A 142909-nucleotide genomic window follows, 5' to 3' on the forward strand; every position below is an offset into this window, starting at 1 on the left:
GAGTTCTTCAGAGAGGCTCACAGAGCAGGGACAACCATCCCCACTGAGTCCTATCTGAACTTCTGACCAGAGGCTGTGAGCATAAAATGATGGTTTTGCCGTTAGGTTTTGGGGTGGTTTGTGTCCTCCTTAGCTCTGTGAACATGTACATACTCTTTTTCGCTTAAGTTAGTTTGAATTGAGGATTTAGTTGATTTCTGTCGCTTGCAAGTAATCTATTCTTGACTAGTAAACCTTCTAGGTTTTCCGGTGAGAGTCAGTTACTCCATTTACCAAAAATATAATTTCTCATGTGGTCTTTGTGGAGCAAGTATAGACAAGTAGTGAAGCAAGAGGAGGAATGAGGGCAGGGTCCTTTGTTCTCCTCGCCCCGTGATGCCACAGGTAATGGAATGCTTCCTTGCCTCTTTTAAGTCATCTGTCTTCTCAGGGCTGAATTCTGACCACTGTTCTGCTCTGTGACCTTTGACGAGCTGCTATGCTTTGCTGGGTCTTTTTTGGTTGGTCGATCAGGGAAGCTATTTCTTCACTAGGGGAAGAAAAAAGAGGGAATGAGGTTAGAGGTGACATTAGTGTTATTATTATTTTTCAGTGTTGGGTGCCAGGGGTGCTCTGTGACTAAGGTACATCCTCAGCCCTTTTTATTTTATTTACTTGGTACTAGGGATTTAATTCAGGGGCTCTTGACCACTGAGCCACATCCCCAGCCCTATTTTTTGTATTTTATTTAGAGACAGGGTCTCACTGAGTTGCTTAGTGCCTCGCAGTTGCTGAGGCTGGCTTTGAACTCACGATCCTCCAGTTTCAGCCTCTGAGTTGCTGGGATTGATGCTGGGATTACAGACAGACAGGATCTCGCTGAGTTGCTGAGGCTGGCTTCAAACTTGGGATCCTCTTGCCACATCCTCCTGAGTCACTGGGATTACAGGTGTACCACATGCCTGACTTACAGTGTTGTTAATGATACTTATGTCCTAAGCATGCTGTTCCGTGTTCTCCACATTAGTCGTGTGAGTCCCCCCAAGGTCCTATGCAGCAGGGGTCAGCCACTTTTGAATCTTTTCCTGGACTAACATTCTTTGTTTTTGGTATCAGCAATTGAACCTAGGGATACTTAATCACTGAAACACATTCCCAGCTCTTTTTAAATATTTTCTTTAGAGACACGGTCTCACTGAATTTCTTAGGGCCTAAGTTGATGAGGTTGGCTTTGAACCCACAATCCTCCTGCCTCAGTTTCCCGAGCTGCTAGGATTAGAGATGTGTGTCACAGCACCAGCTCTGGACTAACATCCCATAAACATCTCTCGTTCTCATATACTATGGGGGCATGACAAATCATATGTAACCAGTTCCTTGTTTTCAAGAAGCTTATGTTCAGATTGGAAAGGAAAAGCAAAACTAGGCATTATATTCTGGTCTAACTTGAATAGTGCTGACCATAAATGCAATAGGAGGTATATTATTTATCCATTGCTGTGTAACAACCTGCAACAATTGTTATTCAATAACACAAAACAAGATGCAGGAGCTGTGGTTGTGGCTCAGTGGTAGAGCACTTGCCTCGAACGTGTGAGGCACTGGGTTTGATCCTCAGCACCACATATAAATAAAAAATAAAGGTCCTTCAACAACTAAAATGAATAAAATAAATAAAATTTAAAAAATTCCAAACAAACAAAACCAAGCTGCATCCCTGGTCTCGTGGTTTCAGTCGGTGTCAGGAATCTGGACTCGGCTTTGTTGGATCCTTTGCTCAGGTCACACTGCAATCAAAGTAGTGGCTGGGCTGTTTCTTTTTGGAGCTCAAGATCCTATTTTAAGTTCATGTGGTTGTTGGCAGAATTTCCTCAGAGTACAGGACTGAAGGCCCCATTTTCTTGCTGTCCCTCAGCTTCTGGAGGTCTCTGCTGTTCCCCACAGTGTGGTGTCCCCAAGGCACTTCTCAGGAGGGCAGCTACTTTCTCAAGGCCTGCAGAAGAACCTCCTCACTTAGCCTGCTAGGGAGGAATGTTAAATACCGTAACATAATCATGGGAGGGACACATCATCACCTTTGCCATATTTTATCGCCTAGAAGAGGTCACAGGTCCCATTTACCCTCAAGGGGAGGGAATTACACAAGAGCTCGAAGGGGGTCACATGAAGGTGTATCTTCCTCAGGAATTTAGAAGAGAGATGTCAGAGTGAACTGGAGTCCTCATGGAAGGCTTAATGGAGGGACTTCTGTAGAGCTTGAAAAATGAGTAGAATTCACTCCAGTGAAGAGAGAGAGAGAAAAGATAGAATATCTAGGATGCAAGGATCATGTGAGCAAAAGTTCAGAGGTGGAATTCTCACCTAAGAATTCCCACACAAAAGGTAACAGAAACCTGCTAATTCTGCAGGTCACAAAGGGCAGGGGGAACTTTTTCATAATTAACCAAAAGGAAGCTAGATAGTGAAGAGTGCCCTGACCTTGGTGTCAGAACATCTGGGTTCAAGGTTCAGTTACCCTGTTAATTAGCAATGTGACTGGGTCTGATGGTTATCTGAGCCTAGTTTCATGTGAATACTTCTGTTTGTTAATGCATGGTGAAACAAGCCCTTGCATGGAAAGTGCTCTGCATATGGGTCCCCCAGCTCTCTGGTTTCTCTTAGTCTTTCACTCTATCTCCTTCCTCTTAGGGGGAGGAGGTTGGTGGAGATTCCCTGGAATCTAGCCATGACAATCCTCTCATCTTACTACAATGCCTATCTTGGTACTCTCATCTGCCACCACCCAGAGTCAAAGACTCCCAAATCTGTGCATAACCCATACTCCTTTCCCTAGCTCCAGACTCATGCATCACAGTTACTGGATGATTCCTCTTGGATCTCCACAGAGCCTTCAAATCCACCAGGCCCCAAACTAAACTCATTATCTTCTTCCACTCAACCTCTTCTTTTTCATACATTGTCTTGGGGAATCAATCATACACCCTTCCTTCCCCGCCACGCTTGCAACTGAGATCCTAATAGTCACCAAGTCCCTTCTCGCCCAGGTGTCTACTTCCTTGTATTTCCACTGCCCTAATTGGAATCCTATTAATTTTCACTTGAATCACTACAATTGTAGGTCCCCTCCCCTCCCAGTACTGGGGATCGAACCCAGTGTTGCTTAACCACTGAGCCACATCCTCCAACCTTTTTTTTTTTTTTTTTTTTTTTTTTTAAGAGACAGGGTCTCATTGAGTTGCTTTAGGGCCTCACTAAGTTGCTGAGGCTGGCTTTGAACTTGTGATCCTCCTGCCTCGGCCTCCTGAGCCATTGAGATTACAGGTTTATAATCCACCTAGCTTGCAATTGCTTCTTCTTCTTCTTCTTCTTCTTCTTTTTTTTTTTTTTTTTGGTGACCCTTGGGGATTGGACCCAGAGCCCTGCACATGCTAAGCAAGTGCTCTACCACTGAGCTATATCCCCAGCCCTTGCAATTGCTTCTTAACTGATCTATCTCAATTCATTCTCCTCACATCCTGAAGTGAACCTCCTGAAGCACAAATCTGATGATACTTCTGCTTTGCTGAAAAAACATTCTGAGGGGATTGAACTCAGGGGTGCTCAACCACTAAGCCACACCTGTCTCAGTGAGACAGGTCTCACTGAGTTGCTTAGTGCCTCGCTAAATTGCTGAGGCTGGTTTGAACTCATGATCCTTCTGCCTCAGCCTCCCGAGCTGCTGGGATTACAGGCGTGAGCCACTGTGCCTGGCTCAGAGGCCCTGAATTCTTAGGCATGAAATTCAAACTCCTGGGCATGGAATTCAGTGTCTGAAGCCTTCTCAGATCTAACTCTTGCCTACCTCCCTAGCGTACTTCCTGCTCTGTTGCCTCTGCTCCTATCCTACTGGACTGAATGTTCTCACACTACACTATTATTCTTTTTTTTTTAATTGGTTGCTTAAAACATTACAATGATCTTGACATATCATATATCATACATTTGATTCAAATGGGGTATGAATTATTATTTTTACCACGTGTACAGATTGCAAGATCACATTGGTTATACAGCCACATTTATACATACTGCCATACTAGTCTCTGTTGTATTCTGCTGCCTTTCCTATCCCTTACTATTATTCTTTTAAATCTCTTGAACATGCTGTTCCCCTTTCCAAAAATGCCCTTCCACCACCCTTCTTCTCTCTTGCTATCTCTTCTCCTCTCTAATCACTCAGCTAAGCTCTCCCATTTTATGAAACATCTTCCTTAACCTCTGGATGCTTGAGAGTCCCTGCTTATGTGCCCTTTGAGCAGCTTGTGCATGCCTCTGTATTGTAATCATTTTGTATTTTGCTGCTTCTTCTGCTAGATTGTTCTCAAAAATAATTATGGTGTCTTATTCTCTATTTTTGATGATCTGATCACCCTTTCTGCCAATCTGATTCTTACTTAATATTTTACTTATTTTCTGGATGGGCAACATAGTCATATAACTAAAATGCAGAAGTTAGAGAACTGTTTCAGAAAGGAATTGTGTTAATCAGCTTTTCATTGCTGTGACAAAATACCTGAGAAAAACAATTTAAAGGAGGAAAGATTTATTTTGGCCCACAGTTTCAGGTCACTGTCAGCAGTCTCCACTGCTTCTGAGCCTGGGATGAGGCAGAGCATTGTGGTGGAAGGGAGTGACAGAACAAAGCTGTTAACCTCATGGCAGCTAGAAAGCACAGGGAGGCAGAGAGGAGAGAAAGAGAAGGGGTTGTAGAAAAGATACAGTTCTCCAGGGATCCATGCCCTTCAACTAGACCCCGCCTCCTACAGCTTCCCCACCACCATCCAAAAGTCCATTCAGCTATGAATTCATCAATAGATTAGTCCATTGATAAGGTTAAAGCTTTCATGATCCAACTACTTCCTGCCAGGGCTGCCCTGCAGACGAGCTAGGTACACCCCCTCAACCTTGAGCAATGGGGGTACTGAACTGGCATTGCACGCTTGAGAAGCAAGTGGGTCTTACCTTTGTTGGGCAAGGAAGTGCCTTAGCTTTGGGCTTGGGCATCCCCCCCACCCTCATTTTCTGTAATTGTATCCCTTTCCTTACTTGAGTGGAATATTCTAAGGAGTGTCTTTTTCCTAATAAATAGAGGGTTTCTGGTGTGTTCTCTCTTGCTCCTCGTGACCTTTTCCAGTGCTGTCCAGCATGAGAGCTTGACCCTCGAGGTTGAAGAGCCATCCCTGACCCCTGCAAAAGGTACTTCTGTTTTTGTGTGGTCTTTTCATTGCAGAGTGACCCTGATCCCATCACTAGTGCAGGACGTGGGCAGTGATTTCCTAAAAGCCCTACCTCTGAACACTGATGCAGTGGAATCAAGACTTCAATACATGAGTTTTGGGGGTACATTCCAGATCCAAACCAAAACAGGAATAAAGTGAAAAGTCTCCTTTCTACCCTTGTCTTCACCCTAGCTGTCTAGTCTCCCTCCCCAGCAGCATAATGTTATCAGTTTCTTGTGATATTTCTAAATATATACATATATACATGCTTCCTCTTTCACACAGGATGGTATTATGTGCTCTAGTCTGAGCTGCACCTTGTTCTCACTTAACCATATACAGTCTCCATGAGATCTTTCCACATCAGTGCATAAACAGTTTCCTTATCCTTTATTTACAATGATTCAGTTTTCCATTGTGGATGTATCATTTAACCAGTAACTGTTAGATTGAATTCACAAAGGACTGGAAACTAACAGTACTGCAACAACTTCCCTTCACACACACCCACACACACAACAAAAAAGTCATTTTACACCTGTGAAAGTGTAATACTAGCATGAACTCCTGGAAGTGGAACTGCCAGATCAAGGCATATGTGTTTTGTTAGTTTGACCACGTACTAGTGCCTTTCATGGAGTTTGTAGATATCATCTTATTTATCTCTGCATCCCTAAGCCACGATTTAAAAAAAAAAATATTTCTAGTTGTAGATGGACACAATACCTGTATTTTATTTATTTTTTATGTGGTGTTGAGGATTGAACCCAGTGCCTCACACGAGCGTGTCAAGTGTTCTACCACAGAGCCACAACCCCAGCCCAGTTGTAATCTTCATGCTTCATCTTCCTAGGTATGCCAAAAATGAAAGGTCCTGACTGTTTTTCACTGGGGCTATATTTCAGGGTTGCAGGGATGTATTTGTATGAGCAACCATGAGGGATAAAGTAATATCTCCCTCTAGGTCAAAGAACAGATTTGCTTACTGCTTCCTATAAAATGGCAGCTTCCTCAAGTTCAGTGTTTCTTAGCTGTGCTGTGAATCCACTAAGGGCACAGCATTCATTTGGGCCCTTTGTTTCAGGCATGTGTTACTCAGGAGGTGGGAAGGGCAAAAGGAACTGACACAAACATGCTGAAGCTCCTTGCTTCTTGGGTCTTGAGTAATAGACGGTCTTTTGTCTCTGACCCAGAAATCTTGTGTCTTCCACAACACCTAAGAAACAGTAAACAGACTTACCTTATCAGTAGGATGAAATCAACTGTCAGACTGGAGTAATAATGGCTTAAATAAGCTCATTTTCACTGTTTTTTACTCTCACTCTTTTTACTTCTCTTCACCAGGCACTTTGCACAACATCTGTAAGTTTGTGTTTTGGTGGGCAGCCAAAGCCACCAATTGCCACCATCTGTAAAGAATTCTATTGTTCTGCTGAGGAAAACACAATGAATTTAAAATAAAGGTAACTTCAAAACCATTGCACAATTGAAGTCATTACTGGACCGCTCTAACGCCCAGTTAGAGCTGTTTCCTTCCACGTTTTTGGTTTAGTTGGTGCAGCTCTTACACAGTTAGGACAGTTGCGCAAACACAGCTAGGCCTTGCTTCCGGTTACTCAACATCCGGTTGACTTGGACACTCTGAGCTTCAGTTTCCTCATGAGTGAAACAGGGAAACGAATTCAGATCCAGCTGTTTCACGAGGTGGTTCTGGGCCGTGAGTTACCAAGCAAGTTAGGTTCGTGCTGAATCACAAACGTCACCTACTACGAACCCCGTTGGGTTTCTTTCTCTCTCTCTTCCTTTTGTCCCTTCTCCCGTCGCCCCCACGGGGCTGGGGATCCACTCCAGTCCTCGTGCAGGCCACGCACAAACTCCACCTCTCTCCTCTGGGCTCCAACCTTAGCCCAATTAACGTTTTGGGAGGCTATGAAATGAAAGGACGAAACAAAAACAGAACCTTGCCCTAAGCCAGCGGACCAAAAAACCTCGCCAGGCTCGGCGCTAGGCTGGAGGCACTAGGCAGCACGTGGATCGCCTCACAGACCCCAGGAGAGAAACCACAACTCCCAGCAGGCCTTGCTCCCGAGCGTGCGCCCTAGAGCTCCGCCCAGGCCGGGCCCAGCCTCGCCCCGCCCCCGCGGCCGGAAACTACATTTCCCGTGAGGCCTCGCGGTGCACAACCTTCCGCTTTCCCCCGCCCCCTGCTCCCCTTCACCCCGCCGGCAGCTCCGTGGCCGTCTCGGTCCCGCGACCGGTGGTTCGGGCGCGCGCGCCGAGGGTCGCGCGGCTGCTGAGGAGGGCGAGCGCGCGCTGGGAGGGAGTGGAGGCGTAGGGGGGCGGGGGTACGGCTCGATTGCTCGCAAGATGGCGGACGAGGACGGGGAAGGGATTCACCCCTCAGCCCCTCACAGGAACGGCGGCGGCGGCGGCGGCGGGGGGTCCGGGCTCCACTGCGCCGGGAACGGCAGCGGGGGAGGCGGCGGCCCGCGGGTCGTGCGCATCGTCAAGTCCGAGTCCGGCTACGGCTTCAACGTGCGGGGCCAAGTGAGCGAGGGCGGGCAGCTGCGGAGCATCAACGGGGAGCTGTACGCGCCGCTGCAGCATGTGAGCGCCGTGCTGCCCGGGGGGGCGGCCGACCGGGCCGGGGTGCGCAAGGGGGACCGCATCCTGGAGGTGTGAGTATCCGGGCCCCGCGCCGTCCCCGCGTCTCCTCCTCCCTGTCACCCTCGGGCCGCTCCTCTCCCAACCCTGCCCGGGTCTCGGGACCCCCGCCTCCCCCGGCCTACGCTGCCCGATCCCTCCGTGTGAGTCGACCCACCTTCTCCCGGTTCTGCGACTCCCACACGCCTGTCGGTCGCCTCCAGTTCACGTCCTTGCGCCCCCAGTGCTCCTGCCCCTGCCCCCATGCCTTGGCTGCTTTCCGTCCCTTTGGCATGCCGTCTTTTGCTCCCCACTGCGCCTGGTCTGCTTCCTAACGAACGTCTTTTGCTCCTTACTAACGGCATCCCCTTTTCTGACCCAGCCAGGATCGTGTCTTCCTCAAGTTCTTGTCTTTAGCATCATAGTTTCCTGTTCCCCGCCACTCCCCTCAGTCCCTGTGGACTGTCCCTTCTGCCCTCTAGACCAAGTAAGCAGGACCTCTCGATCTGCTCCCACTTCACCTCCGGAAACATCTCTTCTTACTCCACTCCTTTTTCTTTCCCAGTCACCCTTCCCTTACTGTTAAGCACCCCCAGTGTTTCCCATTTACCTCTTGTCCTTTCTTCCCCTCCTTTTTGTATTCATAACCCCAACAGTACACCTTCTTTTCTGATCCTTGCATGCTTTTTGGTGGGGGTGAACTGGGGGTTCCGTAGTTCTGGTATTATACCCTGACTGCATCTGAGTGCATCCCTGTACTGACCTCCTATCTTCACTGCTGCACTAGACTCACACTTCTTTTGAGTACGGTTTATGGTGGAGCTGTCTAGCTCCTACTTTCCCCAAACTACAACCCCTTTTTGGGTCCTTGACTTCTGCACGTTTTTAGTGCATGCCCAGTTCCATTTTCTCTTCTACTCCATGCTTTTGGAATCCCATACTTGACTTTATCCGATTTCTCTCTTATAGGTTGTTCTCCCTTTCTTCTCTTTTTAAGGCCCTTTCTGCTGCTGCAACCCACCCTCTTCCCCTGCTGCAGTCCCTCCCCCATCATTCATCCTTAGTTCCCCACTGCATCCCTTAAAGCTCAGAGATTGCTGTCTTGTCTTGCAGTTTCTATGCAGACTTCGTCCACTGCCCTAATCTAGGTGTTACATTCATATTTTTGTACATGGTATTAAAATTCATATCGTGGTTGCTGATTGACTTGGAGAGTTCTCATTGTCTCCGATCTCTCTAGCAATCTTCAATTCTGTACTTCTCTTCTTACTGCCTCTATATTATATATTCTTTTTTTTACTTTTATTGTCTTGCTTCATGCTGACAAGTCTCTCATTTTTTAAAAACATTTTATTTTAGTTGTAATTTCCACAACTATCTGTCTTTGCTCTTTTAAAACAGCAGGTTTACCCAAGGTTTGAAAAGAGATGGTATCTTGAAGAGTCTGGTCTTTTTTTCTTTTTTTTTTTTTTTTCTTGGTGGACACAGTATCTTTATTTCATTTTTTTTTTAAATTTTAATATTTATTTTTTAGTTTCCAGCGGACACAACATCTTTGTTTGTATGTGGTGCTGAGAATCGAACCCGGGCCACACGCATGCCAGGCGAGCGCCCTACCGCTTGAGCCATATCCCCAACCCCTTTATTTCATTTTTATGTGGTGCTGAGGATTGAACCCAGTGCCTCACATGTGCTAGGTGAGCTCTGTACCGCTGAGCTACAATGCCAGCCAGCCAGAGTCTGGTCTTATATAGGAGTCCCTTCTTATTCATCTTGTGCCTCTGCTCTTACCCTTGATGGTCTTAATCTAGAGTATCTACTCATTTTTTCTTTCTCATCTCTTTTACCTCAAGAAAGAATAGGTCACCAAAATATGTCTTTGAAGATATTATACCTTTCTTGTTCTTTCTATAAATAGATGCTTTCTTTTCTCATTAGTGTCCTACAATTTTCTAGTAATCTGCAAATATATTCTTAGTCTTTTGGAGGGGCAGGACATTCATATATAGAATATAATAATGACCTTTGATTTCTAATATCTGAGCACGTAGTTGTTTTCTTCCTAGATAACTGAAAATCTGTAGTTAATGTTTTCTTCTGATAGAAGCTCTTGGAATTGTCATTTTCCTTTCCCTTTGGTCCAGCTGTTTATTTTTAGACAATGTATTTATAGATCTATTATAAAGTTTTTTTTTTTTTTTTGTATCAGGGATTGAACTAAGGGGCACTCAACCTCAGAGCCATGTTCCAGCCCTATTTTGTAGTTTATTTAGAAGAAGGGTCTCACTGAGTTGCTTAGCACCTTGCTTTTGCTGAGGCTGGCTTTGAACTCGCAATCCTCCTGCCTCAGCCACTGCAGCCGCTGGGATTATAGGTGTGTGCCACTGCCCCCAGCAAGATCTATTATAAAGTTTTAAATTATTTACTCTTTATAGGATCTAAAGGAACCAAACTTAAATAAAATTCTGTAGGTGACTACAGCTAAGGTGATCTGCCATATGTATATATATAAACACGCCCCCCCCAACAAACAAAGTTGGTGGCTTCTTTCCTTTATTATATTTTCTGTAGTAAAGCCCAGGTATAAATTAGGTGCTGTAAGGGAGACCCCAGATGATCCTTTAGGACAGGTAGATGGACTTGCCTCAGCTCTAGGTTCCAAGCTAGGAACCTAGGAAGTCTTTTCCTTCTAGAGAAAAGACATTGCTTTTTAGCACATCCCTAGTAATGAGTGGAGAACTTTGTCTCCTTTAAAGGGCAGGGGGATAGGACAATATTCTCTGGAAGGTTGTGATGATCAGAAATCTTCCTGGAATTGATTTCTCACCCTTCCCACTATATTTTGATATCCAGATTATTTGGAACTTCTCTGATATTGTAGTGGGAGGTAGTGATAGTTGTAACACAAAGCTAACCAAAGGGTAAATTCTCTGAAACCTCATCTATATAGTTTCTTGTTTGTTTGTTCTTTCCTTTTTTGTCCGCATCTTTTCCTTAGGTTTTCATGTGAGAGGAGGAAATAAACCACCAAAAAGACATTGTTCTTTCTGTACCTGCAGCTTGTTTTGATCGGATTTGATTGATGCTGAGTTTCCATAAGCATTCTTTAGACAACACTCTTTAGAACTTCCATTTGCCTCCTCTTTAAGTCAGCCTCTCTGTTGTCCTAGGAATATTTTCCATGTTGATGAAGTGCCAGGTGGGGTCTGAGTTAGGGATAGGTAGATTATCATTCTGTAGATTATTGTGTGTCAGGTTGTAGGTGGACTTTGCTGTTTAAGACTTGCCTATTTTAAACCTTTTCCCTCTTTGTACAAATTTGTTTTATTCCAATTTCCATATATTACACTCATAGAGGCATGAAAGAATAGTGACTGAGATTTAAGGGTATATAAGTTTGGATACAAGTAAGAGGCTGAGTCTCTGTGATCCTTTTAGAATCTGCTTATCAAGGTTCTGTCTTCACTGAATCTTGGAACTATCATTAAACTATTATTGGAGTCAGTCTGGTTTAGTCCTTTTTCCTATCAAAACTGGTTCCAGAGAGATTCATGTTGCAGGACTTGGTAGTGCAGTATAAAGAAGCCCTCTGGGCTCTGAATTTTACTACAGATGGAAAGTTTTCTTGACTAGCAACATTAGTCTCTACCTTGTAATTTTTCCGGGTGTAACATACACTGAGTGTTTTCCCTTTGATGTGTGTGTACCTGGAGGCTAATGTGTGAAGGATGCTTTCAACAAATGGACCCCAAATAAATATGTCTTTGTGCTAATTACATAGTATGTGAAGTAATTGACTTCAGGTTAATTTTCTTAAGGTTAAAGTAATTCCAAGGGCTTTTGATTTCTTGAGGAATGACTTTATGAAGCTTTTAGTGTGCTGTGAATTTGGATTTGGGATTGCCTAGATTTTTGAGGGATTAGGTTTGTCTCTTGGCTGTTTCTTTTGTCTCTTTGGTATTTGGATAGTGCGATCTTTAATCATGGACCCCTATGGTTGGTTTGCTAGCATTCAAAATCACATGATATACTTACACTAATCAGAGAATAAACGTTTTCCTACTTGATAGCTTTCAGATAATACACCCATCAGATTTCCCTTGTTAAAATTAAACCATAAGCTAAATTAGGGTACCTATATAAATTTTCTTATTGAGAGTCAACTTTTTTGCTTTGTTTTGTGTGAAAATTTGAACATGATTGAATAAAAAGATATGACATTGGTGCCACAAGAAGTATTTTTACAAGTTGTGTGATTCTTGTAACATTGACTGCTAAGTAACTTCTCAAGAACTGCTTTCTTAATCGTAATTGAATTCTATTTGGCTCACATTTTCCAGGTAGATTTTGGTAATAGTGTTTGAAATGCTTTATTGATCAGAGGAAAATTTTATGGCAGTAGTTCTCGTTTTTGTGCATGTAGGAATCACTTGGGTGTTCTTGTTGAAAGCATAGATTCTAAGGCTTACCTTTTAAGAATTGTGATTAAATAGGTCTTGCATGAGACCTAGAAATCTGTATTTTTTACTCCTTTGCCAGATTAGGGAATGCAACCCACATACAGAGCCACAGAGCAACACTAGAGGTACCATCATTCTCAGTTCATTTTATCACTATGGTTATGTTGAGAGTCATGAGGGAAGAATATGCTAACAAATAGTGATTTTTTTTTTTTTTTTTTAGGCTTTTGAATTCCAGTCTAAGTAGAAAATCAGAAAAGTACTAACTATTCTACCTGATTATGTATACTTTACTTATTGGATCTTGCTAAGCTCTTGCAAAAAAGGTGGGTTGTTAAGAGGTAGAATAAACAATCATAATCATTATTCTACTTTGCAATGTGTACAGTGTGTTAACTGTTTGCATTGTTTTTGCATTTGAACTTCACAACAGCCCTGGGAGGGAAATTATAAACTCCTTTGAGGGCAGGTATTATATCAAACATTCTGTATTTGTTGACCCTCTAGCCAAATGTCTGGTGGCATATAGAAGGTATTTCCCAATAAATACTTGCTGACTGAATATGAGTAAAATTACCCCACTTTGTAAGAGGAAAACTGAGTTTTGCACTAATGAGTAGCAATCAGAATTAAAGGCAGGTCTTTGCATTCTAAATATTTTACATTTCTTTGATTTTTCAGCTATTGACTATTAATAGTCAACTATTCTTGATTGTAATTCCTTAATTTATAATTGTTAAAATTCAGTTACATTCTTATAAACTTAGATAGCAATTGAACTTTGGTCTACCATAGTGAAATGTAACAATCTTATATATTTATTTACCCTTTATCTCCTGTTGTTAATTGGATAAGAGATGGGGGACCAAAGCAATCTTCTTTGTCCTTATTGTTGGTATCTTTACTGGTTGTCAGTGAAGAGAGCATGACAATCATAATTGTAACTTCAAAAATACTTCTAATTTCATGTGTAGTTAAAGTTGCAAACAAATAATACTGATTTGAAAACAGCATTACACTTTCCTCAGAAATCACTTCCACAGATTGCTGTAACCAGGAAAAGATCTTTCTTTATTAGCATAAAGATTTGTCTGGGTCTTATAAATTGTTGTGAACAGTTGTCTTTCCTGGTTTGTTTCAGTTTAGAGCTTGTTACGATGCTCTCAAGGATAATTATTTTTAAAGATAAGTCTCATTGGGAATAATTCTTACGATCTTGTAGATAAGCAAAGAGACTTAATTGACAAGCAAACACTTTATAATTTATGATCACAGCAAAGTGCTTTTTGAGCATGAACTGTGGTGAGTTCATTCATTAGATGATGGTATTACTGACAAAGGATATTGTAGTGGTTTAGGTAAGAGCCAGTTAAGTTTATTCTGTTTCTCAGCTGCCAGCCATATAGATGCTTTCTGTGCTTCAGTCAGGCAGTTCAGTAAGAGACTATTTATGGGTGGTACAATTCTAGCCCACACTTGGAAAAAATGTTTGTGCAGTTTAAAATATTTTTTCAAAAATTGCATCTCACAGCAAGAGATTACAACCTAGTACATATGCAGCAACAACAAACCACCTGAAACAAACAAATTTCACCAAAACTGTATTTACGGTATCAGGCATTCTGGTATTTTTTTAGTCTATTCAATATTTGGTTGTTTTGTTTAGTTTTGTTTTTTGAATGCGAATGGTGGCCCATAACATTAATCTCACAACTTGTTAGGTTGTGATTCACTGTCTGAAAAACATTGATTTAGGCATCACTTTTCCTGATGTTGGCCTACTACTAGCTCATGTTCAATCTGGTTTCACAGTTAAGCACAAACTATGTGAAAGTACTACTAGGCTTGTGAGTCAGTGTCCCTGCTTTTGAGCAGCTTACACTGCAGTGGAGAAGGTACAAATAACAATTTACTTTATGTAAAGCAAAATGAAGGAATGTAGGTGAATGAAATGCACAATGGGAATTTAAAGGAATAAGTGAATGTGCTTAGAGTATTAGTGGAGAGAGAGGTCATAGAGGCTTTTCAACTGTAACTGAAAGTCAGTAGGATTCCAGTGGCAGAGAAAGTGGAAGGATTTCACAGGCTGAGGAAATTGTGTGACCAAAGAGAGGAAGATGTGAAAAGTTCTTAGGCAAGTTAGGGGCCTGAAGTTTCTGTTTGTAGTCAATGTGGTGATAGAAACTGGAAGGGAAGGTTGAAGTGAGATCAAAAAGGGGTTTGAATGCAATGCTAAGATGTTTGGATTTCTGTTTATGAGCTTAGAATATAGTTGTATGTGCATTAATACCCAGGACTTCCTGTGAATTTATTTATTATTATTTACCAGAATAGGTTGAATAGCTTTTCCAAGGCCTAAGAGGAAAGTCACTTAGGATTAGAAGAATTTCAGAGCACCCAGTCTCTTGGGCTCTCTTATACTATATAAAGAAGGGAACTGACAACAACTAAGCTCTAACACACAGCATTAGAAACAGCTGATGAGAAGCTGGTTGGCATACATTTTACAATCCAGTTTCTGAAACATTGTATTTCTTTGTCTTATGTTTTAAATAACAATGATTATTGTTGGGTTTACAGTTGATCATATTTTCTTCCTTTTTTGGTATTGGATACTAGAAATTGAACCACTGATTGTACCACTGAATTATTTCCCCAGTTCTTTTTAAATTTTGAAATAAGGTCTCGCTAGTGAGGTTCTTGCTGAGTTCTGAGGCTGGCCTCTAATTCTTGATCCTCTTGCCTTAGCCTTCTGCCTCACTGGGATTACAGGTGTGCTCCATCGTGCCTGGCAATATTTTCATGCTTATAGGCTACAGGCCCACTTGTTCTTGATGTTTTGTTTTAGGTTTAATTTTTTTCCAACTCTGTTCCTCTGATTTGATGATGACTCCTTTAATTTAAGTCTTTTATTTAGTATCTTGTTCATTACTTGTTTGCCAGCTAAATAATTATTAGTTGAGGAAATGTACCTATTGGCTAGGTATTGAGTTGCTAAGTAAGGAGCTGTATTTGAGTGCCCTTATATGTATTTCCTCCTTTGAACTTCTGTTATGAAAACATTTTTTTAAGAAATCATTCATTTTTGCTTAAGCTATCTGATTTTTTTTTTTTTTTTTTTTTTGGTGTTGACCTCAGGACTTTTCACATAGCTGAGCATTCACTCTACCACACTTCCAGTCTTATCTGAAAAATTTTTAAACTGTTGTATCAGACCTCAGAGCTAGAACAACAGATCTGTGTATTCTATGGACTTGATACACAAGTAATTTGCTTACTTCCCTTTGGAAAAGTACAGAGCCATCTGCAGAGAGTCAGCTGCTTATGTGGATACTCTCCAGCTGCTTTCAAGAGGCTGATTATTCTTACAGAACTATTCAATGAAAATAACGAGGAACCACCCCTCCCCATACTGCAGTGCTTTTATATTCTGTGTCTAACCAGTTTTAGTTATATTTAGTATGTTTTAAAAATTGGGAGATGAATTAAGTATTTGGATATCTTGGAAAATGTGATGACCTCTTAGAAATTTTGGAAACTTTTTCTACTACTTTTGCTGATCAGTTTAAAAATCTAGAAAATTTATCACTTGTAAAGTTTGTCAACTGAATGTACTCTGAGGATTGCTTAGTTTTTACCCAATATTATAGTCATTTCAAGTCTGATAGGGTTAAAAATGTTTTGAATCTATTTTTCTAAGGTAAGTAACCTGCAAAACAGCAAGTAGTTTTGTTCTGTCTTCTTGGTATTTTGAGTCCAAGGAAATGTGACACTAAAGTTTCCTTCGTGAGTTATGTGCTAATAGATTATTCTACATTTCCCTGTCTATCCAACTATCTTTTAAATTACTGACTTGAGAAAGGCCCTACTACTGTACCTTTCTTTCTTTCTTTCTTTTTTTTTTTCTAATTATAGGCTTACAGAAACTGTAGTCTCTTTTCTTCAGCTTCCAAAATAAATTGCCCAAATTTAATTTCTATTAAAAGATGCTATTTGAGTGCTAAAGCTTTATATCCCTTCAAAAGTAATCTTTTGTTATTAATTTTTAAAGGTTATCTTTCATGGACCAAGATTGAGCTCTTTCCTTCCTTCCTTCCTTCCTTTCTTCCTTCCTTCAGTAGTAGAAGTGATAACTTTACTATTCATATCCATGCGCAATGCCTCTTGGGTTGAATTGAAGAATTGAATATTTAGGAAATGGGTGGTTGGTGGTTGTGTAGCCCCAGAATAAATTTATCACATCACATGAGAAATATTATTTTTAATTTCATTGTATAGTAATTTAGAAATTGTAGTGAAATTGAATTTCAGAAGGTTGATTCCTTCTTTGATAGTTTACCTGACTTGCAAACCAAGGTTGTTGATTAAACTGGTAGGTTTTATTTTTTTAATTTTTACTGTGATCAGTCTACCAAATCAAAAACATTTGGGGATTGCGCCTAAATTGGCCATGTGTAGGCAATTATTCAAAATGTAGCAGATCTCAAACTCTGAGTTGGTGTTAGGAAATGATTTGGGATTTGTATTTGTTTTGCTAGAGAATAACTGAGAGAGGACTGGGGTTGTGGTTCAGCGGTAGAGCACTCTTCTAGCACGTGCGAGGCCCTGGGTTCGATCCTCAGCACCACATAAAAATAAATAAAATAAAGGTATTGTGTACAACTAAAGAATAAATATTAAAAAAAAAAAGACAGAATAATTGAGAGAGATGTTCAGCCCCCCTTCCCCCCGCAACTTTCCCATTTCTTTCTTTCATTAGTTGTGGATGAACATTTATTTTTATTTATTTATTTATTTTTATATGGCGCTGAGAATCGAACCTAGTGCCTCACACATGCTGGCAGGAGCTCAACCACTGAGCCCCAGCCCCAGCCCCAGCTTTCCATTTCTAACATTCATTTTTCTACATGTGAAGAAGTAACCTATTGTTAAGTCTAGCCTCCTTCTCTCTCTCTCTCTCTCTCTCTCTCTCTCTCTCTCTCAATTTTTAGTTGTAGATGGACACAATCTTTGTTTTATTTATTTGTTTTTATGTGGTGCTGAGGCTCAGACCCAGTGCCTCACATATGCTAGGGAAAGTGCTGGGCCACTGAGCCACAACCCCAGTCCCTCCTTCCTTCTCTCTCTCTCTCTCTCTCTCTCTCTCTCTCTCTCTCTCTTTAAATACTTATTTTTTAGTTGTAGATGGACACAATATCTTTATTTATTTATTTTTATGTGGTGCTGAGGATTGAACCCAGGGCCTCTCACGGGCTAGGCAAGTGTTCTAATGCTGAGCCACAGCCCCAGCTCCCCTCCTTCTCTTTTTAAATAGACTATCATAGAATTGCTATATGCTGATGAAGTTAAAGAAAGTTAAAAAACAAAACGTCTTATTTAAACAAAATAAATCAGTGTTATATTTTTGAAATCAATATCAGAACATTCTTTAAAACATTAGTGATAATTATTTAGCCTCTCACAGGTGAGTAAAGGCGTGTCTTTTTTTTTTTTAATATCAAGTGTGGTGCATTTAGTTTTCATGAGGTGAAGCAGTATGGAATTGTGGCTTGGTGGTAGAGTGCTTGCCTGGCATGCATGAGGCACTGGGTTCCACATAAATGTAAAATAAAGATATTGTGTCCACCTAAAACTTAAGAATAAATATTAAAAAAAAAAAAACAACAGTGTAATTACAACTTTTTTTTTGGTACCAGGGATTTAACTCGGGGGCACTTGACCATTGAACCACATCCCCAGCCCTATTTTGTAATTTATTTAGAGACGGGGTCTCACTGAGTTGCTTAGCACCTTGATGTTGCTGAAGCTGGCTTTGAACCATGATCCTCCTGCCTCAGCCTCCCATGCTGCTGGGATTACAGGTGTGCACCACCACGACCAGTTACAATGACTTATTCTCATAGTTTTCATAAAATAAGAAGCTTGTCTGTCACACCACCCCCCATACACACTTTGAATTGAACGCTGGGCCTCTGGCATGCTAGGCAAGTGAGCTACATCCCTAGCCCTGTTTAGTTTTGATATAGTCTCTACTGAGTTGCCGGTCTGGCCTCAAACTTGCAGATCTCCTGTGTTAGTCTAAGCAGTAGCTGGTATTAGAGGTGTGCCACACTGCACCAGGCTACAGCTTCACTTATATCATTAACTGTTTATTTCTTATTCCTTCTCCTTATTTGCTTTTGCTGTCCTTGGTATCGATGTTTATTTTTTAAAATTAAAATGAATGACTGTTTTCATTGCATTTCAGTAAAGGAAAGCATCCTTATTTTGAAATTGTTTACATAGTAGAATGTCATTTTCTGATCTTATATATCATTTCTATATGCCTGCAGTAGTATAAAGCAAAATTACTATTAATAATAAAGTTTGAAAAATGTAGAGCCTACACAGTATTTTTGTGTGTGTGTGTGTGTGTGTGTGTGTGTGTGTGTGTGTGTGTTGCTAGGATTGAATTCGGGACCTGGCATGTGTTAAGCAGATACTCTACCACTGAGCTATGTCCTTGGCCTGAGCATGCACAGTATTTTTAATACCTCTAAATAGTGAAACCAGTTGGAAAACTAAAGAAGTAATGAAATGTAAAGAAGTATGTAAAGAGGAAAACATTGTGTTTGTGTGCTTGCCTTAATTTTTTCCCATTTATTCAGAAAAACATTTTAGTGAATGCTTAGTATATGACAAATATGGCATTAGACAGTAGGAACAAGAAGTTGAGTAACGTGTAGTCATTATCATTAGGAAGCTTAGGATCTGGGGGAATCTAGCAGATCAGTTGTAGTCCTGGAGTAAACTTGGGAAAGGCAAGAAAACACAGAAGGTGGTTCTTACTAGACAGGGGTTGGTAGGAAAGGTAAGGATAGTAGCCTCAGGTCTTTTTTAAGATCCAGTTGACTTGAAGTCTCTTGCCAGCCCCTGCCCTACAAGAAAACCCAGGACAATTCTTCCAAGTTCCTATAAAATATATTTCTGTCATCAGTTATCTGAACTAGGTGCCCAAAGACCATGTGTATCTTTTTTTGTTGTTGCTGGTACTGGGGACTGACCCCAGGAACACTTAACCACTGAGCCACATCTGCAGCCCTTTTTATTTTCTATTTTGAGATAGGGTCTTGCTAAGTTGCTTAGGACCTCACTGAGTTGCTAAGGCTGGCTTTGAACCTGTAATCCTCCTGCCTCAGCCTCCCAGGCCGATGGGATTATAGGCTTGCCGCCACTGCACCTGTCCCATGTGTATCTTAACATGAGTCTCCCAGAGACAGAATCTACTAAAACTAGGAGGATCATATTGTAGTTTATCATACAAAGAAAGATAATTTTGAGAATTTAAAGGAACCTAGTTAATTATGCCAGGACGAGAGCTGTAAACTAGGTGTATCCTGCAACCTGAAACAAGATTTATAGCCTTAATAATTTTAAATAGGGTATTTTAAAATTTGAAGACTGGAGTTTTAATTCTACTGGGAGAAAAATAAATGAGTTTGTTTTTATTCTTGATGACGAGTAATTATGTTGACTTCACAGGTAATTATCAAATGAATTTTTTTCTGAATAGCTTGATTATATTTTTATATTTATAAGTATCTTAAAGCCTGAAGCTTTCTTTTACTTTTTTTTCCCTGAATGACAAATATGATTCATTTATTCAGAAATAAATCTACCTGAGTAGGTTATATTTGTATCCCGATTGTCTTGGAATTAGAGTCTTTGAGGAATCTATCACTTTGCAAGTAATAAGGCCTGGTTACTTCTGGCTGGAGATATTAAGGTGAAGAACAGATAAACTTTATTTGTACTTTTTCTGCATTAGGCAGTATTTTTTTTTTAATTTCTATTAGTTATTGATGAACCTTTATTTATTTATTTGTGGTGCTGAGAATCGAACCCAGTCCCTCACACGTGCCAGACACGTGCTCTACCACTGAGCCACAACCCAGCCCCTAGGCAGCATTCTTTTTGAGTAGAACATCCAGCCAAAGGTAAATCTCTGTGATGGGGTAAGCTGCTTACTTGACAAATTAGTTATTCTCTTTTTTCGTATTTTAGGAACACCACATGCTGATTGACACACTTCACAGTTTCTCAACTTTGTGAGGGTCAAACTTTACTGTTATTAACACTCCCTTTTGTCCATGTTAAATTTCTAAGTTTAAGTGCTCTAAAAATATTGGCATACAGCACCTTCCTTGGGAGGCTGAGACGGGAGGATTGCTTGAGCCAAAGAGTTCCAGGCCAACCTGAGCAACTTAATGAGATCCTGTTTTAAAAAAAAAAAAAAAAAAAAAATTGGTATAAGTTTTGAATGTTGCTTTTGATTCTTAAAAAAGGCACCAAAGATTTGTGAAGTATGCTGGAAGTTTGTTCAGTTTTATCTATATGCAGTTAATATTTATTTCCACCCTCATTTACCAAAAATGACTCCTAATTAGAGTAAGATGAGGTGTTTTATATTTGTTTTGTATTTATTGGTTTTTGTATTGTATGTATCTTGGTTATCATTTGTGTAAAAACACTTGCATTTAGGTCTGGTGGCACACATCTGTAATCTAGTGATTTGATAGGCTGAGGCAGGAGGATTGCAAGTTCAAGACCATCTTCAGCAATTTAGGGAGACTCTGTCTCAAAAATAAAAAATAAGGGGCTGTGGCTGTGGCTTAGTGGTAGAGCACTTACCTAGCGTGTGTGAGGCACTGGATTTGATTCTCAGCATCATATAAAAATAACATAATAAAATAAAGATATTGTTCCTACCTACAACTAAAAATTAAATGTTAAATTAAAAAAAAGGACTGGGTATATATATTTCAGTGGAAAAGCCCTTCAGGGTTCAATCCTCAGCCCCTTACCCCCCAACTTTTTTTTTTTTTTTTTAAGAGAGTGTGTGTGTGTGAGAGAGAAAGAGAGAGAGAGAGAGAATTTTTTAATATTTATTTTTTAGTTTTCCACTGACACAACATCTTTGTTTGTATGTGGTGCTTAGGATTGAACCCGGGCCGAATGCATGCCAGGCGAGCGTGCTACCGCTTGAGCCACATCTCCAGCCCCACCCCCCAACTTTTTTGAGAAAACAAATTGAGTATAATTTGGGGATCCTATAACTTTGATGTAGTTTTTTTTTTTTAAAATCCAGAGCTTCATGCCTGCTAAGCATGTACTCTACCCTGAGATACACGCCAGCTCCTTTGTATTAGGCAGATGCTGAGGCTGGACAGTGATTATACTAAACCATGACTGAGAGAGGCAAAATAGGGTGTTTTTTTGTTCGTTTGTTTTTTTATTTTTTTTTTAATTGGTAGACAAAGAAACAGATAAGTTTATAGTTGGTGAAATTGTTTTGTGCATCTAGCTTTCTAAGTGAAAATAAAATATTTAACTCCTGAAATATGACATCTTTCTGATTTGAAGATTTCAGATCTTGGTTTTATTTTCATGGCAGAAAGTGGAATAGCTCATTTTGTCTTGTTATTGAGCTATTCATTATGAACTTACATGGAGTCCTAGTCATCTGACGGCGGGGGGGTAGTGTTTAAGGGTGCTCATATCAACTTTGATTTCTTTTTTGAGGTTCTTTTTATTCTTGAATTTTAAAATTCATGTTTTATTTTATTTTTTGGTAGTAGGTGTCAAATCCAGGGGTCGCACTGAATTACTTAAAGCCTCACTAGTTTGCTGAGACTGGCCCCAAACTTGAGGTTCTAAGGATTGAACCCTCAGGGGTGATTTGCACATCCTTAGCCCTTTTTGTTTATTTTTCATTTACTTCTGAGCCAGGGTCTTGCTAGTTGTTGAGGGCCTTGCTAAGTTGCCGAGGCCGGCCTTGCACTTGGTGATCCTCGGGCCTCAGCCTCCCGAGTTGTCACTTTTTAAATTAGAAAAGTAATATGTTATAGAAGAGAGGGGGGAAAACTCATAATCTTATGTAACACAATCGATATTGTGTTTTGACTGTTTTGTATTTATGCATTTTTTATGAAGTTGAAATCATGCTGTTGTATACAATTCAATTGTAATCTCTTGAATGTTAATAGACTTTATTTACCAGAACAGTTTTAAATTTACAGAAAAATCGAACAAATGGTGTAGAATTCCAATATTTCCCTCTTCTTGACTTTGCTACACAGTTTCCCCTATTATGAACATTTGACAGTACCATATTTTTTTTTAATTAATGAACTAACATTGATGTATTATTATTAACTAAAGTCCATAGTTTCTTCATCATTTCCTAGTTTTTACCTAATTTTTTTTGTTTCAGAATCCTCTTCAGGATACCACATTATATTTAGTTAGTTGTCATATCTCCTTAGATATTTCTTGGTTATGAAAGTTTCTCAGTCTTTCTGTGTTTTTGATAACCTTGGCAGTTTGAGGCATATGGGTCCTGGTCAGGTGTATTATAGGGTGTCTGACTTGAATTTATTTGATTTTCTTTTTCATGATTAGACTGGGGTTATGAATTTTGTGGGCTAAAGATCACAAAGGGAAAATACTATTAGCCTCTCTACATTTTGAAGGTGTATAATACCAATATAATTTATAGCTGTTGATGTTTGAAAGTAGTGCTTGCCAGGTTTCTCCACTGTGAAATCCTCCCCATCTCCCGCCCCGGTTTTTATACTGTGCTCTTTGAAAAGGAGTCACTGTGCACAGTGTACACTTAAGGACTAGGGAGTTATGTCCTCCCCCAACCCCCATTTTTTTTTTTCCAGTCCTGGGGATTTAACCCAGGGGCACTCTACCATTGAACTATATCCCCAGGCCCTTTTATTTTTATTTTGAGACAGGGTCTCATTAAGTTGCCCAGGCTGGCCTTGAGTTTGCAGTCCTCCTGCCTCAGCCTCCCAAGTAGCTAGGATAACAGGTGTATACCACTGAACCCACCTGCATTCCCCCTTCTTTAGGCTGGAATATCTGTATGATTTATTTGGGGTTATTTTGGATAGGAGATTGTCTCTTCTTCCCCTTACTTATTCTATCGTTTATATCAGTATGGGTTCATCATTATTGGTTTTATACTTAAATATTATGATCCACCTCTTTTTGCTCTAATTGTTTTAGTTTTAGCCTTTGGTAGCTCTTTTATTTGGCTCTTGAGCCCTTTAGCCATATCCCCATCAATGTATGTATTTGTTTGTTTGTTTGTTTTCAATAGTTCCTTTCTTTCTTTCTGGCACTACAAAAAGCTCTAGGTTTATCTTATATATTTCCTGCCCCGGTCCTAGAATTTTTCCAAGAGGCCCTTGTTTCATTTATTGGAGGATGATATTAAAAACCAGGATCTGAACAATAGGAATTAAGAAAATGGAGGGGCCAGGATGTAGCTCAGAAGTAAAGCACTTGTGAGTCTTGTTACAGTCTAAGATGCCTCTGACCTCTGATTAAAATACGTATGTGTGTAAAATAAGGTTCACTACTAGTGAACATCGAGTTCTGTATGTTTTGACAAATGCATTGTGTCGTGTATTCACCATTACAGTGTCATATGGAATAGTGTCACTACTTGAAATATCCCTTGTACTTTACCTGTTCATCCCTCTGTCCCTTCACTCCCCTGATGTGATCTTTGCCTTTTCTTCAATGTTGATGATTGGAATCATTCAGTATGTGGCGTTTTTGGATTGATTACTTTTCCTTAAAAAAAAAAAAAAAAAAAAACTTAAGTTTCTTTACATTTGTTTATTTATTTATCTGTGTGATGCTGGGAATTAAACCCAGAGTGTGGTCTTCCACTGAGCTTTCTTTTCAGCCTCTTTGTTTTTTATTTGGAGACAGGGTCTCAATAAGTTGTCCAGTTGAATTCGTGATCCTCCTGCCTCAGTCTCTCAGGTTGCTGGGATTACAGGTGTGTGCCACCATGTGACTTTTTGTGACTATATAGCTTATTTATTTTTTCAGCTGAGTAATACTCCATTGTATGGATTTCACAGTTTGTCATCTAATGTCACCTAATGAAGGGCATCTGGGTTACTTCTAGATTTTGAGCAGTTATAAATAAAATCGCTCTAAACATGTGTGTGCAGGTTTTTGTATGGATGTATGTAAATTTTCAGTTCACTTAGGTAATTACCTAGAAGTAAATATGATTGGTGGATCATATGGTTAAGAATCTGTCAAACTCTTTTCTGAAGTGACTGTCATTTTGTATTCCCATAGCAATGATTGAAGGTCACTGTTGCTCCACATCCTTAGCAGCATCTGGTAAGTATGTGGAGCAACATCCTTCCCCCCCCCCCCAAGCCATTCTAATAGGTGTGTAATGGTATCTGGTTGTTTTGATTTGAGATTTCATGGTGATAAATGATGTTGAACATCTTTGCATATGCTTATTTGCCATCTGTGTATCTGATAAGGTGTCTGTCCAGATAATTTGCCCATTTTTAAATTGGGTTGTTTGCTTTCTTATTGTTTGAGTTTTAAGAGTTCGTGTATGCTTCAGATACACGTCCTTTATCAGATATGTGTTTTGCAAATTTTTCTACTCTGTGGCTTGTTTTTTTTTTTTTTTTAGAGTGAGAGAGAGACAGAGAGAGAGAATTTTAATATTTATTTATTTTTTTAGTTCTCGGCGGACACAACATCTTTGTTTGTACGTGGTGCTGAGGATCGAACCCAGGCCGCACGCATGGCAGGCGAGCCTGCTACCGCTTGAGCCACATCCCCAGCCCTGTGGCTTGTTTTTTTGTTTTCTTAATGTTTTACAGAGCAGAAGTTTTAAATTTTAGTAAAGTTCAATTTAGCAGTTTTGTTTTCATGGACTGTGCTTTTGGTATGATATCTAAAATCTCATTGTATACTCAAAATTACTGTTTTAGTCAGTGATTGAAAGACCTGACACAAACAGTTAGAGGTGAAGTTTACTTTGGGGCTCATAATTTCAGAAGTCTCAGTCCACAGATGACCAACTCTGTTGCTCCAGGCCCAAGGTAAGACAGAACGTCATGGTGGAAGAGTGTGGCAGAGAAAAGCAGCTGGGAACTCGGCACCAGGAAGCAGAGGGAGACTCCCCTCACTACAAATGAAAGGCAGCCCCCAGTGACCCACCCCCTCCAGCCACACCCCCTGCCTACAGTTACCACCCAGTTAATCCCTACCAGGGTATTGATGCACTAATTAGGTTAAAACTCTCAAAACCCAAACATTTCACCTCTAAATTTTTTTGCATTGTCTCATACATGAGCTTTTGGGGCACATCTAAACTGTGAACAGTCATGTCGACTTTTTCCTGTATTCTAGAAATTTTATAGATCTTCATTTTTACAATACACTCCAGCTTATTGTTGAGGATGGAACCCTGGGCCTAGGGTGTGTTAGGTAAGTGCTGTAACACTGAGCTACCCCCTCAGCCCTATAGTGCACTTAACCCAGGGGTGCTTGACCATTGAGCCACATCCCCACCCCATTTCTGTATTTTTAATTTAGAGACAGGGTCTCATTGAGTTGGTTAGGGCCTCGCTAAGTTGCTGCAGCTGGCTTTGAACTTTCGATCCTCCTGCCTCAGCTTCCCGAGCTGCTGGGATTATAGGCTTGTGCCACCACGCCTGGCTATACAGTACACTTTTTAACATAGCATTAGCACAAACATAGATTACTTTATTGTTCATATTTATAATTTTAAATGATTGCTCTATTGTTTATCAAATTATTGTGCTACCGTGACCACTCATCCCCCTATTGACTATTTATAAGAAACTTAGAAACAGCCTAAATAATAATGTGTTTCTGTTGAACTTTTCTATTTAAGATTATCGCTTTCCCATATACTTCCCCATTTACTGAGTGTTCTACACTGTTCTATCACTGAAAAGTCTTGCCTTTATTGAGCTGATATTTTGGTAGTTTCCTTAGGAACAAATTCTCAGTAATGCAATTATTATTTTTTTTTAAAGAGAGAGAGAATTTTTTAGTTATCGGCAGACACAACATCTTTATTTTTATTTATTTATTTTTTTTGTATGTGGTGCTGAGGATCGAACTCAGGCTGCACGCATGCCAGGTGAGCGCGCTACCACTTGAGCCACATCCCCAGCCCAGTAATGCAATTATGAGTTGAAATAATATGAATATTTTTATGACCTTAGATGCATTTTACCAGTGAAATTGTTTCCCACAAGGATTTTTCTTTTCTTTCTTTCTTTCTTTCTTTTTTTTTTTTTTTTTTGGTACTAGGGATTGAACTCAGGGGCATTTGACTACTGAACCACATCCCCAGCCCTATTTTATTTAGAGACAGGGTCTCACTGTGTTGCTTAGTGCCTCACTTTTGCTGAGGCTGGCTTTGAACTCATGATCCTCCTGTCTCAGCCTCTTGAGCCTCTGGGATTACAGTGCACCTGGCTTCCTGTAAGGATTTTTACCTGTTCACAAAGTCATAATTTTATATTCCAGATGATAGAAGCTGATGTTAAAAATAATTGAGATAATTTTACATCTTTAAAATTGTTGACCAGATTTTGTTGTTTATTAGAAGAAACTCAACATTGTGGAAACATTTGGGCATCTACTTCCTTTCTTGTGCTTCTCCTATCCCATTAAAAAATTAGATGTTCTCAGATGTAAGGTGCGCAGTTTTACTATTTCTGAAAACAGTATTCTAAAAATTTCTTGACATCTAGTAGTCCAGAATGGTAATTTTGTTCAGACCTGTTCAAGTTTCACCTTCTTTGGCTAAGTGTTTTGTTTTGTTTTGTTTTTGGTACTGGGGATTGAACTCGGGGGCACCCGACCACTGAGCCACATCCCAGCCCTATTTTATATTTTATTTAGAGACAGGGTCTCACTGAGTTGCTTAGCACAATTTTTCATATCTCTGTTTGTATACAAAGTATACTCACATCAATTCGTGTCTTCATACATGTACTTTAGATAATAATGATCATCGCATTCCACCATCATTTCTAACCTGATGCCCCCTCCCTACCCCTCCAACCCCTCTGCCCTATCTAGAGTTTGTCTGTTCCTCCCATGCTCCCACTCCCTATCCCACTATGAATCAGTCTCCTTATATCAAAGGAAACATTCAGCATTTGTTTTTTTGGGGATTGACTAACTTCACTTAGTATTGTCTTCTCTAACTCTATCCATTTACCTGCAAATGCCATGATTTTATTCTCTTTTATTGCTGAGTAATATTCCATTGTGTATATATGCCACATTTTTTTTTATCCATTCATCTACTGAAGGGCATCTAGGTTGTTTCCACAGTTTAGCTGTTGTGAATTGTGCTGCTATAAACATTGATGTGGCTGTGTCCTTGTAGTTTGCTGTTTTTAAGTCTTTTGGGTATAGACGGACGATAGGGACAGCTGGGTCAAATAGTGGTTTCATTCCCAATTTTCCAAGGAATCTCCATAGTGCTTTCCATATTGCCAGCCCACTTTTTTTGTTTTTAACAATCTAGTTTCTAGAATAAGCAGGAAGTGAACCAGTGTAAAGTCAAAGGAAGTGTCTCTCTTCCAATGTATCAGGAGTCTAGTTTTCTCCAACTTGTGAGGTTTTCACTCAGTTTCCAAAAGAATATATATGGAAAAGGTAGGAAGGGCATTGAAAGAACTGTATACTTGATAAGATTATATAACAGCTATGTTGGATTTTAAATTACTCATATTTCCAGCTACCCTAACTCAACTGTTGTTATATTTTGCTTATTATACCCTTTTGGGGGGCAAAAATATTTTATATGCTTATAATAAAAATGGGCAATATTATTATTATTATTATTATTATTTTGGTACTGGGGTTGAACTCAGGGGCAACCTGAGTTCAACCTGAGTTCAACCCATTGAGTCACACCCCCAGCCCTGTTTTGTCTTTTATTTAGAGAGAGGGTCTCACTGAGTTGCTTAGTGCCTCACTTTTGCTGAGGCTGCCTTTGAATCCGTGATCCTCCTGTCTCTGCCTCCCCAGCCACTGGGATTATTGCCACACCGTGCCCGGCAATATTTTAATTTTAAATGTGTAAAAAACAAGTTATAGTCTCTTGTTTTTAGCATTTAACTAAAGAATTTTTCTGGGGAATTTTTAAAGAGATATGTAATCCATATGCTTGATGTACTTAAAGGTTTCATGTTAGATATTTGGCTGAATTCTTTTTCAAGTATGCTGTCAGAAGAAGATGTTTTATAGTCTCGAAAGCTTAACATTCTAACAAGTGAAATCTAGATCTCCCAAGAAATGAAGTCTGAATTACATTTATAATGAAATATGATATTAATGCAATATTTGGTAAATTTTACTCTTCTCAAATTATGACTTTGACAGATTTGAGAGATGCTGCTGCTGTCTGGTTCACTTTATAATATTCTGTTAGTGAGATTCTTTACTAAGGTTGAAAAATGTGTTCTATTTTCCTCCCCACGTGAATGTGAGCATTGCATTGAATCCTGTTGTGAACAGATGTGAGTATAAACTATTGCACAAAGGCATTATAGAGTCAAGGGGTAGTGCCAGCAGTGAAAGGTGGAGAAGATGGTTATTAGCACTAGCCCTCAAAATTCTTTATCATCTGTGAAATTGCTTGCAAGATTATCCTGAGCTGGTGGTAAAAATCAATGGTTAGAATGATGCTGAACAGCAGGTGCAGAGGTTCAGGCTCTTGGTACATCTGGATTCCATCTTCTTGTCCCTAGATTTCATTGGAGTTGGTGAGTGCTATGAAGCCCAGGCAACACCTGTTCATGAAGAGCTTGTTGAACCGGGACTGGACCATGTGGGCAGGCAGGGAGGTCTTGCTGGGGATGTTTACTGCAGAGATCATCCCGGGAGTAGAGCCGTGGAGCTTTGCCGCATCTTGCTCTTTGAGTATCTCATAATTTGCTGGGAGATCACTGTTGTGTGAGGGAAGAATGTTTGAGAGGTGTGGTTCGTGGTGCCAATGTACTATCACCTGTCTGTAGGATGAAAACTACCTCTGGCTCAATGTTATCTTTATTACTTGTCATGAAATAAGCTTCTAAGACTTGGAAATTGATCCAAAGTTTAGCTTATTTTTCCACAAAGGTATGGAAGGTGAAGGAAGCAGCATGCATTTTATTCATTAAACAGTTTTGTGCTGCAGATATTTATAGATTCATCTACTAGGATCTTCATGACAATATTGTTAATAACTGGAAAAAGTTCCAGAGTAAAAATATTTTTCACATTTAGAGATGAGATATTTTTATAACTTCTGCATTTATTTACTGGTATTGGGGATTGAACCCAGGGATGCTCTACCACTTAGCTACATTCCCAGCCCCCCGTCCTTTTAATTTTTTTTTTTTTTTTTTTTTTGAGATGGCGTCTCACTATGTTGCCTAGGCTGGCCTTAAACTTGTGATCCTCCTGTGTAGCCTTCTAGTAGCTGGGATTATAAGCATGCACCATTGTGTTTGGCCTAACTTCTGTTTTTAAATCAATTTATTAAGAGTTAATTCACATACAGTTAAATGCATATAGAGTAAGTGTAGAGTTTGAGTGGTTTTGTTTTTGACTTTTTGATGGCGCTGAGGATTGAACCTGGACCTTGTCCATGGCGGGTGCTCTACCACTGAGCTGTGTCTCTAGTTCTACAGAGTCTGAGTTTGATAGAAGTGTTCACCCGTTTAACCACCACCTCATAAGACGCAGAACACCTTTGCTCACTTCAGAAAGCTTCCTCGTGTCCCTTTGCATGAGATATTACCCCTTCCTCTCCAGATAACCACTGATCTGCCTTCTGCCACACAGAATAGTTTTGTTTATGTTGGAACTTTTTATAAGTAGAATCAAATTAATCATACCCTTTTGTTTCTTTTTTTTTTTTTTCCCCCTGTGTTTTTTGTGTTCGTTCATGTTGTGGAGATGAGTAGTTTCTTTTTTAGTGGTGTAATATATTCTGTTGCATGAATATGCCACAGTTTATTTTTTACCTTTTGATAGAAATTCAGTTTTGGAATATTATGAATAAAACTGCAATGAACAGGTCAACTACATTTGTCTGTGTGGACACATTTTCAGTTTTTTGGGAGCAAACACCTAGAATTGCTGGGTCATCTAGTAATGTACTGTAAGAAATGACTAGATTAATTAGAAAAAATAAAAAATGTTAGTAATAATAAAAAGGAAATGGCTAGATTGTTGTATTGTGTTCTCATCAGCATTATACAAGAATTCCATTTACTCCACATCCTTGGCAAAACTTGGTATTGTTACCCTTTTAACTTTAGTCATTCTTTTTTTTTTTTTTAAAGAGAGAGAGAGACAGAATTTTAATATTTATTTTTTAGTTCTCTGCGGACACAACATTTTTGTTTGTATGTGGTGCTGAGGATTGAACCTGGGCCGCACGCATGCCAGGTGAGCGCGCTATTGCTTGAGCCACATCCCCAGCCCCAACTTTAGTCATTCTTAAGGGCGTGTAGCCATTGTGTTTTATCTGCAGATTTGAAAAATATGTCTTATTGCTTAACAGTTATAGGGATTTATTGTCTATTTTAATGGGCTGCTTCTGAGGAACTAATTACCATTTAATTACTTTTTGCATGTCACAAGGAAACAAAAAAATATTCTGCTTACTATGTAGAATGGCTCTTTGCTCCCAAACAGTGTAGTTATTGCCTGTGTCCTATTTCCATTCCTACCTAGATTTCATTATATTAAGCTTCCTTCAAAAGCTGTATAAAATTCCTATTTAGGGTTTATTCTTCTACTTCTGGGAGTATTTATATTAGCTTTCCAATTTCCTGGACTGGCTAACTTTGGTTGAATAGAAGTCTTATTTGAAGTCACTCCCATTATCTAGCTAAAAACCTCTCCTTTGTAATCAAATGTTGGTCTTATGTAAAAATGAGAATTTTGTTGTAACTATCAAGTATATATCTTCCTGAAAATAGAGTACTTTAGGTTTCATTTGGATGCCTAAGGGAACAAAATTCTGGTCTTATTTGTGGATTGTTGGAATTTTAGGCAGCCACCTCCCCCAAAATTGTACGAGAGTGCCTGTATACTTACCACTTGAATTCTGTAATTAACATTTAGCTGCTTTTGCTTAATCACATATCTGTTGAACTTTTTTTAATATTTATTTTTTAGTTGTAGTTGGACACGATGCCTTTATTTTATTTATTTTTATGTGGTGCTAAGGATCGAACCCAGGGCCTCATATGTGCTGAGTGAACGCTCCACCGCAGAGCCACAACCCCAGCCCATGTTGAACTTTTTGTATAGTGTAGGCTACTGCCTTTCTTTGGAAGAAACATAAATTGGTAGAACTTACTGGGCAGTGGGTACTTTTGTGTGGCATGTAGGACTTAGTGGTTCTCTGATGAAATAGTCATATAAAATTGGCGACTATCTCTTGATCCTGATTATCATTGATTTAGATCTCAACTATTTATTTTCAAATGAATTCCAACTAGATTATGTTTCAAAAACAGAGAAAGCTGGGTTTGGTGGTGCATGCCTATAATCCCAGCAACTCAGGAGGCTGAGGCAGGAGGATAACAAATTCAAAGCCAGTCTCAGCAATTTAGTGAGACTCTTAGCGAGTAGTTCTTCCAACATCTCCATTAGCTACAGAAATTACTAGCCACATTTTGTGGGGATTAGGAAATTGAGGTTTAGTGAGATTGATTAATTTACTTAAGGTCCCACCTGTAAATGGTACAATTGGTTTTAAAACCCAAGTGTGTCTGACTCTAAAACCTGTGCTTTGAACTAGGAGTTTGTTTTACTGAAAGTTCTCCTTTATTGCAGAATTTGTATTTACTCATATCTTTAGAATTATACAAATTTTGGGACCACACCTAATTTGAGCCTGGTTTAATAGTATTCTTATGGGATGGAGTGTGCTTTTTTTTGGATAGAATGCCTTTATTTTATTTGTATAGGTGCTCTGGATTGAACCCAGTGCCTCACACATGCTAGGCAAGCACTCTGCCACTGAGCTATAGCTCCAGCCCAGGATGGAGTGTTTTTTATATAAATATTTTTATGACTGTGAAGACCTCTTAATTCTTGAGGAAGGAGGACTCTTTTATCAAATCAGACGTCCTAGGGTTTTTACTGACCTCACTTCATTCTCTGAAGAATGAAGATTCCTCTTTGTATTAAGTTGTGGAATTCGAAGCTTCCTTCTGTAGTTGAACCAGGTAAATATTATCAGTATATTTAGGATATGGCACTGCAAGTTATTTCCTATCTTTTTTTTTAATGAGGCGTTTGGGATGTTAGCCATTTGAAGCTTAGTCTTACTAATAAGGAAAACCTAAGCAAGCTCCCTTACTCCCTGGCTCCTCTTAAGTTAAGCCTCACTTAAGTTTCTCTGAAGACTTTTAGGGCTTGTTTTTGTGAGAGAGCCAAGAAGCAGTGCATTTTGATTTGAAAAATGAGTGGGTAGAGGTGTGTTTTGAAAGCAGTAGTTCTTCGTTTTTTTGGAGATAACATATTTTTTTAAATATATCTTTTTAGTTGTCCATGGACCTTTATTTTGTTTATTAATATGCGGTGCTAAGACTCGAACCCAGGGCCTCACACACGCTAGGCAGGTGTTTTACCACTGAGCTACAAACCTAGCCCCACGTACTCCTTTTCAAAGGTGATGAGAGTTAATGTAATCTTTTCCCAGTAAGAAAATATATAACATGTCTGTGAATTCAGTTGTATATGCAAATTCTGTAGATTGATGATCTCTCAAAACTATTACCAGAGTATCCCCAGATTAAAATCCCTTAAAGGAAGAAACTTAGGGTTTGAAAAGTAAGATTTGAGCATTAGCTCTTAAACATGTTTTACAAATGTTCATCTCATTAAATAAAATTAATTGTTTAACCAAAAATTTTGTTTTAATATGTAAGATAATTTGTTCAGTCTCTAAGATGCTAGTTTCACCTGTTTTGTTAAACAAGCTATTAACATGGATATTTGTGAGTAAGCAAAGGTTCCTAAGGATGGATAGATTCTCTGATTATTTCTGATTATTTATTTTACAATAAAATATTTTCTCAGAATTGCCAAGGCCAAAGAATTAGATGGAATCCTTTGCCAACCCCTAACTTTCAGTTTCCATTTCTTCTTTAACTAAAATGGCTTCATACAGAGTTTTCTGTGGTGGTGTTGGTGGTCCTGGGATCTAACCCAGGTCTTATGCATGCTAGGCAAGCACTCTGCCACTGAGCTATGTTCTAGCTTCCTGGTACTCCTTTTCTTTTAGATATTCTGATGTGAGTGCGCAGGCATTATTCAAGACATGTTAATTAATTACATTAATCCTCACAAGGACTCTGTTAGGGACTTCTTGTCCCCTTTTCACAGATATGAAAAGCAAGGCTAAGAAACATTAAATAACTCTTATCAAGATTAGTTTTGGTATTTAATAGCCAGGGCCAGAATTTTGTTTACTTACATCTAGGTTCAAAGCCCATATATATATATTTTTTTCCCATTTTACCATTCTGTATGATAAGAGTTGAGTGCGTGTTCTTGATCATTAGTCTGACCTGATCTGAATAAAAGTCCAAGTTTCCATCAGTAAAAGGGACTCTCTTTGTTCTTCTACGGTATTTATTTAAAAATAAAACCTAATGTTTGTTTGTTTGTTTTTGTATAAGTCTAGGTTGTGAAATGTCAAGAGTGCTGAATTTACTGGCTAGATAGTTAAACCTAAAATAAGGAAGAATGCAAGCTGAGTGATCTCTTGCCTGTTGTGTTTATATAAGTGGATGTTTCGGATACCAGACTCTCTCTGTCTGACAAAAGCAATTCCAGTGACTGAAAATCGTGTGGAAGGCTTGTTACTAAACTTAGTGTCATCTTCAGGAAGGAAAAACCCTAATGGTTTGGAACGGAACTGAAAAAGAATTTAACTCCAAAAGGGTAGATAAGTTTTAAATATTAAATTGATTAGAGGCCAGGTGTGTATTTCCTGTCTCTCTTGGGATAGCCATGGTAGGGAACCTCCAGGCCAGCCTCCCAGTGTTTTTGCTGAGATGGACAGGCTGGGTCAGCATTCTGGGAGTGAGCAAGTTTTATGAGAGAGACTCAGCATCTTTCTTGGCAAAATCATTTCTTTTTTTTTTTTCTTTTCTTTTTTTTTTTTTTTTTATTTGTACTTTTCCTATTTCAGCCTTTTGTACACAGTGAAACAGGAAGGAGAATGAATAGGTTGATTTACGGTTTAACCTTAGGTGTTTGTTGTTGTTTTGTTTCCTTGGACAGATTACACAGGGCTTTAAGTGAGATAGCACAGAGTCGAAAAAAACAAGTCCTGGCCTGGGGTTGTAGCTCAGTGGTTGAGTGCCTGCCTCACATGCATGAGGCACTGGGTTCAATCCTCAGCGCCACATTAAATAAATAAATAAATAAAATAAAGATATTGTGTCCATCTACAATTAAAAAAATAAAAAGTAAGTCCTGAGGGATTAATTGAAGTGATTGGGAGAACAAAGGAATTTGGGTCAGATAATGAAAGTTTAGGAAAAAAATGTCCTTGCCTTTTTTAAAAGCCAAGTGTTAGAAGAAACTAGCGTGTATGAAGTTTAGTACTGTTTAACTCCCAAGGTAATAAAACGTGGTATAAAGGAAAATTGACTAATTTGAAGATATGGAGAGAAATTGGATATAAATTGAAAAGGAACTGTTTTGAGTCATATTTTTTTGAGTCCCTATTTACAAATCAAGGGAATGCATTTTATGAAGTTTCTTTTAATAAAATTCCCCCGAGTTTTAAAAGGATGAAGAGGATAGTTCAAATGGCAAGACTGTCAAAAGCCATTTGTGTTGTATATGTGCTTAGTTATGATGAGGAAGTTGGAGTGTTTGGCTTAAAAAGCTTTGCTTTTTCCTGGGCTTCCCCCCTTTCCCATGCTCTTTCTGAAGCTGTGGGGGGCGGGGTTCTAGAACAGAGGAAGGATAAGTCCTCTCCCAGGTTTCCATTTTTTCCCCTGCTGTAAGTTCACAAACGGCTCTTCACTGTAGAATCTGTAAAGAACCAAATGAATCTTTTGATTTTATGGTTCACACTGTGTGACACTGGAGTGGGGGCAGAAGGGTGGAGATACAAAGTGTTTGGACCCTTCTGGTTTATGGGATTGTCTTTTTCCCTTTTTCCCCTTAGGAACGGCGTGAATGTTGAGGGGGCGACACACAAGCAGGTGGTGGACCTGATCCGAGCAGGCGAGAAGGAATTGATCTTGACAGTGTTATCTGTACCTCCTCATGAGGCGGATAACCTAGATCCCAGTGACGACTCGTTGGGACAATCATTTTATGATTACACAGAAAAGCAAGCAGTGCCCATATCGGTCCCCACATACAAACATGTGGAGCAGAATGGTGAGAAATTTGTGGTGAGTGTCAGCCCAACATGATTCTCAAACATCTAGCTTTCTTTTCCTGCAGTCTTACCATTATGAATACATTAGAGTAGTAGAATAAAAGACTGCAGCTTAGGTCAGTTTGTCTATCAGGAAGATGGGTTCACACATAAATAAGAAACTAACCCTGTTTATCTCCAGGAGTGAACTACAGTAATGAAGAAGAGTCCTATTTCTGCTTAAGCACGATTCCATTTTATTTCTTGTTTCACGTTTGCTTTCTGCTCCATAGTAAACAAGTGTGAGCTTGTTTTACCTGTTTGTTCTTTTATTGGCTGTCATGTTTCTTTGCCAATAATAGTCACTTGGTTATTGTTGACACTTTGGAGCATAGAGCAAGATTAATTTTAAAAGGGTTCTGACTTTCAAAATATCGGGGTAATACAGAGGTTTGTGCATTTTGGATTCTAGGCCTCCCTACACTTTCTTCATATTTAGTTTTTTTTCCATTTCTTTGGTGGTGTTTTTGTGCATGAATAACTCTGGTCTTTCCCAAGGTCCTAGCACTCTGAATGCAATTTCCATGAGCTATTTTACACATTTCCAAATTGCTGCTGTTGGCAATATGTAGGAAATCCACCTCAAATTCAAGGTAATATGTGCTAGCCCCTTTCCTGAGTGCTGCTGTTTGTTTTTCAGCACCTAGTTGCCACTAACACCCTACTCTACATATTTTTCTGTTGGTTGCAGTAGGCTTTATTTGCCTTTGACTATATTGGGAATGTTGATATAATGAAAAGTGTTCATTAATGAATTCTTTTATTCTTTGTAGACAATGTCATGGGTTAGATATTGGCAAACAGACTGCAAGCGTTTAAGCCTGACCTGCTGATTAAAGTTGAGTTCTCTGGAACTAGAATCTGTCCCCTCCATAGGAATGAGCCACTAAACATTTATAGTATTTTTTTTTTTTTTAATGTGGGAAAATGGGAAAGCAAGAAAGCTGGAAAAGTTGCCGAGGAATCAAATACTGTTTGCTTCTCTAAATCAGCTGAAATTATAGCACATAGATTATATATCTGCATACCTGTTTTAGAGAGGAGAGAGAGAGAATTTTTCAATATCCATTTTTCAGTTTTTGGTGGACACAACATCTTTTTTTTTTTTTTATTTGTATGTGGTGCTGAGGTTCAAACCCAGCATCCCGCACATGCCAGGCGAGCGTGCTACTGCTTGAGCCACATCCCCAGCCCCTGTTTTAGAAATGTCTACAAAGTTTAGAGGTTTGTGCTTCAGAAGTGCAGACTTTGAATCATAAGGCAGATAAGAAGTTGAAGTCAGGGTCAGGTTTTCAAAGTAGAGCAGATTGGTTGCTGAGACCTTTTGGGAACCCTAAGATCTTGAGAACTTCTATGGACTTGGGAAAAGGATTGAAATCACTAATTATTCTTTTTTAAAAAAAATCAACCTTATTGAGCACATTTTACCTATTTTAATATTCAACCAGTTAAATGTCCAATTTTATGAGTTTTTACAAATGTACATAGTCTTATAACCTTCAGCACTGCCACAATAAAGATAGAACATTTTCAGCACCCCCCACAAATTTCCCTGTGCCCCCTTCCAGTCTTCTCTCCCTAGTACTGCCCTTGTCAACCACTGATTGGCTTTCTGTCACTGTGTTTTATTTTTTTAAATATCAAATAAGTGGAATTATACAAAATGTATTCTTCTGTGTCTGGCTTTTTCAGTTAGTATAGTCCTCTTGAGATTGCCACAAGATTGATACACTGTTACATGTTAATGTGTGTTAGATTGTTTATTTGGGGGCTGCATCCTTTTTTAATTTTCCCTTTGGTGATGCTGGGGATTGAACCCAAGTTCTCATGCTTGCTGGACAAGCACTCTGCCCCTGAGCTATCTATCCCCAGCCCTGTTCCTTTTTTTTTTTTTTTTTTTTTTTTGTGGTGCTGGGGATTGAACCCAGGGCCTTATGCATGTGAGGCAGGCACTCTACCAACTGAGCTATGTCCCCAGCCCAGTCCTTTTCCTTTTTAACTGCTGAGTAATAGTCCATTAAATAATTTACTATAATTTGTTTATTCACTCATTATTGATGCACAATTGAATTGCTTTCAGTTATTACGACTGAGCTGCCATGAAATAACATTAATGTATGGATCTTCTTGAAGATATGTTTTTCTTTCTCTTGAGTGTATACCTAGAAGAGAAATTGCAGGTTCTCTTTTTTTTTATAAATATATTTTTTAGTTGTAGGTGGACACAATACCTTTATTATGTTTTTTTGTTGCACTGAGGGTCGAACCCAGTGCCTCACACATGCTAGGCAAGTGCTCTACCACTGAGCCCCAGCCCCAGCCCCAGCCCAGAATTGTAGGTTCTTATGGTAAGAGTTTAGTTTTAAACTTACAGGAAACTAAGAAGCTGCCAAGCTATTCTACAATGTGAATGTACTACTGTTTTCATTCTCATTTGCTGTAGAGAGTTCAGTTGATCCAAAATTTCTTGAACTCTTGGTATTTTCTGTCTTAAATGGTTTGTGTGTTTTTTTTTTTTAATCTATTTATTTATGTATTTCTGGTCTGAGGATCGAACCCAGTGCCTCACATGTGCTAGGCAAGCGCTCTGCCACTGAGCACAGCCCCTTGTCAGTCTTTTTTGTTGTTGTGTACCTGAGCACATGCTTTGAGCTGCATCCCCAGCTCCCAGTCTTTTTATTTCTAGCCATTCTCATGGGTATAATCGTAACTCATTTTGGTTTTAGTTTACAGTTACCTAGTGACTCATGATGATGAGCTTATTTTCCTGTGCTTAGTGGCCATTCATCTGTCTTCATTGGTGAAGTATGTGTTTAAGCCTTCTGAACATTTAAAAACTTGAATTTATTATTTCGTTATGAGGATTCTTTGATTTTCTGGATATAAATCCTTTATCAAATAGATGTTTTAATAAATGTTTTTTCTGGTCTATGGCTTGACTTGGCCTTTCTTTCTTTTTCAGTACTAGGGATTAAATCCACTGACTACATCCCCAGCCTTTTTTTTTTTTTTTTTTTTAGTTGTAGATGGACACAATGTTTTTATTTTATTTATTTATTTTTATGTGGTGCTGAAGATCAAACCCCTTGCCTCACGTTGTGCTATGCAAGTGCTCTACCTATCACTGAACCACAACCATAGCCTCCCGCCCCGCCTTATTTTTTTATTTTGAGACCGGTCTCACTAAGTTGCCAAGAAAGCTGATCTCGAACTTGCAATCCTTCTGCCTCAGCCTCCCTAGTGGCGGGATTATAGGCATGTGCCTCTATGCCTGGCTTTTTTTTTCTTTTTTCTTTTTGGTATTAGGGATTGAACCCAGGGGCACTTAACGCAGAGCTACATCCCCGGCTCTTTTTATTTTTTGTTTTAAGATGGGATCTGGCTAAGTTGCCAAGGCTGGCTTTGAACTTGCAATCCTTCTGCTTCAGTTTACCAAATTGCTGAAATTACAGGTGTGTGCCATTGCGTCTGACAAGGAAACCCGTCTTTTATGTGTTCTTGTAAAAGTTGAATAGTTATTTCTCTTTTTGTAATAACTATAGAGGTATGATTTATCTACTACATATTCATTTTTATAAATTGTACAATTTAGTAGTTTTTGGTGTGTTCATAGAATTATATACACATCATTACAATCAATTTTAGAATATTGTCATCACCTCAAAAAGAAACTTTATGCTGTAGCCATTATCCTTAAACCTTCTGTCCCCTCCAGTCCTAGGTGACCACTAATCTACTTTGTGTCCTGTAAGCTGGCCTATACTAGACATTTTATATAAATGGAACCATGTGATTTTTTGTGTGTGACTGATTTCTTTGATTTTGCATAATATTTTCAAAGTTTATCCATGTTATAGCATGTATCAGTATTTCATTTTTATTGCCAAATGTACAACTTTTAATCTCTCCATTCTTCAAATGCTGGGCATTTGAGTTGTTTCACTTTGAGGCTATTATGAATACTACTCTTAATGAGTGGTTTTTGTTCTGTTTGGTACTGGGCATTGAACCGAGGGGTGGCCTATGTCTCCAGCCTTTTTTTTTTTGGGGGGGGGGTGTTGGGGATTGAACCCAGGGCCTTGTGCATGCTAGGCAAGCACTCTACCAACTGAGCTATATCCCCAACCCCTTGTCCCCAGCCCTTTTTATTTTTTCTTTGAAACAGAGTCTTGCCAAGTGGTTGAGGGCTTCACTAAATTGCTGAGGCTGGTCTTGAACTTGGATTCTCCTAAGTCAGCCTCTTAAGTTGCTAGGATGTCAGGTGTGTCTCTCTATACCTGGCTTCTTTTAATCATTTATGTATAAGTTTAAACAAATTAAAAAAATTTGTATTAGGAATTGAACCCAGGGGTACTTTACCACTGAACTACATCCCGAGCCCTTTTTATTTTGAGATAGGGTCTCCCTAAGTTGATGAAGCTGGTCTTGAACTTGGGATTCTCCTGCCTCAACTCTTTAATTCTTTTATTTTGAGACTTTGCTAAGTTGGGCAGGCTGGTCTGGAACTTGCAATCCTCTTGTCTCAGATCCCTGAGTAACTGGGATCATAGGCATGTGTCACCATGCCGGACTCACTGTGCCATTTTAATATGTGTATATAATATGTAATGATCATATAAGGGTAACTAGATATCTTTGTCTTATTCCTGATCTTAGAGGAAACAATTTCATCTTTTCCTCATTCAGTATGATATAGGCTGTGGGTTTGTCCTTATTGTATTGAGGTGAATTACTTTTATTCCTAAATTTTGAATTTTCTCTTTTTTAATATCATGAAGGGATGTTGAATTTTAGTGAATACTTTTTATGCATTTGTTGAGATAATCATACATTTTTTATTCTTCATTATATTGACATTATTGATTTCTGTGAGTTGAACTATTCTTGAATCCCTGGGATAAATTCCACTTGATATTGATGATGATTTGATCTTTTGTATATGCTGTTAACTTTGACTAGCTTGTATTTCATTGAGGTTTTTTTGCATCTTTCTCAGGAAAGGAACACTACATCTTTCTGTAGTTTTCTTGTTATACCTTTTTCTAGTTTTGTATCAGGGTAATGCTGGACTTATACAGTGAGTTTGGAAGGGGTCCCTTCCTTTTAATACTTTGAAATAGTTTGAGAATAATTGGTATTGCTTGTTCTTTAAATTTTGTTGAAATTCGGCAGTAAGCCATCCATCTGGTCCTGGGCTTTTCTTTGTCAGGGGACTTTTTATTACTAATTCAATCTTATTATTTGTTATTGGTCTATTTTTTCTATGTCCTCATGGATCAAATTTGGTAGGTTTAATGTGTTCAGAAATTTATCCATTTCTTCTTGACTTTTCTAATTGGTTGGTATATAGTTATTCATAATAGTCTCTAATCATCCTTGTATTTCTGTGTTATCAGCTATAATGTGTCCTTTTTCATCTCTGATTATATTTACCTTTGTCTTCTCTATCTTTTCCTGGATAGGCTAACTAAAAGTTTGTCAATTTTATTATCTTTTCAAATGCTACCTCTTTATTTTGTTGCACATTTTTTTTACATAGGTACTTGTTGCTGTTAACTTCTCTCCTGGTACTGTTTTGCTGTATCTCCCAGATTTTGGCATATTGTATTTTCATTTTTATTTGTTTCAAGAAATGTTTAAATTTCCTCTTTTGTCTTCTTCATTGACTCATTGGTTACTCGAGAGAATTTTGTGTAATTTTTATATATTTGTATAATTTCTAAAGTAGTTTTTGTGGATTTCCGGTCTCATCTCATTGTGGTCAGAGAAGATAAATGCTATAAATGCAGTTCTTTTTAATTTGTTTAAACTTGTTTTGTGGCCTGACATGTAGTCTGTCCTGGAGAATTCCATGTGCTGATGAGAAGAATGTAGGTATATTCTACAACTCTTGAATAAAATGTTCGATGAATGTCTTTTAGGCCATTTGGTATATAGCATAGCTTGATATTTTCTATGGATTTTTTTTTTTAATCTGGATAATCAGGATATTGAAGGTGGGATGTTGAAGTCTCCAACTACTATGTTAAGAGTGTATTTCTCCTTTTAGATCTAATAATATTTGCTTTATATGATGAGGTGCTGCAGTGTTGGATACATATATGTTTACAGTGGTTATTTCCTCTTGGTCCCTTTATCATTATATAATGACCATCTTTGTAGCATTTTATATTTTGGGGTTGAAGGTCCCTTTTGTGTTAAGCACAGCTACCACTCCTGCATACTTTTAGTTTCTATTTGCCTGGTATATCTCTTCCCGTTTGTTCACTTTCAGTCTATATTTGTTTTTACTGGTCAAGTGAATTTCTTATAGGCAGTGTACTTTTGGATTTTGTTTTTTAAAATTTATTCAGTCTATATCTTTTAATTAGGAAACAATCTGTTCACTTTCAAAGTAAGGAGAAATTCTTGCCATTTTATTGATTTTTTTCTAATTGTTCTTTTTTAATTTTTATTATTGGTTGTTCAAAACATTACATAGTTCTTGATATATTATATTTCACACTTTGATTCAAGTGGGATATGAACTCCCATTTTTACCCGGTATAAAGATTGCAGAATCACATCAGTTACACATCCATTGATTTACATATTGCCATACTAGTGTCTGTTGTATTCTGCTGCCTTTCTTATCCTCTACTATCCCCCCTCCCCGCTCCCCTCCCCTCTTCTCTCTCTACCCCCTCTACTGTAATTCATTTCTCCCCCTTATAATTTTTTTCCTTTTCCCCTCACTTCCTCTTGTATGTAATTTTGTATACCCCTGAGGGTCTCCTTCCATTTCCATGCAATTTCCCTTCTCTCTCTCTTTCCCTCCCACCTCTCATCCCTGTTTAATGTTAATCTTCTTCTCATGCTCTTCGTCCCTACTCTGTTCTTAGTTACTCTCCTTATATCAAAGAAGACATTTGGCATTTGTTTTTAAGGGATTGGCTAGCTTCACTTAGCATAATCTGCTCTAATGCCATCCATTTCCCTGCAAATTCTATGATTTTGTCATTTTTTAATGCATTGTGTATAAATGCCACATTTTTTTTATCCATTCGTCTATTGAAGAGCATCTAGGTTGGTTCCACAGTCTTGCTGTTGTGAATTGTGCTGCTATGAACATTGATGTAGCAGTGTCCCTGTAGTATGCTCTTTTTAGGTCTTTAGGGAATAGACCAAGAAGGGGAATAGCTGGGTCAAATGGTGGTTCCATTCCCAGCTTTCCAAGAAATCTCCATACTGCTTTCCAAATTGGCCGCACCAATTTGCAGTCCCACCAGCAATGTACAAGTGAACCCTTTTCCCCACATCCTCGCCAGCACTTGTTGTTGTTTGACTTCCTAATGGCTGCCAATCTTACTGGAGTAAGATGGTATCTTAGGGTGGTTTTGATTTGCATTTCTCTGACTGCTAGAGATGGTGAGCATTTTTTCATGTACTTGTTGACTAATTGTTTTATATATTTGTTTTTTGTTTATTTTCGAGATTTGGTAGTTTTCTATATTGATAAGGTTTGGTTCTTTTCTGTGAAACTGTTCTACCATTGAGTTTTGTGCTTTCACACAATTTTATGATGGTAGTTTTACTTCTCTCTCTTTTTTTTTTTTTCTTAACACCTTTATTTTATCTATTTATTTTTATGTGGTGCTGAGGATTGAACCCAGGGCCTCACATGTGCTGTGGCTGTGGTTCTACCACTGAGCCACAGCCACAGCCCATGATGGTAGTTTTTTTTTTTTTTTCTTCTTCTTTTTGTGGTTCTTGGGAATGAATTCAGGGACGCTTAACCACTGAGCCACATCCCCAGCCCTTTTTATATTTTATTTAGAGACAAGGTTTCACTGAGTTGCTTAGGGACTCGCGAAGTTTGTTGAGGCTGGCTTTGAACTCATGATCTTCCTGCCTCAGCCTCCCAAGCCGCTAGGATTATAGGCATGAACTGCTGCACCTGGTCTTGATGCTAGTTTTTATCCTTTTGCTTCTAGTGTAGGATTCCCTGAAGCAATTTCTTGTAGGTTCAGTCTGGTAGTGATGAATTCCCTGTTTTTGTTTTTCTTTCTTTCTTCCTTTTTTCCTTCCTTCCTTCCTTTCTTCCTTCCTTCCTTTCTTTCTTTCTTTCAAGAAAGGAGGCCAAGCCTCACTTTTATTTTATTTTTTCATTTGTCAATGGACCTTTGTTTTATTTATTTATATGTGGTGCTGAGAATCAAACCCAGAGCCTCACATGTGATGGGCGAGCACTCTACCACCAAGCTACACCCCCAGCCCTCTGTTTTTGCTGTTCTTAGAAATCTTGATTTCTTCATTTCTGAAGGGTAGCTTTGCTGGATAGGTATCTTGATTGTCAGTTTTTTCTTTCAGAACTGACTATATTATCCCATTCTCTCCTGGTCTACAAGGTTTCTGCTGAGAAGTCTGCTGTTGGTGTAATGGGGGTTCTCTTACATGGCTCTCTTTTTGTTTTCAGAATTCTCTCTTTGCCTTGTACTTAGGACAGTATTATTATGATATGCCTCAGAAATTCTTTTTTTGGCCAAATGTATTAGATTCAGACCTGAATGTCTTATATGTTTCCCCAGATTTGCAAAGTTTTCAGCAGTTGCTTTACTGAATAGGTTTTCTGTGCCTTCTTCCCTTTTTTCTCTTTCTTGAATACCATAATGTAAATGTTTGCTTGCTGAAGGGGGTCCCAGTCTTTCTTTATCCTCTTTTTAAAGGTATTTGTTGGTCTGATAGGGTTATTTCAAAAGACCTGTCTTCAAACTCAGGAATTCTTTCTGCTTGTTCTACTCTCTATTGAGGTTGTTAACTGTATTCCTTATTTTATGTATTGAGTTCTTAAGCTCTAAGATTTGTGTGGCTCTTTTATGAATGCTGAATTTCTCAAACATTTAATGAATTTTCTTCCTAATTTCGTTGAACTGCCTGTGTATTCTTTTGTATCCCATTAAATTTCCTTAAAATTAGTAGAGGCAGGAATTCATTATTTTGAATTCTTTTTCAGCTGGTTTGTTGATTTCCTTTTCTTTGAGGTACATTGTTAGGGACTTATTTGTTCCTTTGGAGGTGTCACATGTTGTCTTGTTTTTCCATGCTTCTAGTGTCCCTACATTGATATTGTGCATTTAGCGGATCATTTGCCTCTACCAGTTTAATAGGGTGGCTTTTGTAGTCAAAGACTTTTTCCTGGCAGTGTGTCCTAGGGTGTCAGTTGGATTGGCAGCCTTGGCTTTGGTTATAGGTGATGCTTTAGTGGAGTGTCAGGAGAGTAGCTTCTTAAGCTGTAATCTATATTGGTGGTGTGTGTGGATATCTCAGTGGCTTAGAATTCTACAGGCTGCATGGAGGTGGGGTCACTCTTGACAGGCCTGCAGGTGGGGTGCACTTGTTGTAACAGCAGAGCTACTTTCTAAGGGCCATGCAGGCGTGGGAACGCCTAGTGGGTGAGGTGTAGCATGTTTGGTAGCAGAGCAAGGTACATGTCCTGCTCTGGGGGAGCAGGGCCAGGCCATATCAGTGGGCCCAGATGGGGTGACCATCAGTAGTATCCAAGGATTGTGGGGTGGATTTTGGAGAGCCTCCAGGGGCCAACCTGTTCAAGGTAGGTTAGGAAGCCTAACTGCTTCCCAGGATAGAAGGTTGCCTGATTGTTATTCCCAGGGCCTCTGTGGGCCAAGTCACTCAGTTTGGGCTGCCCTCTTACTCCTGGGGCCAGGGAACAGTGAGGCCAGTTTGCGGGACTGAATCCATCAAGTTGCTGGTGGCAGCTGCTTTGGTGCTCCATGAGGTCCTAGTGGGCAAAGTCTCACTATGGCACTGTGCAGTAGGAGCCTGGATAAGGATGAAGACAATGTGGGCTGAGGTTTTTCTGTGATGAACAGTGACGTGGTAACTTGGCAGCTCCCCACACTGGGCTCAGGGCCTATGAGTGGCTCTATTCTTCTCCACTAGCAAGTGCTTCAGGTGTCTGCGGCATGATTAGACTGCTTATCTTTTCTCTGCTGAGCAAAATCCCTCTTGGTTCAGGGTTGATCTCAAGAGACAGGATGTTAAATGTTATGTGCCACTTGTTTTGAAAATAATATACTTTGCCCCATTGAAATACATTGGCATTATCATGGAAAATCATTTGACCCATGTTATGTGTCGTTCTTTTTTTGGACTTTTTTCTGTTCCATTGACTACATATGAACATCTCAACATAATTTTCGGGTTGGCCTCTTAAGAGTCTTATCCTAAATGGGTCATATCCTCCTTGTTCTTTGTATATTGTATAATTTTTTTATTGTATTCTGGATACTGTGAGTGTACATGGTGTAGACTCTGGGTCCTGTAGTATTCCTCTGATAGTTTTGTTTTATCTGTCGAACTAAGCTGTGTCACCTGTGAGCTGTAGTCATTCTTTTAACTTAATTCTGTCAGTTTCTTTCAGCCTTTGCTGCATTTCTTTGAATCTAAAGACATCATTCAAGCAGAGTTCAGTCTGAGATACATGAAGTATTCATTCACAGAATTAAGAGATGCCCTTCTCTGGCTCTCTCCTTTGGAATTCTTTGCTCACTCCGGTGACAGACATAGTTCCCTATCTTCCTATATCTATTCTCTATTTCTTTGAGCCAGAAAGATGTCAGGATTTATATTGGAGGTTTTTATTTTTAGTTTTTGTTTTGGCAGTACTAGTGATTGAACCCAGGGTCCAGCACATATTAGGCACACACTCTACCACTGAGTTACATCTCCAGCCCCCCCTTTTTTTGGCTGGGGGGGTACTGGTGCACTCGACCACTGAGCCACACCCCCAGCCTTATTTTGTATTTTACTTAGAGACAGGGTCTTTCTGAGTTGCTTAGCAGTTTTGCTTTTGCTGAGACTGGCTTTGAACCCAGGATCCTCCTGCCTCAGCACCATTGTCCCCAGCTGTCCCCCACCAGTGACTGGGATTATAGGCATGCATCACCCCCACTTGGCTGTTGTTTTCTTGGTATTTGTTATAGGTTTACTGTATACATCTTTATAAATGTGTACCTTCAAATACCATTTTTACTTCACATGTAATGTAAGACTCTTAAAAGAATGTATTTCTTCTACTCCATCCTTTGTGCAATCATTGTCATACATTTACTTTCACGCCTTTAAAACCCCATGGTATGATGTTTTCTTTGCTTCAAGTAGTTACTCTGTGGGAGTGGGTGGGGAAGTGGTAATGAGCATTGATCCAGGTCCTTGTGTATACAATGCAAATGCTTTACCACTGAGCTGTACCCCAACCCAAATAATTTACCTTTTAAAGAGATTAAAATTGAGAAAAGAGTACTTTATATTTAATCATATATTTACCATTTCTAGTATACTTCATTACTTTGTGTAATCCAGTTTCCATCTGGCATCATTGTCTATTAGAGGCAATGAATCCTTTTAGCATTTGTTGGTCTGAAAAAGTTTTTATTTCACCTTTATGTTTGAAAATGTTTTTTTTTTAATTTTTAATTTTTTTACAGGATTTAGAATTCTGGGTTGATAGGTTTTGTTGTTGTTTGTTTTCTTTTTGTACTTGAAAAATGCCTCTCAGTCTTCTGGTTTGTATAGTTTGTGGTGTGAAACTTGCTCCTTTTAATTTTTGATCTTCTTTATGTAATATTTTGACCCCTTCTCGCCACCTTCATATTTGGTTTTTATAAGTTTGATTTTTAATGTGTCTAGTGGATGTTTCTTGATAAAACAGGATAAACAGGTATTTGTTCTGTTTTGGGAATCTGTAGTTTGATATATTAGTTTGAGGAGGTTTTCAGCCAGTCTGTTTTCAAATATTTCTTCATCTCTGTTCTTCTCTTTTCTTTCTCAGATTTCAGTTACAAATATATTAGACTATTTTATATTGTTCAAGAGCTTTTATTTTTTGTTATAGGTGGACACAATATCTTTATTTTATTTTTATGTGGTGCAGAGGATCGAACCCAGGACCTCATACATGCTAGGCGAGCACACTACCACTGAGCCACACCACAGCCCTGTCCAAGAGCTTTTGGATGTTCTTTTGTTTCTCTTTAGTTCTGTTTAGTTCATTTTTATTGACTGTCTTTAAGTTTGCTAATTCTTTCCTTAGCTGTGTCTAGTCTACTGATGAGATCATTGGAGGAATTCTTCATTTCTCATACATTTATTTCTATATTTCCATTTGATATTTGCTTCTAATTTTTGTATTTGCTAATCTGTTCATATGTTTTTCACCTTTTCCATTAGATTCTTTAACATATTAATTGCTGTCTAAAGTCTAATAGTTGCAATACCTATATATTATCTTTGAGAATGATGTATCTCATGTAGGTTTTCTGTTTTCTTGCTTTTTTTTTTTGTCCTGTAATATATATAGTTGACTGCTAAACATCATGTGTAGAATAGTAGAGAACAAAATAGTATTTGAATCTGAAAAGGGCAGATCTTTTGGGTTTGGGTCTCGTTGGCGCTGTCGTTGTCTTTATTGCACCATGCTTCAAGTTCCTCTTGTAGGCTGCTATCACCTGGTATTTAGAGTTGAGGCTGGGGTTCTAGAGGGTTTTTCTCTGTGTTCCTGAACCTACCCCTCCCTAAGCTTTCAGCTACCCCTGCATTGCCTGCCACAGACAGATTATCTCTCCACATTCTCCTCCCCTGCCACTGGTAGAATGTTCTTGATTTTGATTTTGGCTAGATTCACGGTAGAGGTAGATATTGTCTGGCCTAGCTTTAGTTTAAGGTGGAGTCTGTGTCTCTGTTTCTTAGTTCTTCTGCCCTTTCTCCTTACTGTAGCTAAACTGTCACATCCTTGTATATATGGTTCCCTTGGAAAAGAGTTGCTACTTCCTCCCCGGCTATAATTGACCTCTTCTTATCAGTATGGGAACCAGGACCTAATAATGGTTTCTTGTCTCTCCTTAGAAGTACAGAATATTTTGTATTATTTAGTCTTTCTTGTGAGCATAGGAGAAGCCCATGGAAAAGACTTGCATAAAAGTGGGATGTATCCTTGTGCCTATGGTGGAAGTGCTCGTCTTTCAGCTTTCTAAATCTCAAACAGAAGCAGAAGCAGACTGAGAGCGGCTTAATGTCCTCATCTATCAGCCTTTTTTTTTGGTCAGGGTTGGTTCTGAGGACTGAACTCAAGGCCTCATAAATGCCCTACCACTGAGTTACTACTCCAATCCTACTAACTTTTTTGTTTCTCTCATTTCTGAGTCTGTTTCTACTCTTTTTCCTGATTACAGGCCAAATTTTCTTTCTTCTTTATAAGACTGGTAATTTTTGTTTGCTATCATGCATTGGTCCTAGATTTTTTATATTCCTTTGAAGAGAGTTTGATTTTTTTTTTTTTCCTTTCCCTGGCATGCAATAAGTTACTTACAGATTACTCTGGTCGTTTCAGTGTTCGTTTTTAAGCTTTTAAGATAGTTTAGAGTAGTTTTTCTCTAGAATTAATTTAGCTAGCCCCTAAACCATGGCCTATTTGAGTTCCCCTTATGAATTCCATGTAGACTCAGGGAGGTGTTTTTTTTTTTTTTTTTAAGAGAGAGTGAGAGAGGAGAGAGAGGGAGGGGGGGAGAGAGAGAGAGAGAGAAAATTTTTTAATATATATTTTTTAGTTATCGGCAGGCACAACATCTTTGTATGTGGTGCTGAGGATCGAACCCGGGCCGCATGCATGCCAGGCGAGCGCACTACCGCTTGAGCCACATCCTCAGTCCCACAGGGAGGTGCTTTTATTCTGGTTGGAGGAAAGTTGAATGGTTCCATAATTCTGTTGGAACTCTGAGAGTTGTTCATTTACAGTCCCTTACCTCATAATAGTTCTTTCCTTAGGTTGTTAATTCAGTCAGAATTCAAGGTGACCCAGTGAGGATTTTTTCGAGTTCTTCCTTTCTTTAGCTCTTTCTTGGATGTTCAGTCTTGCTAATTCTAGCTACTTTGGCCTCCTTGAACTCCAGTCTGTCTATTAAACCTAGTGAAGTTGCCAAATTCAGTTTGGGTGATCCTCCCTGAGATATGCTTTAGAAGTTACTTCTAACCAGAAAGCTAAGATTATATATAGTAGGCCTCTGCTTGTTTCCATTTTCTCAGGGACCACAGTTCTTAGATGCCAGTTGCCCAGTGTCTGAAAAATAGTTATTTCCTGTTTTGCGTCTAGTTTTCTATTTGTTTATGGTGAGAGGTTAGTTACAGACCACCTGGAAGTTTCCAGATTGGGATTTTCTTGTAAAAACAGAATATTTAAAATTGGAGATAATTCAATTTGCAATTGATTTTTTTAGGGCTGGGGTTGTGGCTCAGTGGTAGAGCGCTTGCCTGGCACGTGTGAGGCACTAGGTTTGATCCTCAGCACCACATAAAAATAAATAAAATAAAGGTATTGTGTCTGTCTACAACTAAAAAATATTTTTAAAAAAAGAAATTGATTTTTAAATATTCTTGACTTTAAAAGAAATAATGAAACACTACTTTATATTTTATAGGAAAATTAATTCCAAATGGATTAAGGACTTAAATGACAAAATAAAAAATTTAAAGCTCTTAGTAGAAAATATTGGTGTAGCTTTTAGATCTTGGTGATAGAAAAAAAGTTTTTTTTAAGATACAATAGTTATTTATGAAAAAAGATTGATAAATTTAAACTATTAAGTAAGAGATCTTTAAAATTCAAAATTTCTTTTAAATAAACTGAAAGTGCTTGTGACAAGTTGGAGACAATATTCACAATACACATAACTGAAAAAGATTATGTCGGAACATATAGAGTTGGACATGGTGATGTATGCCTAGTCCCCACTATTTGGAGGCTGAAGCAGAAGGATTGCTTGAGCCCAGGAGTTTGGGAGCAGCCAGGGCAACATAGCAAGACTCTGTGTGAAAAACAAAATGAAAAAACAAACAAACAGAAAAACTACAAATACATGGAAAAGCACAAATATCTGGTATGTAGCAGGTAAAACACATGAATTGGTATTTTACAAAAAATAAACTTGTGTGGCCAATAAATGTAGGAAGACATGTTTGGCATCTTTAATAACTAAGGAAATTTAGGACCACAAAGATAACTTTTCACACCCTTTCGTTAGCAAAAATTGAAAGGATCTTTTTATACACTACTGAAAGGGGAATAAATTGGTGCAACCACTCTAGCTTACAGTTTGACATTAATATCCTGAAGTAGAATATGCATATATATTTTAACCCTGTTGTTGCACTTTCAGGTAGTGTACTTAAGAATATCTCTTCCGTGTGTACAACAGGAAGCATGTATACAAATGCATATGGCAGCATTATTCACAATGAATAGCAGAGAGTCAGAAACAACCCAACTCTCATCATTCAGAGAACTGATTAAAAAGAAAGAAATATGATGTATGCATACAACAAAATGCCATGGAAGATGGAAGATGGAAGAAATGACAAAGATATTAACACTGTGGATGTAGACTAATGTTAAGTGCTAAGAGTAAATCCCTAGACGTCTCATTCATTGTGGTACTCTGGGTTGTAAGGGCGATCTGGCTGTCTCGTTGGTTGCCAGGATTGATTTGACTGAGCTGGCTGACAACTGTCCCCTTGTCCCCTTACCACTCCATGTGTGTCCCTCTTGAAGCTACTTTATTATCTTCAATTAGTTGAAGAAGATGACCTTCCCTGAGAGAGAAGGGTTGTTCTTTGGTCAAGACTGCATGGGTTGGTGAAATGAGTTGGACATCATTACCCTGGGTACATGTATGATTGCACAAATGGTGAACTCTACATCATGTACAACCAGAGAACTGAAAAGCTGTGCTCCATTTGTGTATGATAAATCAAAATGCCTTATGCTGTCTTGTATAACTAATTAGAACAAAGAAAAAAAAAATCAGCATCAGTAACTGCTCCCCTGCTAGAATCTCCAAACTCTCAACATGATACTCTGTTTATATAGAATTAAAATACCTGTAAAAGCTAAAATAAAAGATAAAAATTTAAGAATTATATATAAATGCAAAAACAAAGCAACAACCATAAGAAGAAAAGCAGTCAGGCCCAGTGGCATATGCCTGTTGTTCCAGTTACTCAGGTGGCTGAAGCAGGAAGATCACCTGAGCCCAGAGCCTGGGAATATAGTGAGATCCTGTCTCAAAGAAAAAATAAATAGAAATGGGGCAGAACAAGAGGTGGGGGAAGAAAAAAGGAAGGGATTGATGAACATGGTTGATATGATAGCTTCTATCCACGCTTAAAAATACTATCCACGCTTAAAAATTGATAATTGCCTTTGAAAATGTTTAAGAGTATAATGGAGGTAATTTTATCTTCAAAAATAAGATCATATCCTCCTTGAAGATAGTAGCTCTCTTTTGTACATACAGCTTTTGGCATGTTTATTAAAAATAAGTCTTGTTTTAATTGGCTGGGATTGTGGCTCCGCAGTAGAGCACTTGCCTAGCAAGCATGAGGTGCTGGGTTCAATCCTAATACCACATAAAATAAAAGGTTATTGTGTCCACCTACAGCTAAAAAACAAATATTTTTAAAAAAATGTCTTGTTTTAAAATGGTCTCTAACATAGTCTCTGTTAAGTGCATAGAAATACCACCTAAACAATATCCATCGAGCCTGATGTTAGATGATTCTGTGATTTAATTTATAGTAAGTAGGCTTTTCTTTGTTCTCCCTCACCAGGTGTACAATGTTTACATGGCAGGGAGGCAGCTGTGTTCTAAGCGGTACCGGGAGTTTGCCATCCTACACCAGAACCTGAAGAGAGAGTTTGCCAATTTTACATTCCCTCGACTTCCAGGAAAGTGGCCATTCTCATTATCAGAACAGCAGTTAGATGCTCGACGTCGGGGGTTGGAAGAATATCTAGAAAAAGGTAAGCTAGCCTATTAAACTCTACCATCCTGAATAGACATAAGTTCTAGTATAGATAGTGCAACTACTGTACTGCATGGCTGTTTCTTGAAACTCAGTAGTCAAAGTGAGTCAAGTTTCTGACTATGAGAGTTGAATGATCTGAGCTTTGAAAACTGAAATGTCCAGCACAGTGATTAGTAGCTTGTTTTAATGGCTCATTGAGCCCTTAACAACAGAAAAACAAATAATTTGTTTTTGAAGCATTGATGGTCCTTAATGGACCTTATTTATAGGATCATACTATTTGCCAGCAAACACATAGAAATGGATGTATCAATATACTAAATTAATTTGGGGACTAAGTGAGCAGTATTAAGATGTTTTCATTTAAATGATTCTTGTTTCACTAGCATATCCTACATGAAAATGCCTTATTCCTTTTATAAGTATTCATGGGTAGATTTGCTGAAGTAATCCAAAAGTCCCCTTCTAAGCAAGCAGAACTATTGCAAGTTTTTATCTCAGAACTTCCAAGTGATACATTGGGAGTCTATGGATATGAATGTCAAAATATTTATTTCTAAAAAAATAAATAAATAAATATTTATTTCTCTAGAAAGGCAGAGAAATGACACAGGTCTCCTCAATGAGGTAGTTCACCTTGTGGCTCCAAAACAGAAGAGGCCTGGCCTTGCTACATTATAGAGTTACCTTACTTTCTAGCTGTGCAGTAGGTCTTGCTTTAAAATATTAGTTGAACAGAATAATGGCCATATGTGATGTTTAGTAATTCTGTGTCCTTATGTCCTTGTGTAAGAACTAATTGACCTACTTGAATTTTTTTAAAACTTTGGTAGGGATCCTTATCCTTGAAGAAAAATCATTTCCCCCACAGAAGGTAATGGAACTCCTCATCTGTTTTTAGCTTTTCCTAACATGAACTGGCCTCTCCAACACAGCCCTAGGGAAATGAGAAAGGGTGCATTTTTTTTTTTTTTAAATGAAGTAAAATCATCAGTGTAATTTACCATCCTCTTGAGAGTGTCAGGAAATTAACTTTCTTAGATTTAGATGATTAGCTATCTACATGCCTGCTTTCTCTCCTCCTTTCCTCCCTTGCTCTCCCATCCTTTTTTCTTCCCTCCCTCCCTTGCTCTTCCTCCCTTTGTTTTTTTTTTTTTTTTAATTATTGTTTTGAAGCTAACGTCAGTGAGGTGAAATGATGTGCTCAGCTTAATACTCAGTTAAAAGTTTATTGTTCTCTGACCTGTTCCTAGGCCAAATAGGTATTTTTTCTCTAGTGTTTCAGTTTTTTATTTGGATTATTCTTAATTGACCCTTCTTTTCCACTGTCTCTTTTCCCTCATGTTCTGTTGTTTTGGACATTAATAGTTCATACAAAACTGCACAGTAGATTTTCTGTACTTTAATTTTTTCTTTTTTGATATGTTTAATATTTTTAGCAACACTTTTTATTTTCTATTATTCTTCTGTTCTAGATCATAATTAGATGAATATATGTTATGTCTTAAAAATCTCATACATCAGGGGGCTGGGGTTGTGGCTCAGTGGCAGAGCACTTGCCTCGCACATGTGAGATACTGAGTTCGATCCTCAGCACCACATAAAAATGAATAAACAAAATAAAGATATTGCATCCATCTGTAACTAAAAAAATATTTTTAAAAAAATCTCATACACCAGGGTACATGCTGCCTTCTCATTGCTTGTCACTAATGATTTGATTTTAAATCTTCCTATGTTCTTGATCTTATGTTCTTGATTTTGGGGCCTTTTGCTAGATTCTGTCTTTGTTTTCTCCAGTGTGTTCAATACGAGTCATTGGTGAGAGTGACATCATGCAGGAGTTCCTGTCAGAGTCAGATGAGGTAGGTGAATACTCCCTTTAATAATTGTTCTCCTCTTAGCTCCTTAGGGGGAAAAATAAGTCAAAGATATCAAATATGGGTTGGATTTCAATAAACTCTCCAAATGACTATTTCTTTTACCTCTTTTCCATACATATCCTGCTTATCTACCCTTTAAGACCTGGTGTCAGGTCTACCTTCTCGTTGAAGCCTTCTTAATGAGTCAGGTCATCAATTTTTCATTTCATGAAGAATTTCTGCAGTCAGTACCACTCAGTTATTATCTTCTTGCTATCTCATTCTCTAATTTTTATACATATAATCAGTTTGTCACTTTATATTTTTAGCTTACAAGAGTGTGAGCTACCTGTAGGTAAGAGCTAAATCTTGATCATCTTTATATTACAGTGCCTTACCACAGCATTAAGCATGTTGTAGGTGCCTAATAAATATTAATTGAGTAGAAGAATGAATATGTAATACTAATATATCATTCACTAGTTATTTCATATGTATATGCCTTGTTTATTTCCAATTAGATCTTGAGTTTCTTCTAGATAAGGGCTTATAATTAAGTACAGTGGTCCCCCTTATCCATGGTTTTGCTTTCTACAGTTTCAGTTACATGTGGTCACCCATGTTCTGAAAATATTAAATATAATATTCCAGAAATAAACATGTCATATGTTTTAAATTGTGTGCTATTCCCAGTAGCATGATGAAGCCTGTGCCACTGGGATCTAAATCATCCTTTGTCTAGCATATGCACTCTGTATATGCCACCTGCCTATGAGCCACTTAGGAGCTGGGTAAATTATCAGATTGAGTGCCCGGATATCATAGTGCCTATATGCACGTAATCCTTATTTTATAGGAGTGGTGATGCTAGCAATTCAGATATATCTAAAAGGAGTCATAGAGTGCTTTCTTTAAGTTTGAAAGGTAAAAGTTCTTCACAATAAAGAAACATTTTTAAAAAATCATATCCTAAGGTTGCTAAGGTCTAGGGTAAGAATGAATCATCTATCAAAGATATCAATTATGAAGAAGGAAAAGGAAATTTATGCTAACCTGGGCTTGATGGTACATGCTTTTAATCCCAGCAACTTGGGAGGTGGAGGCAGGAGGATCACAAGTTTCAGCCCAGCCTCAACAACTTAGGGAGACCCTGTATCAAAATAAAAAAATAAAAAGGGCTGGGGATGTGGCTCAGTGGTTATACACTCCTGGATTCAATCCCTGGTAGCAGAAAAAAGGAAGAAGAAGGAAAATTCATGCTAGTTTTGAGGTGGCAATTCAAACTGCAAAAGGTATGACCACAATGCATGATAAGTGAATAATGAAGAAGGAAAAGGCATTATAGGATTTAGTATTATCCTTCTGTCATCCACTGGGAGTAACGGAGACTACTGTAATTCTTGGGATGTTTTAGGCAATGAATAGTAATTTTTTAAAAAGTGGTGAATGAAGATGGACTGATTGCTAAATAGTTATTTATCTCTAATAAAAATTACAAGGTCAGGGCTGGGATTGTGGCTCAGTGGTAGAGTGCTTACCCTAGTATGCATGAAGCACTGGGTTTGATTCTCAGCACAAAATATAAATAAGTAAATACAATAAAGGTCCATCAAAATCTAATAAAACTACTTTTTTAAAAATTACAAGGTCAAACATTTGTTAAAAGAAACAGATTAGTCATTAAAATCAGTATGAGGTGATTTTATTTTATTTTATTATTATTATTTTTTAAATTTTTGGTGCTAGGGATCAAACCCAAGGTTTCACACATACTAGGCAAGCACTCTGCCACTGAGCTACACACACACACCCCGTAAGTATTTGTTTTGAATTAAAGAGAATAAGAATTGTTTACTCTTTGCTAGAAGAAAATTGGGCATTAAACTAGTTCAGAACCAAGTCCCATTTTTCCTTTTAAAAATGTCCTGATTAGGGGCTGGTGTGTGGCTCAGCGGTAGAGCGTTCACCTTGCACGTGAGAGGCCCTGGGTTCAATCCTCAGCACCACATAAACATAAATAAATAAAATATTGTGTTCAACTACAATTAAAAAATTTAAACATGGGGCTGAAGCTGTAGCTCAGTGGTAAAGCGCTCACCTCACATGTGTGAGGCACTGAATTCGATCCGCAGCACCACATAAAAATAAATAAATATACTGTGTTCATCTACAATGAAAAAATATACATAAAAATATTTTTAAAAAATTTTTAAAAATTGTCCCGATTATTTCAGAGTTCAGAAAGGAACTTAGGATAGAAACCCTTTGAGCCAGACTATATTCTTAACTCTTAAGACCAGAGAATATTTGCTGGAATTACTGCTTTCAGTTGTTTTCTTTCTCATTTGTGAATTCTGAATGGGTGACAGAAGTGAACCAAAAATCTCATCTGTGTTTGACCTAGACTGCTTCACACGGTTGTCTGTTTTGAAATGTGAACACATTGGCTTCAATATGCTTCTTTTTTCCCTTTTCATCTTAAAGGTTAACTTCTGCTGCAGTCTGAAGTCAGTTTTACGACTTGTAAATATATTGACTTTTAAGATGTCATTTTCCCCTTTTTATTGGAACTCACTTCCTCTCCATCACATGTCTATTGTTTAGCTAACATGTTACAGGGAGAGTGAGGATTTATACTGGGTCATAAATTCTTTCTCTGTGTCTTTTTCTCCAGAACTACAATGGTGTGTCTGATGTAGAGCTGAGAGTAGCATTACCAGATGGAACAACAGTTACTGTCAGAGTTAAAAAGAACAGTACTACAGACCAAGTATATCAGGTAAGTCATACTTGAACACATTGATCTGACATTGGATAGTGTGAAACTAAGAAACATAAATTAAATGAATTAATACATATGAAGTGAATAGAGTGTCAGGTACATAATCAATTTATTAAATTATTGTTATTAATGTAAAAGAATTTTGCCCTTCTTGAAAAAAATAGTACGTAAATATCCCAAGGTATAGGAGCTAATGCCCCTCCTTTTTTTGATTTTACTATTCTTTTTACTTATATTAAAATAGAATTGTAAAAATTCTCCATATACTATATTATTTATTTGTTTATTTATTTAGGTGCTGGGGATTGGATCTGTGAGTGCTTTACCACTGAGTTACATCCCTATCTTTTTAGGATTTTTTTTTTTTTTTTTTTAATTTGGAGACAAGGTCTTGCTAAGTTACTGAGGCTGGCCTTGAACTTGTGATCTTCCTACCTCAGCTTCCCCTGTCTGTGGTATTATAGGCATGTGCCACTGGACTTGGCATCCATATACTCTTTTTAAAAATCCTCCTTCCTTCCTTTTTTGCAGTCCTTTGGTTTGACCCCAAAGCTTGTGTATACTAGGCAAGTGCTGTACCACTGAGCTACATTCCCAGTCCTCACCACTTAACGTTTAATAATTATCAAGATTTTGCCACATTTTTACTATATATCCTTTTTTCCTTTACATTTAAGGGTTCCTAGCAAAATCCATATTATTAGACCTATGTGTACTTCAATATACATCTAAAAAATATGAATATTCTTCTTACATAAGCACAACATTATAAGACCTAAAAAATTAGCACCATTTTCTTTCCAAAGTCAGATTTTTCTATTTATCTGAAGTGAATATTTACAGTTCGTTTGTTAAAAATCTGGATCTAAACAAGGTTCTTATATCACATTTGATATACATGTTTGTTTGGTTTTCTAATATAGAGCAGTCCCCTTGGCCTCCCCAACCTTTTTCACACCATTATTTTATTGCAGAAATTGGGTCAGTGTCCTGTGGAATGTTCCACATTCTGAATTTATCTGTTTGTTTCTTAGTAGTGTCATTTAATATGTCCTTCTTTCTGCCTATATTTTCTATAAATGAGTTTTGTTCTAGTGGCTTGATTAGTTTCAGGTTCTGTATTTTTGGTAGAAATACCATAATTAGTGTAATATATTATCATTACTTCACAATAGGCAGTACACAATATGTGGTTATCCCACTTTTAGTAGTAACAAGAATAATCAGTAGGTTTAGTGGTAATCTGATTTTTCCATTGTAAAATTGCCCGTTGTTCTTTTATCAAATGAGTGAGTCCAGAATTTTTGCCTTAACCAATGATTTCATAAAGGTTGCATAGTTCTGGTTTTCTAATTATCTCATTTCTTTATATAGCCAAAGTTCTTTTTTTGTTTGTTTGGTTTTTGGTTTTTGGTACCAGGGATTGAACTCAGGGGCATTCCACTACTGAGCCATATTCCTAGCCCTATTTTGTATTTTATTTAGAGGCAGGTCTCACTAAGTTGCTTAGTAACCTCGATTTTGCTAAGGCTGGCTTTGAACTCACGATCCTCCTGTCTCAGCCTCTGGAGCCCCTGGGATTGCAGGTGTGCACCACCGCTCTAGGTCACTAAAGTTCTTTTGTACATATCTTTTTATTAGCAACTAAGATTGTTTAGTTATCCTAAATGCAGTTTGTGGGAAAGGATAAATATTTAATTCTTTTCTTTTATTGACAATTTTGAATGTAAAGAATTGGGACCCTACTTGATTCCAATGATGTCCAATGAGATGATTGCTACATTTTATTTTATTATTTTATTATTATGATTATTTTTTTGTTCTAATTAGTTATACATGACAGTAGAATGCACTTTGATGGATACATCAATGTACATAGGGTAGTAATGTCTCTTTATTTCTACTATGCTTCCTACTCCTATACCCCCTCCCCTCTCTTTATTCCCCTCTACTTAATCTAAAGTAACTCTATTCTTCCCTAGCTTCCTCTTTATTGTGAATTAGCATCCGCATTGCATTTAATTTTTTAAAATATTTTTAGTTGTAGATGGACACAACACAATACCTTTATGTTATTTTTATGTGGTGCTGAGTATCAAACCCAGTGCCTCATGTGTGCCAGGCCAGCACTCTATCACTGAGCCACAGCCTAGCCCCACATTTTATTTTTTAATGTCATGTAGGTTTTTAAATTAGCTGTGACTTAATCATGTATTATTTCTTTGATGCTCCTCTGGGTTGTTTTTGTTGTTGTTGTTGTTGTTGTTTGTTTTGGTACCAGGGATTGAATTCAGGGGTGCTTAACCACTGAGTCACATCCCCAGTCCTTTTTTGTATTTTATTTAGAGACAGGGTCTCACTAAATTGCTGAGATCCTTGCTAGTGAATATAGCTTTGAACTTTGGATACTCCTGCCTCAGTCTCCCAAGCTGCTGGGATTACAGGCTCAGGCACCGTGCCTGGCAAACGAGTCCATTTTTGGCCAATGGATGTTCCTTCATACCTGCAACTGTTTATTCTTGATGCAATCCATTAATTTATGATGTCATTCTTCCTTTTTTGGTATAACAAGATATTCTGTGCTCATCTTCGTACATTTCTTATCCTAGATCTATAATAAGTCATTTCTCTAAGGAATCTTGGTTCTTTTTAGTGAGAAATGGTATTTAAAGATCATGTGCTGGGTATAATCCTTGCTTGTAGGCCTTTTGTATGCCTTTAGACCTAACTATCAGGATTTTCAGTGAGACAAGCAGGTTTCTGGGTCTCTGTGCTTATTTCTCCTTTATAGCAAACAAAAATATATTTTTCTCATACATTTATTCATCTATTGTATATCATGACAAAGGACAAATATAGAATATATAAAAATAAAAATAGGCAATTTTGAAAATTATACAATGATGGAGTAATTGCCAAGAAAATGCTTCTTTGTTTTGTTTCTTTGCTTTTCTCAATTTTTTAAGCCTAGGTTTTATATATATATATATATATATATATATATATATATATATATATATATATACACACACTTTTTTTTCTTAATTTGATATATTAGTTATGCATGACAGTAGAATGCATTATGATACATCATACATAAATGGAGTATAACTACTCATTTGTCTGATTGTACATGATGTAGAGTTATACAGGTCATGTAATCATGTATGCACATAGGCTATAATAATGTCTGATTCATTCTATTATCATTTCTACCCCCATGCCCCCTCCTCTCCCTTCACTCCCCTCTGTTTAGCCCAAATTACCTCTGTCCCCCCCACACCAACCTCCATTGTGGGTTAGTGTCCACATATCAGAAAATATTTAGGCCTAGGTGGTTTTTTTTTGTTTTTTGTTTTTTTTAAATACTTTTTCTCCTGTGCTAGTACTGATACTTTTAGCTAGAAGATATTTTCTAAACCTTGAGTGCATTTCGGTTTCTATTCAGTTCAGTACAAAATGGTATTTTAATTCCCAGTTCCCATAATACATCAGTGATGAACTTAGGCTTGATATTCGAACAGATAGGAGAAGAAGGGATATAATTATGTTTGCTTTACTGGGGTACTAATAGTCAGCAGTTTTATCTTGTTAAGTTAATACCTTATTTATATTAGGATTGATCTTAAAAAGGGATTTTGTTACTATTTACTTTTTGCTTTGTTGTTTGTATGTAATTTCAATTTTCATTTATTGCACATGGAATCTTTCGATTTATTTTTTGTCATGTTAAGACCTTAGTTCCTGGAGAGAAGGACTGATCCTTGTTTAATATGCCTCTTGTCACAACATTTTTAATTTTTATGTACTTACCAAGTACATTTCTTATAAGATATTTAAGAAGATCTTTGTGTAATATTTCATAGGAAAACTGATATATAAAAAAAACCTGTTACTACCTTGTATTGGAAAGGAGAAACTCAGATCACAACTGGGTTAAATAAAGGAATTTTTTTCCCTTTTCTTGATATATCTGTATACATGTGTGCATGTACACTTACAGAGGATAGCTCTGCCTGGACATGGTGGTACAGGCATACACTGTACTCCCAGCAACTTAGAAGGCTGAGGCAGGAGGATCACAAGTTCAAGACCAGCCTCAGCAACTTAGTGAGATTCTCAGCAACTTAATAGGATGCTATTTCTAAGTAAATAAATGAATAAATAAATAAATGGCGGGGGGAGGCTAGGGATATAGCTTAGTGTAAAATAAGTACAAAATAAAAAGATAACTCTGAACCAGATAGTTTTTATGAAACCAAAATGGGCTGCCCTCTCCCCACTCCCCTCTTCACATGCGTTCATTGTCTGATTTATTTTTCCTGAAACCATTCTCTCCTGCTTAAACTTCAGGCTATTGCAGCAAAGGTTGGCATGGACAGTACGACAGTGAATTACTTTGCCTTATTTGAAGTGATCAATCATTCCTTTGGTAAGTGCTAGTGGCTAATATTGTTTTATTTGAGTATTTTAGTCTAATACCATTGGATAGAAAATAGCTTGAAGACAAGCGAGATCCCACTCATCAGAACTATCTACAATAACCAGACCAGGCCAATCTTGTTAGTTCTGGTCACAAAGATGCATGATTGCTGTTGATTCTTCTGCCTCTGTTGTCAATACGAAAAGGTTTTTATACTTTCATGAGGTTCTTCTAAATCAGAGGTTCAAAATTCATATATTCTAAGGAAACAGCCTTAAAAAGGGGAAGTTCTCTTTAAACACATGTGGTTTTAATATACTTTATGCTTTTTGTAAAGATTTTTAAGAATAGTTTTTTGTTTTCAGAAGTTAGAGATTCATTGATTAAAAGCCTTTGTTTTAATGCTTATGTTTAAGTTTCTGTGTGAATAAATTTCCTCTTCCTAGAAAGTTATATTGCATAATGGCAGGAATTTTTTATTTTATAAAAGTTGGGATGGTGGTCACATGGATTGCATCGAGACTACACAGAAGAGGGTGTCTGAGGACTTGCTCTGAAAGACATGGATTTTTTACACTTCAAGGATCTTTTCCACATCCTACTCAGGGTTAAGACTAGAAATATCAGGCCTTCCTCATCCCAGGAGAAGGGGTGGTAAATTTGGGGAGCCTTTTCATCCCTGGTCAAGATAGAGCAACTTTGGTTCCTCCAAAGCAGTTGTGTCCCTATTATTACTTGTCTTCCCAACTCTCAACAGCCTAACCAGGAAGTTGTAAATTGTGTTACAAAAGAATACTAGGATATCTAGGATGCTAGAGTACCAAAATACTTGGATTCTAATCTTATCCCTTTGTTAGCTTGAGGTTTCACTTTGTATAAAATGAGAAATATTAAATCTGTCTTTCACAATGTTTTAAAGCCAAATAGACCTCAAGAATATGTCTGTTTGGCTTTAAAACATCTATTTATTTATTTGCTTGCTTGTTTATTTATATGTGGTACTGAAGATTGAACCCAGGGCCTCACACATGCCAGGCAACTGCTCTACCACTGAGCAACAACCCCAGCCCCAAATGGTAGTGTTTTATCCTACTGTGCACTGTTAGGGAGAAGTAATATTATTCAGAACACACTTTTATTTGTGATGGAAGCCTTAGGGTTTCAGGGATGGGGCGGGATGGGAAGAGCTTTTCAGGTCTTAATAAAAAGTTCATTGAGAATGGCCACAGGAGAGTTTGTGAGTGCCCATAGTTGGGTAAGAGGAGAGGCTTGCTCTGAAGATGTTCAGATAATGGATCAGGTATTTTAACTCAGTTTGGAGTTCATGCTGTCCACAGAGTCATCATGTTAACTGAAGGAGCCTCCATTCAAGTGATAAATTTCAGTCAGTTTGAGGCTGGATTGGTCATAGTTACAGTTAGCAGGGATATGTTTAGCTAAATACATGGTTATTTTGTGTTCCCATGGCAGAGCTCCTTGGTAAATTGAGCTGATGCTTTGGTCAATGATAACATACCATTCTTGATCTGCCTGGCATAGTTCATACTAGGAAAATTCCTTATATCAGCTTTCTTTCTTTTGTCTTTTCTTCAGTACGTAAGCTGGCTCCTAATGAGTTTCCTCATAAACTCTACGTCCAAAATTATACATCCGCTGTGCCAGGCACCTGCCTGACTATTCGAAAGTGGCTTTTTACAACAGAAGAAGAAATCCTCTTAAATGACAATGACCTTGCTGTTACCTATTTCTTTCATCAGGTGGGTGAATTGATCTTCCTGAAAATCCTGGTTTCTTTTTCTGTTTGTTATAGTTGGTAATTTGCCAATTCATTGTGAATTCTTGGGTAAGCCACTTTGTTCCTGGGTCTGAGTTATATTTATAAAATTTCTATCCTATTTTACAAAAGATGTCATAAGTTTTAGAGGTAAAATAATTTTTAAACAGCAGAAAATGAGCATTATGGCTAGGTGTCTGTTCAGAATTCTTTTTTTTTTTTTAAGATAGGAGAGAGAGAATTTTTTAATATTTATTTTTCAGTTTTCGGTGGACACAACATCTTTATTTTATTTTTATGTGGTGCTGAGGATTAAACCCAATGCCCCGTGCATGCTAGGCGAGCGTGTTACCGCTTGAGCCACATCCCCAGCCCTGTTCACAATTTTTTTCATCAATATTATATATACTGTGTGGGAAAAATAAACTACCTGTTTCCCCTCTTCTCTCATCCCATAGTCAGTATAGGAATAGGGATTGCTTCCCTCTAGCAAGCAAGTAATTCTATAGTGGATACCAGCTGGGCATTGTTAAATTTAACTCAGTTCTAAGGCTGTCTACCTGGAGATAATATCAGGATCCCAAAGGTCGTGGCCTCAGTCCCAGGTCTGCCCTCACTTTTGACCCAGTTACAAATCCTGGCCTCTGAACCAACTACAAGTAGGTGGTCATCCACCTTCTCAGGTTTGATTAGTTTGCTAGAGCAGCTCACAGAACTCAGGGAAACACTTTACTTAACATTTACTGGCTTATTATAAAGAAGTTTTAAAGACTACAAGTAAGCATAAAATGAGAGAAATATAGAGACATACAGGGCAAGGTCTGGAAAGGTCTGGAAAGGTGTGGAGTGCAGAAGCTTCCATCTTCCTGAGTTGGAGTGTACCCCCTCCTGGCACACGGATATGGTCTGTTTACCTCCCTATGAATCTCCATGTATTCAGTAGTCCAGAAGCTCCCAGAACCCTCTCCTTTGGGCTTTTGTGGTGACTTTTATGCATGGGCATGATTGAAGTATAGACAACCATGTCAAAATGGAATTGGACAAAAATACTATAATCTAATGCTAATAGACCGAGAGGGAATACCCGGCAAGGCTTGTTTGTTCAGATTCTTCTTGGCCTCTCTGTGCAGCATTCCTTCCTGATGGACTCCATCTGAAATGGGGATCTTGTTATCAGAGATTTTTTTTTTTTTTTTTTTTAATTTTTAAATTTTGGGACAGGGTCTCACTAAGTCGCTGAGGCTGGCCTTGAACTTGGAATCCTCTTTCTTCACCCTCCTAAGCTGGTGGGATGATAGGATTGTAGGTATGTATCACTGCTCTTGGCTTGAGAATTTCCTTATGGCCAACTCTGACACAGAAAAACCAAGGAATTATATTACTTCTACTCAATTTTTCAGATCATGCAGTATATCTTAATTTTCTACCATCAAAGATGAGATACTTGTTTTCTTCCTCCCCCATTTCCATTCTCATTACATACACATATGACTAGAAGATAAATCTGAGAAAGTTCTGGAAAAAATAGAACAAGAAAACAAATTAAAAATGTGAGAGATAAGATATTGAAACAATGGGTCAGAACAAGAAGTTCCCTTATCAGAATATTAAGAGTTCCAAAAGGAGAGACAAAAAAAAAATAAAAATTAGATATTATCAATATAACAATTCAAAAAACCAGATCAGAAAAGACACAAATTTCCCATACAGGACTCAACATAATAAATGAAAATAAATCCACAGCAAGCCTTGTGTTGGTGAAATTTAAGACTGATGGATTTTGGATTTTTTTAAATTACATTTTTTTTTTTTTTTTGGTACCAGGGATTGAACCCAGGGGCACTCGGCCACTGAGCCACATCCCCAGCCCTATTTATCTTAAATAAAATAGGGTCTCACTGAGTTGCTTAGCACCTTGCCATTTGCTGAGGCTGGCTTTGAACTCGAGATCCTCCTGTCTCAGCCTCCTGAGCTGCTGGGATTACAGGCCTGTGCCACTGTGCCCAGCAAGACTGATGGAGACAAAAAAAAAAAAAAAATTATATAGGCTTCTGAAAAGAAAAGAAAAAGTCACATAATGACCAGAATACAGTAGTCAGTGGCAGAGTGCTTGTCTTATGCAAAGCCCAGGATTCAGTCCCTAGGGCTGAAAAGAAAAAAAAGCCACCCAAAATGGTACAGTAATAAGAACATCCCCACCTCCAGCCTGCCACCGGCTCTCCGTACTGAACTTCACACATGCTCGGCATGCACTCACTCTGCCACCAGTTAATTACAAGAACACAGAAAATTAAGCAAATGAAGAAGGAGGATAAAATTAGCTGAGGAAAAGCAAAATGTTATAAAAGAGATGAAAACTAAAAATAGTATCTATTATGTGACTTTGCTATAAATTTCATAATTATTAGAGCAATAATCATATAAACACTGAATATTTATCTAACAGATATTATAATTTGACTCTACTATGGGGATGAGAAAGATGAAAAGGATACAGGTATGTGGTGTGAATGAAAGAGGAAAAAGCTAGTGTGAAAAATTAAGAAATGCTGCATACACAGATAGTCTATATTTTGGATTTTCAGTTGATTTCTGCTTTTATTTTTGACTCAACATCCCCTATTTTTTTCCCAAGTGAACTGAACCTCAAGATTATATTGTATCCCTAATAAAACAAAAGATGAAACTTAGAATCACTTAGCTCTTTCTCTTATCTCTTCTTCATGCAAAATATGTGTATCTCTTAAAAGTCAGAATTTTCTTAGGTCTGCACTTGGGTTCAATACACTGAAATCTCTGCACGATCTTCTTTGTAGTTGTAGTCTTTTTCTGGAAAATTGGCAGAGTGTACCCACTATAGCACCTCTATTTCCTGTCATAATGCCAGTTTCCTTGGGCATAACAAAGAATTTGTGCTTTTTTTTTTTTTTTTTGAAGGTACTGGGAATTGAACCCAGGGACAATTTATTTTGAGATAGGGCCTTGCTAAATTGCCCAAGCTGGACTCCAACTTTCAATCCTGCCTCAGCCTTTCAAGTCTCTGAGATTAATGGCATGGGCTGCCACACCCAGATCTTTGCCCTTCTTATACTAGGTCAAAAATTATTATTATTATTATTATTATTATACCAGGGATTGAACCCAGGGGCACTTAACCATTGAGCTACATCCCTAGCCCTTTTTTAAAATAATTTTTTAATTTTGAGTCAGGGTCTTGCGAAGTTGCTGAGTGCCTCATTAAATTGCTGAGGCTGGCCTTGAACTTTCAATCCTCCTGCCTCAGCTTCCTGAGCCACTGGGATTACAGGCATGTGCCACTGCACCCATCCTAGGTCAGTTTTTGAGGTTGGTGCTTGACACACTTCTGAAAGGAAGTCTAGAGGGGTTTTAGGAATGTCTACCATGTTTGCAGAAGCACTCTTTGCACCAAAAGCTCCCCATTTTGGTTATTATTTATTTGTGTGATACTATGATACTGTTGTGTGATAATATTTCATAAAGCTAAGCCTTCTGTATTAATCAGCTTCATGTTACTGTAACAGAATACCTGAGGTGATTAATTTAAAGAGAAGATTCATTTTGGATTATAATTCTAGAGGTTTCAGTCCAAGATTGGATAGCCTCATTGATGTGGACTTCTGGCCAGGGCAGCATCTCATAGCAGGAGTGCATGATGGAGCAAATTGCTTGTCATAAACCATGAAGCAATTAGAGAAAGGAAGAGACTGCAGTCCTAAAGTACCATTTGAGAGCAAGTCCTCAATGACCTATGCCCCATCTCCCAAAGGTTCCTCCGTCTCCTAATAGTGCCACCCAGGGGACCAAGCCTTTAGCACAGGCCTTTGGGGAACATTCAACATCCATCTACATATAGCACCCTACTCTTTTAAAACACTCAGTAGTCATGCCCATTTTACTTGTGATTTACCAAATGATTTTTATCCCATTTTGTAATACCTTATAAGATACCCTGTAACTATTCCAGTTGGAATTTTGTTAAATTTATAGTTTCCCAAAATAATTACTATTTTTATTAAATGCAATACTCCCAACTAAATACATAAGATTTCTATTTTATTCAACTCCTCTTTCCTCAAATAAAGTTCTATAGTTTTGTTTCCCATGTGATTTAAACTAATTCTCCAAATTTTTACATTTTTTTTGCTATTATGAGTGGAATTTTTTTCATTGTTGGAGTGAAAAAGTCATTAGCTTGGAGTCAGAATATTTGTTTCAATGTAAGCTTTACATTGAGTAAATCTCTAGCAGAGCCTTGATATGAAGTCTGTTTTCTGGTGGATTAGAGAGGAATAATAGTGTTTTACAGCTGTTTTTATTAAATGAGTATTAGAATTTAGATGAGGCCGAGCATATGAAATTGCTTTTTCAATTATAAACCTGTAAGACAAAAGTAATTTAGGGATATAAAAAGCTATTGCTGTTGTAGCAGTATCTCATACCAGCAGCTTTTTTGAACTCTTCTTATTGCCCCAAATTATTTCACAGCTTTATTGAAGTAATTGATACACAGTAGGCTATGCATATTTAAGATATACAGTTTGATTTTATTTAACTTTATTAAATATATGTAAATATATGTAATTTTATTTATTTATTTATTTGCTTATGTCTGTGTGTGTGCTCATAGTGCTGGAGTTCACACCTGTGGCCTTGCACATGCTAGACAAGAAATTCTACCACTGAGCCACATTCCCAGTTCCTCTTAACCATTTTTAAGCATGTAGTTCAGTGGTGTTAAGTATATTAATATTGTTGTATAACAGATCTCCAGAAGCTTTTCATCTTGCAAAAGTGACACTATCTGCCCATTAGATAACAATTTTTCATTTCCTTCTCTCTGCCACCCTTGATAACTACCTTTCTTCTATCTCAATGAATTAGAATACCTTAGATACCTCACCCATGTAAGTGGAATGAGAGTTTTTGTCTTTTTTGGGGATTGGGTTATTTCACTTAGCAAAATGTACTTAAGGTACATATATGACAGATTTTCTTTCCTTTTTAAGGCTCACTAATAATATATGGTATGTATACACTGCATTTTATTTTTTCGTTCATTTGTAGATGGACATGCAATTTACTTCCACACCTCTCGGTAGGTGTGGATAATGCTGTTTGAACATGAGGTTCAGATATATCCCTTTGAGATACCTTTTTTTAAAATACCTAGAAGTGGGGCTGGAGTTGTGGCTCAGTGGTAGAGTGCTCGTCTAGCACATGTGGGGCCCTGGGTTCAATCCTCAGCACGACGTAATAAATAAATGAATAAATTGAAGGTATTTTGTCCATCTACAACTAAGTAAAATAAAATACCTAGAAGTGGCTTTACTGAATTATGTAGTGATTCAATTTTTAATTTTTGAGGAATTACTATACTGTTTTCCATAGTGATTGCATCATTTCATATTTCTGCTGACATTGTACAGGGCTCAAATGATATTTTGATTGTGTCTTTTAGAAAGTAATATTCATTTTTCCTTAATTAGTTTTAGTTATTTTTGTATTATATTTTGGGTGGGGGGGGTACCAGCAATTGAACTCCGGGACACTCAACCACTGAGCCACATCCCCAGCCCTGCCTTATTTTTTTTTTTTTTTTCCAGACAGGTTCTCACTGAGTTGCTTAGTGCCTCGCTTTTGCTGAGGCTGGCTTTGAACTCCAGGTCTTCCTGCCTCAGCCTCCTGAGCTGCTGGTTACAGGCGTGTACCACTGTTCCTGGCCTTTGTGTTATTATTTTGATGATAGGAATATCTAATATGTTTCTAAAGTGTTGTAGATTATAAGATACACCAATATTTTATGTATTGCTAAGAAAGAAAAAAGCTGCCAATTAAATCGACACATCATTGATTATAAGATATGGCCCAATTTCAGATGTTAGAATGTGAAATAATGTGTACCTTAAAATTGATGAGACATTAGATATCGAATATCTAATGAGGATAATGAGCCTTCTTCTTTAAAAAGTTTAATAAGGAAGAAATTCTTGGGAGTTTATATTTAAATTCTAGATAAACCTGGTAGATCATACACACACTTAAGCTGTTCCTTCCTGAAATTTACTAAAAGAACTGTAATGGGATTGTCAAAGGTCATAAACCTGCAAGGACAAAGAGAACAGGAGAGGACACCATAGCAGATGATAACTGTCTACAATTTGTAGGAAATATTTGAATGACTCTAGAGAAGTTTTGGTGTTTGGTGTTGGTTATAGGGGTTTCAGAACTGGTTACTGTTTGTAAGTGGTTGACAAGAACTGGATATTGTTTGTAAATAGAAAGTTAACGAACAAAAACGTGAAGCAGTTTAATGTCAGAGAAAACAAAACAAATACACACACACAAGAAAGGAAGGCAGAGTACAGCAGTGCCTTAGTTTGAGTGCTGTTCACACGCTCAAGTAATGTAGAGAATTGATTAAATTTATTGAGAGGTTGAGGGAAGAGGAAGAGGGAGTATTTGGGTGTTATATGAGAGCTAGAGCTCAATGTGTATGACACAGCAAATCAACAGTGTCTAAAATCAGTAAGTCAGAAATTATTAGTGTAAGCATGACATTTAGAATTATTGAAGGATGATCATAAAAACTGCTTAAGGTGCTTAAAAGTAGCTGCCATTATGGAATGAAGCTCTGGATCAGGAGACTGCTCTTTTTATTAGGAGCCTTTTAGTAATAGTTTTAAATTATGTGTATTAAAAAAAATTTTTTTAGATGTTGATGAACATTTATTTTATTCATTATGTGGTCCTAAGAATCGAACCCAGGGTCTCACACATGCTAGGCAAGAGCTTTACCACTGAGCCACAACTCCAGCCCCAAATTATGTATATCTTTTACTTAAATAATTTTTTTTTAATTAAGAAGAAAAGGAATCTAGTGTGGTGCTATTTATATTTTCCACTCAGGGATAGTCCAGCAATATAATCTTGATTCGAAATGAAAAAAGAGAGAACATTTTACTGCCTCATGTGAAATAGAGCTCATTCATTGTAGCTAAATGGAATTGATAATTGCTCTGACCCACCTCTGCCCTGGGAAAATATTTATCAGATAAGTACTACTATGAGACAGACACCACTCTAGGTATTGAGATCTGAATAAAATAGAAACAAGTATTTTTATTTGGTCATCAGAAAAAGTTGGAAAGCCTTTTCCCTTAGCTAAATAACACTTTAAGTTATAGTCTACCTATGGTATTCTCAGGGATTGGTTTCAGGACTCACTTTTCACCCCCATGGATTCCAAAATCTAAGATGCTCAAGTCCCTTCTGAAAAATGGCATAGTATGTTCATGTAGCCTACCACGTCCTTCTGCATGCTTTAAATCATCTCTAGATGAGAACTAATACAATTTAAGTGCTAAGATAATAGTTGTTATACTGTATTGTTTAGGGAATAATGCCAAGAAAACTCACCTATACATGTTCAGTACAGGCACGATTTGGGGGGAATATTTTCTATCTGTGATTGGTTGAATCTGCACATGCTAAACCCAAAAATATGGAGGGAAACTGGATAAACCAGCATTTGTTTATTTGCCCTCTTTACTTCTGCCCCAGCTTTTATTTAAATTTGACCAGGAATAGCACAACCTTGTGATGATAAATAGCAAATGTTCGGGTTCTTTAGGACATTACATAGCATTTCTTATTCAGCATCCCCTCTGTACTTATGATCTTTTTTGCTCAAGTGAGCCCCACTTGTATGGCCAAGTTTAGGGAGAGTCTGGCATAATCTTTCTGCTAAATAATTCCTGGCAGGATGTTCATATCCTTGTGTGGTTCTTAGAGCAAAAAGATACTAAATACCATTGATACTAATATTGATTATATACTTTTAAACATTCTTAACATCTATTATTTCATTTTATTGTCTTTGAAGAGATGAGCATTATTCATGTTTTACAGATTGAGAGTTTAAATGACTTTCCCAAGTACATATTGGTAGTTGACAGAGGTAAAGGTTGAACTAATGTCTTGATTTGGTCCTGAACTCATTTTACTGTCCAACTCTTTTCCCTTAAGACTATGGGAAATAATTCCTACCTTAAGTACCACAGCATCTTTGATCTCACTTTGATTCTCCTCTCAGCTTAATTCATTTGGCACTCAGACAAAAATCAGTCTTTCTTAAAAAAAAAAAAAAAAAAAATCCACAAATTTTTGCCAGGTGTGGTGGCACATGTTTATAATCCAAGTTACTTATTTGTTATACAAAATTACATATAAGAGGATGTGAGGGGAAAGAGGAAAAAAAAGAGAAATGAATTACAGTAGATGGGGTAGAGAGAGAAGATGGGAGGGGAGGGGAGGGGGGATAGGAAGAGGATAGGAAAGGCAGCAGAATACAACAGACACTAGTATGGAAGTATGTATAAACGTGGATGTGATCCTGCAATCTGTATACGTGGTAAAAATAAGAATTCATAACCCACTTGAATCAAATGTATGAAATATGATATGTCAAGATCATTGTAATGTTTTGAGCAACCAATAAAAAAAAAAAAATCCCAGTTACTTGGTAGGCTGAGGCAGAGGGAATACAAATTAGAGCCAATTTGGGTGACTTAAACCCTGTAGCTCAGTGATAGAGGACCATGGGTCCTATCCCCAGGATTGCAAACGAAACAAACAAACTTTTATTGCTTTTTTTTTTCTTTCTTTTTTTCATAAAGCTCTTTACTTAAACCTGTTTCCTTAAATGAAATTCCTGTGTATGCTTTTTGGGATCTTTAAATAATCTATTGCTAAGCTTATCTATCCAGCATTATCTTTCATTTTCCCCTCACGTGTCCTTTGTTGAAATCAGGCATATCTCTAAGTGTTTTTTAAGCTCAAACCCATTCCTGCTTCCTGACTTCAGTGTGTACTTTCTCTTATTCAGCCTGTCCTTTGGAGGTCTATCCAAGGCCTTCCTTGTAACTATGATTAGCTTTAAGTGTTTCTGTTTTGACTGCACATTTCTCTTATAGTCTGTACTGTATATTTTTTCTATATCATTATTACTTTTTTTTTTTTTTTTTTTTTTATGGGGTGGTTGTCCTCATTTCCATTTCAGAGGATTTGTCGCTGATATACAGGAATGCCTTTGATTTATGCGTGTTGATTTTATAGCCTGCCACTTTGCTGAATTCATTTATTAGCTCTAATAGTTTCTTTGTAGACCCTTTTGGGTCTGCTAGGTATAGAATCATGTCATCTGCAAATAGTGATAATTTGAGTTCTTCTTTTCCTATTTTTATGCCTTTAATTTCTTTCATCTGTCTAATTGCTCTGGCCAGTGATTCGAGAACTATGTTGAACAGAAGTGGTGAGAGAGGGCATCCCTGTCTTGTTCCAGATTTTAGAGGGAATGCCTTCAGTTTTTCTCCATTCAGAATGATGCTAGCCTGAGGCTTGGCATAGATTGCTTTTACAATATTGAGGTATGTTCCTGTTATCCCTATTTTTTCTAGAGTTTTGAACATAAAGGGATGCTGTACTTTGTCGAATGCTTTTTCCGCATCTATCGAGATGATCATATGGTTCTTATTTTTAAGCCTATTGATGTGGTGAATAACATTTATTGATTTCCGTATATTGAACCAGCCTTGCATCCCAGGGATAAATCCTACCTGATCATGGTGCACAATTTTTTTGATATGTTTTTGTATCCGGTTCGCCAGAAGTTTATTGAGGATTTTTGCATCTAGGTTCATTAGAGATATTGGTCTGTAGTTTTCTTTCTTTGAAGTGTCTTTGTCTGGTTTAGGAATCAGGGTGATATTGGCCTCATAGAATGAATTTGGAAGTTCTCCCTCTTTTTCTATTTCCTGAAATAGCTTGAAAAGTATTGGTATTAGTTCCTCTTTAAAGGTTTTGTAAAACTCTGCTGTATACCCATCCGGTCCTGGGCTTTTCTTAGTTGGTAGTCTTTTGATGGTATCTTCTATTTCCTCAATTGATATTGGTCTGTTTAGGTTGTCAATATCCTCCTGACTCAATCTGGGCAAATCATATGACTTAAGAAATTTATCGATGCCTTCACTATCTTCTATTTTATTGGAGTATAAGGATTCAAAATAGTTTCTGATAATCTTCTGTATTTCTGAAGTGTCTGTTGTGATATTGCCTTTTTCATCCCGTATGCTGGTAATTTGAGTTCTCTCTCTTCTTCTCTTCGTTAGCGTGGCTAAGGGTCTGTCGATTTTATTTATTTTTTCAAAGAACCAACTTTTAGTTTTGTCAATTTTTTCAATTGTTTCTTTCATTTCGATTTCATTAATTTCAGCTCTGATTTTAATTATTTCTTGTCTTCTACTTCTTTTGCTGTTGTTTTGCTCTTCTTTTTCTAGGATTTTGAGTTGAAGTATTAGATCATTTATTTGTTGGTTTTTTCTTTTTCTAAGGAATGAACTCCAAGCAATAAATTTTCCTCTTAGAACTGCTTTCAATGTGTCCCATAGATTCCGATATGTTGTGTCTGTGTTTTCATTTATCTCTTAAGAATTTTTTAATTTCCTCCTTGATGTCTTCTATAACCCATTGATCATTCAGTAACCTATTGTTCATTCTCCAAGTGATGCATGATTTTTCCTTACTTCTTTTATCGTTAATTTTCAATTTCATTCCATTATGGTCAGATAAGATGCATGGTATTATCTCTACTCCTTTATATTGTCTAAGAGTTGCCCTGTGACATAATATATGATCTATTTTTGAGAAGGATCCATGTGCTGCTGAGAAAAAAGTGTAACTGCTTGATGTTGGGTGGTATATTCTATGTATGTCAATTAAGTCTAGGTTATTAATTGTGTTATTGAGCTCTATAGTTTCCTTATTCAACTTTTGTTTGGAAGATCTGTCCAGTGGTGAGAGAGGTGTGTTGAAGTCTCCCATGATTATTGTATGGTGGTCTATTAGACTCTTGAACTTGAGAAGAGTTTGTTTGATGAACATAGCTGCACCATTGTTTGGGGCATATATATTTATGATTGTTATGTCTTGTTGGTGTATGGTTCCCTTGAGAAGTATGTAGTGTCCCTCTTCATCCCTTTTGATTAACTTTGGCTTGAAATCTATTTTATTTGATATGAGTATGGACACTCCTGCTTGTTTCCGAAGTCCATATGAGTGATATGATTTTTCCCAACCTTTCACCTTCAGTCTATGTATGTCTTTTCCTATCAAATGCGTCTCCTGAAGGCAGCATATTGTTGGGTCTTGTTTTGTGATCCATTCTACTAGCCTGTGTCTCTTAATTGGTGAGTTTAAGCCATTAACATTTAGGGTTATTATTGAGATATGGGTTGTTCTTCCAGCCATATTTGTTTATTTATGTTACTAAACATGGTTTGTTTTCCTCTTTGATTATTCCCCCCCCTTTACTGTACTACCTCCCGCTGTTGGTTTTCATTGATATTTTCCATTTCCTCTTCCTGTAATATTTTGCCGAGGATGTTTTGAAGAGATGGTTTTCTAGCTGCAAATTCTTTTAACTTTTGTTTATCATGGAAGGTTTTAATTTCATCTTCCATCCTAAAGCTTAATTTCGCGGGATACACGATTCTTGGTTGGAACCCATTTTCTTTCAGTGTTTGAAATATGTTATTCCAGGATCTTCTAGCTTTGAGAGTCTGTGTTGAAAGATCAGCTGTTATCCTGATTGGTTTACCCCTAAATGTAATCTGCTTCCTTTCTCTTGTAGCTTTTAAAATTCTCTCCTTATTCTGTATGTTGGGCATCTTCATTATAATGTGTCTAGGTGTGGATCTCTTATGATTTTGCACATTCGGCGTCCTGTAGGCTTCTAGGATTTGGGATTCTGTCTCGTTCTTCAAGTCTGGGAAGTTTTCTCGTATTATTTCGTTGAATAGATTGCTCATTCCTTTGGTTTGGACCTCAGTACCTTCCTGTATCCCAATGACTCTTAAGTTTGGTCTCTTTATGTTATCCCATATTTCTTGAATGTTCTGCTCTTGGTTTCTTAACAGCTTTGCTGAGCTGTCTATGTTCTTCTCCAGTTGAAATACTTTGTCTTCATTGTCTGATGTTCTATCTTCTAAGTGATCTACTCTGCTGGTAGTAGTCTCAATTGAGTTTTTAAGTTGGTTTATTGTTTCCTGCATTTCCAGGATTTCTGTTTGTTTGTTTTTTATAACCTCTATCTCCCTGTATAATTGATCTTTTGCTTCTTGGATTTGTTTATGTAATTTATTGTCAAAGTGGTCGAAGTGGTCTTTCATTGTCTGATTTTGCTGTCTAATGTCTTCCTTGAGACTCCAGATCATCTGAAGTATGTATATCCTGAATTCTTTATCTGACATTCCATCTGCTGCAGATATTACCTCTTCTAAAGTTGAGTTGACCTGCATTGCTTGTGGTCCTTTCTTTCCTTGTCTTTTCATATTGATTGCGTTTCTTTCTGCTTGGTGAAACTGTTGTGTTATTGATTTTTCCCCCTATATATTTATATTGCTCTTGTATAGCTGCAAAGTCTCCCTCGCAGGCTTTGGCGGTGGTTCTGCCCCTCCTCCAATTGAGGCAATGTGCCTACCACGCCGGGAGGCCGCTGTGCCTGTACTTTCGATGGGCCTGTTCTTTCGGTGGTCACAGGTCCGCCTACCTTGCAGGTGTGAGCAGCGGCTTTGCCCCTCCGCTGGCCACTAGGCCTGTTCTGTCTGTCGGTTGCAGGTCTGTCTACCTAAAAGGCACTGTTGGCGGCTCTGCCCCTCCCCCAACCGGGGCGATGTATCTGGCGGGCCACTGGGCCTGTTTTGTCAGTGGTCACGGTTCCGCCTACCTTGCATGTGCGTGGAGCAGCTGTGTCCCTCCGAGAGTTGCTGGGCCTAACTTGCCGGTGGGTGGCAAGTGCGCCTACCTTGCAGGCCCGGGGGTGGCTCTGCCGCTCTGCGGGTTGCTGGGCCTGATATGCTGGTGAGACGCAGGTTTGCCTACCTTGCAGGCGCCTGGTGGCTCTGCCCCTCCCCCAACCGGGGCGGGGCGATGTGTCTGGCCGTCCTCTGAGCCTGTTCTGTTGGTGGTCAGTGTACTGCCTACCTAGCAGGCTCGAGGGGCAGCTGTGCCCCTCCGCAGTTTGTTGGGCCTGACCTGCTGGTGTGTGGCAAGTGCGCCTACCTTGCAGGCCCGGGGGTGGCTCTGCCGCTCCGCGGTTGCTGGGCCTGATCTGTTGGTGAGTTGCAGGTCTGTGTAACTTGCAGGCGCCCGGCGGCTCTGCCCCTCCCCCAACTGGGGCGGGGCGATGTGTCTGGCCGGCCTCTGGGCCTGTTCTGTCGGTAGTCAGGGTTCTGCCTACCTAGCAGGCTCGTGGTGCAGCTGTGCCCCTCCGCAGTTTGTTGGGCCTGACCTGCCGGTGGGTGGCAAGTGCGCCTATCTTGCAGGCCCAGGGGTGGCTCTGCCGCTCCGCGGTTGCTGGGCCTTATCTGCTGGTGATTCGCAGGTCTGCCTAACTTGCAGGCGCCCGGCGGCTCTGCCCCTCCCCCAACCGGGGCGGGGTGATGTGTCTGGCCGGCCTCTGGGCCTGTTCTGTCGGTGGTCAGGGTTCTGCCTACCTAGCAGGCTCGTGGGGCAGCTGTGCCCCTCCACAGTTTGTTGGGCCTGACCTGCCGGTGGGTGGCAAGTGCCCCTACCTTGCAGGCCCGGGGGTGGCTCTGCCACTCCGCGGTTGCTGGGTCTGATCAGCTGGTGATTCACAGGTCTGCCTAACTTGCAGGCGCCCGGCAGCTCTGCCCCTCCCCCAACCGGGGCGGGGCGATGTGTCTGGCCGGCCGCTGGGCCTGTTCTGTGGATGGTCAGGGTTCTGCCTACCTAGCAGGCTCGTGGGGCAGCTGTGCCCCTCCGCAGATTGTTGGGCCTGACCTGCTGGTGGGTGGCAAGTGCCCCTACCTTGCAGGCCCGGGGGTGGCTCTGCCGCTCCGCGGTTGCTGGGCCTGATCTGCTGGTGATTCGCAGGTCTGCGTAACTTGCAGGCGCCCGGCGGCTCTGCCTCTCCCCCAATCTGAGCGATGTGTCTGGCAGTCCACTGTGCCTGTTTTGTCGGTGGTCACAGTTCCGCCTACCTTGCACACGCGTGGAGCAGCTGTTTCATTAGTGCCTGGGCACACTCTCCTTGTTTGCCTCCCTCAGGCCCTAAGTTTGTAGAGCTTGGGGCTGAGCACCCCCAGGCCTGCAAGGTAGGGGCACCCCGTGCCGCCCTCGGTCTGGCTATTGCGCTCACAGGAGAGCTGGGCTCATTATTACTTTTAATGTGGTATTATTTCAGTGCTAATTGTTTTCACATGGATAAATTTGCCAGAATTTAAGTCTCTTGACAAGAGAAATCAAATCCCTTACATGCCTAGAACAATCCTTGAACACACATACCAGGTAGTCTTTATTTATTTATTTACTTATTTATTTATCTAAATCAGTTATATATGACAGCAGAATGTTCTTTGTACACAAATGGAGTACAATTTTTGACTTCTCTGATTGTACCCCAAGTAAGATCTCATCATTTGTGCAATCATACATGTATCTTGGTCTCACTCCACCATCTTTCCTACTCCCATGCTCCTCCCCCACCAGGTACTCTTTAAATACTAGTTATTCCAATAAATATACCCATGTAGCAGTTCACTGTGATGGTAATGATGATCCAGATGGATAAAGGTTTTTCTGAGATTGCATCTATCTCTTTACTTTGATCAAAAATGTACTTGATAATGACTTTTACATTTCCTTCTTCCCTGCCTTTGTCTTGGTGATAGGCTGTTGATGATGTGAAGAAAGGTTACATCAAAGCAGAGGAAAAGTCTTACCAATTACAGAAACTATATGAACAAAGGAAAATGGTCATGGTAAGTTAATGTCCCCATAATACTTCTATTAATGCCCCCTTTTACCTCTTAAACCTGTTGTTCCAGTCATTTTTGAAAGGCCCTGCAGCCTGATAAGTGACTTAACTAATTAAAAAAAAAAAAAGGAAAAAGAAGGGATATGTAGATGTTGATGCAGGCAGTTGTAATTCCTCCATTTAGCACCCAGAAAGCTTGGATTACTATACATCTATACATAGACATATAATTTTTATTATTAATAATAACTAAACATTTTTTATAAAAGAAGTGCTAAAACAGAGATATACAAAAACATTATGATATGCTGAAGATAAAATTGTGTAATAACGACATTTATTTTATTTATTTTTTTATTTTTATTTTTTTAAGAATTTTTTTAAGGGCTGGGGATGTGGCTCAAGTGGTAGCGCGCTTGCCTGGCATGCATGCAGCCCAGGTTCGATCCTCAGCACCACATACAAAGATGTTGTGTCTGCCGAAAACTAAGAAATAAATATTAAAGATATTCTCTCTCTCTCTCTCTCTCTCTCTCTCTCTCTCTCTCTCTCTCTCTCTTAAAAAAAAAAAAAAAAGAATTTTTTAATATTTATTTTTTTTTTTTTAGTTTTCGGCAAACACAACATCTTTGTTTGTATGTGGTTCTAAGGATCGAACCCAGGCTGCAACGCATGTCATGCGAGCGTGCTACCGCTTGAGCCACATCCCTAGCCCCTAATAATGACATTTAGACTTTCTTTTTTTGTTTGTTTTGTTTTGTAACCCAGGATTGAACCCTTGGGTGCTTAACCACTGAGCCACATCCCCAGCCCTTTTTTATATTGTACTTAGGGCATCATTAAGTCGCTGAGGCTGGCTTTGAACTCGAAATCCTTCTGCCTCAGCCTCCCACACTGCTGGGATTACAGGTGTGTGCCACTGAGCACAGATAGATTTTTAACATTACAAGTTTTTTTAATTGTGATTTAGCAGTAGCAAAATCATTTGTTTTTACAACTTGCATTTCTGCAGTTGATTGGACATTTATGCTTAGTTGTGCTTTGGTTTGTCTGATATCTTATAGTTGTGGTGTTTGATTTAGCAGCTACTATTTCTCATGTGACTATTTAAATCTAGATTTAAATTCATTTGAATAAAGTTTAAAATTCAGTTCTTTGGTTACAGTAGCCACATTTCAAGGGCTAAGTAGCTATATGTGGCTAGTAGCTGTCATATTAGAAACACAAATATAGAACATTTTCATTACCACAGAAAATTCTGTTGGATAGTGTTGCTTAAGATGTTCCTTAAATGTTTTAAAGTTAGTTTTCAATTTGCATCTGCTACAAATACTGGAATGGGAATTGTCAAAAATTAGTAAAGAAAACATACAAAAATTTTCACTCATATCTTAAAATTTCTCTTTTGGCAGATTCACATGTAGTTGAAATTTTTCCGTTTATTTTTCATGATTTCACACTGGGGAGTACTTGCATTTGTAATGATTCTGATAGCTCACTTGAATTATTTTGTACCTTCTGTATGCTTTTTATGAGGGAATGTTCATCTATTTAAATTAATTGAGTTAGATAAGACTACAAAGAAGTCAACCATTGACCTTAGTCTATAATCTCATATCTAGGTAGGATAGTTATTTTATCATGTATCTGATGGAAAGTAATAAGTCTCTTTTTGGCCCAGAAAATTACCAAAGATTGGGGAGCTGTCTTACCAATGTAAGATATGTACCTCTTGTACATATCAAGAGGCTGAAATAGAAAATGCAAAAATCTTTTAAATATAATTAAATCTTGGCAGAATTTTGGGGAAGGAAATTTTTCAGTGTTTGAGACAGGATTTTAAAATGCAACTTCCACCTGTTTGGTTTTTTTTTTTTTCAGATAATGACATTTTCTTCTATGTATTAATAGATCATTCTAACCAATACATTTACATCTTTTTGGTGATGAGGGCTAAATACTAAAGGGCCTAAACCTCTGCAGTAGTTCTTTGATTTTGCCAAAGCCAACGAAGTCTTCCTGTTCCTAAAAAGATAATAGAAATCAAAGTAGTTTCACAATACATATTGTTTCTTTGTATAAACAGGACTCCAAACACTATCCTTCTATTTATATGTTCAACAAAAAAATATTTCTTGAGCACCAAGTATGTACCAGACACAGTACAAGGTACTAGAGAAGTAAATAGGTTTGGATTGTTCTTTAGCAAAATATAGGAAATCTGAATTTAATTAAAGCACAGAAATCTATTATCAAGTCATTTTTAGATTCAGTTTTGTAATTTCATAGTCACCCAGTTAAGAACTAGAGTTTAGTTGATACACAGATGTTTTCCCATGAGTCATTTTAGGCAAGGACTATAAAATATGCTTAAACATTTATGGAATTCTGTTGTGTTGGAAACTTAGCCAACATGTAAGTATGTTGGGAAGGGAATCTCACCAAAGTTTGAATTTTTATGTATTCAAGTATCTGTGTTCAAAGACAGCCTAGCTAATATCATCTCAGACATGCCCTTCAGGTCCTGGTACACTAACTACAATGACTTAGCGTGGTTTGATAGGACTGCACTTAGGCCAAATCACTACATTTAGTTGCTAAATACATGAGATCTGCAGCAACTCAATAAGATTCTCAGTTTTAGTTCCTTTCCCACAAAATGCCAATATTCAGTTTATCAGCTATCAAATAGAATCTTGACAAAATACTTCAGGATTCTTAGTCAGTTAATAAGATTTGTGTACGTTCCCCATGTCCTTCAATATAGAGGACAGCTCATATCCTTGCCATGGTCTATAATACCCAGTGTCATCAAAAACATTTTTTTTAATCTTCTTATTACCAAGTTAGAAGGAATCTCAAATTTGGCTGGTTGAGAATATAATGTACAAGTCTGTTTTCCTTCCCTGCCTCCTTCCTTACTCTTGCTTATGCTCTCTTCTTTCTTTTTCGGCTCATACAAATGATAGACATGTATAAGTTATGCTTTGCTTATGTTGAGGTGGCCTGTTTACCATTGTTAAACAGAGTTTTTATATTATTAATGTTTCTCAGCACAATTTGTAATGATTTCACACAAGGCAGTATGTATGAAAGTCAGTGTTTCTCAAAGTGTGGTTCCCCAGCCTACTTCCACGGAAATCGCTTTGGAAGCCCCTTAAAATGCAGATTTTAGCCCTGCCTCATATCTACTAAGCCAGAGCTTCTGGGGGTAGGACCTAGGGATCTTTTTTTCATAAAGCACACTGGTAATTCTGAAACCTTAGATACTCCAGTATCACTCTATAGGGCTTAGGAAGAGTTGGTACTCAAGAGTCCTCTCAAGCCTTTGTTTCAATTTTAGACCAGTTTTGACCCTTGGTAGGTTGAGGAGCACAGAGAGTTCTTCAGAATGGACCTTGACTCATTCTCCCAAAGTGTTCTGTTAAATACTGAATCTCTGTATTAATAACTGTCCTATTTATGTATTTACCTGTCTTGCTGAATATTGAACATTTATAAAATGTCCCTTACTATACTAAATGTCCCTTTCCTCTTCTCTGGCGTAAATGGGCCGCTATGTAAGTGGTATATGAATCAAGGAAGGTAATTCAGGGTCATATTTAGCTACTCAAAACTTAATATGAAAGAAGAATTGGCAGGATAATTTTGTGTTTTAAATGTGTTATAAATATGTCTGAGGGCTGGGGATGTGGCTCAGCAGTAGAGTGCTTGCCTAACACGTGTGAGGCCCTGGGTTCAATACTCAGCAAAACATAAAAATAAATAAATAAAAGTATTGTGTCCAACCATAACTAAAAAATAAAAAATATGAAAGCAAAAATCTGTGTGTGTGTGCATGTGTGTATGTGAGAGATAAACAGACAGATATACTGGGGATTAAACCCAGGGGTATTCTACCACCCCAGCACTTTTTATTTTTTTATTTAAATAGAATTGATCTGAGTTGCCCAGGCTAACCTTGAACTAATGATCTTCCTGCCTTAGCCGTCCCAGTAGCCAGGATTACAGGCATGTACCACCATACCTGGCAAAAATTCACCTTTCCTAATTTTGGATTTATGTTTAATTTTAAGTGTTTCTTCTTTTTAAGCTTGGTGCAAACCCAGGAATGTTGGGATTACCCACCTGAAATTGAGACATATTACCCAACCAGAGAATCTCTGGAAACTTTAAGTCTGTTTCCCAGTGAGACTTTACCAATGACTTCTTACAAGGTCACAGGTGCCTTAGTTTTTTATTTTAGAACTTATGACTTCTAGTAAGAAGCCCCCCAAAGGTCTTTTGCTTTCAAGGACCTTTGGGTTTTTTTGGAATCAGCTTATTTCACTTAGCATGATAGTCTCTAGTTCCATCCATTTATCAGCAAATGCCATAATTTCATTTTTCTTTATGGCTGAGTAACCATTGTGTTATATATACACACCACATTTCTTTATCCATTTATCTGTACAAGGGCACCTAGCCTTGGTTCCATAGTTTAGCTATTGTGAATTGAGCTGCTGTAAATATTGATGTGGCAGAGTCACTATATTATGCTGATTTTAAGTCATTTGGGTATATGCCAAGCAGTGGGATAACTGGGTCAAATGGTGGTTCAGTTTCAAGTTTTCTGAGGAATCTCCGTACTGCTTTCCAGAGTGGTTGTACCAATTTGAAGTCCCACTAGCAATGTATGAATGTACCTTTCCCCCCACATCCTCACCAACACTTATTGTTACTTGTATTCTTGATAATTGTTGTTCTGACTGTAGTGAGATGAAATCTCAGTGTAGTTTTGCTTTGTATTTCTCTAATTGCTAGAGATGTTGAACATTTTTTCCTATATTTGTTAACTGACTGTATTTTTTCTCTAAAGTGCCTATTCAGTTTCTTTGCCCATGTATTGATTGGGTCATTTGGGTTTTTCTTTTAAATATTTATTTTTCAGTTGTCATTAGACACAATACATTTATCTTATTTATTTATTTTTATGTGGTGCTGAGGATCGAACCCAGGGCCTCGCATATGCTCAGCGAGCACTCTACTGCTGAGCCACAACCCCAGCCCCTTATTTGGGTTTTTTTTGGTGTTAAGTATTAATAACTGTCCTATTTATGTATTTACCTGTCTTGCTGAATATTGAACATTTATAAAATGTCCCTTACTATACTAAATACATTTTAGTATATTTTGAGTTCTTTATATGTCCTGAAGATTAATGCTGTATCTGAGGTACAGATGTCAAAGATTTTCTCCTCTTCTTTTAAAGTTTTTTTTTTTTTTTAGTTGTCAATGGACCTTTATTTTATTAATTTGTTTTTTGTGTTGCTGAGGATCAAACCCAGTTCCTCACACATTCTGGGCAAGCTCTCTACCACTGAGCCACAATCCCAGCCCCTGTTTGTTGATTCTTTATTTTACTTCTAGCACTTTATGAGTCTTGATAACAAAGTCGGTTCCTAAACTGACATGATGTAGATTTGGGCCTACCTTTCTTTTGTTAGGTGCAGGGTCTCTGGTCTTATGTCTAGATCCTGATCTACTTTGAGTTGAGTTTTGTGCAGTGTGAGAGAGAGGGGTTTAGTTTCATTCTACCACATATGGATTTCTATTTTTCCTAGCACCATTTGTTGAAGAGGGTATCTTTTCTTCATTGTATGTTTATGATTCCTTTGTCTAGTATGAGATAACTCTGTGTGTACTGTTCCATCCCATTGAGCTTCATGGCTATTTTTGTGCCAATTCCATACTGTTTTTGTTACTACAGCTCTGTAGTAAAATTTAAAATCTTGTATTGTGATACCTCCTGCTTCACTTTTTCTCACTAAGGATTTCTTTGGCTATTCTGGGTCTCTCATTTTTCCAAATGAATTTCATGATGAGCAGGGCCAATCTTAAGGCTCCATAATATCCACTGGCATTTGCAGAAGTCTTAATATCATTGAGCAGAAATGCTGCTTACTAAGCATGTCAGGGTTTCTGATAACTCTGAGGGGGTCATGGCTTGGACTGTATGCTGAAGGTCTGGTTGCGGGGAACTTCTTTTTCCATTAACATTTTATTGTAAAAAGTTTTCAAATACACTAGTACAGTAAGCTATTACTGCTTTCACCTCCCTGGTAGCCAGGATTACAGGTATGCACCCCCATACCTGGCAGGAGCTCACCTTTCCTGATTTTGGACTTAGATTTAATAAATAGCCCAGTCAGCCCTTATGCACCCATTTCCAGCTTCCGCAGCCTTCAGCTCTCCACTCATGTTTCATCTATTTCAGTCACAGGCTTATTTTCCCCTGGAGTTTTTTCCTTTGTCTTCTCTGCTGGCATTGAACCCAGAGCCTCATACCTGGTAGGCAAGTGCTCTGCCACTGAGCTACACGTCCAGCCCTTTTCCTAGAGTTTTTAAAAGTAATTTCCAGGACAAGGGATGTGGCTCGGTGATAAGAATGCTTGCCCAGCATGCATGAGGCCCTGGATTAAGTCCCTAGAATCCATAAATATAATTTCCAAGTATTTAATTTTTTTTTAATATTTTTTATTTTGTTTATTTTTATGTGGTGCTGAGGATGGAACCTAGTGTTTTACACATGGTAGGCAAGCGCTCCACCACTGAGCCACATCCCCAGCCCCCCAAGTATTTAATTTTCTAGGGTATTCTTGAGAGAGAAAATGGTTGACTAATGATAATAGAGCTTTAAATTTTTTTAAGTTATCATTTATTAAATACATAATTATGTACCAAGTACTATAGTAAATACTTTATATTGAATGCAGTAACATTATAGGTGCTATTACTGTTTCCCACCTTCTAGAAGAGAAAACTGAGCCTCCTGGGATGAATTTGCCTGAGTTCAAGTAACCTGCCTAGAGTTGCACTGTTAGGAAGTCATGGGGTCAGATTAGATCCCACCCCTCAGGGAAAGAGAGGGTCACACTGAATGGTGCGGTGGTGCTTTCTAGCTCTGAGGTCTTGATGACAGTGTCTCTTCTGTCTCTTACTTACATGTCTTTAGATAGAGAAAAGAGGATTGGCAATGTGGAGGCAGAAGCTGGGAGTGGGTAAAGGCTGCCCTGGAATTCTTTCCAGTCGAGGAAGGGATTGAGACCCAGGGCAGGTCTCTGGGTTCCCCTTGCTTTTCTCAGCAACTCTCCTCTGTGCTTCAGTGTCATGGTAACACTGTTTCCCTTCCTTTCTGCCTAGTACCTCAACATGCTAAGGACTTGTGAGGGCTACAATGAAATCATTTTCCCCCACTGTGCCTGTGACTCCAGGAGGAAGGGGCATGTTATCACAGCCATCAGCATCACGCACTTTAAGCTGCATGCCTGCACTGAAGAAGGACAGCCGGAAGTGAGTCTCCCATGGACCGGGCTGCAGCACTGCAGACGGCTCGCTCGCTTGCTGTGCTTGTGCTTCTTTGTGAGGAAAATGAGATCCGAACTGTGTTTTGATTGGGGTGATTTGATGGGATCCACACTGACCCTTCACTTCACTGGCTGCTCCCCCCCCCCCTTTATTCTTTTGTCACTGTCTGAGCCCTGAAATGCCGCAGCCATCTCCACTTATTTCTCTTCTGCTTCCCGGCTCAGAACTCCCTTCCCTCACTCCCCGCACTCTCAAACTCAAACTGTAGGCCTTACTCTCTCGTTCTTGGTTGTCCAGAACCAGGTCATAGCGTTTGAATGGGAGGAGATGCAGCGATGGGACACAGATGAAGAAGGCATGGCATTCTGTTTTGAATATGCGCGAGCAGAGAAGAAGCCCCGATGGGTTAAAATCTTCACACCATATGTGAGTGGGAGATGGGGAGCCTACTTAGGGAAAGTAGATTGGGCTTTAGGTTTCCTTCAGGCTGCGTACATAAATGGAGAGACCAAGACAGACAGACACAGAGTTTCTTGAGATGGAAACCTTTCTGAATCCTAGAGCCCCTGGTTCAGCCTGTTTTTTCCTTTAGGCCCACCAGGATCAACAGTTTCCCATCCCACTTGGCTCACAGAGTTACCATTAGGGGGAGCTAGAGAACAGAAGATGGCCAGGCCTGGAGTCGGCCAGGTTTTCTCTGTACTGAGTGGGTTTGGAAGAATGGGTGACCTGGCTCTGAGAAGTAGTGAGTGTTACTGTTTTTTTTTCCCCCAGTTCAATTACATGCATGAATGCTTCGAGAGAGTGTTCTGCGAGCTCAAGTGGAGAAAAGAGGTAATTTTGAAAAATCCTTGAATAATTATTTTTTTTGTTGTTTATTTAAAATTTGTAGGCCCATGGCCAAATACCTGGGACCCTCACCTCCATTTCTGTCTTTCTAGGAATATTAGTTAGAGCCTGGTTATCTCATGTGAGCCAGGACATTCTTCCAGCAAGGCTGGCTTCTGGATGGTGAATGGGCTGTGAAAAAGGCCCTGCTTCTTCCCTTGTCTAGAGGGTGGACGGTGGCTACAGGCTCTTCCATCTCTCATGACTTCATGGACTCTCTTCTTCCTGTTTCGTTTTATTTTGAATCAAATCACCCTCCATGTTCTCCCTGACCCAGAAGGGCAGCTGTCCTCAGATTTAGCTGTCTGATTCGATGAGTCATGATAGTCTCTAAATTAACAAAGAATGTGTATGCAGGGGGAAGTTTTTGCTACTGCCATCTGTAGGTGTCAGTGCTGGAGCAGAATTTAGAATATTCTGAATAATTAGGTAGGGGCTGGAGATGCAGCTCAATGGTAGAGCACTTGCCTTACATATGCAAAGCTCTGGGTTTCGAACCTCAGCACCATCACCAAAAAAAAACTGAAATACAAAAACAAACTTAAAAATCATCTGCTGCGGGGCTAGGAGTATGGCTCAGCAGTAGAGCACTCGCCTAGCACGTGTGGGGCACTGGGTTTGATCCTCAGCACCACATAAAACTAAATGAATGGAATAAAGTATTGTGTCCAACTACAACTAAAAAAATAAATATTTTTTAAAAATTAGCTGCTGTACTCAAAAGAAAATCAGGATCAGGAGGTTAAATCAGAATATGAAAGTTTGTATTCATATAGCAAAAAGAACATTAGATTCTGGGACTCATATCTAGGTTTTCTCCTGGCTTTCTTTTTCTATAATTTTGAGTAACCTCCTTAGATCTGAGTTTCCTCTTCTATAAAATAGGACCTTTTAGTTCTAAAAGTCTGTGATTCTAGATGGGAGATGTATTAGGGGAAGAGGCCAAAGAGATTGAATCATCCAGCTGTACACCGTTTTAGTTTCTGTTGGGGATTGTCTCGAGATTGGAGGAGATGTAGCTTCCCAGTAACTCTTTTCTTTTTTTCCTTTCAGAACATTTTCCAGATGGCAAGGTCACAGCAGAGGGATGTGGCCACCTAGCCTTCCCTTTTCCCCTTCCCTTCGTCCTCTTCCTCTTATCCTTCTTGTCTCCCATGTCAGACAGAGTAACCATTAACACAAAAGAAGAGAAAAGGAAAAAAGTCATTATATTCAAAATCCCTAATCTAAATATTCTTAATAACTCCCTCTGAATTTCATGTATCTGGAATTGAGCTGGTAGAGAACAATAGATGGTCAGTACCAGAAGTCCACTGAGTTAAGACAGGAAAAGAAGTAAGCCCAGCCAACTCGCCAAAGGTGTCTGTCCTTTCTCCTGGGCCTCACATCGACAGACTCTCCTTGTACTATATTTTTAAAACTGGAAATATGAACTTCATTCATTTGCACTGTTCAGACATATATATGTATGTATGTAAAAAATTATATATACACAAATTAACTGCACGTATATACATATATATATTTCTTTTTAAATTTCATATTGATGGCAGTACCTTTTTTAGCTTGTGTTTTTACACACCTTTCACTAGAATTCATGACCTCTCTCTTGCTCTCTTTATTTTGAAACAAACTTTAAAAAGGAAAAAAAAAAAATACAGGGAAAATACCTCTCCTCATGAAGGACTCGAAAAGTTTACAACCTGCTTGGGTTTTTTCCCCCCTTTTTTGTATCGAGTGCAGTTTCTGGCTCATGGGTTGCCATAGAGTCTGAGGAGCAAGGAGCATAGAGTGTCTGTCTTCCAAGAAGGTGCTGGGGAGGAGAAGGAGGTGTGTTTCTGGGACAGCAAGTCTGCAGATCTGCAGGAGAGTCTGTAGACTTGGTGTGATCTGATTCCAGGGCAGTGTTCCTGGCCCACGCTCCCATTCATTCATGGCTTTCTAGCCCACTGTGCATCTCCTTCCTGCTTCTAGGGCACCTCATATGCTTTCCCTTAACTGGCCCAGAGCCAAGTTGAGCAGGGGCTCAGGACACCGATGCCCGCAGCACCTCCCGGTAGTCATTTTCCAGCTCCCTGCCTGTTCCGCAGGGAGAATATCCATGACCAGAGGTCACACAGACACCTTAGGCATGAAGGTGGGACTTACAGAGGGAAAGGGAGGGAGGGGTACTGTGTGACAGGTCTTACCTGCTCCATTCCTGCCGAGAACCCCCAGAACTGTTAACTCCCTGTGACTTCCTTCCACAGAGTGTTGGGGAGGGATCTGACAGTGTCTTCAGGGCCTTAAGGGAAAGTCGGAAGGGGACTGTGGTCTAATCAAACCATGGCCTGCCTAAACCAGCTAAGAACCCAGGAAGGCGTGGGATTATGGTAGATTTGGGTTGGATCTCCACCTTTTACTTCCACCTTGGAAGGAAAACCTTCTTGTCCCTCCAAGTTCCTCATCTGATTTTGCAGCTAAAGCCAGGACTGATAAGTAGAGTCACATTCCTGGCTCTGTACTGTATCCTGAGCTCTATACGTTTGAGTAAGAAGCACGAAGTCAGGCTCAGGTGCAACTGAAACACACCTTTGAACCTTCTTTTTTCCCCTCTTCACCTTTGAAATAAAAACAGGATGGCATGGTCTGCTTTGTGTGCCAGGAAATCAATCAGAATTGGTTGTAGTTGGCTCCACTGAGCAGTGTGGGGTGATTTGAAGTTTCTCTTTTTTATAACTTGTTTTTACAGATTATTGTGAGGTCGCTTTTCCTTCTCTGTCACCCTGTTATCCTGGCAGCCACTTGCCCTGGGGACCTTTCTCCAAACCCAAGTGGAATCAGCATATAAAACATAAGAATGTTAATGTTTAAAGTTGCCGAGGGTACTCCTGGTTTGAAGGCTTTAGTACAGGATTGACTCCTTTTGGCTTAAATGAATTTAATAATGAGCCAAAGGACCCTAAAAAGAAGATATGTTTATTTCTACTTCAAGATGCTACAAATACAGAGGCTTTTGGCACCAGCTTTGTTTAAACTGTAAAAATAGCAGCAGTGCACCCCTCCTTCCGCTAGAGGGAGAGGGATGAACACACCCGTGAGTCTGTGCGCAGCCCGAATACTGACCTCCCACACACAGGCCGCCCAGAGATTTGGAGGCCCCTGAGAGTGGGCAGATGGTGCGTGCTCCCTTTCTGACTAGCATTCACTTTGTTCTTTGGAGTCTGGGTGAAGGGCCTCATAGGTAGTTAGCCTGCTGGCAGAATCTTTTGGGGAACAGCCTGTACTTAGGGGTATCCCAAGACAAAGCATCCATCTGCAGCAAGCAGGTGGGAAGGAGGGAGACCCTAAAGGGTGACATCTTGTCCTTCACGTACTCCAGGCCTCCAGTGATGGAGGCAGAGGTCGCTGTGGCTATGGAGGTCCACAGGATCGAGCCCTTCTTTGCATGAAGCAGTGTCAGGTGTGACTCTACTTTCCCCTCCTCCCCTGCACTTCCTTTCTCTAATTCCTGCTCTTTCTCTTGGTCCTGGCTTCTGCCCTGGGAGGTGTCTACCCAGTCTTCTTTTGCAGTTTGTCTCTGGGAAATGGGGCTCCCCGTCCCCCAGCTTCACCCGAGCAGAACCACAGGGTCTTCCTGGCCTCTCGCTGTTGTTCCCTCCATACTGGCCTTCTGTCCTCTGGGGCAAAAGCTCAGAGCTTTTTATGGAGCAGCAGCAAATGTAGGCCCTGAGAAACCTGTCCCTGTGGAAAGGTTCCCTTGGGCCACGCTTTGAGCGCTCTGCTCTGTGTATTTTCATTCTATTCTCCATTTCTCTGCCCTCCCCTTGCCCTAGGCCTAAGCTCAGCACAAGTACAGATGAGTGTGTGCTCGGGCAGCTCCTAGGCCTGGACAGAGCCCTCAGGGAGGAATTAGATAAATATTCCAGCATCCTCATTCCTGGCCCAGTTAGTTCTCTAGTTACCTGGGCCAGTAGCTTTGAGTTATCCCCTTTTGAAGCTCCAAACCCTGTGCTTGGAACAGCAAAATAGGGCACTTACAGGAGGTGGCACCTTTCTCTCTCATCTCAGAATTTGCCAACTTATAAGCCTAGCTACTCGGAGGCAGTTTTCTTAAAGGGAACCGTAAGCTAGTTGACCTGAAGTCTCCCTGTCCACATCGCGCTGTCCGGCTGGACTGGCTCAGCAGTAGACCTCAGCACACTGCTGCTCCTTCTCCAGCCCCGCTGGACCACACTGGCTTCCTCTGATGGGGGCTGAGGTGGCTGAGCACAGGCAGGGGGGTGCTTCTAGCTCTCCCCTCCTGCTGCATCTTGCCAGGCCTCCTTCACTGCAGGATGGCAGCAGCTCACTCCTCAGCAATAATCTAGGGTGTGGGGGAAGCTTAGGGCTTGGGGAGGGACAGACCTAAACAGGGGAGTGATGTGGGCTTGGGGGCACTTGACCAACTGCTAAACTTGGACACCAGTTTATTTCATGCCCCTATTCAGCTGGTGAGCTGGGCTTCAGTTTTTCCCAGGCCATGCATACTTTTAATTTATTTGAGAGAAACTCTAATTGTATTTTCACTGCAGTATCTTGTATTTTTTATTTGTGATTTAAGAAATGTGAAGAGAAAATACACAGACACATAATGGCTAACAGTGTTTCTTTCATTCCTTGTTCTAGAGCTAACCACTCTAAAATTGTTTGGTAATGTCACTTAGTGTAATTAATTGTAACATATTCTTTTAAATAAATTGATTTATTGATGAAACAATTCTTTGGTTTCCTAGACTACAAATCCTTTGGGTTGTGTGGGAAGAAGGGAAGAGGAACCTTTGAGATTTGAGTTTAGAGTGGTCAATCTGAAAGTGAGAAGGAACATTTAACCAGTTTTTATCTAACCAGATAACTAGTGGGCCAGTCTTTGGAAGGCAGGGCATGAAGGAGAGTGTAGCAGAGAGAAGCCAGGGAGGTCCCTGGTTTGCAGTTCTGTGCCCAGTAGCTCCTTCGAAAATTCCTTTTCTCTCTCAGTTCTCAGAGGTGACCGATCTTGGCCCTCCTGTCTGCTGGTCATTCGCGTGCGGCATTCCTTCCCAGCTGAGAACAGTTAAGGCCCCAGAGCCCTTGGGACAGCGTTTGGCACTGGACCCCCCCAGCCCAGCCCAGCCCAGCAACACGTATAGACTTTTTCATTTTTCAAGGAACTCGGGAAGCTTTCTCTTACGGGGATCTGAACTGAAAAGTACACATTACCCCTAATGAATGCCTAGGAAATACTAGGCACTCGGGGTGGTTGTATCCCTTCTTCTGCCCACATCTCTGAGGATGTGGCTCCACTTACCTGCTCAAGATCACCTGCTCTTTTATGGACTGAACCAGCTCTGAAAAGCATTTGTAGTGGATCAGACATTTTTGTTGTTTTTATAAATCTTGCTTATTGTTTTTATAATCCCTGACTATGTACTTTTGGTACTTAATTGATATAAGAGCAAGGAGCAGTTTGATGTTTGGTTTTTTGTTGTTGTTGTTGTTGTTTTGGGGGGGAGGTATCCTGGGAATTGAACCTGGTGCTTTACTACTGAGCCTTTTTTTTTGAGGCAGGATCAGAATTGTTTGGGGCCTCACTAAGTTGCTGAGGCTGGCCTTCAACTTGTGATATTCCTGCTTCAGCCTCCCAAATCACTGGAATTACAGGCCTGTGCCACTGTACCTGGCTTCCAGTTTGACATTTTCTTTGTCATTCAGGGTCTTATGCACCAGCCACTGGCGTTGAATATTTGGAATCTGATAAATATTACTATGTAAATGGGAAAAAGTTTGTTTTTTTTTTTTAACAAGAATACATGGAGAAGTAGAAAGTAGGATTACAAAATTAGAATTAAAGTCAACAAACATTAAATATCTACCATGTATTGGTCATTGTATTAAGAAACTACAACAGATAAAAAAGCAAAGAAAAACTTTCTGCTCGCTTATAGCCTCACAGAGAATGAAACAAAAATGGCCTTAATGCACAGTGGCAGGTTTCAGATTGCTATAAGGACTAGAGAAGGAGGGACTAGAACAGAGAGACCTGGGGAAGAGAGCAAAAAGGAGGTCTTCATGAAGGAAGGGTGTATATGGTGAGTCATTTAACATGAGCAGGATTTCATCGAGCTGGCATCCAACAACCATGTGTCGTGCTAGAGATTGGAGAGAGAAGGGGCCGGGTGTGACACACAAGCTTATAATCCCAGCAGCCGGGGAGGCTGAGGCAGGAGGAACACAAGTTTGAGGTCAGCTTCAGCAACCTAGCAAGGCCATGACTCAAAAAAGGGCTGAGGATGTGGCTCAGTGGTTAAAGCAGCCCTGGATTCAATCCCTGGTACCAAAAGAAAAGAGAAGGGGGTAAAAAGAATCGGCCTTGTCCAGAGAAATGCAAGAGTCCTGCTGGAGCAGGGCTTAGGATGTAGAGTGAAGTGAAAGTAAGACCTTGAAGAGCTTTGGTGCCAGGGAGGTGTGAGGAAGAAGAGGGGTCGGGGAAGAGGAAAAGAAGAAGAAAAAAAACAAAACTTATCAGTTTGAGTTAATAAGTAGAAGCAGTGGATAATTGGAAGGAAATATGAGGAAAAAATGGGAAAGTAAAATCTTTCATGATTTAATAAAACTGAATTTATGTGAGAAGTAAAAAGACTCCCAAGGCTTTACGTCTGTATGACTGGAATATAAAAATATTGAGTTGAGACTTTTGGGAGAGAAACAGTTTTAGCCTTGGACTATTTAGGCATGGGTGGGAAGCCAGCCCAGATGTCAGAATTTGTTATTAATTAATTGTTCCCCAAGCACCTCGTAGTGTCTGGACGCTGTCCAGGGTAATGGCGATACAGTGGTGAACAAGACAGGGCAGGTCCTCAAGAAATGTCCCTGAATTGGCTTTTCACATCAACTCCGGCTCCTTTGGAGAACTCAGACCACAGGAGAGCAGGAGGAGACACATTGCAGCCTCTGAGTGGATGTGCACGGGAGATGGCGAGGCCGAACTAGACGAGGGACTTGGAGGTGGACCCGCGGGGGCTTTGCAGCTGGATTGGATACGCGAAGTGAGAGAAAGGGTACCCCAAATTTAGGCTCTCACTGGTACATCGAGAGCTGTTTACTAATGAAGACTAAGAGAAAAGGTAATAACGAAACTCAGTTTAGGAGGCAATCCAGCTTGGGAGCACCTGGCTGCACCTGCTTCCTATCAGGTGGTGAAGGCCGCAGGGCATGGAGAGAGCTCCAGCGGGGGAGCCGAGTCCTTGGGAAAACAGGGCAGAGGGCAGGGGGTTTGTTAGAAACAGGAGTGTGGGTCAGGGCCGTGGAAGTTCTCCGGTTTGGAGGAGAAGGAGCCTGGCTGTGGAAGGGCTTCCTTCAGTCACAAACCCTGGAAGCTAAAGCTGTGGAGGGCTTTGAAATTTTGGCAAGAGAATTAAAAGACGAAGGAAACCCTGAAAGAGAGGCCATGGCTCTCAAGCCAGCAGGGTCCGACCCCAAAGGAAAGGAGATGCCTTGGGTTCCACGGGTACAGTTCAAAGCTCTAAAAATACAGAAAGGGGATGAGAACACATTGAAGAAATCGTCAGGGCTTCTCTCCCTGAGCCCCGCCATGTTCTGATCACCTCGGTCTCCCTAACAGAGGGCCTTTTTCTAAATGTCTGTTTTCATTCTACGCCTGAAAGTTTCTCTGTCCCTGCTGTTGACAGCCAGTCCACTCTTCTGCCTCAAGAAGTTATCTGCCTTCTTTTTGTGCTCCTGTTAACAGTGGACACAGCTTGATTATCACAGAAGAAGAGAGCTGTAAAGGCCGCCGATGCACTTGGGCGAGGGGCGGCCACACCTCAGCTCCTGAGCTCAGAGGAGAGGGAGGAAGGAGGAGTGTGGTTGCCTACCGCACACCGCATCCCGGGAGGCAGGTGCTCTTGGTCCAGCACCTACCTCTCCATCTTTCTGTTCTCTCAAACCCCCGAAGCTGAGACGGCTCAAGGGAAAATTAATAATAGGAGATACCAACTCCTGTTGGTCCTTTTCTGGGCTCCTTCCCGTCCCTGACCACACACACCTCCGTCTCTGTGGAACTGAGACTTTTTTATGAACTAGGCTAAGAATCCCACCTGGTCCTACTGAAGTGTCCCATTCTTGGCCTCTACCAACCAAGAGTCGTTTTCCCCCTGAAACCACATCCACAGAGCTGTCTCCTAGAACTTCCCCTTTTGCTTCTCTTTTTAAATGGGGCACTTGGAAGAGGAGGCAAAAGTGAAGTAGGGATGGGGATTTACTCCTGTCCAGGGTAATGGCCAGATCAAAGCGGGAAGGTGAGCAGTTTATAAGAAAGCAAGTGACCGATGTACCATGAAGTCAGAGGCCACACCTGTGGGCTCCTCCTGAGCCAGCCCTAAAGAGGGGCCCAGAAAAGGTCTAGGAATTGGAGGGACCTTAGCGCTCAGAGAGTCCACCCTCTACCTGATGGAACTCACTGCAGCAATCTGCTCCCTACTTGTTGGGACTCTGCCTCAGAGGACAGGTGAGAACAGCATCGTGGGGCCTGGACACAGCCCACAGCCTTCCCTTATTGGCCTTGTGACTCTGGGGAAGTCAGCTGCCCTCAAAGCCTCCCTTTCCCTGTCTGCAAAGTTATGTCCCACCTCCTGGGGTTGTTGGAGGTGGAATGAAAGAATGTTCGCGAAGGGCCTAGAACAGGAGGACACACAGAACGTGGTCGATGAAATAGAGGTCCGGAATGGAACATGCCTGGGGACAGGGCTCCCGAGAGCCTGCTTCCTGTGCCCAATTCTACAGAACATTCCAGAATTAAGCCCCAAAGAGGGGTGAAGAATAGAGTCACAGAGATGCGAACAGGCGTGGACTTGCTGAAGGAGGGCTGAGCCGCCCGCCCAGCTGCTCCCCAGCTTCCTTCTCTTAACCTCCCTCCCTCCCCTCCGGTCCCTGCCCTCAACTTTCCAAGACTCTCATTTGATGCTTTTAAACTTTTTTCTTTATTTAGACAGAAAAGACCAACTCTTTAAAAGTAAAATGCAATAAATAAATAAGTTAAGCATAGAGAACTGTCTGAAACTGACTCCCCAGTCTCCCCTTCCCACTCCCACCCCCACCCTATTTTCTTTTCCCTAAAACCTTTTCCTAAAGAAAATGATCAGGTAATAAACCCCTTTAGCCCTCCCCACTCCCTTCCTCCCAAATACCCAGTTACCCCCCAAAAGCAAAGGGAGAAATCAAGAGAGAAAAAAATCCAAGGGCAAAATTGTCTAAACTCCCAGAAAGAGAGATGGCAGCGACCCGGCCGGGCCGGGCGGGCTGGGTGACGCACAGGTGGACTTGGTATTTACACGGAGGGGGCCAGCAGAGACTGTAAACATTTTTAGGGGTTCAGGGGGAGGTCTTTTCCTCGAGAAAGGAGGAGGGTCTCTGTGGCTGAGAGGCAGCCCTCAGGGCTCCCCCACACCCTCCTTGGAGGGGGCCCTTGGGGGAGGCAGTGAGTTTTAGGGCTGGGAGCCCAGGATTCAGGGATATCCTACCTCTAGCTGGGTGGAGGGGGCTGTGAGGCCAGCTTCTGAGGAACCCCTACTGCGGGGAAGAGGCTGGGGTGAGGGTGGGCTGGGGAGTGTGGGAGCCCCGCCGCCCACCCTGGGCTTCAGACTAGAGCAGGCCCACTGGTCGGGAGGCAGGTGTGAGCACTGGGCACAGAGGGCCCACTACAGGAGCCCGAGCAGAAGGCAGATACCCTGGAAACTTCCAGCCTATTCCTTGCTCCCTCGCAAAGGCCAAAAGGGCACCTGGGAGGAATAGGCCCGCGGAGCCAGGGAAGCCAAGCCACGGCCGTCAGAGAGGCAGGGTAGCAGGAGCAGGCCAGTGTCCTGTGCCCCCGGGGCCGTGAAGCAGCTTTGGCCCCAGAGCCCAATCGAGGCCCAGGGCAGATGTGCAGAGAGGGCCAGAGCCAGTTGTGGGAGGAGGGTGTGAGGCACCCCTTCCTCTGGCATCTCCAGACCTGTGAAGGAAGGAAACACAGGTGAAGCTTGGGGAAGATGGCGGCAGTGCTGGCCACAGGCTCTGGGCAGAGGGAGGGGCTGGGGTGGGTGGTGGCATCAAGAGGGGGCTGCCCGAGAAGGCAGGTCATCAAAAAGGCCTCATTCCAAATGGAACCATCCGGCCCCCCAGCCACGAGAGCAAAGGCCAGGAACAGAGGGGATGGGGGGCACTGGAGGAGACAGAAGCCAAAGGCCATTAGGAAGGAAGCAGTCGGACAGCCCAAGGGAAGAGTGAGGGCTGCAAAGCCAGAGGGGAGGCAAGAGATGAGGAGCAACAGGCAGGCAGAGGGACCAGGAGGAGGGAGGAGTGAGAGACAGACAGACACCTGGAGAGGAGCCTCCGCAAGGCCAGGGCCACCCGGACCGGGCTTAGGGACGAGTCTCGGGGTGAGACCGCCCCGCCTCTAAGCAGAGCTCTCATTCCTTTTTGGAAAGGAACAGAAAAAGCAAGAGAAATGCACAGAACACAGACCACAGTCACCAACCACTGTTGACCAAGCACATCCCGCGAGCTGCCCCCGGCCCTGTCCCTGGGCTGGGGGGAAGCTTCCCTCCACGGCCCCTCCCCAAATAACAAACAATTGGCTCCAAAGACAACACGCTCGTTCCATGCAACTTACAGGGGCCCGGAGCAGGGGTCCGGGGATGGGGGCTTCAGCCGACAATGGACACGGGCCCTGGGCTGGGGGCCCCCGGGGTGGGGGGAGTTAAGCAGCCAGGATTGGGGGGAAAGGGGAGAAACAGAAAACGTGGGTATTGTTCTTGGGTTGTGTGTTTTTTTGTTTTTTTTTTTTTTATCCAGGGGTTTAGTCCAAAGGAGATTAACACAAAATAACCAAGGCGCACAGATCTGTGGTCCTGAGGTTGGGACGCTGGCCCACAGTGGGGTGAGGGGCTGCTAAGCGAAATTCACCAGGCAATGCAACATTCCAACCTCCGCCACCTAAACCAAAGTGACTCCCACGAGGCCTGCAGCTCGGGCTGCCCCAGTCGGCCCTGGGCCCTTTCCTGGTGTTTCCACCACTGGGAGGACAGAGATTCCAGAAGCCAGTGACTCTAGGACCCTCAAGTACCCTAAACCAAACCTTGCTCCCCCAAACCTGCTCTCCTAATTTCATCAACCCAAAGGAAAACCAGAGAGTGAGAGAGACACAGACACGGACACACTGACCGGACAAACAGAACAGGTGGTGTGACGCTCTGGGGCAGACACAGACAGACTCGGTTCCTCCTGGGCTCACATGGAGTGAGTGTGAGTGAGTGTGTGTGTGTGTGTGTGTGTGTGTGAGAGAGAGAGAGAGAGAGAGAGAGAGAGAGAGAGAGAGAGAGAGAGGTGACTGAACAACAGCTGGGGCAGTTTCCCGGGTCCGTTTCCCATGCCCAGAGCCGGGTAGGGTGGGGTGGCCCCTGAGGATGGTGGGAAGGGTGAGTGGCACATTCGAGGGCCCTGGCTGCAGTGTGGGGGTTGGAGAGGGGGGCACAACACCAGAGCAGCACCCACCTGGAGCCCTCAGTAGGGCCGGTTGGCATCCTTAGGCCGCTTTAGCTGGACTTTGAGGCGCTTCATGCCGATCTGGAAACCATTCATGGCCTGGATGGCCGCCTGGGCACTGGCTGGATTGTCGAAACTCACAAAGCCTGGGGGGAGAGGGGCATAAGGCCAGCCGGCCCACCTCCCTCTCCTGCCGTGGGCCTAGGGCTGGAGCTGCAGCTTTCCAGACCTACTTCTTCTAGGTCTGCTAATGCCTAGAATACTGCCTGCACACCATAGGCTTCAGGAAGTGCGTGTTGATGGGTAGGCTGAACGCGCCATCCCAGCGCAGCCACTTACAGAACGAGGACACGCTTTCCAGCACTCTCTGCAGGGCGGCCTCTTCCTCTGCCTGGTCATGTCTGAATCGGCCTTTTGAAAACTGTCATCGCCAGACCTTACATGGCTTTGAAACAAAGTCCCTGGAGCAACCTTTCAAAGATGTGAAGCGACTAAGACCTACCCCCTTTGGAAAACCAAACTCCCCAGACTGAGCCTACTTGACTCCATCAAGCATGAATTTGGCGGGCGAACTTTTGTGGATGTACATGCCCAGAATCAAACCCAGGGCCTCAGGCGTGCTAAGCACCCGCTCTACCAGCCAGCCATGTTCTGGCCAACGTTGGTCCTAACAAGGACGAAGCTGTGGTTTTCTACAGGAAGAGAAGAGCTCAGTGCAATAAGTGTGGGATGCAGGGTGTGTCAGAGATGGTCCTGCCCTGCCCTCGGACACTCGGGATCTCAGGTACAGGGCCCATCGTGACCACAGCACTTTCAGTGGTATCAGACCGTGTTCTAACGTGGAGTTTGGCAACAACAACAACAACATGTCTACACTTGGTCTTTTGGATCATCGTATTCTTACCAAAACATTTGCTCTGATTGGTGGCCCGGTCAACAAAGACTTTGGCTGAGATGACATGGCCAAAGGGGACAAACATCTGGAGGATCTCTGAGTCCGTGAACTCCTGGGGCAGGTGGTAGATGAAGATGTTACAGCCATCAGGGCCTGGGTGGCGGCAGAGACCGAGGACATGAGCAACAGGGTGCCGGGAAGCAGACCCCGCGGGACCCTCCACTCCTAGCCCAGCATGTGGCCAGGGCTCCGGCCACCTCGTCCCCATTTGTTTTCATCCCCACACACAGGCAGGAGCTAGGTTTGGCACAGGGCAATCGGAAGTCCCTGAGACCACAAGGAGGACCTTCCTATCCCTGAAGGCTGTGGCTATGCGGACCCTGCCCAGGCCTGGCACCTTCTCGCTGCTGCTGCTGCTGCTGCTGCTGTTGCTGCTGCTGCTGTTGAGGCGGAGGTGGAGGCTGCTGGGCCACTAGGGCGGGAGGCTGCGGGAACGCGGGCGCAACCAGGCTGTAGGCTGCCGGGTAGGCTGCTGAGGGGACAGAGAGAGCCGAGGGTAGGCTTCTGGGGGGACAGAGAGAGCCGAGGGTAGGCTGCTGGGGGTGGGGACAGAGAGAGCAGAGGGTAGGCTTCTGGGGGGGACAGAGAGAGCCAAGGGTAGGCTGCTGGGGGGGGGGACAGAGAGAGCAGAGGGTAGGCTTCTGGGGGGGACAGAGAGAGCCGAGGGTAGGCTGCTGGGGGCGGGGACAGAGAGAGCAGAGGGTAGGCTTCTGGGGGGGACAGAGAGAGCTGACGGTAGGCTGCTGGGGGCGGGGACAGAGAGAGCAGAGGGTAGGCTTCTGGGGGGGACAGAGAGAGCCGAGGGTAGGCTTCTGGGGGGGACAGAGAGAGCAGAGGGTAGGCTTCTGGGGGGGACAGAGAGAGCCGAGGGTAGGCTGCTGGGGGGACAGAGAGAGCCGAGGGTAGGCTTCTGGGGGGACAGAGAGAGCCGAGGGTAGGCTGCTGGGGGGACAGAGAGAGCCAAGGGTAGGCTGCTGGGGGGACAGAGAGAGCCAAGGGTAGGCTTCTGGGGGGACAGAGAGAGCCGAGGGTAGGCTGCTGGGGGCGGGGACAGAGAGAGCCAAGGGTAGGCTTCTGGGGGGGACAGAGAGAGCCGAGGGTAGGCTGCTGGGGGGGACAGACAGAGCCGAGGGTAGACTGCTGGGGGGGGACAGAGAACGGTAACGGACAGATCTCCCTCCCCTCACCCAGGCCAGTGGGATCCCCAGAGCTAAGGGTCTGTCAGGAAAAGTCCCTCAGCCCTCCAGACCCATCCTGTGGATAAGGCTTGTCCGGAAAGTGCAAGGAGGCACTGGCAGAGCCGAGAAGCCCAGATCCACGCCTGGCCTCCTTCCTCTTGTGGTCCCCCCACCTGGGCAGGGCCTGTGCGAGGAGCCTCACCTGTATAGTGCTGCATCCCTGCGTAGGCCTGCTGCAGGGGGTCCACGGGGGCCGCGGGGCTCTGGGCTGCGGAGAGCAGGGACCCTGAGTGGCTGGCACCCAGCAGGAGCCCCACCTCTGGGCAGAGACGCAGAGACGGGCAGGGAGAGAGCCTCCGCTGAGCACGGGGTGCAGGGTCATAGGAAGGAAGGACTGGGGTGTGGTTGTCGTGCTACCCTGGAGGTGTAGTCCCAGCTCTGAGCCCCAGCTTCCCTGGTCAGAAATAGGGAGTACCCCTGCCCAAGATGGAGGAGCCTGACCGGCCCTGAAACCCTGGGGCTAGATAGGGGCGGTGTGGTGTGACTGCCAGGACAGGACAGGTGGCTTGGAGGAGGACCAGGCAGGGTGACAGGCGGAGGGCCCACCTGGGTAGGGGTGAACCCCGTTGGGATACAGAGCGTCGGGGGCAGGCTGCCCAGTGGGCTGGGTGGGCACCGGGCTGTAGCCGTTGACGCCCAGGGCAGCAGGGATGGCAGAGACGGGCGTGGCAGCGATGGCAGGAGGGGTGCTGGTTCCTGGGAGGAGAGAGCCACAGAGACAGTGGAGAAGGGGACACAGAGGCGGAGACCCAGTCAGCGAGTCCGAGGGCGGCGGAGCAACCAGCCCCCCTGGGCCCCACCAGGCCGTAGTGCCCTGGCCCCCGTGATGCCCAGCCCCGCCCTGCCCTGCACAGGCCTCACCTGAGGAGGGGGTGATGGGGGTGGCGATGAGGCCATTGGCATTGATGGCGGCCATGTGCTGCATCTGCACGGCAGCCATGGTGGCCATGGGGCTGAGGTAGGCACTGTGGGCCGCTACCAGGGCCGCCTGCTGCTGCATCAGCTGGAAAGAGGGACACAAGGTGGGCTGGGCCCAATGTGTCGGGAAGATGGGGCAGGACACGGCGGCCAGGAGAGACGGGACAGGCCAGGCTCAGCCAGGGCGAGTGCTTACGGCCTGGGTGTAGGCGCTGTAGGCTCCAAACTGGAGGGCGATGGGGCTGAACATGCCCAGCTGGGTGGCCACCTGCTGCATGCGTCGCAGACCTCGCTCCTTCTCGGTGTCAGCGAACTTCACCACCAGGCTGGATGAGGCACCCTGGGCACGGGCCCCACATGCAGGTCAGAGAGAGAGACAGTCAGCACCTCTCTTCCCCAGGGGCCAGCACCTGGCCTCGTCCCGCCTCCTGTACTGGTGTCTTTGGATCAGAAGCCACCATTTGGTTTATGCCAAATGGGGAGATTCTGCTCTACCCTCTCCTGTGCCAGGACATGCAAAAGGCTAGAAAGAGTCCAAAAAGGCCTTTAGAAAGAGTCGGGGACCGTGAAAGGGCGTCACTGCTCCTCCAGAGGATCCATACCTGGAAGTCCTCCCCTTGGTGGAAGAGCCACAGCAGAAGTCTACTCCTGCCCCAGAGCTGCCCCCACCTCCCTATAGGGCTCCTGCCCACAGCCTGGTCCTCATGGTGTGCTCGGTGGATGCAGCCTCAAGCTCTAACACCAGCCTGAGCTGAATTAAATACACACTGGGACATTTTCAAGGACTGTCATAGAATCTTAGGCTCTAGAGTGGCAGGGGCCTGGGGTCACCTAACAGGGTTCTCCATCCCCTGCTGTCTCCTCCCCTCCGAGCCCCGCTCAAGGCTGCCCAGCTCTGCTGGAGACAACTGCCACCTCTCAGAGCTCGGGAGTCTGCTGGGAGTTCCCAGAGGCACTCAGGTGACCAACACCCATGTCAACATGCATGGGGCTTCTGAGCAAGAGTCTGGCACCCCAGCAAGTGGGGTGGGGATATGGCAGGTCTGAAAGCCATGTAGGAGGATGGAAGGGCTGAGGAACGGAGGCGGAAGAGGAGGTGAGGGACTGGGACTGAGGGTGAGGTGGGTATAGGAGAAGAGAGGTGGGGAGATGCTCTTTGACATATGGCCCTGAAGGGTTTGTTTTTCTGCCAAGACATTCCTTTCAAATAACTGAAGAGGGCTGGGGACGCAGCTCAGTTGGTAGAGTGCCTGCCTTGCGTCAGGAGGCCCTGGGTTCCGTCCCCAGCACCACCAATGAGTGAAGAATCCTATCCTGAGTGGACTGCCCCTCTGCGCCAGGACCTGGGGAGGGGAGGCTGGGGAGGGGGCTGGGCTCACAGGCAGAGTCCGGCTGCTGTGGAGGGTGTTGATGGCGGCCTGGGCCTCAGCATGGGTCTGGAACTTCACGAAGGCGCAGCCTAGAGAGGTGGAGGTAAAGAAGAGAGGGTGAGCCCCACCTCAAGGCCACGGGAGACCAACTGATAAGGGACCAGCAGGGAGGGACAGGAAGGCCGGCCGGGAGAGGAGCGGGTAACTACCTTTGCTGGTGCCATCTGGCCCCCGGAGCACAGTGCACTCATCTATGGTCCCAAAGGGCTCGAACATCTTCCGGACGTCCTCATCTGTCTGCTGCTTCCCTAGCATCCCCACAAAGAGCTTCCGGTCTTCTGGGGGGTAGGGCACAGGAGGAAGGACATGCTCAGGCCTCCAGCTACTGTCCCCTGGAGTCTGCCACTACTTCCCGCCCTGGGGACCAACGCCAGGGTGTGAAGTGGGTGCCGACTGGGAGTAGGGTGCTGGCGGCTGGGAAGGACTTGCACTCCACTGAGCCTCCGCGTGGCCATCTCTCCCGAGGCCAATCTCCATCCCCTGCAACCACACGGACTCCCCTCTCCATCTGGCCTGGGAACTCTTCAGAATGATCAGAATTTCTTCCTGGAGGAAGACTGCCCCTCACCTCCCCAAGCCCTGGGCCTGGGGTGGGAAGAGAGGCATGGAGTCTCAGGTGCGGACCTACCTCCTCGGCTCTCGCTGTCGGCGGGCTTGACCTGGATCGGCCTGTTCATCTGAAGGAGAGAAGAGAAGGCAGATCTAGGGCCTCCCAGAACTCCCAGGAGCCTCCCGCTGGCCTGCAGAGGCTGGGAGAGCAAGCCCCAGGCCCAGGCAGTTTCCCTAGCCCCTAAGTTTCCGATGGGCAGCAAGGGCCGGGCCTAATCTTGTCTAGGATTAGGACCCGAGGGGATTAGAGGCAGGAGAGAGAGGATGTGAGGAAGATGCTCATGGGCACATGGGCTCAGCTTGGCCCCAGTGCCTGGCCCAGGGACGGGTGCTACTCTTCCTAGGGGAGAAGGGGTCCTGCCCATAGGACCCAGGTCCTGAGACAAAATCCAGCCAAGGGACTACTCAAGAACTGCCTTCCTTCTACAAAGTCGGAGCCACACAGGCCACCCCATGGAGAAGCCCCCAAGGACTCTAGACTGAGGTAGACCCCCACAGAGGCCCAGACTTCCTTCTGACCCCTGGAGGTGTGTCTGCTTCTCTTTCTGCCCCCCTACACCCCTTGACCCCAGGGGGAAGGCACTCGGGCAGCACAAAGGGAGCAGATGCCCAGTCTCCGTGGCAACGGGAGAATGCGCACCATGGCAACCGCCCACTCAGCCTGATTTATCCGTCCCCGTCGCCCTGGCGACCGTGGTGACGTCATCACTTCGGCTGCTCCACACACCCGGAGCAGGAGTGGGGAGGGGGGTGGGAACAGGGTTTTGCTGGGGTGGAGGATTGGGTGGGGGCTGGGAGGTGGGGGAGGGGCCAGGAAAGCGTCCTGGTCCTGCAGGGAGGTGTGCAGAGCCAGCCGGTGGGGGCCACACTGCCCCTTCTCTGCCTCCCTCCTCCAGAGCACATCCCAGCCATCTGCAGAGACAGCGCTGAAGGAACAGAGGATGTCCCCAGCTCCTCAGCGATTCTCCCTGGCTCAGAAGTCCCCCAGAGCTCTCCCCTCTCCCTGACCCCTGTCGTGTCCCCCTTTGTTCAGTCTTCAGTGGGGATGGGAATCGCTAGCTCCACTCTCCATGTCTTGTTTGGTGAGAGGACTTGGAAATGACTCCCACAGGTTGGTTTCCTTAGCAGGGTGGGGAGCTCGGTAGGAACCGGAAATGGAGAAGGACTCAGCTGCAATGTCTGAGGACTTTGACCACTGGGACCACACCTGTCCCCCTCATTCACCTGATGGTGGGGCAGTCCTATTCCAGTGCCTGTGAATAAATAAAAGTAAGAGTCGGGGCCGGGGCTGGGCTCAGTGGTAAAGCGCCTGCTTTGGGCGTGTGAGGCACCGGGTTCGATCCTCAGCACCTCATGAAAATAAAGATGCTGTGTGCTCATCTACAACTAAAAAAATTTTTTTTACAAAGTAAGCAAACTGTTCCTTTGCATTCTGGGGGTGAGGCTGTGAGTTAGGAGACCTGGGCATGGGACCAACCAGCCCAGCCTTCCACTAGTTGTGTGACCTTGGGTCAGTCACTCTCTGCTCTGCCCTTCAACTTCCTCATCTGAAAAACAAGGGGGCGGACCAGGTGGTCTCCAGTCAGGTTCCCTTCCACGCTGGTGTCCCAGCGTTTGGAGACTCTGTGTGGCATCACTCAACACAAAATGCAGAAATGACACTGCCCCTGCACCTCCTTAGGCTGGACCCGTGTGCCAAGTCAGGCCTGGCACTCTGCAAGTCAGGCCTCCACAGCCTGGGACCCACCCGGAACCCGCCAGGCCCCACCCCCAGATCTCTGGATCTGAGAGCAGCTGGTGGGGGAGGGAGGTCACAGTCCACAAATCCTCCAGCCAACAGCCCCCAGCTTTATCTCCCACCAATCTGGGATTATCCCATCTGGGGCTCAATCTCCTTAGGAGTGTGTGTGTGTGTGTGTGTGTGTGTGTGTGTGTGTGTGTGTAGGTCTGGGGTCAGAAGCCAGGGGCTTCATGGTCATTCACCTCCTCTCCTGTACCACAGCCAAAACAATCCGGAGATTTCCTCACAGACACCTTGGCAGAACCAGCTGGCCCCACCAGGGGCTCAGCACAGGGCACTCTAATGCGTGGCACCAACCCCTTCCCAACAGGCTCTTGGGGATTTGCTGTTCTGGTTGGAACCTGGGACCCAGAGAGAAAGGATGTGGTTCCCTCCCTGCACAGACTTGCAGGCACGAAAATAGCTCACAGTAAACAGCACGGCTGAGGTGGATTCTCAGACACTCCAGTGCCCAGGCCGCAGCGGGCACCATGGCGAGGGAGACTGCCACTCCCTCCAGGCCCCCGGTGCCCACTTCCAGCCTCCTTCCTCCTGGCCCAGCACTTCCTGTGGGAAGCTCAGGCTTTGTTAGCTCAGCTCTGGCACACCTGCCCCCTCCCCTGAGCCCAGCTGTGCCCTGTTTACCTGGCAACCCGGCAGGCGCCTCTTCCCTAGCTACCACCCACCAGGTGATAAGCCCTCCCCAGGGCCTCCCAAAGAGGAAGGGGCGACTTGTACCCCAACCAAGAATCGCTGAGCTGCCTCGGACAGGATCACTTTTAAGTCCCCATCCTTCCCACCAAGAGCAAAGCCCCCTTTTCAAGAAGAGCTCATTGTTCCCACAAAGTCTGATTGTCTGGAGGGTGCAGGTCTTCCACTCCTGACTCCACTACTCTTCTCTGTTCCCGGGACCACTCACAGGTGGGGCCAGAGCCCACCTTCCCCCGTCCACAGAGTGGGATTTCACAGAGTGAAGGAAAAAGAAGAGGACAAACAGATGCATCCTCCAGGAGACCCCACCTGGCTCACAGGACCCCTTCAGGAACCTGTAGCAAAGCAGCCCCTGGGAGCTATTACTGGAGAGAAGAGGAAGTGGGGCTTAATAGTCATAGATGCAACCCCCATTCTTTCTTTATGCAGCCCCAAACACTACTCTAATATGGTAGCACCTTCTAGATTTGGGGATAAAAAAGATGGGGAGCAAGGAAAGAGGGTTAAATGCTCTTATTAAAAAAAGAACCTGCACCAGGCATGGTGGTGCATACTTATAATACCAGATACTTGGAAGGTTGAGGTAGGAGGATTGCAAGTTTGAGGCCAGCCTCAGCATCTTAGTGAGACCCTGTCTCAAACTAAAAAATAAAAAGGGCTGAGGTTGTAGCTTAGTGGTTGTGCACCCCTGGGTTAATCCACGATACTGGGCAGAAGGGGACCTGCAGTAGGAGGGCTTGGAGATTACAGAGTAGGAAGAACTTCCCAACAGAATCATGCAGCAGCTGACACACTGTACATACACACACACACACACACACACACACACACACACACACACACTATCTAAGGGAAAAGGCAAGGGGCAAAGAACCAGGAGGGTAAAAAGGACCAGGAGGACTTGCTTGCAGACACCTGCTTGCCTTGAGCTCCTTGGGTCTGCTCCCCCAGCCCTGGCCAGAGGCACCCCCGTGGGAGAGTGGGACCCCTCATCTCTTATTGGAAGCTGTCAGATCTCTCTAGATTCTGTCCCCTGGGGCAAGGGCCAATGTGGGAACTCTGTGTCTCCAGGAAGCTTTGGAGAAGGGCTAGACAATCATTAACCTGGGCTCCCTCCTCCCTCCCGCTCCCTGGGGCCTTAAGAAGGGTAGGCAGTGTCTCTGTGTCCTGGACACAGGGTAGATACCCCCAGTGGCAGGACCCACACTTGGGACTCACACCCACCCCTGCCTGTCTCCAAGTCCCACTTTGGTCTCCCTTCTCTCTCTCTCTCTCTCTCTCTCTCTCTCTCTCCCTCTCTCTCTCTCTTCCCCTGATCCCCTCTGGTTTCTGCAGAGACTCTGAAATAGGGAGACAACAGGGAAAGGCTAATGGCAATGGACGTGAAAACTCTTGATTTGTTAGGGGCCTCCAGAGAGAGAAGGGAGGGAAAGAAAGATGGGACTCAGTGGGGACCAGGCTCAGGTGTGCCCACCCCCCCACATCTGGCCTTCTGGGTGCTCACATGCGTGCGTGCATGAACACAGGCTCGCCCTGGATCCCAGAGCCTCTCGCACACATGCACGGTCCTCCTCTGCTGTGCAGGGGACTCTGTTCTAGCGACTGAGTGGGACGAGGTGGTGGGGGAAGGGCAGCTGAGGGCAGAGGCCAGGGAGGACCTGGAAGGGTTTGACGTTGGGAGAGGTTCAAAGGGTTCTGATTTTCTTGGATGCTGTCCTCCCCGCCCCCATCTGTTCTGTCTGTTTCCCTCCCAGGAAGAGATGGATGATCAGCACCATTCTCTGCTTCCCACGTGGGGAAGGAATAGAGGCCAGATGTGTCTCCAGCACCCAGACTGTGCTGAGCAAATGTTTGCTGAGAGCCGGGGTGGAGTTAGATCTCAGGAAGTACTTCCTGGGATTCACAGTCTGGGGAAAACAGATGCAGACAGAGCAAAAGGGAATGGGGTCTCCTCTCCCTTCAGTTCCATGAGTTTGGTGGGGGGGCAGTCTGAGATTCTTTATTCCTAACCTCAGTTGGCAGCCCAAGCTTGGGACAGTCTGCAAGGCCGACTGAGAAAAGAAACAAAGAGATGTGACCTTACTGGGGGGGGGGGGGGGCACATCAGGGCCATCCCAGCCTCCCTGGGCGCACTGGGCAGGGGCAGGGGCAGGCCTGCTTCCCCACAGAGTTGCAAGCCCTGTCCTGGCTACCTCATCCTCATGTCCAGGCCTTGCCCGAGCCCTAGGCCTGTGCCTCTGTTCCCAGGGCTCCTCCTTGGAGACCCGAGGGAGCATGACTGAGTTCAGAAACCAGCACCAGGATGCCAACCAGCAGGCCCAGCTGCCTAGTCCCAGGGCGGCAGCACCCCTCCCCCATCTCACAGTCCCCCAGGCTGCTTCTCCAGAGCCACAAAAGAGTGCTTGGGTGCCTCTGTCAACCCGACCCGTGGCTCCTGGTCCAGGGTCTTCTCCCCACACTGCCCACTGAGTCTCCCTCCAGCAGGGTCCTGAGGGCAAGTTGGGAAGTGGGGGAGGGGCTGCCTCTGCGCCTCAGAAAGGAAAGGTCAGTTTACTCCACTAAAGGTTCTCGTTCCTCCTCTCCAGGTAAGAAGAGGAAAATGCATGCATCTGCAGTAAGAAAGGTGGATGCTGAGAAGAGAGGGACTTCCTGGTGATGACAGGGGGGAGGAGTCCCCTGCCACCTCTAAGACCTTCATCCCTGCACAGGATGGCACTCACCCCTGGAAGCGTCTTCTGTTCGTGCAGGGCGCTCTGGGCCTTCAGGGCTGAATCGCGGGCACAGTATGTCAGGAAGGCACATCCTGAGGAGGGGCAGGGGCAGAGAGACAGGGTGGGGTTGAGTCCTGGCCTCCCTCCCTGACGGGCTCCCCCAGGAGACGAGGACTGAGGGGGCTTTTCCCATCTTGCCCTCTCCTGCCCGCTGGGGTGGGGAGCTCTGAGGGGTAGACACTCCGTCTCAGAAGTGGGCCAGAGACCTGGACTCTGCATGCTGGTGAGGTGGACCAGGGAGGGTGCCAGGCTCTTAGGAGAGGGCCCAGACGAGAGCTCATAGCCTGGCTCTCTCTTCCTCATCCGCTCTCCTTCCTCTTCCTCCCTTGCCTTTTCTTCCCCTCCATCTTGGCCACCCCTCTGCTCTCCAGGTTTGCCTGCTTTCTCATGTCTCCCTAATGCCAGGGGAGGCAGGTACAGGGTGGAGAGTGGATCAGAGAAGGAGAGGAGAGAGCAGTTAGCCGGAAGTGGTGGGAGGGAGGGAGTGTGGCCCTCCTTTCCCCAGAGACTGGAGCTCGTCAAGCCCTGACCCTGGGTCAACCCTGCTTAGCCACACAGTCCCTGGAGAGACCTCAGGGCCATCCTCCCTGCTACTCAGACCCTCACCAATCTATCCTTCATGCCCTACTTCTCAGGTCCCCCTCTTCAGTCCTGGGGCTGCCTTGCCCAGGTCATTTCCACAGGCTGGGCACCTGACTCTGTGCCCTGACCACGTCCCAACATTATCTGAGGCTACTCAGAGTCTCAGTTCTGCCCAAGACACACACACACACACACACACACACACACACACACACACACCCCTCCAGCTCCCTATCTTCCAAACCAGCTCTCCTGTCCCTTCATTCTTCCTGGAGTCCACCCACAGCATCAACACCTCCTTTCATCTCTGGGATCCACATTTTTGCAGCCTCTTGAAAACTCTTCACCCAAAAGCGCACCCCTAAGTCCTCCACCCTCAGTCCCCTGGTCACTCTACCTGAGTTCTCGTCCACCTCCTCCCTCCGGAGTGCCCTGAGCCCGAGCACTTCTCCCCCCAGATCAGCCCTTCCCGGTCACTCCATTTCTCCAGCCTGGCCTCTCCCTTCGTCCCAACCTCCCAGTCCACCCGCTGCCACCTCTCCAGCCTAGCCTGACCCCTCACCCTTGTGCAGCCCGGTGTACTTGTCCTTGATGACAGTCAGCTCGAAGATCCGACCAAACTGCTCGAAGATGGGTTTCAGGTCCTTTTCCTCCAGATGCCTCGGGATCTGCCCCACAAACAGCTTGATGGCATCCGGCTCCTTCATTGGGGCGGCCCACGAGGAGGGGCCGAGGGGAGCAGGGAGAGGCCCCAAAGCCAGGGGAGCTGCCCAACAAGGAGGCAAGTGGTGGGGGCCGGGGGCCCCGCCTGGGCTGGCTGTCCCTTTGGCCCCCAAACACTCTGAGCAGAGGAGCAGCTCTTCACACAAAGGAGGCCCAGGGAGCCGGGGCTAGGGGTCAGGGGTCTAGGCAGACACTGTCGTGCCACCAGGGGGCATAGCCCAAACACACGGTCTCCCTCCCGGAGACCTGGCAGAGATCCCAGGATGGGGGTCAGTGTGGCCAAGACCCGAGGGCTGGGGCGCAGCAGGGGTGCTGGACTTGGGGGGCTGGGGGCCGTGGCGAGGGGGCTGGAGGTGGGGGACCCGGCCTGGCCAGGGCGCTGGGCGGAGACTGATAGGGCTGCCAGGCGTCAGAGGGGGCCCTCCTGATGTGGGGCAGGTGGGTCTCTCGCTGGCTTCCCCAGGGAGGACACCTCCCCGTGGCCGGTCCTTCTGCTGGGTCCGAAAGATGCCAGACGCTGGGTCTCGGACGGCGGCAGGGCTCCGGGGGTCCCTGTGGCCCTGCCGCCCCCTCAGGTCCTCCCTCGCCCCCCCCACCCCACCCCGGCCCCGGGCCTGGGCTGCTGCCGGCTGCTCCCGCCGCGGGCCGCCTGCTCTCCCGGTCACCTGGGTCCCGGAGCTCTGCTCTCCGGCCGCGCTCTCCTCAACAAAAACCTCCCCCTCCACACCCCCTCCCCACTCCCACCCCCTCTCCCCCGGCAGCGGTGATGTCAGTCTCAGGGGCAGAATGCAAATTCTCTACCCTGGAGAGGGACGCACAAGCCAGGCGAGAGCCACGCCCTCTTTCCGTCTCGGTCCTCCCGGACTCCCTTCCCGCCCCCAGAAGAGCAGCTGGTCCTGTCGATAACCACCCTTCCCCCATCTTAGCCCCAGCCAGGAGTTGGGCCCGGCACTAAGATGGAGAATTTATAGAGGAGCCCTAAGGTGGGGTCCATTGTTCCGGGGGCTGGAGCTGTCCCCGGTGCTGGAAAGAAGACCCAGGAGATGGGAGCTGGGGGCGGGGAGGAGAGGGAGTCGGCATTTGGGGAGCCTGAGAGTGGAGATCCCAGGGAAGAAACCACGGGAAGGAAATCACGGATACAACAGTTGGGCGGGTTGAGAGGGAGGGAGGCATGGACAGGGAGGGACACAGGTCGCAGAGTCTGGGGACAGAGCAGAAGGGACCCGGGGAGGAAAAAGGAAAGGGAGGTGGGAAGAGGAAGAGCAGGTTGAGATGAGGGCAGAAGGAGAACTGTGTTTTCCAGAAAAGGAACCAAGAAGCACTGTGGCTTGCTGGCCTTTGCCGACACCCCTTGTCTCCCTCGGGGTTCGGGTGTGTAAGTGTGTGGGCAGGGAGGCCAGCGGGAGGTCGCACTTGGAAGCGCCTTCAAGACCAAGACAGCGTTCAGTCCAGGGTTCTACTGTTCCCCGTGTCTAGCACCGTGTCTTTTTCAAGCGCAGAAGGTGCTTAACAAGCACTCCACGCAAACAACCTCTGACAAGAGTGGACTCCTGATTCCCTCGGTGGGAAGATCCCGGTCAGGGAAGCAAAGCCAAATTACTCCTTCCTTTGCTTCTTCCTTCAAGTGAGTTCCTTGGATGGGACTCGCTCTAATTGAGTCAGGTAGCAAAAGGAGTGCCGAAGCACCTCTGGGGGCCATTATTCCCTGAAAACAATTATAGCATGATTGGTATGCTCCAGGATCTGAGGGAACCTGCCCCTGCGTTCACTGGGCCCACTCGGGGACAGTGGTGGCCCTCAGAGGCTCTCCTACCAGGACTCACAGCTTTTGTAGAACGCCCGCCCTCCCTGTCATTCCCTTCCTCACCCCAGGGTGGGGCTGATGTCTTCACAGTGGTGCTTGTGTCTTTGAAATGTGTCCCAGCCCAATCCCAGAGGCTGACAGTCTCCTCTTCTGGAAGCGAAATAATAGTAACAGCACTTACATGGCACTTACATTGTCCCAGGCACTGTTCCAAGTGTGTTTTACTTTCTAACTCATTAAAACCTCACCACCGCCCTGCGAGGTGGAGTCTATCGTTGTCTCCAAACAGAGACGAAGAATCCAAGGTACAGAGCGATTGAACAACTTGCCTCGGGCCATGCAGCTAGAAAGAGGTCTTGCTGAGATTGGAGCCTGGGCAGTCTGGCCCCTGAGTCTTCGCACTTAACTCCCACATCAAACGTTCCTCTTGGGAGTGGGGCCAGTGGTTAACCCTGACCTTTCTTCCTCTTCTGTCTTCATTTAAGCCCTGGGTGAGACAGTCCTTCTTTCTACTGCTTGATCCCATACTGACCGCCTGCCATCCTTCCTTAACCTGGGTTTTTGTGTCCTGAAGCTACATTCTGACAGGTGCGTATATCTGAGTGGATGTGTGTGTGTGAAGATTTGTGTACACTTCATCCTGTGGATGCCCAGGCCCTCAGTAGGGGACCCTGAGATGGAGATGGGGTGAGGGCAGTAGTAATAGTAGTAGGAACTCAGGGGCCAGGTCCCCTCAGATCCTATCTCCAAGGTGGCTTTGAGTCAGGTAGTAGTTGCCCACCCCCACTGCTGCTTTCCTGCCTTCTAATCTGATCTTGGTATTTATGGAGATGCTAAATAGATCATGCCCTCTGAGGATGCAGAAGGGAAGACCCCACAGCCCCACTGATCTCATTACTCTGTGTCTTCTCAGCAGAGCTGCCGCCCTGAGGCTCATTCAGGCTTGGACCTAATCATATTAATTGAAATATTAAACATTCACAAAAATGAATTTCAATGAACTTCTCTCACTCCTCCTCCCAGTCAGTAATTGGGGAGACGGCGGCAGCCAACAAAATGCCTCTGATCCTTCACTTTATCTGTGGCCCCAGATGGGAGGTGTCAGCCTGAGAAAAGAAGCTGGATTTAGAAGGGGGGAGCTCTCATCAGACCCTCCTGGCACATCTCTGATGTTCTTTCAGGACAGGGGGATGGGAGCCCCGTGAGGTAAAGATTGGGGGGTGGAACCCTATGACTCAGGGGCATATTCTGGGGAGTTTTTCTCCAGGAGGAAATGAGGCCTCACGCCCTAATTCTTCCAAGATACTTTCTCTGCCCACCATCCCTCTTTCTTATTCCTTTGCAGTCAAAGCTACCTGCCCTATGTAAAAAGATTATTGACTTTATAAAGGAAGAGTCCTGTTCCTGGTTTTAAGATTCTGAGGAAGTGAGAAATGCCAGATAATTGGGATATTTTTTTAGAAAATGTAAAATGTGATGGCCTATGTGGGCAGAGCAGCTGATCATCCAGTACTTACTGCTTCGCTGAACCCAATGAAAACGTCTGCAGCAGAATTATGAAAGTACAAAGGACAGATTATGGAACCTTCCTGCCTTCAAGTGGCTTCTACCCCAAGTGGGGAAGTGAGACAGAAAAACACAATATGTAATAGTGAGAAGAGAGATGCTGTTAAGAAAGCAAAAGTAGCCTCTCTCACATACGGGCATCTGGACAATAGGGAGTGACCAGTCAAGAAAGGATAAAGTGCCGGGCATGGTGGTGCCTACCTGTAATCCCAGTGACTTCAGCCTTGGCAATTTAGTGAGATCCTGTATCAAAATAAAACATAAAAAGAGGAGCTGGGGTTGTGGCTCAGTGGTAGAGCGCTTGCCTAGCACCCGTGAGGCACTGGGTTTGATCCTCAGCACCACACAAACATAAAATAAAGCAACTGTGTCCATCTACAACTCAAAAATATTTAACAAATACATAAACAGGGCTAGGAATGCTGGGTGTGATGGTGCACACCTTTAATCCCTGTGTCTCTGGAGGCTGAGACAGGAGGATCACTAGTACAAAGTTAGCCTCAGCAACTCAGCGAGACCCTATCTTTATTTTTTAATTCTTAAATATATTTTATTTATTTATTTATTTATTTATGTGGTGCTGAGGATGCCTCATGCATGCTAGCAAGCGCTCTACCACTGAGCCACAACTCTGGCCCAATAGTCTATATTTTTTTAACCTGCTATATCCAAATTCTATTTCAACATGTAATCAATAAAAAGTTATTAGCAAAATACTTTACATTATTTTCACACTAAGTCTTCAAGATCCAGAGTGTCTTTTACATTTCCAGCACATCTAACACCTACAGCCACATTTCAAGTGTCAGAGCCATGGGTGGTTCTAAGAGACCACACTGGCTAGTGCAGATCTGCAGGGTTCACCGTTAGCTTTTCTGGGCAGTGGGAGGTGGAGAAACAGATCTTAGCCAACAGGACCCATCGAGGCTGCTTAACCTCTGCTCCCGCAGGAAAACTGTTCTGACAGATGGCAGCTTATCTCCCTCTCACTCTCTTAACCATCTCTCCTAAAAAGCAGACAAACAACCAAAATGATCACTAACCCACAGGAGGCTCCGGGAAGAGGTCTGCAGACCAGTAGCCAGCGTACCTCTTTCCCTGGCTGGGAACGGCCTCTCTTTGCAGACCACTGAGGGCCCATCTAATGCTGAGCTGGTTTCCCGAGCTGTTCCCCTGTTCCTTGGGGCAGTGGTTCACAGTCCCTGTCGGCTTCTCTCAGCCTCTGAAGGCTGCTGCTGCGTGGGTGTGGAAGCTCAGCGTGTGCGTGTTGACAGGCTCCTGCCCTTTCCAGGCGGCCACTCCCAGCTCCCTAACCCTCCTTAATCAGATACTAGAAGGCCCATTCCCCTTCTCCTCCCTTATCCCGTAGGGAGTGAGAGAAATAATTAGGAATTTTTTGGGAACCCAGGGTGAAGAGGAAATTAATCTACATATAAGAGGGGAATTCTGCCAGGGTGCCCTCTCGGTCCTTTCCAGCACCTTCTTTGGGAAGGCCCCTTCCTTTGCAGAGCCCCTCACTCCAGCTCCGGGGCGCTCTCCAGTTTTAGGAGTCCAAGGCTGCAGAGAGCGTGGAGGCGGTGCCTGTGATTCCCCCTGCTCGGGAGGCTGAGGCAGGAGGATCACGAGTCTGAGCAAGTCTGGGTGCTGGGGAGGTACTTGAGTGGTGGAGTGACCCACGCCAGAGGCCCTGGGTTCCAAAACCAGTGTCAAGGGGCAGGGACCGGGGCAGGGGCGAGGGCGGGGAGACGCGAGATTCCACGTCCGAGTCTGGGGGACGGACAACAGGTCGGCCTCGGGGCGGTGGATTCCCCGCCCCGTGACCAGGCGTCCTCTGGTTCTGCCTCCGCCAGGACCGGATTCCGGGGGACCCTGCCCTAGGGACCTTTATTCCTGTTTTGCTCTAGAACCAAGCACGGCGCTTGGGTGGGGCCAGAGGAAGGCTCACTCCACAGAAACTAAGTTCAAGAGCCAGCCCCAGAGCCGGGGCACCTCCCACGCTCGCTCCTCGGCGGCAGAGGGCACCCCACTGCGCTTCCCTCAGCCCCGCCCCCGGAGGGGCGGGGCGAGGGCGGGGCGGGGCCTCGCTGCCGCGACCCGTCGCCTTGACGACCGCCCCAAGATGGCGACGCTGCAGGGCGGGCTGCTGGGGCCGGACCCCGGCGCGCTGAGCCCCGCGCAGCTGGAGCAGCTGCGAAACTTCAAGGTGGGAGCAGCGCGCCCCCGCGCCCACGCCCATCGAGTCGTAGCTGGCGAGGACCGGCGCCCGGGCCGGGAGGAGGGTCCCTGAGAGGAGAGCGGGGCTGCCCCAGAGGAGGGGCGCAGGGCTCAGGGACGTCCCCATCCTGCCGGCGGCTCTCGGGGCTGCTGGGTCCCCGGACCCAGTCCACCCAGGTCTGCATGTGCGAGAGCGAAATCTGGGGTGGCGCCGAGCAGTGGGTCGGAGGTCCAGCCTCGGGTTAGGGTGCGGACGTGGCGGCGGCGGAGCCTGACTCGGGGGCTCGCGGCGGCCCCTCGCCCGAGCAGGAGGCAGCGCGGAGGTCGGGCCCGTGCGAAGGTGGGCGGCCTGGACCTTGGCGCACCCCGAGAGGAGCGGGCTAGCCTCCGCGGCTCCCCGCCTTCCCCCCGCGGGCTGAGCCTGATCTGCGGCTGGGACTGACCTCTGCTCTTGCCCTCAGATCCAGACCCGGATCGCCAACGAAAGGTACCTGAGGACACACAAAGAGGTGGAGTTGCTCCTCGGTGGCTTCTTCAGGTAGGCGCTTCTCCAGATGGCCGAGCACAGTCTGCGGGACAGAGGAGTAGGATGACCTCTTTAGTCATTCCCCCTCCTAATTTCTTAAAAGTCGGAAAATCCCAAGATTTAATTTTTTTTCTAACTCTGGAATTTGTCACACCAAGGGTTTTCTTCAGTTATTTATTAGAGATTTCCTCCAGTTATCTCTAAATTCTTTAAGTTTCATTCAACTGTAAAGGTAAATGTATGCCTTATGACACTAGAATCAAGAGGGAATCTGGCATTGAGAAATCCAGCAGGCATCCACTGGGGTAAACACTATTCTTAATCAGAAGGACTGAACAAGATGAACAGTAGAACTCAAAAAAAAAAAAAAAAGTCAAATGTCTGCCCTTCTCTACCTGAGAACATTGTTGTAGAAAAACCTCAAGAGTCAGAAGCCACTAATTCCTTGGGCAAAAGAAGACCATTTTCCAGTGTATCCTTCCCCTTCTGCCTGGCATTGCTTGAATGGAAAGGCAAAAACTGAGGCAAGAAAAAAAAAATTTACGGAGCAGCAATCAGGATGAAAACAACAGACAAGAGAATCTCAGATACTGTTTGGCTACAGACAGAGCTGCAAGGTTTAAATAATAATGGCTTCCATTTCCAGGCACTGTGTTGTTTCACTATGTAGGCAGTCATCATACTCTACTGTAATTGCGTTGCCAATCTTCTTTTTCTGGTCCAGAGCTCCAAGCTGGAGGAGCCGTGTGTGTGTGTGTGTGTGTGTGTGTGTGTGTGTGTATGTGTTTCCAGTGTTGACCCCTACACAGTGTTTGGCATTTTGGTTCCATTTTGCTGATCCCCCCAGCCACACAACAAAAAATAGCTTATTATCATTTCTGTTTTACAGGTGAGACAGTCAAGCTCAGAGAAGTAAAGTACCTTCCTCAAGTTGCTGACCTAGGATTCGAAACCTTGGTTCTTCCACTGTATTGTGCTGTAAACACAGGTCCACAGGAGAGCCCAGCTTACAGCCAAGGGGCTGCTCAGCGGGCCTCAGGGCTGGGTGGAGCTCAGTGGCAGAGCAGGTGCCCAGCATGTGTGAGGCTCTGAGTCTCTCTCTCTCTCTCTCTCTCTCTCTCTCTCTACACACACACACACACACACACACACACACACACACGCGCGCGCGCGCGGACCTGGAGACCCCTTTTTGTTTTCTTGGGTCTCGCTGTTCTTCATATTTTAGCTATTTCTCCCAGCAGCAGCCTCACACGGCAGGGAAGCAGCAGGGAAAGCTGAAATCTGTTCAGTTCCTGGTGAAAGTGGGCTCCTGGGGTCAGGGATAAAGGCACAGGAGTCAACTGTCAGTACCAGACCTGGGATCAGGCCACCCCCTTTTGCATCTTTTCCTCTTAAGGGAACAAAGAGGGACATGGTTTCTTATGCTAGGGAGTGTGCAATCCAAGTTAGGAATGGTTCCAGCAGGGAGATGGGGTATAAACGGTAAAAGCCTGAATTAAATCACCATTTCATTGTTCACAAACAACAGGGTTAGAACACTTGGGGGTGGTGAGTGAAGAGGGGGCTGTTGTTTCAGTCACATGTTGGGGATGCCCTGCTTCTCTGTACAGAAGAGTTTCCAGGAGGAGGCCTGGTATCTGGGCCTGGCTGCTGCAGGGACAGCCCCAGGCGCCCTCCCATTCCTTCCTTACCATCATCCCCCTTCCCAAGACCAGGTTAGCCACCAGGCTCTTCCTTTTGATGTTCCTGAAGCTCCCTTGCATGAACTCCTCCTGGCCCTTTTTAGGCCTTTTTCTAGGGTGGAAGAGGGCTATGTTACAAGCTGCAGGGTTTGCTTTGTGTGGGGGTTACTATGATTTCCTTTGAGTGATAGCAGGGTGAGCCAGAATCAGCCCCGTCTTTGTACCTGATATTTCACAGGGTCCTTCCTGTGAGAAGAGGAAGGGTGTGGAGAGGTCAGCTTGCCCGTCTCTGCCCATCTTGCAGGTCTCTGCTCTCTACTTGCCCTAAGCCAAGGGAAGCTCAGAACCATATTTGTGAACTTGCCCCTTGAATTTTCTGGAATCTAGTGACTGATGGTCATTCAGCCACACCTCTCCAGTCTATAACAGAAATATGCTGTACAGAATCCTTACCTTAATACTTCCAATTTTGGACCTGAATAATGAAAAGAGTAGAGGTCAAATTTATTTTAGGCACCCAGAAACTAAAGGTTTGGGGCCAGAGATATGATAGTCATATGTGAAAGTGTAGAAAGCTTTATTAGATGTTTTGGTAAAAACCTAGGCAGATGAAACTTCCAAAGTGTAGTACTGGCCATATTACTCCTTGGTTGGAAAAATCTTCAGTGACTCTACCTTATCTTTTTTGTTTCCAAACATTTTATGAAAATATATAGAGAAATGACATATTCTAAGCTGGATGAACTTGTCCTCACACATGCTACTAGTGTCCAGGTGAATAGATTAAATATTAGCAAGCACCTAAGACCTTTTGTGGCCCCTTCTAGACACTCCCTGCTGGCTCAGGGGTCACTCCAGTTGAACTGGGCTGACTGGGCTGCACAAAATAACCCCACAAGAGACACAAATACCTTTTTGTTTGGAGTTGCTGTGACGGCTCCTCTGACCTTAAGGGTCTGCAGGAAGGGAGAGCGAGAGCATGTGCTGACCCCTTTTATTGAGGAGAAGCTACTCAAATGAGGCAAGGGGTCAGGTTTCAGGGGCTGAGTCTATCTTCCTGATGTCCACTGTCAGCAGGTTGACTGACACCTGGGTAGGCCACACCCAAGGGCACAGTAAGAGAAGGGGACACACACAAGGCACTTCATGGAAGATTCTATCCTAAACAGGGCAAGGGGTTAGATTACAAAGGAACAGGTGAGCGTAGCTCCACCCATGGGGCTGTAGCAAGACACACCCATGCACGAGACAGCGACCCTCACACCCAAGAAGGGTGGGGAAAGCTCTGCCACATTTCTGCCACTGAGTGCCTCAGCACCCAGCCGGGGAGTGTGACTCAGTCACATGTAAGGTTGGTCTCCCACAACTCCCCTCAAATGATAACCAGTATTCTTTTTTTTTTTTTTTTTTTTTTGTATGAGGGATTGAACCCAGGGACACTTAACCACTGAGCCACATCCCCAGCCTCTTTTTATATTTTTTATTTTGAGACAGGGTCTTGCTTAGTTGCTTAGGGCCTCACTAAGTTGCTGAGGCTGGCTTTGAACTCTCAATCCTCCTGCCTCAGCCTCCCAGGCCACTGGCTGACTTCTGATAGCCCCGATTTGTTTTGCCTTTTTGGAATCTTACATAAATGGAATTCTGTAATATGTGTTCCTTTGTGCCTGCCTTCTTTGCTCAGTATCTAGTAGATCTTCCATTCTTACTTCTGTGATTGTATGACTGTACCATATGCTATTTACCTATTCTCCTTGTTTCGCTTGTGATGCTGGAAATCGAACCCAGAGCCTCTATACTCCAGTGCTCCCACTGGGAATATAGGTATACAGCTGGACTTGCTGTATCCCTTCCTGCTCCCCCATGGAGATTCATAGTTAGACTTCCTTGGGACACTGTGGGTCTGCATGTCTGTCCCTTCACACTGGTGTCCCTTGAGGAACCTGCAGCACACTCTCAAGTTTGCTCTCTGCCCCTGGCTTGGTCCTGGTTTTATGAAAATGTTTGTTGAATGGATGACCAGATGTATATAGCAGTACAGCTCTTCTGTGAACTGAGCAGTAGCCCGTGTTCCCACTTAGGATGTTTTACTCCTTGCCTAGATCCAAGTTGAAGAAAAATCACAAATGGAAAGGTCCTTGACTTTGGTCCCCTGGCTTACTGACTTCTGGAATGGGTGTGACAATCTGCTATGAGAGAGCCTGGGGTGGAAGCAGTGGCCACAGCCTTCTTAAACCTGTGCTATCTCCTTGCCTGTCCCTTAATGTTTTCCAGAGAAATGTTTCTGAAAAGACCAGACAACATCCTAGAGTTTGCGGCAGGTGAGTAGGGCAGGTCAGTTGGCCCCGGGGCGGGGTGGGGCGTTGTCCTGTGTAAGGAATATGCCCGGATTCTCTCTGCAGAGTCTGGGGTCCTCCTTCACCTGATGTCCCTCAAGGGAGCTGTTTTCAGAAGGCTTCTAGCTCTACTGTCCTCTCCTCAAAATGAGGTCAGATGAGAAATGAGGCAGGACTTCCTCTTGGTGGGGATTATTCAGAATTCCGAGATTCCCAAAGGAACTTATGGGCAGCCCTTGCCCTGAGACTCTAAAAGCAGCCCTGACCCTGGCTGTGCATCACAATCACCTGGGGAGCTTTTTAAAAGAACAGGATGCTCAGGCCCCACCCTAGAGAGTCTGATGCAATCAGCCTGGGGCAGGCCCAGGTCCACAGTTTCAAAGGCTCCCCAGGTGCTGGTCATGCACTTGGCTGCGAGATGGCTTAAGGTCAGCGGTATCTAGAGGGCTGTTTTGGGTGCAGTTAACCCTGGGAGTTGGCTGTGTCCTCCAACTGTGTCTAGGGGAATCTAAGTCCGCTTTGCTGCCGCGGCAGATGCTGCCTGACTCACATTCTGCGGGTGTATAAAACCCTCTTCTGTCGTCAGACCGCAGAGCCTGGCTGTCCTCTGGGAGGGTATTCTCAGAGAAGGCGTACATTTCAGAGACGGGAGCTGGCTAGCTGAGTGGAGACAAGAATACTTCTTGGCATTTATTTGGGCCCCAAGATGGGCTGGGAGCAGAAAACCCAGAGAATCCCCGAGCCCTTTGATGATGGCTCCTTGTGCGTCAGCAAAGGACAAACAGCATGGTGTGGCAGGAGCAGGAGCCACCCTGTGTCAGCCCTACCAGGGCCATTTGATCCTTTTTTTTTTTTTTAATCCCAGGCTGAGGACCGAACCCAGGGCCTTGCGCGTGCTAGACATGTGCTCTGCCACTGAGCTAAATCCCCAAGCCCTTAGGGCCATTTGAGCCTGCACACTCAGCTGCTCTGGTGAGGGCAGTGACCATGGGGATTTGCTGTGACTACCCATTATGTTGGAAAGTGGGCCACCAGCAGTGGCTAGGACCCTGCCACCCTAGCTTTTTAGCAGAGAAAGCTGTCTCCCAGTCTTTTTCCCTGAGTCGAGAAGATTTCTTCTTTTTGATTTTTATCCCAGACTATTTCACGGATCCAAGACTTCCCAACAAGATTCACATGCAGCTAATTGAAGACAAGAAAGCGGCTTAATTAGCAAAATCACACGATGCTCAGCTGTTGGGAGACACCAGAGGAGTCAGCCTTGGGGTGCGTGTCGGCCTCGCCCTGGAGGCGGCCTCAGTCTTGGGAAAGAAGCAGTGACTTATTGGTCCAGGGTGGAAGAGATCAAGTGGAGAAACCAGAGAAGTCCAGCGCCAGTGTCTCATTTCCTGACACTGTTCTGGGGAATTAGGGACAGTGAAGAGAGGGCTAGGCTGGTCCAACCCGTCAGTGACAGGGCTCTTCCTACTGAGTGAAGTGGATCAAGAGAATAGAGCAGGGAGGGGTGGAGAGAGGTGGAGATAGGGCGGGATGTCAGCACCCAGTCCTGCTCCTGCGGTGATCAGAAGCAGTTCCCCTGCGGGTGCTCCTGGGATCAGCTGCTTTCTACCTCTCTAACCCAGGCTGGGCCACTAAGGCCAACGTGGTGTTTGTTGTTGTTCTAATTAGTCATACCAAGAGCGCTTGCCTTTGACGCACCAGACGTAAGTGGAGTGTAACTTATAATCTTCTGGTTGTACACACATAGGTTACACGGGCCCCGGAACAGTCCGTCACACTGGCTAGGAATGTCCGGTTGGCTCCACTGTCATTCCCACCCGTCCCCCCTACTCCCCTGGTCTAATCCATAGTCCTCCATTCTCCCCTAGCCCCACCCACAAGGCCAACACAGTTTCTAAGCAAGATAATTCCTGAGCCAATTTTAAAAGCTGCTTTTTGGTTTGTTTCTTTGTTTTAATGTGAGTGGTGGGGAAAGGCCACACTCCTAGCAGAGCCACTTCTGTTTTGCAGGGTCCGCTGGAATTACAAGAGCCCTGTTGCCATCAGTGCAGGTATCCAAGCTGCCTTGGGCCTTCTCTGCTGTCACAAAGGCTTTTAAAGATCCTCATTAAAACCAGACCTTCCTGTTCTCTCTGCTTGGTTTCACTGGGAAGGAGGACAATCTCCTGCTTGGGAGGGCTGCCCTGCCCCACTCTGAGCTGTTAGGCAGCAGGTCTGTGTCTGTGTCTGTTTCTGGTGGTCAGGGGCTTCTTGCTATGGCAGGGGACATTCCCACTCCAGAGCAGAGAACAGGGCTGGGGACCCTGAGAGGACCACAGCTGGCTGCGGTGGGACAGGAACAAGTGAGTCCAGATTTGAGTGTCTTCGGTGGAGGAGGAATTGGGCTGGAAGGACATGGAGAGAAAATGATATCAGGCATTAAAACCCACTTAAGGTCACGTTTCTTGTGAAATATGAGCCTAACAGGTGCCTTAGGATGTGGTGGACTTTGTTCTTGAGGGTCTTTAGGAATAACGTCCATCCATTTGACTTTTGGCTAAGAGGCAGGGAATGGACCAGATGGTCTCATGAAGTCCCAGAGGCTCAGGAAGCTAGGAGGCATGGGGTCTTTTACGTTTATGTCATCCCTCTCTGGCCTCCACTGTCCATTGGCTCCATTGTAGGAAGAACTGCTCACCTGTGTGTCACCTGTCAACATCACTATGGCAACAGAAGCACAGACCAAAGCAGTGGTTATTTTTATTTCCCTTGCCTCCGCCTGCCTTGTTCCCAACTGCCATCACCTGAGGAAGAGAAGGGGCAAAACAGGGTGTTTAGGGGACTGTTAAAACTTCACACAATAACTGTGGGACGGGGGCCTGTGGAGCCAAGGAGCACACCCAAGCAGCTCTCGCACTGACCACGAGATGTCCTTGTTTAGAAAACCCAACAAAGCCTTCAGCAGAACATACACGCACAAGGGCTCTGGTGTGAAGGGCCATGTGAATGCTCCTGGGCCCTTTCCTGGGAGAAGAGACCTGCAGTGGTGGGGAGGGTGCTGGAGTCACAGTGGAACACTGGGGTAGAGGGCTCATTCTTTGGGGGTTTCCTGTTAGAAACAAGGACTACATTTCTCTTAAAACGTTTACATTTAAAATACATTTCTGGGCTAGGGTTGTGACTTAGCGATGGAGCACTCTCCTGGCATGTGTGAGGGCCTGGGCTCAATCCTCAACACCACATAAAACTATGTATTGTGTCCAACTACAACTAAAAAATATTTTAAAAAATAAAATACATTTCAGCCAGGCATGGTGGGACAGGCCCATGATCCAACTACTTGGGAGGCTGAGGTAGGAGGATCACAAGTTCAAGGACAGTCTGGTCAATTTAGCAAGATCATATCAAAAATATGTGGTACAGTGCCCCTGGGTTGGAAGGAAGGAAGGGAGGAAGGAAGGAAGGATGGATGGATGGATTCAAAGCCTTCCTGAGGAAAGAGTGAATTAACACATGGACATAGTGCTTCCACTCGGTGTCAGATGCTCTTGCTGGGTCCTGGAGGTGAGACTCGACTGTCCTGCCATATAGCTGTTGTTTATGGTCCGAGGAGAGGAGTTTCTTCCTCCCATGACTTTATCAGACTAAAACCTTTATGAGGGCAAGAACCAAACCTAAAGATTTAACTTGTTCTCTGCTGAATTCCTGGTTCCTAGTAGGGCCTGGCAAAGAGCAAGTGCTCAGCATTTATGGAGAGAACGATGCATGCATAAGGAATGAGCGGTCACCTTACAATGCACTAACTGCTGCAATGGCAGTTCTATAGAGAGAACCGGTAATAATAGGGAAGAAAGCAAAGGAATGAGCGTCAGGTCTGGGTGGGGGCGTGAGGGAGTCTTGTAGACACGGATATGTGATGTGCAAGAGAGGTTCCCGCAGACCTGAGCAGGAAGGGGACGATCAGAGCACCACAGTGGCTCTCATTCTTCTAGGTGGGAGGTGGGAACAGACCCTGTTGTGGCTGGTTACGCACACTGCCCTATTCTTCCTTGCTAACAGAACTCCAGCAGGGCTCAACCTCAAGTGGTGGGTCGTATTTGATCTGGGCCAACCGTAACTCTGACATTCTGATTTCCCAGCCTCCCTTGCAGCTAGCGGCTCCCCTGTGCCCATGAATACAGGTAGAAGGGCACTGGGGGTGGGGGAGGTTTTAGGAAAGCCTTAGCTTTCTTAAAAAAGGGGGAGTGAGTACAACTGATTGAGCTGGTGTAGCTCTCCTTTTTGATCTGGACCTGAATGTGATGTCTAGAACTGAGCAGCCATCTTAAGACCAGGAAGTGACAAGTATGACGGTGAAATCCAGCCAGGGGGGCGGGGGGTGGGGGGTGGGGGGGACTATGATTGCGGCTCAGTGGTAGAGTGCTCACCTAGCACGGGCGGGACCAGGGTTTGATCCTCAGCACCACATAAAAATAAAGGCATTGTGTTGTGTCCATCTACACCTAAAAAAAAAAAAAGAAATCCAGTCCTCTAAAACATCTGAAAGATTAGAGGATCTTGGGGTCCTGGTGGCACCTTTGAGTACCCGAACAGCAGAGCGATCCCTACCTTCAGACTTCTTGGTAAGAATGGTGAATTTTAATTGTTTTGAAATCAGACCAGAGTTTACATCCTGACCCCCACCTGCTAGAGGTGTGGCCTTGGCCAACGCTTAATTGAGGTTCTCATCTATAAATAAGACTTGCAATACCCACCTCTTAGGTTGCCTGGATTAGACATGAATGGATACATCGCCTGTCACGTGGGAGGTGTTCGCTGGTGGGCGAGCCTTGTGGGAGGTGTGTAAATTGCAAGGGTGGGAGTAGTGAGGAGATGGCAGATGAGGTGAGCGAGTCACAGAGAGTACTGTGTGCTAAGCTAAGGAGGTTACATTTTTATCTTGTAGGAAATGGAGAGCCAGCCAATAACTTTCCCCACATTTTTTATTGGTGCATTATAGTTGTATTTAATAATGGAATCTGTTACACATCCCTCTCTGCACATGATGTAATTTGGCCAATGTCACTCGCTACCTGCCACCCCAGTCCCCAGATCTCTACTGATCTCCCTTGGTTTTCATGAGATCTCTGTCCCCACCTTTCTTTTCCTTTTTCCTCTCTAGCTCCCACATAGGAGAGAAAACACATGACCATTAACCCAGCCAAGAATTCCAAGTCCCGAGGAACTCAGGAGGGGACGTGCATTTAGTTAGTGTGGTCATGTGGAAGACAAATCAGAGGAAGTGAAAACAGAAATGGAAAGCCGATGAGGAGACAGTCTCACTATTCTGTCACTGTTGTCTCACCCACACCCCTTCAGCACTACTTACCCCCTCCCGACTCTCCTGTCCACTACAGCAGTTGAGAATGTATTAAGCTGCAAGTAACAGAAAACCAGTTTACTGTGCCTTAAGCAAATAGGGACTTATTTTGCTCACCTAATGAGAAATCTGGCAGCAGGCAGGGTCAAAGTTTAGAAATGTCACCAAGAGTAGGCCTGTTCTCTTTGATTCTGCCAGTCATCGCTTCCACCTTTTGGTTGCAGTATGGCCTCTGCATTCCCAGGAGTCACTTCTACATTGCAGACAGGAGAAGGGGACAGAGCCAGACCAACTCTCTTGAAAGACCTCCCCACCAGTGTCTCTTGGGCCAGACCAGAGTTAAGTGGCTCACTCTAAGTTCAACAGAGACCAGGGAAGAGAGAAAAAAGGTGGTCAGGAGTGGTCAGCCCCAAAGCAGGATGTGCCCCACTGCACTCCCCAACTCATTCTGTTATAGCTAGAGTTTTTTTTTTTTTTTTTGGAGGGGGGGTAGGGGGAGTACCAGCGATTAAACTCAGGGGTTCTTAACCACAGGGACACATCTCTAGTCTTTTTTATTTTGAGACAGAGTCTTGCCAAATTGCTTAGAGCCTCACTAAGTTGCTGAGGTTGGCTTTGAATTTGCAATCCTCCTGCCTCAGCCTCCTGAGCTGCTGGGATTACAGGTGTGTACCACTCACTACTCCTGGGTGCTAGTGTTCTTATTTATTTTTATTTTTTTGTTCTTTTTAGATATACATGACAATAGTGTGTATTTTGACATATTATACATACATGTAGTGTAACTTATTCTAATTAGGATACCATTCTTTTTTTCTTAACATTTTTTTTTCAGTAGTAAATGGACACAACATCTTTATTTAGTATTTTTTTAATGTGGTGCTGGGGATCAAACCCAGTGCCTCATGCATGCTAGGCAAGCGCTTTGTCACTGAGCTACAGCCCCAGCCCAGGATGCCATTTTTGTGGTTGTACATGATATGGAGTTTCACTAGTGGTATATTCATATATAAACATATGAAATATAAACATATATGAAAACATATAGAAAAGTTTCTACTGTCTTTCCTATTCTCATCCTCCCTTCCTTCCCTTCATTCCCCTTTGTCTAATCCAATGAACTTGGAACTGGTGTCTTTAGGGTCTTTTAAGAAACCTAAGTCAGGCTGTCACTTGCCTCCAACCCTTCACTGGCCTCCCATGAACCTAAAAACCAGTTAGCTCTCAGGCTGGGACACAGCTCAGTTGGTAGAGAGCTTGTCTTGCATGCACAAGGCCCTGTGTTCAATTCCCAGCACCTCCAACATAAAAGATAAAACCCTGTTGGCTCTCCACAGCCATAAAGCTTTGCCACTCCCTCCATCCTGCTCTCCTCCATTCTCACAGTGCTCCAGAACAAGCGGGTCTTGCCTCTTCCTCAAGCTGGTCAAGTTCCAACTTCAGAGGCTTTGAACTCTGTCTCGTTTCCCTTTCCCAGACCTTCACACAGCTAGTGATCCAAGTGGCCATATTCTGTGACGGAGGAAGACAGAACTCCAGCGAGAGTGGCTGAATCACCCAGGGCTGGCTTTGTCCACAGTGCGTCTGGAGGTGGCAGCTGCTGATGCTGGTCCAGGGCCTGCATCTCCGGAGTCTCCTCTTTCCCCAGAGAAGGAGCAGTAGGACCAGGAAGGGGCTCTGTAATGATGTGTCCTCCCTCTCAGGAAGTGACAGCTTCCCCAGCACACACGGCATCCCAGTGGACTCTCATCCCAGTTGACATCTCTTTGGCCAGAACTGTGTACATGACCCTCTGAAAACGAGGCTGAGAAACTGAGTATTCAGGCAGCCTCAGGGCTCCACGTGGCTGCCCGTCACCGTCTGAGAGTCCTCTCCTAGGGCCCAACTGAAGCAGCCTCCCCAACATTATCGTGATTTAATCTGTGGTGCTGGGGATCAAATCCAGGGCATCGAGCATGCTAAGCAAGCTCTCTACTACTGAGCCAATTCCACAGCCCTCTCCCAGACAATTTTAAATTTTTAATTAAAAGATTTATTCCCCCCGGCCATTTTCCATCACACTACCCTGTCTCATATATTATCTCATTTATTTTATTTTCACTGTGTGGGCGCCAAGCATGTGGACCCCGGTGAGCAGGCCTCATCAGTCCTGTTGTGGGCTGGTACCCACAAGCCTCTGGCATCTGTAGCTGTCAGCTTGTGTTTGCTGAATGACTACATGGCTAGATGAATGGGCGAAGGGGCAGTTGGAAGACTGAGTTCTTGATCTATGCAGTGGTGTGAAAACAGGACGCGTACTCTAGACATGGTTAGGAGGAACTGAGGGAACCTGTGATTTAAATAAGGAAGGTAGAGATTCTAGAATGACTTCCAAGAGGTTTCTTGTTTGGGCGAGTGATGAAGGGACCATTCATTAATACAGAAGGGAAGGAGGTAGGAACATGGGAAATGAGGGAATGAATTCAGACCAAAGGGTCTCCACTGCGTGTGCAGCTGCCCACGGGTGATGTTAATACTCATGGCTCTGGCAGGAAGGTGGAGGACGCGGTGGGCTCAGTAGCAATTGTAACATGAGGATGTGGAAGTGGACGCCTTGCCATGCGGATAGCTTTATGGGAGCACAGCTGTGAGGGCAAGATGGAGGGGCAGCAGTCACTGAAGGGGAAGCAGGTCAAGGGTGGGCTCTTGTAAGGGGAGACGCTGGAGTTTCCAGTGATCTGATGTTATCATCTGATCTATTTTACTTTTAGGTTTTAAAAGTTAGGAGCTTCTTGGAGTTGTTGCTCAGATGGGATCTGAAACCCAGAGCTCCGAGAGATTATCGGGGGCTCCAGGTAGGCCCAGCTTTTTCCACCAAGCTATGTCAGGGCCTTGTGATAGACCCAACCTGATCTTTTCTTAAAACTGGGAGCCATCTCGCTACAAAGCCATGAAAAGCTAATTTCAGCTTTACTATAAATTACTGCAAATTCTGAACCTGCTTGGAATGCCTGCCCGGGTCTTGAACTCACCTATGCCTGGCTCTCTGACCAGACAGCAGCCCTCTCTCAAACTTTAGTGACGCCTCATCAGTCTTGGCCTTCCCTGTCAGATAACGACCCTCTCTGAGGCTCTAATGACCTTTATAAATTCTGATGTTGGGGCCAGCAAAAATGTCAACTACAAAAATGTAACACTAGCATTAGTGTTATGCTCCTCAGAGTTCTGTTATCTGTAACCCCCCTTTGTGTAACTTTCTGGGCTATAAAGCTGGGCTACAAGAAAGCTTCGGGGCTGTCTTTGGCTCTCGCAGTTTTTGTTGGGAGAGGCAGCCCGGCCGGTCGAAATAATTAGCTTGCTTTAATTTGATTTTAATTGGAGTCAGTGGTCTTTTCTTGCGTCCTGGTGTAACACTTGCCCCCAAATAGGGGCAGGAGCTCTCTCGTGGGCTTGGAGGATGGATCACCTGGTTCTCAGGGTGAGAAGGCCGGCGGCCGCTAGGAAGCAGGGCATTACGTCTGGCTGGGCTGGCCTCTACTGCCCTCTCGTGGACACTGCACACCACCCAGAGAAAGTCTGCCCTAGGACTGGGAGAGCCAGCGAGTGGAGCAAAGAGGAACCGGCAGAGAGTGAGAAGTGCGCACGCTTGTAGGTTCCTTCAGCAGTTACAGAACCCAGGGCCTCAGATCTGGGCAGTGCCGCTTCAGTGAGCACCTCAGATGGTTCTTTTGGGCACTGGGGATTGAACTCAGGGTTCCTTACCACTGAGCCTCATCCCCATCCCTTTTCTTGTTTTATTTTGAGACAGGGTCTCTCTAAGTCGCTTAGTGTCTGGCTAAGTTCTGCCGCTGGCTTTGAACTAGGGATCCTCCTGCTTCAGCCCCTTGAGTTGCTGGGACTACAACTGCCCTAGTCCATAACTAAAGGCAAACACAGGGACTGGGGTTGTGGCTCAGCAGTAGAGCGCGCGTCTCGCCCGCGCCGGACCCTGGGTTTGATCATCAGCACCATGTAAAAAATAAATGAGTGAAATAAAGGTTTTGTGTCCAACTATAAAATAAATATTTTTTAAAAAAGGCAAATGTCTTTGATTTCCCCCTTCAACTGGTGACCTGTTGAAGTAACATGGTGAGCCAGCACACACCATACCAACTAGGGAGTGGGGAGGGGCCAGAGCTGTCCTGGGGAGAAGTATGAAAAACCAAATGTGTCCCACTGTCACGTTTAAAGGTTCCATAGTGGAGGCCATGAGCCCAGCAGCTTTCCTCCGCTACGAACTCCTGCTGTGATGTCTGCCTCACCTCAAGCCCAGGGTGATAAAGGCAGCTGACCATGGACCGAGACCTCTGAAAACGAATCAAACGTTTAAATAAGAAGTTGAGCTGGTTGTGATGGCACATGCCTGTCTTTCCAGTGGCTCTTGAGACTGAGGCTGGAAGATGGTGAGTTCAAGGCCAGCCTTAGCAACTTAGTGAGGCCCTAAGCAACTTAGCAAGACCCTGTCTCAAAATAAAAAAAGGCTGGGGATGTGATTCAGTGGTTTAGTCCCTCTAGATTCAATCCCTGGTACAAAAAAAAAAAAAAAAAAAAGTTGAAAATGAGCAAATCAAAAGTGAGGAGACACTTGGGTGTATAGCACACACCTGTAATCCCAGTGACCTGGGAGGTTGTGGCAGATGGATCACAAGTTCAAAGCCAGCCTGAAGCTCTAAGCAACTTAGTGAGATCCTGTGTCAAAATAAAAAGAGAGTCGGCCTGGTGGCACACGCCTGTGATCCCAGCAACTCAGGAGGCTGAGGCAGGAGGATCTCAAGTTCAAAACCAGCCTCTGCAAAAACAAGATGCTAAGCAACTCAGTGGGATCCTGTCTCTAAATAAAATACAAAAAAAGGGCTGGGATGTGGCTCAGTGGTCAAGTGCCCCTCAGTTCAATCCTTGATACCAAAAAAAAAAAAAAAAGAGGCAGCACTTTTCTATATACAGGATTTAATACTCTGACAAGGGCTCAGTGATGTTAACATTCTAGTAGGATGGCTCTGGGAAGCTTAGAGAATGCCATGACCATATTAAATGAAGTTGAAATGCCAGGACTATTGTGGCATATAGTAGAAGAAGGTATAAAAGGCTCAAAAAAAGTGGTCATGCTGGGCGAATGCTATGTACAGTCAGAAAACTCACTGAATGATTAGGGTCCATTAGAGCCCAAAGCCCACCCCATCCACAGATGTGATAGAGTGTCCTGGCAGGACGGGTGCCACCTTCACTGAGCAGCTTAAGAATGGCCATACTCCAAAGGCGTGGGCAGGCGGAGGGAACTGTGGAGGACTGGCTCATTGACACAGTGGGGAGGAGGGGACTGAACTGGGGGGTGCTCAGTTACTGGAATCAAAGTGGTAGAATTACTGTCCCAAGCACAAAGGTCGGAGTGGTAGCCAGGGTCTGACCAGCAGAGAGCTTCCTTGGGGACAAGATGGAGGGCACTCAACAAGGATATTGTTTAATCTGTACAATAAAACAAAATCAAGATGGCTAAGGGCAGCTACTCTGATAAAAATTTTCAATGCTTTGCTTTTTGCCCATGAGCCAGCTTAAAAAATTCATCTTTATTGAGATATGATTTACCTGCATTAAAATTAACCAATTCAGAGCTGGGATTGTGGCTCAGTGGTAGAGTGCTTGCCTGAGGCCCTGGGTTTGATCCTCAGCACCACATAAAAATGAAGTAAAGATATTGTGTTCACCTACAACTAAAAAAAATAGATAAATATTTAAAAATCAAATCAAATTTAAAGATTTTGATGAGTTTTGCAAATGAGCTCTATACATACATGTCAGTATCCATGATGGACACTATTGCTCAGTGTCCATCACCACAGGATACGGAGCTATCTATCATCCCCCCAAGTCTTTGTGCCCGTGGTGTGCTGCGGCCAACTTACCAGCATTGTGTTCAGTGATGTCACTCTGGTTGTTTGAAGTCAGCAATGTCAGAGGTATTCACACCTTGCAAATTGACATCTTCACTGTTGTTGAATGTTCCCTGAGCACAGTATTTCTCTCCATTTATCTAAACTGATTTCTTTCATCCACGTTGCATATAGTTTTCATCATACACAATCTAGATATTTTAAACGAACAATTATAAACAGTATCATCTTTTAAATTTTGGTGTTTGAATGGTGTGTGCGTGTGTGTGTATTTCTAGGATTTTTTTGGTAGCGTTCTTGATATTTTCTACATAGATAATCCTGTTATTTGCAAATGGAGACAGTTCTATTTCTTGTTTTCTGATTCCTACCTTCTATTTCACTTCCTTGCCTTATGCACTGCTAGAACTGCCAGCATTCTGTTGAATGTGAGGGTGAGAGCAGACATACTTACCTTTTTCCTGATCTTAGAGGAAAATAATTCAGACTTTCACCATTAAGTGTGCTCACTAAAGGCCTCTGTAGATGTTCTTTGTCAAACTGAGGAAGTTTTCCTGTACTCATGTTTCAGAGTTTTGTTTTTTAAATCATGAACTACTATGGAACTTTTGTCACATGATTCTTCTATATCAATTGATAAGATCTTGGGATTTTTTTTTTTTCTGTAGAGTACTAACATGGTGTTTTACACTGATTTATTTTTTAAAATCAAACCAGCCTTGCATCCCTGGAATAAATCCCACTTGTGCATAGTGTGTATTGTTTTAAATACCTTGCATTTACCTATTTATTGATACTTCTTCCTCTTATTATTATTGGTACTGGTAATCGTACCTGGGGCAATTTACCACTGAGATACATCCCCAGTCTTTTTTATTTTTTATTATAAGACAGAGTCTGGCTAAGTTGCTGAGGTTCTCACTAAGTTCCTAAGGCTAGCCTTGTACTTAGAATCCTCCTGCCTCCACCTCCCAAGCTGCTGGGATTACCCAGATTTGTACTAAATTCAGTAGTACTTTAAAAATAATTTTTGCATCTCTAGTTATGAAAAATATTGATCTATACATTTTTGCACTATTTGTCTATTTTGTTTTCTTTAGAGCAACCAGTTTCATAAAAAGATTTCTTTTTCTTTTTTATTTTGTGGAAGAGATAATGTAGCTATTTAAAAAAAAAACAAAAAACATTGGGTTAAACTATCTAGCAAAATCATGTAGACCTGGAAATTTCCTGTTTGGGCAGGTTGGAGGGAGGCTTGTTTTTTTTTTTTTTTCCTGGTACCAGGGATTGAACTCAGGGGCACTTGACCACTGAGCCACATTCCAGCCCTATTTTGTATTTTATTAGAAACAGGGTCTCACTGAGTTGCTTGGCGCCTCGCTAAATTGCTGGGGCTAGCTTTGAACATGCTATCTTCCTGCTTCTGCCTCCCAAGCCGCTGGGATTACAGTCATGTGCCACTGGGCCCGGCCCAGGAGTTTTAAATTATACATTCATTTTTCTTAAAAGTTAGTATGTAAATGACAGTTACTATTCAAATGATCTATTTCATATTGGGTTATATATGGCATTTGTGCCTTTTACGGATTTGGCCCATAAGTCGTCAATTTGTGGGTACAGAGTTCATAGTATTCTCTTTCCTTTTGATGTTTACAAAGTAAACATCAATGGTATGGCATGTTTCATTCCTGATATGATGATTTGTGTCTTTTTTCCACCTTTGTCAGTTTTGCTAGTGGTTTGTCAATTTTATTGATTTTTTTCCCCCAAAGAACAAGCTCTGTTTCTTTGATTTCCACCTATTCTTTTTCTTTGTATAAGTTTCATTGGCTTCATTTCCTTATCTTTATTATTTCCTTGTTCATGGTTTTTTTTTTTTTGGCTTATTTTTGTCTTCTTTTTTTCTAGGTTCTTGAGGTGAAAATTTAGATTATTGATTTTATTTATTTATTTATTTTGGGTGGTTGGTTTTTGTGTGTGTGTATGTGTGTGTGTGTGTGTGTGTGGTGCTGGGGATTGTGAGGCAAGCACTGTACCAACTGAGCTATAGCCCCAGCCCTAGATTATTGATTTTAGATTTTTTCCCCCTGGTGTGCACATTTAGTGCTACAATTTTCCCTCAGCTCTGCTTTAGTTATGTGATAGGAAGTTGAATATGTTGTTTCATTTTTATTAATTTCCAAGTATTTTTAGAGTTTTTCTTTGACCTACGTATCATTCAGAAGTGTGTTGTTTGGTTTCTAAGTATTTAGAAATACTATCTTTCCATTACTAATTTTTAGTTTGATTCCATGGTGGTCAGAGAATTCACTCTATGATTCAGCCCTTTCTTGTGTGTGCGCTGGGACTGAACCCAGGGCCATGTGCATGCGAGGCAAGCCCTCTACCCACTGAGCTGCATCCCCAGTCCTCAGTTCTTTTTTGTCTGTTGAGACTGGTTTTATAGTTTATGTAGGTATGTGTTTTACGACAGAGAGCGCGTGCACGCACAGTGTACTCTGTGGTTGGGTCATGTTCTACAAATGTAAATCAAGTCCTGTGGTTGATGGCGGTGTTGAGTTCTTCTGTATCCTTGCTGATTTTCTGACTAGTTATACTATCAATTATTGAGAGGGGTGCTGACAGTTCCAAATGTACCTGCGGATTCAGTTAGATTTCTATTAGTTTTGCTTCTTTGCTTCATGTATTTTCAACTCTTTTGTTTGGTGCTTATGCATTTAGCACTGTACATCTTTTATTTATTATTATTTTTGGTACTGGGGGTTGTGGGGAGCCACTCTGAATAACTCACGCCTTCCATCCTGAAGGGAGAGGCTCTGACTGATCATGTTTTTTCATAGTGACTTGGCTGTTGTCCCTATTCAGGAAGTTGGGGGCATGTCTTCAGGTGAAGGCGTGTCACTCACCTGTTCCTTTGTAATCTTACCCTTTTGCCCTGTTTGGGGTAGAATGTTCCATGGAAACGCCCTTTGTGTATCCCCTTCTCTTGCTCTGCCTTTGGGTGTGGCCTTCCTAGTCCTCCTGCTGACAGCAGACATCAGCCCCCTGAAACCTGACCCCTGCCTCATTTGAATTGCTTCTCCTCAGCAAGCGCTCTCGCTCTCTCTTTCTGCAGACCCTAGGTCAGAGGAGCCGTCACAGGACCCACTGTCTCTTGTGCGGTTATTCTGTGCAGCCCAGTTCACCTGGAGTGACCCTGAGTGTTCTAGTCGTGAGAAACCCGACAGGGGGGGTCTAACCCAAGGGTGCTTTACCACTGAGCCACATCCCTAACCCTTTTTCTTTTTTAGTTTTTACTTGTTCTTTTTAGACATCTATGAAAGTAGAGTGTGTTTTGAAATATTATACATACACGGAGTCTACCTTATTTAATTAGACTCCTTCTTGTGGTTGCACATGATGTGGCGGTACACGGGTCGTGCATTCACATACAAATATAGGAAATTTATGTCTGATTCATTCTATGGTCTTTCCTATTCCCATGCTTCCTCCCTTCCCTTCATTCCCTTTGATTAACCCAATGAACTTTTATTCTTCTCTTCCCTGCCGTCCCTTGTTGTGGGTTAGCATCCACATATAAGAGAAAATATTTGGCCTTTGGTCTTTTGGGACTGGCTTATTTCACTCAGCATGGTTCTCTCCAGTTCCATCCATTACCAGCAAATGCCATCATTTCATTCTTCTTTATGGCTGAGTAATATTCCATTGTGTATATATATACCACATTTTCTTTATCCATTCATGTGTTGGTGGGCACCTAGGTTGGTTCCATAGCTTGGCTATTGTGAACTGAGCTGCTATAAACATTGATGTGGCAGAGTCACTACAGAATGCTGATTTAAAGTCCTTTAGGTATATACTGAGGAATGGGATAACAGGATCAGATAGTGGTTCCATTCCAAGTTTTCTGAGGAATCTCCATACTGCTTTCCAGAGTGGTTGCACCAATTTGCAGTCCCACCGACAATGTATGAGTGAACATTTTCCCCCCACATCCTCACCAACATTTGTTGTTGATTGTATTCTCGATAATTACCGTTCTGACCGGAGTGAGATGAAATCTCAGTGTAGTTTTAATTTGCATTTCTCTAATTGTTAGAGATGTTGAACATTTTTTCATATATATTTTGATCATTTTTATTTCTTCTGTGAAATGCCTCTTCAGTTCCTTAGCCCATTAACTGATTGGATTATTATTATTTTTTGGTACCAGGGATTAACCTGAGGGGCACTCAACTATTAAGCCACATCCCCAGCCCTTGTTTGTATTTTATTTAGAGACAGGGACTCACTGAGTTGCTTAGCACCTTACTTTTACTGAGGCTCCTTTGAACTCACAGTCCTCTTGTCTCAGCCTCCTAAGGTGCTGGAATTATGGGCGTGCACCACTGTAATTTGTTTACAGTGGTTATTTGTTTGTTTGTTTTGGTGTTAAGTTTTTTGAGTTCTTTGTATATCCTGGAGATTAATTCTCTGAGGTGCAGATGGTAAAGATTTTCTCCTATTTTATAGGCTCTCTGTTCATGTTCTTGATTGTTTCCTTTGATGTGAAGAAGCTTCTTAGTTTGATACTATCCCATTTATTGATTCTTAATTTTACTTCTTGCATTTCAGGAGTCTTATTGAGGAAGTTGGTTCCTATGCCAACATGGTAGAGTGTTTGGCCTACTTTTTCTTATATTAGGCACAGGGTTTCTGGTCTAATGTCTAGTCCTTGATCCACTCTGAGTTTCATGCAGGGTAAGAGACAGGGATTTGATTTCATTCTATGACATACAGATTTCCATTTTCCCTAGCACCATTTGTTGAAGAGGCTCTCTTTATCCCATTATATGTTTATGGTGCCTTTGATGTGGGTCTGTGTGTACTATTGGTCTTCAGGTCTGCTTTGGCACCAATACCAGGCTGTTTTTGTTCCTATAGCTCTGTAGTATAAGATCTGCATTGTGATGCCTCCTACTTCAGTCTTCTCACTAAGGATTACTTTGGTTATTCTAGGCCTCTTATTTTTCCAAATGAATTTCATGACTGCCTTTTCTATTTCTATGAAGAATGTCATTGGCATTTTAATAGGAATTGCATTAAATCTGTATAGTGCTTTTGGTAGTATGGACATTTTGACACTATTCTGCCTATCCAAGAACGTGGGGGATCTTTCCATCTTCTAAGGTCTTCTTCAATTTCTTTCTTTCGTGTTCTAAAGTTTTCCTTGTGGAGATCTTTCACCTCTTTTGTTAGATTGATTCCCAAATATTTTATTTTTTAGAGGCTATCGTGAATGGGAGAGTCTTCCTGATTTCTCTCTCAGCTGATTTGTCATTGGTGTATAGGAATGCAACTGACTTATGGATGTTAATTTTATATCCTGCTACTTTGCTGAATTCATTTATGAGTTCTAGACGTTTTCTGGTGGAGTTTTTTGGGTCTTCTAAATATGGAATCAAGTCATCAGCAAATATGAAATAGTTTGAGCTCTTCTTTTTCTATTTGTATCCCTTTAATTTCTTTCTATTGTCCAATTGCTCTGGCTAGGGTTTCAAGGACTATGTAAAATACAAGTGGTGAAAGAGAGCATCCCTGTCTTGCTGCAGTTTTTAGAGGGAATGCTTTCAATTTTTCTCCATTTAGAATGATGTTGCCCAGCTCTGTTTTTAAATTTTTGAGACCTTGAACTTGAGAGCTTCCAGTCTCAGCTTCCTGAGTGTTGGGTTGGCAGCCTTCCCTTCCCCGTCCCCTTTCATGGTGGACGTGGGCGGGGACTTTCCACCTAGCTGAGGAGACCTGAAATGGCCAATCAGAAACTGTCATGGCAATGGATCCAACCAACATGCTTCCACCAGCTGAAGCAACAGCCCTGTCAACTCACCTAGTCCTTGACCAGCCAGTGACAGACACTATGCCCCTAAACTCAGCTTGGCCAACCTGCTGTCAGTAGCTGCAATTTAGATGGCCTAGGCCTTCCTACCTCCAGATCCTCGCCTTTTCCGCCTGCGACTTCCCCGGCCCTCGCCCATTTGCAGGTGGTGAACCTTGCCTGCCCGGGAGGGCCCCCCAGTAAACCTTCTTTTGGTACCTCATTCTTGTTCTGTGGTTCCTGATCCTGCACGCCCTTTCTGCTTTACAGAGTTTCTGGGGTTACAGGTGTGTGCCACGGTGCCCCGCAGAACTGCTACCTCTTCTTGGTGGACTGACCTTTCTATCATTACATAGACTTTCCCTGTCTCTGTAATTTTCTTTGATTCAGAGTCTACTTTATCTGATATTAATATAGCCCTTTCTGACTTTCTTTAGTGATTGTTTGCATGGGATAACTTTCCCTATCCTTTTGGAGTTTCCTGTAGAGAAGGGACATTTGGGTCATGTTTTCCAGTTCACATTGCCACGGTGGTGCTGGGGATCGAACCCAGGGCCTTATGCATGCAGGGCAAACACTCTGCCAACTGAGCTATATCCTCAGCCCACACATTGCCCATCTTAATTCTTATTGGTATATTAGACCTCAAGTCAACCATTTTATTTTCTGATTTTATTGTTTATTGTTTTTTTAAATTTTTCTTTTTCTTACCTTCCTGAGAATCATGTGAACTCTAAAAAAAAAAAAAAAAAACAAACTCTTTTTTTTTTTATAGCTTTATTTATTTATTTTCATGTGGTACTGAGGATTGAACTCACTGCCTCACATTGCTAGGCGAGTGCTCTACCACTTGGCCACAAACCCAGCCCGTGAACTTTTTTTAAATAACTCTTTTGTGACTTATCTGTAGTTTTGTTTTGTTTTTGTTATACTGGGGATTGAACCCAGAGCCTCACATACGCTAGGCAAGTGTTCTACCACTGAACTACCTCCCCTGCCCCTATCTGTCATGTTTATGAATATCTCTTTGTGTAGCTTTCTAATTGGTTGTTCTAGGCATTATATTATAGAACAACCAATAAAATATACAATGTAAAAACAATACATAATGTAACAGACATACCTATATCCTATTATAGCCTACCATTGTCATTATTTTACCAGTTTGAAAACATGCAGTATGGAAACCTATCCCTCTTTTTGTTTTTAAATTATTTTAGTTGTTGATTGACCTTTTTTTATTTACTTATATGTGGTGCTGAGAATTGAACCCAGGGCCTCACACATGTTAGGCAAGCCCCATCCCAGGAAACCTATCCCTCTTTTAATTCCTTGTCTCATCTCCTACTTGTCATCTAATTAAAAAAAAATACATTTCCTTTACATATTTTTAGAAACAAATCAATAGCATCATCATCATGATTTTTGTTTCAATTGTCAATTTAGAAAACTCGAGCGAAGGAAAGCCTACTGACTTAGCCGTGTTTGTTTCTCATTGCTTTTCCTTCCTTCCTGGTGTTCTCAGACTTCTGAAGCTATTGTTCATTTCTCTTTAGAAAACTTCTCATTCTTCTTTTAGAATAGGTCTATGGGTGACAACTTCTCGTAGTTTTTCTTTGTCCAATAATATCTTAATTTTCTCTTCATTCCTGGAGGAAATTTTTTCTGGGTACAGAATTTTTCAGCACTTGAAAAAGACTGCACTATTTCTTTCTGTTCTCCATGGTTTCTGATGAGAAATCCACTGTCATTGGCTTTTTTTTCCCTTTTAGGGAAGGTGTCATTTTCAAGATTGATTCTTATAACACCTAATACAGTGTAAATGCTATGTAAATATCAGACTGTGTTGTATAGGAGTAATAACAGTAAAAAAGTATCCATGTTTAGTACAGATCAACCATCATAATACGACTAACTACAAGTACACGGAAGAGATACAAGGCAAATAATGCCCAAACCATGAGTGCTTGAGAGAGAGTGAGGATCTGTCAAGCAGTGGGAGACCACAGCAGGGTGCACCTACACTTCACTTCATTCATGTAGATTCAGTATAGTATTGGTGCATGGTAAATTCAAATTTTGCTTTTTGGAAATTTTCTGGAAAAAAAGTTTCCAAATGTTTTTGATCTATAGTTGGTTGGGTCCAGGAATGCAGATATGAAGGGCCAACTCTACAGGAACTGGCTTGCGTGATTATGGAGGCTGTGCAGTCTCATAACCTGCCATCTGCAAGCTGGAGACCCAGGAAAGTCAGTGGTGAAATCTAGTCTGAGTTGGACACAGAGAGCCAGGGAGCCAAGGGCAACAAGATAGATGTCTCAGAGCAAGTGGAAGGCAGGAGGCCAAGGAAAAACATTTCTCCTTCCTTCACATTTTTGTTCTATTCAACAGTCTCTCAACAGATTGGAGGATGCTCGCACACACTTGGGATAGTAAGTTACTGTAAAACTGGTTCAAATGCTAGTCTCCTGTGGAAACACTTCATAGACACACCCAGAATAATGGGGAAAGTTTTCTGTCTTGCTAAATTGTCCCTTTCCTTTGGCTAGCAATAATGGGGCTCTTCCTTCCTCTCTCTTTTTTCCTCCCTCTTTCCCCCCCTTCCTTCCTCTGTGCCTACTGGCATTTCCAGACTGCTGTTTTTTTCAGCTCCAAGTCTGGGATAAATAAGGCAAAAAAAAAAAAAAAAACTCATCAGGGCTGGGGTTGTGGCTCAGTGGTACAGCACTCGCCTAGCACATGCGAGGTGCTGGGTTCAATCCTCAGCACCACATAAAAGTAAACAAATAAAATAAAGATATTGTGTTGACTCTAATATCTTTTTGAAAAGGTTAACAGTTTTGTGCAAAAAAAAAATATTAAAAAAAAAAAAAAAAACTCACCAGTGTTTTCCTCAGGCTCCTAACAAAGTCTGCTTTTTTCTTTTCACTTTTTAAAGTCTTATTTTTATTCTATAGCTATTTCAGAATTTATAGTTATAATGATGGCAAAAATACATCTACTCTATCTTCCCAGAGGCAGAAGTTCCATCCAGTGGATTTTTCAATTCAGATATTTTTTTAAAATATTTATTTTTTTAGGTTTAAGTGGACACAATATATTTTACATTTATGTGGTGCTGAGGATCGAACCCAGTGCCTCATGCATGTTAGGCGAGCACTCTACCCCTGAGCCCCAGCCCCAGCCCCTCAATTCAGATATTGTATTTTCCATTTTAAGAAGATCCATTTGGGTCTTTAAAAAAATATCTTCCATTCCTCTCATTATGTTTTTGTTTTCCATTTCATTCTTTTCTTTTAAACTGATTAAATATGTTCTCTTTTGATTTACTTTCAATTTTGCACAAAACTGTTAACCTTTTCAAAAAGACAACTAGGGAATATGGTTAGATACTTAGTTTCACAATCTTTAGTTTCACCACTTTGAGCCTTTACTTCCTCTAACATTCTAGCAAAGTCAATGAACGTCTCCCCTTTGTCTCTTATTTTTAATTGAAAAATAAAAGTTATACATACTTATGGTATACACACAGAATAGCTAAATCAAACTAATTTTACATATACATTACCTCATATAATTATTTTTTGGTAAGAAGACTTAAATTCTATTCTATTCCAATTTTTATTTTTGTTTCTGAAATTATTTTCCCCCTTTGATTCTACCTTCTACATTTTGGAATATTTTGGGAAGAGTTTACTCTTACATATGAAAATATGATCTATACCATTTTTAAGTATACAATAGATTATTAACTACAGTCACCACATGGTACAATAGATCTCTTGAACTTACTTCTTAAAATTTTGTATTCTTGATGATCAACATTTCCCCCCAGTAACTACCATTCTACTCTTTTGCTTTCATGAGTTGAAGTTTTTAGATTTTACATGTAAGTGACAATATGAAATAACTGTCTATATCTGGCTTAACAACTCGATAGGAAGATAATGTTCTTCAGGTCTGTGTTGTTGAAAATAAGAAACCTCATTCTTTTTATAGGCCAAATAGTATTTCACTGTGACCATGACTCCCTTTTCCTTATCCGTTCATCTTGATTCCATGTCTTGGCTACTGTGAATGATGCTGCACCGGACCCAGAAGTGCGGATCTCTTTGATATGCTGATTTTGTTTAAAGAGAATATATACCGAGCAGTGGAGTTGCTGCATCATGTGGTGGTTCTATTTTTTACTTTTTGAGGAATTCCCATACTATTTTCCATATAGCTTTACTGAGTTACATTCTTACCGATGGGGTACACTTCTTCACATCTTTGCTAATGTCATCTTTTTGATGATAGCCATCGTAACAGGTATGAGGTGATCTCTCATTGTGGTTTTAATTTTCATTTCCCTGATGATTAGTGGTGTTGAGCATATACGTGTTGGTCATTTGTATGTCTTAAGAGATATCTATTCAGGCCCTTTACCTATTTTTTTTAAGAGAGAGAGAGAGAGAGAATTTTAATATTTATTTTTCGGCGGACAGAACATCTTTGTTTGTATGTGGTACTGAGGACCAAACCCGGGTTGCACGCATGCCAGACGAGTGCACTACCACTTGAGCCACATCCCCAGCCCCCTTTACCTATTTTTAAATTGGGTTATTTGTGTCCTTGCTATAGAACTGTTAAAAGTGTTGCTTATGTATTTTAGATATTAACCCCTTACAGGTCTTTGGATTGCAAATATTTTCTCCCATTCTGTAGGTTGTCTCTTCACTCTGTTAATTATTTCCTTTGTTGTGTAACTCTTAATTTTACTGTAGTACCTTTTATCTACTTTTGCCTGCACTTTTGGGGTCATATAAAAAAAAAATCAGGCCAATATCATGAGCCTTTGCTGTTTGTTTCCAAGTAGTTTTAGTTCCAATATTAAATTTTTAAATCTATTTTGAGTTGGTTTTTGTATATGGTGTGAAATAAAGATCTAATTCCACTACCTTTACATTCCTGAAGAGCATAAAACATATTTGCAGCTCTTCTATTGTCCTGTTTCTAATTCCACCATCATTAACATTTCTTGGATTGTTTGCCTTGGTTCTGGGTGACATTATCCTCTTTTTAACATAATATTTGATTAGATATCAGACGATGAAATTTTTATTTTGCTCAGTAATAGATTTGGTGATTTCTTTTATGAGTATTGATACATTTGGTATCAATTTGATCCTTTTAAGGCCTGTTTTTCAAGCTTTGAATGGTGGGCCCAGAGTAACCTTTATTCCATGTCCATTAGTGAGTCCCTTTTTTTTTTTGTAGTTGTAGGTGGACACAATACCTTTATTTATTTATCTTTATGTAGTGCTGAGGATTGAACCCAGTGTGTCTCTCATGTGAGATGAGTGCTCTACCACTAAGCCACAACCCCAGCCCCAGCCCAGGGAGTCCTTTTTAAATTTTTTTAATATTTATTTTTTAAGTGTAGATGGACACAATACAATGCCTTTATTTTTTATGTGGTGCTGAGGATTGAACCCGGGTCCCACCTACACTACGCAAGCACTCTACGGCTGAGCCACAGTCCCAGCCACCCAGTGAGTCCTTTTTTTTTTTTAAAAAAAAATATTTATTTATTTTTAGTTTTCGGCGGACACAACATCTTTGTTTGTATGTGGTGCTGAGGATCGAACCCGGGCCGCACACATGCCAGGCGAGCGCGCTACAGCTTGAGCCACATCTCCAGCCCCCAGCGAGTCCCTTTTAAAAAGATTTTTTTAGTTCTAGATGGACACAATCTATTTATTTATTTATTTTTTATGTGGTGTTGAGCATCAAACCCAGTGCCTCACACATGCAAGGCAGGTGCTCTACCACTGAGCCCCAGCCCCAGGCCCTAGTGAGTCCTTTTAAGTTGGTATCTCATGCCCCATGTATTATAAGATCTATTCATTCTGGCAGACAGAAACACAAATGAAATATTCTCCAATTATGTGTGAGCTCTGGGAATTGATTGGCCTACCAATTGATTGTGCACGATTGTATGTTTTAACTCCCAGCTT

General features: G+C 42.9%; 3 protein-coding genes across 54 annotated transcripts; 2 read left to right on the forward strand and 1 right to left on the reverse strand.

Moving 5' to 3' along the window:
* The first annotated feature begins 7455 nt into the window (after positions 1 to 7455).
* On the forward strand, positions 7456 to 91189 carry Snx27 (sorting nexin 27). 3 transcript variants are annotated; one of them, XM_076861901.1, is made up of 12 exons: positions 7456 to 7915; positions 35406 to 35637; positions 52323 to 52515; positions 54321 to 54385; positions 57057 to 57161; positions 61518 to 61596; positions 63181 to 63344; positions 78130 to 78219; positions 85398 to 85547; positions 85860 to 85988; positions 86337 to 86396; positions 86504 to 91189. In XM_076861901.1, exons 1-12 carry the CDS (start codon positions 7605 to 7607, stop codon positions 86510 to 86512), a joined length of 1587 nt encoding a protein of 528 aa, XP_076718016.1. In that variant the 5' UTR covers positions 7456 to 7604; the 3' UTR covers positions 86513 to 91189. The 3 variants fall into 3 exon arrangements, with proteins under 3 accessions (XP_076718016.1, XP_076718015.1, XP_076718017.1); XM_076861900.1 differs by having other exon boundaries at positions 87504 to 91189; XM_076861902.1 differs by having other exon boundaries at positions 7773 to 7844; positions 87504 to 91189.
* A 6796-nt stretch (positions 91190 to 97985) lies between these two features.
* On the reverse strand, positions 97986 to 109668 carry Celf3 (CUGBP Elav-like family member 3). 50 transcript variants are annotated; one of them, XM_076860374.1, is made up of 13 exons: positions 109524 to 109668; positions 108329 to 108411; positions 103137 to 103185; positions 102658 to 102786; positions 102458 to 102537; positions 101275 to 101418; positions 101022 to 101163; positions 100707 to 100856; positions 100303 to 100368; positions 99336 to 99394; positions 99260 to 99281; positions 98872 to 99015; positions 97986 to 98113 (listed from the first exon to the last, which is right to left on the reverse strand). In XM_076860374.1, exons 1-13 carry the CDS (start codon positions 109666 to 109668, stop codon positions 97986 to 97988), a joined length of 1341 nt encoding a protein of 446 aa, XP_076716489.1. The 50 variants fall into 50 exon arrangements, with proteins under 50 accessions (XP_076716489.1, XP_076716494.1, XP_076716492.1 ...); XM_076860379.1 differs by having other exon boundaries at positions 98932 to 99015; positions 99260 to 99278; positions 99333 to 99394; XM_076860377.1 differs by having other exon boundaries at positions 98932 to 99015; positions 99260 to 99278; positions 99333 to 99394; positions 100291 to 100368.
* A 5501-nt stretch (positions 109669 to 115169) lies between these two features.
* On the forward strand, positions 115170 to 121922 carry Riiad1 (regulatory subunit of type II PKA R-subunit domain containing 1). The gene is made up of 5 exons (XM_076862909.1): positions 115170 to 115257; positions 115730 to 115806; positions 119751 to 119797; positions 120951 to 121078; positions 121823 to 121922. The coding sequence occupies exons 1-4, from the start codon at positions 115174 to 115176 to the stop codon at positions 121019 to 121021; spliced, it is 279 nt and encodes a 92-aa protein (XP_076719024.1). The 5' UTR covers positions 115170 to 115173; the 3' UTR covers positions 121022 to 121078; positions 121823 to 121922.
* The last annotated feature ends 20987 nt before the right edge of the window (positions 121923 to 142909 follow it).

This window comes from Callospermophilus lateralis, chromosome 7 (assembly GCF_048772815.1).
Source record: "Callospermophilus lateralis isolate mCalLat2 chromosome 7, mCalLat2.hap1, whole genome shotgun sequence".
NCBI classification, from domain to species: Eukaryota; Metazoa; Chordata; class Mammalia; order Rodentia; family Sciuridae; genus Callospermophilus; species Callospermophilus lateralis.

Excerpts from the sequence above, each read along its gene's own strand:
- Snx27 (XM_076861900.1), top strand. The coding sequence starts at position 7,605 with ATGGCGGACGAGGACGGGGAAGGGATTCACCCCTCAGCCCCTCACAGG. Across the intron at positions 78,220-85,397 it reads AACAAAGGAAAATGGTCATG|TACCTCAACATGCTAAGGAC; the intron begins GTAAGTTAATGT and ends CTTTCTGCCTAG. Across the intron at positions 85,989-86,336 it reads TTAAAATCTTCACACCATAT|TTCAATTACATGCATGAATG; the intron begins GTGAGTGGGAGA and ends TTTTTCCCCCAG.
- Celf3 (XM_076860368.1), bottom strand. The coding sequence starts at position 109,668 with ATGAAGGAGCCGGATGCCATCAAGCTGTTTGTGGGGCAGATCCCGAGG. Across the intron at positions 102,538-102,657 it reads GCCAGATGGCACCAGCAAAG|GCTGCGCCTTCGTGAAGTTC; the intron begins GTAGTTACCCGC and ends CCACCTCTCTAG. Across the intron at positions 100,857-101,021 it reads CCCCATCACCCCCTCCTCAG|GAACCAGCACCCCTCCTGCC; the intron begins GTGAGGCCTGTG and ends CTCTCCTCCCAG.
- Riiad1 (XM_076862909.1), top strand. The coding sequence starts at position 115,174 with ATGGCGACGCTGCAGGGCGGGCTGCTGGGGCCGGACCCCGGCGCGCTG. Across the intron at positions 115,258-115,729 it reads AGCAGCTGCGAAACTTCAAG|ATCCAGACCCGGATCGCCAA; the intron begins GTGGGAGCAGCG and ends TCTTGCCCTCAG. Across the intron at positions 115,807-119,750 it reads CTCCTCGGTGGCTTCTTCAG|AGAAATGTTTCTGAAAAGAC; the intron begins GTAGGCGCTTCT and ends AATGTTTTCCAG.